Source organism: Apteryx mantelli, chromosome 1 (assembly GCF_036417845.1).
Source record: "Apteryx mantelli isolate bAptMan1 chromosome 1, bAptMan1.hap1, whole genome shotgun sequence".
Taxonomy (NCBI): Eukaryota; Metazoa; Chordata; class Aves; order Apterygiformes; family Apterygidae; genus Apteryx; species Apteryx mantelli.
The window spans coordinates 142,806,716-142,950,894 of record NC_089978.1 but is presented as its reverse complement, the minus strand read 5'-3'; the positions used below and the strand labels follow the sequence as shown (position 1 = coordinate 142,950,894).

Genomic DNA, 144,179 nt, shown 5'->3' with positions numbered 1-144,179 from the left:
ATGTCAATGTAAACACATGATGTTCTGTTTTGTAGCTGGTAAAAGTTGCACAAAATAGATAAGGAGCACTCACATAACTGCTGCCCTGTGCTTGGCTTATAAATGCAACGTGCTAAAATAACTGAGCAGCATCCATCTCTGAACTTTGAACTTTGGTATGCCTTGCCTAGACAATATGGTTTTATTCTCCTCTTTCAATTACAGTTCATGGCCTGACTTTGTTTTTCCTGAAGCCAGTGGAGCATGTCCATTAGTTTTGACTGGAGAAGACTTAAAATTTCATTAAGGATTGAATCTCTCTCTCTCTCTCTCACTCTCTTTCCCATTTTTTCTTTTTCTGACTCTTCCACAATGCTAAATGCATATGGCTTTTTAACAGATTAGCCTTCTTTTTTAATTGCCAAAAAGAAAATCCTCCAAAAGTACAAGGATTTGATAGGCTCTGTGGATACAAAACTATTTTCCACATAGCCAGATCTCTGAACATCCTCAGATGCCTAGTGAGTTTGTTTCAAGGTCAAGACAGATCAGCTATCCATGGCATTTAGGTATATAAGTGCTTTTTTTAATCTAGTCCTCAATGCCCTTGGAAAATTTGGCTGTATATTAACAAATAAGAAAATATGTGCTGTGGTATTTACAGAAATGCATTTCTTTTAAAATATCATTCTTTCCTGACTAGAACATGAAAGCAAAATACATTGTGGCAATTCCAATATAAAGTTGCACCTTCCCTCTGCCCACCCTTAAAACCATTAAATTTAAAGCAGGGATTATGGCTATGGCATTGGCCCTTGCCCCTTCAACTGGAACTGAAGAAGAGAAATGCTGAGAGGCCATTCACTGTAGGCTATCAGGGCACTGCAATTCAATTAATTGTAAAGCACCTATGCAGCAGAGCTAATAACTTTCTTCTACTGTTTAATGAGTGATTATCTATTGCTAGAACGACTCAGTCTCTTCAGTTTAGGGTTGATAAATCTCATTTGAAAAGTAATACTGCCAACTTATCCTTTAAAGCACCAACAGGCTGTCATCACTGTGTTATATTATTTCTGGCCTTGCAGTCGGCCCACTGTTGACCTATTATTAGTCATATTATATCATCATCCACAATTAGGTTGGTTTGTCAAAAGCTAGTGGGTGGAATTGTCCCATTTCACTGTAGAGATCAGTGACAGGAATAAAAATAACTTTCTGTGGGAAAGAAACAAAGCTGAGAGGGACACATTCATGTGGTGGGGGCGTCTTGTCTGACTGCAGCTGGTGATGGATCAGCTGGGCGTCCTCATAGGAGGCTGTGTCTAACCTGCACTGCTGGGTGGCAGCAGGTCGCAACTGTACACTTGACTGTGCTACATATCTTGAAGCGATAAGAAGAAACTCAAAGGACTGATTTCCAGGGCTCACATTGCCCTTGACAGTCTCTATGGCCTTGAGCAAATTGTTTAGGCTTAGTCCACACTGGCAAGTAGTGGAGCATAACAGGAGCACATCTGAAGAGGGAAACAGTGGAAGGTCAAAAGTTATATCCATCTTCTACAGCTTTTATATGCGTAGATATAATATATGTGTGAATGTGTGTATATATATGCCTGTGTGTGTATATACCTATATTTACACACAGTCACTCACTCACAGACCCTATGTGGGGTTTTACCTTGTGCTAAGTTGGTCTGATTCTTTGTATCAGCCTCAAGAGGCTGGAGCACATCAGCAGCGCTCCTGACACGCATCTTCACTTTTGTTTCATCCAGGGGGAATCCAGTTCAGTTACACTGTGATGGCTTCACAGTATAAACCAAAGCACAGCAGGTGGGGACTATCAGGAGATTAGATTCAGAAGTGCACTAATGATGCAAACTAAGGTGTTAATGTAGATAGCCCTTTCTCCCTTGCTGTTTCATAGGGGTATTGCTATATTAAGTTCATTTATGTGTGACATGTTTAGCTATTAGGATCGAGAGCCGTGTAAGAACCTAACAAACAGGATACAGCAGATGTGATAGCATCATGTGTAATTCAGCGGTCATATATGTCGTATATGAAGATAAATAATGTTTCAAAGGCACATAATTAGCAGAGGTTAGGCTGAAAAATGAACAAAAAAAGAAATGGTTCTTTACCCAATGGGTGTTTAAGGTGCGGGATTCCTTGCTACAGGATGTTGCAAATACTAGAGGTTCACAAGGCTGCAAAAGTGGCCGCACAGATTCCCAGAATAAGAAAAGTTCATGGAGGGATATCATTTACAAAGACTTTCTTGTGCCTTGGGAACTCTGAGTGCGAATTGGAGGATTGGAGAGTGTCCTCAGGAAGAATCACCGTGCGATTGCCCCAGGCATCCGGTATTGAACGCTGCTAGAGACAGGATAATGGAGCAAGGTAGACTTCTGATCTAACATGCTATGGCAGCTCTTGGATTGCTCATGTTTGTTTGTTCGTTTATGCTTTTGGATTTTTTCCTGAGTGATGTTTATTGTACTAAATAGGACCTTTGAGGTGGAAAATTGTTTCATGATCAGTGTGAAAGCTCTGAACAATGAAGTCCATCTGCTGGCTTTCCTTGGGCGCTGTTGTTATATGTTTTAAGTTGTTAGATATTCTATAAAGAAAGGCTTCACAAGGCTCTGATAGACACTGATTAAGCAATGTTCCATGTTCTGTGCCCATTTACATTGGAAAAGCAGAGTGAGCCAAATTCATACTTGGGCAACAACCTAATTTTTTATATTGCTGAGTATCTGCCAGGAATATTTCTGCTGCTGTCCTGTTGCCTGCACTCACAGGAAGACTGCTGACACCTTAGTGAAAATTCAAAACCTGAAATATGTCTCTTGGGAAATGTGGTTGTGGTATCACATGGACACAGGGCAACTGGATAGCCCTTCTCCCAGATGGCTGAGCTCCTTGCACAGACTGTCAGTCTCACAGTGTCACAGTCTCCCTCCACAAGATGGGAAGCGGTCCTTGATGAGAAATTTAGCCTCCTTTGTGACTTGGAGACAAATGAGAGCACAAGACATGAAAACTCCAGCTCCCCACTGATGCTGTGGTAGAATACTGAAAACTGAACATTTCCATTTAGGCCTCAATGTTTTGGGGATTGGGCGTTTACTTTTTTTATACAGAACTGCGATTGCCACAGAAACCAGATGCTTATTATGAAAATAAATCTGTTTGGTCCAAATCTCAGCATTTCACCAAATGACAGACAAAGATCCCCCACTGCTTCACGCTGAAGCTTTTAATCTGCCCCCAGTGGAAAGCATCATTTCACATGTATGATGCAGGGTATATCTACAGCTTATACTGACACAAGCAGCTCCTACACCTGTTCTTTGTGCAATTCAAAATGTGGACTTTTTATTAATCAATGAGTAGTACCTGAACAACACTGCAGAAACTACAGTTTAACCCCTTTGCCATAGATGCGGTGAGGTCTGGCTTCCCCCCCCCCCCCCCTCCTTTGGGATCTGTCAGTCCCAAGCCATAAAACTTTCCCCAGGGGATGGGGATGAGGAGGTTCCAGCTACAGAAGTGAGCCAGCTGGTACTGACCTACTGGATCCTGGGGATGAACCATTTGTAAAAAAAAGAATCCTGTCATGCCGTGAACCCCTTAGTTTGTAAAGCCTGGATAAATTTTTTAAAATCTGGCCCCATCTTTTTAGAGTACATGATTTCTGCAGAAAATTCAGAGGTCAGTTAAACCACATCCTAAAGCTACCTGAAAGTACTTTGGTTTTGTTTAGTAGAGTTAAGTTTATAAGTATGGAGAACCCTGCACAGATCAAAACTACCACGTGCTGCTAAAAAACAAATATATGGTAATTGATAGTGAAAGACAGACTCTCAGCTCCTCTTTTATGCTTTAGAGGAAGAGCTGGCAGTGCAGCCTACCATTATGTTTACTCAACACTTCCTGTTATGTGATACTGTTTTCAGCACTATGATTTTGCCGAAAGTAGTGTTTGGCCAGAAATTTTCTGTGTGTCAGGTCAGTTTTGTTTCCTAGCCAAAAACAGGTCTGATGTTTTTTAAGAATAAAACTGTGGCAAACCAGAGTGCCTGCAGTCTTGAGCTGATGGGTGCCAGAGGAGGGAGTGCACATGGAAGAAAAAATGAAAAATGGCAGAGCACAAGATGCACTGACTGCTGCTAATGGAGAGTCTACATTTGCAATTTTCCTATATTAAAGTAGGTGTGGATGTCTTTTTTGCTGACATGCTCTCTGGCTGTCGAGCACAACTCCATGCTTCCCAGGAGGGATGACCTTTGCATCAGGGAGGCAACTTTTTCCATTTCCAATAAAATCTACAGAAACATAAGAATTTGATAAACTTCTGAAAAACAGCAGTTTGCAAATGCTCAGTCAGTAGTGCTGTGTTAGGTTTTAGCACCTTGGCACTATGTTTTTACCAGATAGGACTTAGGTGCACATCTGTGTTAAATCGAACCATCAGATCTCACCAAGGCTCTTTGGTATCGAGTCATCTCAGTTTTCAGCACTAGGAGCTTGAATTTCTGCCATGGAGCATGCCTTGAAGTGTCGAGCTGATCTTCTCAACTCCTGCTGAGGATCACACAGGATTTATGAACTAGGCATCCCCGCAGCCTCTCAATTCCTTAGGAAATCCAGTTTGTTAGGCTTGCCAGGCTCTTCTGCGCACAAGCAGTAGACTAATCTTTAATTATATGCCTCCTTTAGGATAGATCTTCTGTGCATATGAATGAGGGTATATAATGAAGAATATTGTTGGGAGTGTGACTTCTGCTTCAATTACTGTGTCGATTAGATGGCATATATTGGATTATGCACAGGACTGCAGGAGAAGAGAAGCTTACAGCTAAAGCAGAAGAATGCTGCTCTGGAGAACTGTGATCTTATTCCTGCCTCTGCTGGAGCATTTCCATACAACACTATCCTGCTCCTCTTTCCAAGTGTGGTTGCCAACACCAGGCTTTTACAGATGCTTAAGTCAGTACTAGTCAGTAATGTCACCAAAATAGCCCCACTTGCTCCCAGCCTACAGCTATTTACTCCCACATATCATCACTTGCCTCCAGTAGTACCTTCACTGCATGGGTCCAGATTTAAAAAAAAAAAAAAGAAAAAAAAAAAAAAGGAGGGGGGAATTGTATTAACCATAATCGGCTCCAAAGTCCTGCTCCCTGTAAGGCCATGTAAAAATCTGTGTGCTGGCACATGGCAGAGAGTGCAGCAAAGCAGGGATATGTGGCTTGAGGTGAAGAAGTTCACATCTTTTGGTGGTAACACCAGCTTAACGTATATGTGGTCTTCGTTTTGGGCGTCCTCTGCATGAGACTGGCACGTGGAGTTGTAGCAGAATACAGGATAGTGGAAGTTGCTGTTTTAAGCTTTAGGGTCATGTGGAAGAAGGTGGAGCTGGACGGGGAGAGTTGGGAACAGTCCCTTGTTCAACGCTACTGAGTCCTCAGACGTGGGGGCTTGAAATTAAAGTGGAGATAGACTGATGTAGACCCAAGCAGTGCAGAGGTATTCAAAACTTGCACTGTAATTATATTCTACAAGATGGAAAGAAATTAAACTAAGAATGAACTACCAACTTCTAAAGGGGACCCAATAGTAATTGTTGCTTTAGCTTTGAACAAAAAGAAGCGACAAAAAGATTAGAAGAAATCTTACAGTTGAAAATAGATTTTGAAAGAAAAATGCCTGCGGCCAATGGGATTAAAATACTGATGAAATTAACTATTTGTTTTTCAAGACAGAACAGTTATTTATGTAAAATTTCCCAAAGCCAAGGAGATTCTCAGCCCCAAGGCTGCCATGTAATTGTAGTGTGGCTGTCAGGCAGTCCTGCTGCAAGAGTCTCCTTTCAGCTATGTTGCTTGAGAAAGATTAAAGGTACGCTGTCAAGCTGCAGTAGAACAGCGCTGTGACAGTAATACTGTGGTTACTTTAGCTTAAGTGATGATATTTTGCAATGGGAATAATGTATTCAGTGCAGAACTGGAAAAAGCCTTGTGGTGACTTTAATTACTCAGTTATAGCTGTGTAACCAGATTAAAATGGCACTGCAGAATAGCACTGTACTTAACATTCAAATTTTGCTTCCTTAAAAGGTTTTCCATTTCCTGAGACACTTTTTTTTTTTTTTTTTTTTTTCTCTGATAAGGTTCAGGATGCTAATTTGGATGGGTTAGATATATGTTTCAGCAATACCATGTAGTACTCTGGCAAGGCAAGTCCACATTACTTCCTTGGTGTCTGAAGGCTTAAAATAAAATGTTTTCTTTAGCTTATATGCTATATTGATGTCAAAAATGTAAGATGCCAAAAATGTGATTTTAATAACATAATATATGGCCTCTTCAGTGACAGATGTGTATGAAAAGCAGGGCAGTGTGTCTGTTAAGTACTGCTTGTAAAGAGGTGCATATGAAAAGACACTTGCAACGCACAGAGGGCAGTTTGATCTGGTTCAGGAAAAATGAGCACCATCTATTGGGATTTTATCTATTAGCAATTAGCCTATCTACTCACATGCCTCCCTCTCAGGATGCATTACGATGTTCATTTGCAGTTTGAGGTTTACGTTTGTGAAATGGAGCTGTGCAGTATGGGCAGAAAATGGCCAAATGCTCAAAGGAATCGGCACAAAACGGTGAGATCTATAATCTGGAATCGAGTCCTGTGAGGGATGGATGTTGCTGCAGTCCTGTTGAGTTTGATTTATATGCTGGAGTGTATTTCTCCATATATTTTTGCAGCACTTTGTCACTACAGTATCCCAGGGCATGCACACAAAAGGCAGAAACAAGGGCCAGACTATCAAGCCCAGTCCACTGCAAAGATAACATTTGAGTAATTAAGGCAGTTTGCTCTTACTCTGCCAATGAAGGTAATGGAAACCAGGCTAACCAGGCTACCATCTCTGCTTGCGTTTTCCATATCGCAGCCACTTTCCTGAATTACCCTTCCTGCTCTCTCACTGGGCTCCCGGTGTCAAGGAGCCAGCATGTCTCTGCACTGTGCGCTCTGGCTTTGCATGTTCTTGTATCTGCTGCTGGGCTTCTCTGCTGTCACTGAGCTGCTCCTTGTACAAAGTGGGGTTTGGATGCACCAAGAAGGGCTCTCAGCTGGGGGCAAGAGGTAGGTTTCACTGCAGCCAGGAATCTCTATTGAGCCAAATTGCGCTGATCAGAAATTTCTCTTGCAAACAAACAAGCAAAGCGTAGCCAGCGCTAGAGGTTTGAATCAACTGAGATTGGGAAGAATCCAAGAGTTGAAGTAATTCACAGAACAAAGCTTCAATTCCTCCTCTGAGGAGTTTAACCCACAGGCCAGTAGATCTAGCTGACAAGAGGACTGCAAAATATGAGACACAGACAGATTGAGAGACACATAAAAGATATAGAAAACAGTTACCTATAGACATAAAGACTATGACACAAACCCACCGATGTTTGTCCTTGCAAAGGTAGGAAAGTCAGTGTAACCACTGAAGCGCTGATTTGGTATATTGTCATATGCTGACCTGTTTTTGACCCTTGATTATATATGAGGTAAACTTAAGTAGTGCATTCAGAAGCAGTCTGCCTCTCTAATGGCGTGGTGTCTCCTGGACACACGTAGGGAATGGTTCAGGTGGCTGAAATTAGTCATTTTTAACACTGCATTTTACCCTGCCTGGGCTCTGGCTGCTGCTCTGGAAAGGTGCATGTCTTCCATAGGTCCCACATCCCACCTGCCAGCCCCGTGTGGCTATCTTGGATATTCTAAGTCATCTAAAATAGCACTGCACATCTGGGTTCAGACACCTGAATTGCTCCCTCAGGGAGCCCTGTTGGAACCCATATTCAGAGAATTACAGTTAAGCAATAGTCAACCATTTGGAAGTGCAACATGCTGTGAAAGGAAGAAAAAAATTACAATAGATTATGTAGGGATTGCCTGACTAAAATGTTACCAGCTGTGCATGGGAGCACGGAGTTTTGTTACAGCTAGCAGGAAAGGGAGTAAAATACCCACTTTGTTAGTTGGGAGAGACCCAATTTGTAAAGTTCAACTGCGCATTCAGACCAAAGTCCGGGGTTACTCTGATCAAAGGAGTGAGTTTAGCCTGCTGGAGAGACAAAAACAATAGCCAGATCGGACTGGCAGGGAGAGGGTTGAAGTTTTCAGCCACCAGCTTCACATTTCTTGGAGCATTGAACCTGGATACAGCTGTCCGGGAATGAATTAATGCACAAAGAACCTGCATTAGGGAGCACTAAGGCTCTGTTTTATGTAGGTAATACGCTTGGAGGAGACTAGATTGCAGTGTGGTGGAGGAACATCTGTTTTGGAGAACAGCGGGAGGAAGAGAGACAAAAAGAGAATAAAATATGCAGAATTTTGTTTTTAATGGTATTGTCAATATTTGTTTTCTCTTCTGCTTTGGATTACTGATAGGTAAACTATTTTATATAGTACTTATCAAGTCCTTGTTCAGCTGCTGGTGAACTTTGCTGCCACTTGTTACTGGCAAGGAGATGTGCTGTTGACAGAAGTCCAAGGAGTTTGTATATAATGGATGCTGCAGCTGAGAAAGCCCAATTCAATAGCCATATTTGATTAAAAGTGGTGGAACCACACTAAAGGCAGCATTTATGATGCTGTAAAAGAAGCATCTGCATTGCTTAGGGTTACTTAAGAACTGTCTTTACTGAATCACCACTCATCAGATCAGCAACATGAATTTGGAATTTAACAGCACAAACCCCTCCTGCTCACCTCTCTTATCTCTCTCCACGACATACTTTTTTTTCTTGCAAAAATGAGAATAATCAAATAGGTCCTGACAGCAACAGTTACTTGAAGAAATAAAAATGCTGACAGAACAGAATTGCTCAGCAGCAGATACGAATTTTGTACTTACAGTTGCAGAAGATACAGAGAGATAATGAGTGCTGCATTCCCAATGAGGACAACGTTGCTGATTTATTTCATAATTTCACCTGCCTCTCACTGATAGATGGCTGCTTAGTTTGATCCCTGGATAAACAGCTCTGCACAATGACATAGGTGCATTGAATGCTCCAGAGGTCAAGCAGCTTAAGCATGGGAAAATATTTGTGAATGAGGCCAAAAAAACTACTGAAAGAGCTGATTTCTGGCTCAAAGATTAGTCTTCATTTGGAGACTGAAAATTTATTGCTGCCAAAACCAGCATTATCAGCTTTCTGTCAGCAACAATCATCAGGATTTCCTTTCCCAATCAACGTGAGCTGTGACCTCATCGTTGCAGAGGTGAAACCCTGACAGGGATTAAAGGCTAATAGAGAGAAATGAGGTAGCAGGGCCAAACAAAGGCGAGATTGTTGCAAGGCACAGTGAACTGAGGCAGAATGTTACAGATGAAACACGAACCGCTGAGCCAACGGGGAAAAACAGAGTATTTTTAAGAAGAGACCAAGCAATGCTGGGTCTCTCAGCCTTTCAGTGGAAAAGCAAGGCAGCCTGCCATCCTTACCAGCAGAGCTTTTTGAAGCCAGCTTAGCAGAGCCTTGCGGTTTGTCAAGTGTTTAATTGCGATTCTGCAGGGACGCGGCCTGAAAGACACTGGAAACCAATTTAACAGTCATGCCTATCATTATACATGCAAAATTGCTTCTGTGCACATATAGTATTTAGTAGTCTGAAACGGAGATGACGAGGCCAGGGGCAAAGTTTAGAACATGAAAAGTGATGAAAGGCAAATACACGCTTGATATTCATCAAAGCAATTTAATCCATGGTTGAATGGTTAAAAAGAGGTAGAAAGCATTTTATGTTGTTGATCTGCGAGTTATTAATTTTTTTTCACTCATCCCTCTTTATGAAACCAATAAGTGAAGTTATTTATTCTGCTGGGATTCTCTTCTCTTAAAGGTCATTCTTGGCCACCGCAATGTCTTTTCATCTTAAAACTCACCACAGACTTGAATCAAGTCCCACTGGAAGTAATATGTATCATTCCACAATCTTCAGTGCTCCTTGGATCAGGCCCTTCTGCAGTCCACAGCATACCCTTGTTTTTTATAGCAGAGGTAGATTTGTGCTGTAATCTAGATGTTTTGCATGTTCATGGCATCCAAGTTGCTTTCTGGATGCATTTCAGATGTCCTCATCACATCAGTAGAGGGTGAGGTCTCATCCTGCTGTGTGCTGGGCCCTCATTAAGGGAAACTAGGTAATCGGACCTGCAACTGGAGCACAGAAATTACCTAACAACATGAAGGCACTCAGCACTGCGCTGCTTGAAAGTCCTGAGGTTGTAATCATGTGCAAGCTTGCAAATGGAGGATTGGAAATCAGGTTCAACTCTAATGCACAGTAACAGTATTGAATTTGACCTGGGCCCGATGTGGCTGTATATGATGTTGTCTAGTTATGTCACATCTGAATCTGGCACAATGATTTCGGGTAAATCTTAAGCAGAAAGACCAGATTTTTTTAAATTATTGTTTTTAAAAGTATATATGTTAATGTCTTTCTAGGCAGCCTCCAGATACTACTCAGAATAAAAATGTCCCCAGTATAATGTGTTTTAGGGCTTTCAGTGAGGAATCAACATATCTCTAAAATCTCTAAAGTGCTTTATTCTTTAGATTTTTAAAGAGATTAATGTCAGCCGCAAATACAACATGGTTAATTACTTCTCTAGTAAAGAAATAATCAATCCATGCAATCTGGTTGATCTCCAGCTTCCAAAAGGTGGAGCTGCAGGAACGGCCTTCAGCTGCTTCTAAAAAGTTTTTCAGCTTGCTGTGAAATGTGAAGTCACGTGCAGATAATCCCCAGCCCACAGGGAAGCATTAAGATGCAAGGCTCATAACTGCAAGAGACGGCAGAGGGTGGCCAAACAGATATTTGTTTCCTACCTAATGATAGAAGCAGGCAGCAACTTTTGGAGTCTGGACAAAGCTTGTGCCCTTTCTGGGCTGAACTGTGTGACATGACTGAAACATTGGCCAAAGAGCATTAAAATATTTAAATGAATGAAAATCTTAGAAATATTAGGATTTAGCAGCACTATGTCTTCAGCCCTCTTTTTAATGCTATCAGGCTAAGAAATATGAAGTCTACTTCTTCATATTTCTTGAAAATGTGAAAATTTATTAAAAACTTCCTTGAAATGTCTTTTCTTCAAAAAAAAAAAAAAAGTAACAAAAACCTAAAGCTGTCTAACACCGAAAGGCAAGTGGCAGGCTTTAGATCTGTTAGACTACAGTTTTTGGAGAGGAAGGTGCATGCATCATGCTGAACTGAAGGGGAAATTTAGGTAGGCGCAATGTAATTACCTTATCTGGAATCAGGCCAGGAAACCAGACTAGAATCTATATTCTCCATGAAAACTTCATGGATTTGTTTGGCAAACTAATTGTCATGAGTAATTTATTAATTCATATGGTCTCTTTTATTTTTAATTTAACTTTTAATGACCTCCTACCTGCAAGCGAACTTAGACATTTCTTTTCCTTTTTTATTCTTCCTCTCTTCAGTCGTGGTCAAACACTTTGAAGTCATTTCAGTTGCTACATTGCTTGCAAAGTACTTGTTTTACTTTATGCCATTTCTGCTTCATGAATGGGTGACTAGATCTTAAGGTGTGTGAAAACTAAAAAAGATTTCGAGATCTCTGCCTATTTAAAAGTCAGGTTTGAACCTTTTTACAAACAACTTAGTTTGGGGTAGATGGTTTTGCAAACTTTTGTAATGTGAGAATATTGTAAAGACAAAATCAATAGCGCTCACGTCACTTGTTAACGTGCCTTTATCAGGAAGAAAACCTGAAGGTTTCACACTGGCTCTGGCATAAAGTGCCCATGTATCTCTGAAATTAAAGTGAGTACTGGCACTCTAATTCTCATATAGTCCTGCAAAAATTCTTATCCTAAAGAATTAAAATACATTCATTTGAGGTCTTTCACCTACCAGGTTTGAATATGTTTTTATTTGTATTGTAAAAAGCATGCCAGTTAGGGGAAATAGCTGTGCTTTCTGTAACATAACTTATTAAGGGCAGAGTTGGGCATAACCCTGTTACAATTATCAGAGCTCTCTTCTTCTCTCTCTGCCATCTCTATCCCTCTCTTTACATGCACAGTCTAATTTGGAGTGATCTGGAACTATTTTTTTCACTATATATAGCGAAGACAGACTTTGTGTTTGTATTGGCTCTGGGCCTGATATGGCATTTGTGAGGAGGAACCACAAGCATGTGTACTCCAGCTAAGCCGAAGTAGGAAAATGCGTGCTACAATCAGAAACTACCTTCTACTCCTCCCAACCATTTCCAAACCGATAAGGCAAAGAGGAAAATGCACATTAAGCTTCTGCTTTCTGACCTGTAGCCACGACTTCCTTTCTTGCATCTCACCATGCTTTTGAAATGCACGTGTTGAAACCACCTCACGGCATTAGGCATGGCCAGGGCTGCATGAGCAAGCTTTGTGGGATGGCTCTTGCAGGCATGGGAGGGGAGGAACGTGGAAGTGGTCATAAATGGGTGGAATTTTGGCTTTCTTCCAATAATTTGTCAGACAACACAGCTAAGCTTTCATGGAGGAGACTATAATATGTCCCTAATATGGGTAGTAATTGGGAATGTTCCCATCTAGAGCAAGGAGGAAAGAAGGCTATTCTGGGGGGTGGGAGGGAGGGGAATTATAACTCTATGACCCAATTTTATCTCTGGCATGTGCCTGGGCTGGCTCTGCTGCTAGCCCAGGCCAGCAGGATTTCACACTCGTGTTGCAGCCAGCAAAAATGTCAGTGCGTTGTACAAAGGCGCGTTCTGTAGTAAGATTAATCTGAATCGGTGGGATATGGAGGTTTGGCTCAGGAAGCAACTAATGAATTACAGCGCCTGTTGGGGCCCTTGCGGTACTTCAGAACAACAATCTATATGAAATATAGATTGTTGGAACTACACTGTTTAGGATTAATTGCTTAGCACAACTTGCTCAGCATTAGTAGCTAAATTTGCTGAAGCCTTAGGCCTCAGGCTATAGCCACTGCTACGTGCTTTGAAGTAGTTTTACCAAGGACACTGGTGCAGCTGGGAATGATACATCCTGAGAAAGTACAGATAAGCTAGCAGAAGCCAGTGGGAACCAAGGTTAAGGGCTAGACAGCTTTGCTAAACAAGCAGCAAGGTACAAGGCATGACTGCTGCGTGCGTGATCGGTGCAATGATTGGCTACCTGTGACATAATCTGTATGAACCACAAATCAAGGGCCAGAGCGCCGAATACCTGTACTTATAAATTGGGCAAATTGCTGAATAAAGATGGAATTGAACCTGCATTCTGTGAATGCGTATGATTCATTCCCGTCACTCCCGCGGACCGCGACATCTGGCGACCCCGACGTGATACTGCGGAGGAGAAGCTGGCTTTGCTAAGAGTTCGAGTAACGGGAGTGGATACCGCCCGGGAGGCTCGTGCCCGGGGAAAACGAGCCTGGCCGTCTGAAAGAAGACGGGAAAAGAAAAGTCGTAGCTACGCAACTCTTCTGACCGGTGAGTCAGGCGCCCTTGTGAGGCGGCGGGCGGTGTGGGAAACGCTGTATCAGCGGTAGAAAAGGCCACGTTAGAAAAATTGTTACAAGTGGCAGCACAAACAGAGCGCCAGGTGGAGCGCCAGGCGCTGGTGGACTTGCTGTGGTGGAGAAGGCGGTGCGGTTTGTTACGGGAGTCCAGCCAGGTCTTTAGCGTGGAAGCCTGGAAGAAGGTTGGGAAGGAACTGTGGGAATCCATCCAGAAAGGAGAAAAAGAGGCCAGGCGTCTGGCCAAAACATATCGAGACGTGCGGCTCATGATCGAACAGCTGCACGGGGAGGCACAGGCGACCGCCGCCATACGGAGGGCACTGCAGGCGGAGCCCTCTGCGGCGGCACTTTCGCCGGGGAATGAGGACGAGGGAGCGGAGTGCGCGGTGCCCGTCTTTGATACACCATCCTCGGGGGGGCCCTCGGTGATAGATGAGCCCTCCCCGCCATGTGCGGCACCTCTCTCTAAGCTAGAGCAGGAGACTTGGGGGACTGGCACAGGATATGAGGACTTGCCACCGTACAAGAAAGGGGACGTTGCTGACGCCTTTGCCGCCCCCCCTGAGCCGTCCGCTCCCCCCATGGAAGTGGATCTGGCCGCTGTGCCATTACCTGAGGAGGAAAGCATTGATCTGACTGAATATTAAAAATGGAGGAACTGTTGGAGGAAATGAGGAGGTTGGATAGGGGGTCGAAAAAGGCGCATGTGAGGGAGGCGTATAAGAAGGCGCATCAGGCCATTGTGGACGGCCTGAAAGCGGTTGAGGAACGGTTCTCCGGGGATCCTGCCGGCGGATCCCAGGAGAACCAAGAGATCGCCCCCAGAGACTGGGTGATTACCAACGTACTCAAAGGGACGTGGTCCCTTGAGCAGGCGGGGCAGCATCTGCAAGCCTGGAAAAAAAACCCTTTAACACAAAAGGAGTATCGAACGATTTTGGACCGTTTACCGAGAGCACCGGAGAAAGCCCTGCCACCTAGGGACCCTGACTTTGACATGGCAAAAAGGTGGCGCGGGATCATTCAGAATGCTGAACTGGTTGGGGACATGCAGTTTTTCCCTATAGTAGCCCCGGTGGTGACCACGGGTCAGGGACAGACGAGGTGGGAGCCTCTGGATTGGCAAGTGGTAACAAAGCTGCAACATTTGGTAATGCAGTACGGGATAAACAACCACCAAGTGCAAGCGCAGCTGAGAGCCCTGGTGAAATATTAAAACTTGGTGCCGAGCGACATTCACACCCTTGCCGAACTGATTTTGGGGCCCACCTCTTTGCTGGTGTTTTTGAATAAGTGGCAGGAACTGCAGAAATTGGTAAAAGAAAGCGGAGTTCAATCTACTCATACTATCACATTCCTAGAAGCGCTTTCTACTACGTATATGATGACTCCCTGTGACTGGAAAGCGTTAATGAAAATGGATTTGACTAACACTCAGTATGCTGGGTGGCTTTCGGACTTTCAAGACAAATGTCCCGTACAGGCGGTTGATAACTTGAATAACGGACAAGGAGTAGGCTATAACCAATTGGCTGGAGAGGGGCTGCATGCGGATCCAGCAACCCAGACAGAATATAATAGAGAAACATATGAGAGGATTGCAAAGTTCGTTTTACAAGCCTTGCGCGGACTGACAGGTACAAACGCCGATTCAAGTTTGTCCTTTGCGAAAGTATTACAGGGACCTACAGAACCGTACCCTGCATTTGTTGATTGGTTATATGCAGCAACTGAGCGGCAGATTGAGAATGAGGAGGCTCAGGCACTGTTGCTGAGGCAGCTTGCTTTTGAGAATGCGAATGCTGACTGTGCGAGAGCCTTGCAGGCGATTTGGAACCGAGCAGCTTGCACTATTGCAGAGATGGTGCGGGCTTGTCAAAATGCAGGCTCTAAACACCACAGCACCGAATCCCTTGCCGCTGCACTGGCGGCTCAGAGGTACGAGCAAGGGGGAACAAAAAAGAAAAAAAAAAAAAAAAAAAAAAAAAAAAGAAAGGATGTTCCCGTTGTGGGGCAGCACCGCGCTGGGGGGGGGCGCGACGCGGCGGCCGCCCCTCAGCGCCAGCACCAGCACCGAGCTGCTGCCCGGCCTCCCCGCCTCCCCCTCCCGCTCCTCCCCGCCTCCCCCTCCCGCTCCTTCCCCCCCCCCCCCCGCGGTAGCGAGCGAGCGAGATGCCGGCCGCCAGGGCTCGGGCTAAGCACGACCAGATCCTGGTGCTCGATCCACCCGCCGACCTCAAATTCAAAGTAATGCTACAACCTTTTGACTATGACCCTCAGAGATAATGGCTCTAATTCTCTTCCTTCACTTCTTGTTGTAATTGCAGCTGGTCCAACTGCAATTAAACGATATTGTCATGCTTAATGACCTACTAAAAATATTAGGAGCCATTAATTGGCTCTGACCAGTGCTAGGACTTTCCACAGAACTGCTACACCCCCTTTTTGAAAAGCTCAAAGGGGACACCTCCCTAACCTCCACCCGAACTTTGACACCTGAAGCGAGAAAGGCACTCCAGTTATGTGCCCGTGCTCTGGAGGAACGCCAGGGTTGGCAACGTGACTTCTCGTTGCCTTTTTATTTAGCTCTGATTGCCAACAGCTTCCAGCCTTTTGCAGTATTATTTCGATGGGATACAAAAAGCACAGATCCCTTGCACACTTTGGAATGGATTTTTCTGTAACATACTCCACCAAAAACCTTATGGACTCTTACAGAAATGTATTCTAAGCTTATCATTAAGGGCAGGGAGAGACTGCAAACCATGAATGGCTGTGACCCTGAAGTTATTTATATCCCAGCCACTACAGACAACTTGAACTGGTTAATTTCAGAAGATTGGGGTTTTCAAATCGCCCTTGCTGATTTCACTGGACAGCTTTCCATTCATTATCCTCGGCACAGGTTATGGGCAGAGGCTGGCAGCCTACCCCTAGTCGCTGTTGCCCTGTCCCGGTTCCTGGTTCGACTGTCTTCACCGATGCTTCGGGCAGATCTAAAAGGGCTGCTATCATGTGGCAGGACCCTGTCACGCAACAATGGAGAACAACCATACGTACACAGGAACGAGGGTCAGTACAGGTACTGGAGATGGTGGCCATCCGTATGGCTTTTGAACTTTGTGCCAATGAACTTGTAAATGTTGTTACTGATTCCTGTTATGCCGCAGGCCTTGTGCAAAGGTTAGAGGCCTCCTTTCTCCGTGAGGTCTCCAATCCATTGCTCTTTGCAGAACTTTATGCTCTTTGGACTCTTATTAATCGCAGAAAGCATGACTTTTATGTTTTACATGTACGCTCACACACGGACCTGGCCAGACCCATCGCTGAGGGAAATCGATGCGCTGATGCTGCAGCCATGCCAGCGGTGGTACCCAACCTTCTGGAACAAGCCAGGCTGTCTCACTCCTTCTTTCATCAAAACGCCTGCTCGCTGAAGAGGCAGTTTCAGCTACCCATCCAGCAGGCCAGAGACATTATTTTTGTCTTGTTCAGACTGTCAGTAGTTTGCCCCAATGCCTTCAAAGGAAGGGGCGAACCCTAGAGTTTTAAAGGCTAATGAATTATGGCAAACAGACGTTACGTATGTTTTAGAATTTGGTCATCTTAAATATGTACATGTCACAGTCGACACCCATTCTCGATTTTTGTGGGCCACCGCCCACACTGGTGAAAAGGCTAGGGATGTGACTCGCCATTGGCTTGCCTGCTTTGCGGTCTTGGGGGTGCCAACAACCATCAAAACGGACAACAGCCCAGCCTATTGCTCAGGCCGTGTACGTCAATTCCTCAATACATGGGGCATCTCTCATGTAACAGGCATACCCCATTCCCCAACCAGCCAAGCCATTGTTGAGCAGTCACACCGCAGCCTGAAAGACATGCTAAAAAAACAAAAAAAAAAAAGGGGGAGACACTGCTCACCCCACAAGAATGACTACACAAAGCGTTATATGTCCTTAATTTTTTGAATTGTGATGAAGCAGGTCATAATAATTTCGAACGTCAGCAAGCCACAGACATGAGATCAATACAAAAGCCCCCAGTTTTGGTCAAAGACTTGGTTTCCGACCAATGGGTGGGACCAATGGAACTGATAACCTGGGGGAGGGGAAATGCTTGTGTTTCTACAGGAATTCGGTTACGATGGGTGCCGTCGCAACGTTTATGACCTTATGTTGCCTCATCCTCGGAGCAACAAGCACGCCCGTCGGACCAGGCACCTGGAAACGTGGCAACATCTGGGTGACTCTTCCGAATGTAACCAATACATACACCTTGTTTATCAATGACAATGCCATCAGACCCTTTCCACACTTGCTTGACCGGACTCCCTCTTGATATACAGCGCATGGGGTCTCTTTACAATGATACGGTGTTAGCAAATTGTAGTGCGCCAGGTACACTTCCACCCAAATGGTGGTGCGATGCAGAATGGAGACGCAGGAGTAGAATATTTCCACATGGTATAACAATATGCACAATGTACACAATTTTCCTGCCTTGCCACTGCAGCCACAAGAACTTGACTTATTGGGAATTACACAGGCTGCAGTCTGCTTTTATCTAAATTATACTGCAAGGGCACCTACCAAAGAGGGTGACGTTGATGAATCTCCCTCAGGCATTTATGCCAATACACCTGTATGGTGTAATCACACCACCTCAGGTCAAATAACACCTGGACCACAACCCATAGGGTTGGCTGCTAAGATACTCTTAATTTGTGGTCAGAGAGCCTGGAAAGGCGTACCAGGTAAAGCTGTGGGGGGACCATGTATCTTTGGACTTTTGACAATATTCCATCCCAAAAAATGGTTAATTGATGGAACGGTCCATCTTCGAGCAAAGCGATCCACCCACAGCTTTACGTCAGGTTGCGATAGTAACGTAGAATTTTGGAATCCAGAACGTATCTTGAGTAGTATTTTTGCAGGAATAGGGACTGCTCATGCTTTATCACAACTTAACAGATTAGGATTCTGGCTTGCAAAAGAAGCAAATGCTACTAGTACTGCTTTAAGCGCCTTATTAACAGACATAGATTCAATTGGATACGCCACCTTACAAAATCGGGCTGCAACTGACTTTTTGCCATTGGCCCAAGGCCATGGCTGTCAGGACTTTGAGGGAATGTGTTGTATGAACCTGAGTGATCATTCTGAGTCAGTACATATAAGCATTGCAAAATTGAAGGAGTTAACAAAACAACTGCAAGAAGACGATGGTGAAAACTTGTGGGGACTGTTTGATTGGTTGAATATGCTTGCCATAGGGCCCTGGTTGGCGGCTGGACTAAAACAGCTGATTACCGTAGGTGTCGTGGGTATGCTCCTATTGATTTGTGGGCCTTGCATACTGCAATGCATCCTAGCTCAGGTACAGAAAATGGTTGATCTATTATTTGAAAGAAGAGGGGGAAGTGTTGGGGCCCTTGCGGTACTTCAGAACAACAATCTATATGAAATATAGATTGTTGGAACTACACTGTTTAGGATTAATTGCTTAGCACAACTTGCTCAGCATTAGTAGCTAAATTTGCTGAAGCCTTAGGCCTCAGGCTATAGCCACTGCTACGTGCTTTGAAGTAGTTTTACCAAGGACACTGGTGCAGCTGGGAATGATACATCCTGAGAAAGTACAGATAAGCTAGCAGAAGCCAGTGGGAACCAAGGTTAAGGGCTAGACAGCTTTGCTAAACAAGCAGCAAGGTACAAGGCATGACCGCTGCGTGCGTGATCGGTGCAATGATTGGCTACCTGTGACATAATCTGTATGAACCACAAATCAAGGGCCAGAGCGCCGAATACTTGTACTTATAAAATGGGCAAATTGCTGAATAAAGATGGAATTGAACCTGCATTCTGTGAATGCGTATGATTCTTTCCCGTCACTCCCGCGGACCGTGACAAGTGCCTTTGACTTTAAGGTCATCAGTTCAAGTCTGACCTGAGCTGGTAACAGCCAGTCCTGAGACTCTCCTCTTCTTCAGTGCCTTTCACAGGGATGCTTGGTTTTCTCAACACTGCCACAGCATTAGTTACAAATAACATTTCCTCAATTGCTAGCTTGCCTGAGATACGCCAGTCCTGTGCCAACAGAGCAGATGCTCATGTTTCAAAATATACCACCTTTGGTTCTACCTTTGCTGGGGGGCATTCGTGGAAGTGTTAGAAACTGAATGGCAACTGAGAGCCAAACCTGTTACTGTCCTTGTCGCTACAGTAGGGGAAAGGCCCCTGTAGTTCTGTATTCAAACTGTGATAATCAAATCAGTTGGATGTTGTCATTTCTACTTGGATTATGCAATCAAGGACAGAGAGGGAGGCATTCTGTAATCTCTCTTTCTATCCAAACACAGCAAAGCTTTTAATGACAATTTCCTTCCTTCTTCATGTTAAAAAGTTCATGAACATTTTTCATCCCCACTTCAAAACCTGGACAATTTCAGAGAATTCTCTAGCTGGCAGGAAAAAAAAAAGTTATTGTTTTTGGCAAATATGTGAAAAATGCTTTTATTATTTCATCCAAATTCAAAATTTTAAGAGGATAGTCACCCAAAACTTTGGAAAATGTTGATCAGCTCTGAGACGGATTTATAAACTGTCATAAAGTGGACATATTCTACTTTTTTTTGTAGTTGAATGAATAAAACCTCTATCCCCGTACATGTAACGGTAGTGAGAGCTAACTGACCAAGATAGTCCACCTAAGCATCCACTGTAAGTGAATTATTAAGAATGCAGAGGTAGACACATTGAGAAACTGCAGTTAATGTTTCCCTGATACATGCCTCAGCCATTTACACATCCTCCTTTTGTTTAATCATTAAATCAGTCAATCTTTTCTTCTCTGCTTCATGTGAGTCTAACTTATTTTGTTGTGCAAGGAGCTGAGATTTCCCCCCCCCCCCCCCAGAGAAACAGTGCAGGGATTAACAAGACATTTTTATAAATTAAAGAAAAAAAATAGAATAGTTCTTGTCTTCATACCAACAGGTAGGCTTCCCTTCTTTTGGAATTTTTCCCCTTTTACTGCTGTTTAAAAAAACCTACCTATCTAACCATCTTACTGTAAAATCCTCTTAGCAAGATTCTTAATTGCAAAAGACAAGTAGAATGGTGCTTTTAACAGATATTATGGGATGGAGGGTCTGTAGATGTGGAAGTACAACTTTAAAAGAGAGGTATTTTTGAGAAGCTTGGCTTGAGAAAGGAAGTTGGAAGTTGTTGTCAGCTCAGTTCTTTGTTTGTCAGTGGTCAATGAGTGATGAGAAGAGATTATGCAGTGAGCAAATAATATTGAGTAATGAGCTTTGAAACTGTTCTGAAGCTTTAAGCTTGTGTTTTTTCTTTTATTTCTTCTGCATCAGTATGAATAAATCTTCTTAATTAAAAAAAAAAATCAACATCTGGAACAAACTCTGTTTTGTCATGTAAACCGCAGTGCTTGACAAGTCATCTTGCTGTTTCTGGCAGCAGCAAAGTGCTGCGGGTGAGCGGGGGCCGCTGCCAGCACTGGACCTGCTCTGGAGACGGACTCGGTTGGGTTTTGTCCATCCACCCCTTCTCAGCACCTGTGCAGCGCAGGAGGCGATGGGGAGAGGTGGAGCGGGATGCGAGTGGGCAGGAGGAAGGAGGGCGTCCTTGGGGGCAGCTGTGCTACTGAGCATCCCCTGTGAGCCGGGTGTCCGGTGATTCGGTCTCAGAGCTGCTTCCGCTGGTCTAGGCTGGATCTGCCCCCATCCTGTCCCGACACCTTTTATGCATCACAAATAGCTGTCCTAGAGCCACAGGGGGATTCAGCTAAATCATCCAGTGGAAAAGTAAGCCAGTTTGGGGGGGGGGGGGAAGGCTTTCCTGCTGGATTAGCCCATTCGATTGGCTCCTTCAGCAGCCTGGCAATTGCTAGATCTGAAATGAGAGAGTGACGGTGGGAACCGGCAACTGGGGAAAGGCAGGATTGTCCTTTTCCAGAGCTGTTACCTCCAACATCATCAGGTTGCAGCCGTAACTTTTGGCTGGCTTAACTCTGAACTGGATCATCGGCAGTCATCGCTGGTGCAAGAAAGAGGTCAGGCAATCTCATGGCAGACCATTTAAGTCCTCTTGGGCTTCCTGAAAGCACCCACTCCCGCAGGGTGGTATTGCTCTTCCCCACGTTCTTTCTTTCCTGCTGGGGGGTAGAAGCAAGGCTCATTGGCAAGCTCTTTTTGATGTCTGCCACTACACCAAGGGCTGAAGGGCTCAAAAAGGGTTGGGAAGGGTAAGAAGGGCTGAAATACACTAGTATTTTCACTGACATATCTGAGCAGAGTTATGTTGCCCTTGTGTAAAGGAATATATGAGAGGGAAGACTGGAGAATCAAGCTATCCTTTAAAATAAGGAGTGGAGTTTCTTAGGAAGGCTGTGCGTGGCATTTCAAGATATACCAATATGGGAGTAAAAGAAGCACAACTCATTTAAGACTCATTTAAGAACATTGTTAAACAGTGAACATAGCAGCTGAGTTTGACCTGATGTTTAAATCTCAGATATCATTAGTGAGATTGGAGGGGGAGCAAGAAAAGACAAAAATGACCCATTCGGGACAAAACAAGCCATTATTTCTTCCTTTACAAACAAGGGGGGGAAGGGAGAGAGGAAAAGTGCTCTCATGAGAAGCTGTATGGATTTCCTCAAGAGGGTGTACTTTAGATTTGGAATAGACTAAATTTTGTGGGATGTTGGGGTTACTAAGGTAACAATGCAACTTTTTGAATACGAGAGCAAATAGATGTATAAGCCCAAAGTAAATCATTAATGTTCATCAGTACTTTTGAGATGAGTTGGAGTGACTTAGATATTGTAGTCCCTCTTTATTTAATATTTCAAGTGTTCTTCATTTAAAAGCAAACACTTAATACACCTCCTTTTGGACAATTATGCTCCCTTTTCCATATGGCACTCCGAGAAGAGACTGGTTATTGATGCCATCAAATAGAACAAATGCACAGATTTGATGGTGTCAGACAGAACAGAGGGGCTTTGATACATCAAGAAACTTAAATGCAGGCATTACTTTAAGCCTATGAATCATCCCAGCTTTGGGTGACTGCTCAGTTTCCTGCAGATATGCATTGACTTCAGAACTGTGCTGAACTAAGGCTTAGTTGGTCAATCTGCATTATGATAATTTTTGATAACAGTATTTTTTCACTAAGCTTTTGTATAACAAAAAATAAAAAAGTGGATATGGATAGCTTGGGGTTAGATGTAACTTTTTCCAAACAGTTCTTACCTTCTTACCTATACACTTTTTTCCTTTTTAATAAAATTAATCCTATCCAGGAGACCTGCTCCTGGCATATGATGAATATCTCCTAAAGTAAGTTGAACACTCAATTCAAGAGGTCTCTTACAGGATCATGACTTGGCCTTGAGGGATCCTGAACCTCTAGTTGCTAATGGTTGCCAATAAACATAAGTGACTGTTTCTTCCCAAGATCCAGCCATTGTTCAAGCAACTCTTTCTACTTCCTTCAGTATTCTAGTGACATATTCAAAGTCTTGACTACGTTTTAGTGGTGCTAATCTACTGTGATAGTATAAATAAAACTACAGGTGCTTAGCTCATTTAAATTTAGGGGAAACAACAAGGGATTATTTCACAGAAGGAAAAAATACACTGTGTGCCTAATATTATGAAATGAAATTAGGTAGACTATGATCTGCAATTACAAAACCTCTGTAATTACTCTCATTAGCCCAGCAGAGAAATAAAATTCTTCTCCAATATATGAAGTTAGAATCTGTGGTAACTTATTCAATGCTGGAGTTTTCTCCAGGTCATAATAAATGTGAAGGATTACACAAATAAGTTTTTAAGAATTTAAGTAGTGTTTCTTCCCCCAATTATTTTTGGAACTTTGTATTTGCTCTATATTATCCATATTGCTTCTGTCTTGAGACATAAGTGATGTTGGGTTTGTAAGCAGCTTCTACGGCAGGTCTGAAAGAGGACTTATCTGTTTTTTGCAACACTATTAATGGTTTAATAAAATCCCTTATCTTTCCTTGCAATGCTTGCCTCTTTGTAGATCATCCCAACTACAGCAAAGCTTCCACTCCTTCCAGACACAGAGGACAGGCAAGACTCAGAGCAAGCAGGTTCCTTGTGGAAGCACCACATCAGGACATCTCTCTCCCAGGATATTCCACCAATCGTGCAGTGAAACAATGTGCAGGTAGGTAAAAGAGATGGGGGAGAGCTGCTGCACGGCTGGGGCATAACTCAGCAAGCCGGGGGAGCTCCATGGGTCTCCCCTTGGGAGCCACAAACATGATGATGGTGCCACACCACATATCTGCTGACAGTTCCCCGAACAGATTCTTTGCATGGGTAATTAGCCTTCATGAAGCATGAATGGACTAGTTTTCTATCAGGAGACTGAATTTTAGCTGACAAATTAGATGGATTCCCTGAGGCCAGAGTTATGCAGCTTTGCCAGTCTCACTGAAAATGTGATTTATAATAGATTCCTAATTATAGGCACTCCTTTCTTCAGGAATGAGGGTGCACACCACACTCAGACTCTGCCTAACGTGATGATCTTACAAACCTTTGTCTTTTGTTAAGGAAAACTGACTCTGTTACCTGCTTTTGACTTCTCAGGTGACTCCTCCTTTGCCCAATTGAGCACGGCAGTGCTGAGAAACTACAGCCTGTGTTCAGAAGTCATGCACATGCAGGTGTAAACAACATTTTAGGGGTAAGCACATATTAGTTTGGTAAGTTATACCAGATGCACCTGGATGGAGTTTCTAGATGGAAAAATAACTCACAGAAATCTTGTGGGAGATGTTTCTCTGGCTTTCAATTATGTTGGCATAAAGCAGACACAACTGAGTAGAGAATGTGCCCTGCGGAGTTGAGGCCTCTTGTGCAACATTGCCTTAATCATACAACAAATATCTCATCCTCCTTTTGATACTGCAGTGACTCTGCATGTTCCTCTGCCCTGCCACAATGAGCAGCGTCAGTCGGGATGCCTGTTATTTCCAAACGCACCCTTGGGAGGTGGTGAGCCTGTTGTGCCTCTTCGCCCTGCAGGCAGACACGGCTGTTTTGTCAGCTTTGGGTTAGCACGGGCAAAAGGCAAAAATGAAGTCTAGCAGACTTGACTGCCATATTCTGTTCTGTTCCCCTTCTCCTCTTGCCTCCAAGCAGGACCACACAGGGAGGGAGGCAAACAAGATGCTTTCCAAAGCCCAACGGGTTGTGCAATTGCAGAGTCCCAGGTAACAAAAATGATGGGCAAGGATAAACAGGAGGTGGAAGAGCAGGGGGGTTGGTTAATATAATCCCAGGCCCAATTCCTGCCAACTGAGGCTTCACTGCCAACTCCCTACTGCGTTTTCTCCTTATTTATCTCTCCAGCGAAACTGGTATTTGTATTAAGTGTATATCAGCACTTGCTACTCTGCTCAGAAAGCAGGCTTGCCTTTCCTTGATAGTGTCTTGAACATATCTGTGTTTGCACAATATTAATAATTAATATTTACTTTAATTATCATTTCATGTTACTTAATAACCGCATGTAGTGTTATTGAGGTACCAGGCACATTTTATGAGTGCACACATACAGAAGCCAGTAAATGAAGTGGGAAGAGGCTAATAGAAGATATGTATTCTAGGTCTAGGAAATGGATAAGTAGATGCAGTGGACTGATTTTATTTGTACAGGTTTTGGGATGACATTGGACAAGTGAATAGATGGACAATATTCTCCTTCAGAACTTTCTTTTATCCCCGGGTGAGCTAGTAAATTTATATTTCCAAAACACTACTATTCCTATTCATTAAAAAGTGTTTTTTTATTAATAAAATCAGAATCCTGTCATGTAAATACAAATGATGACTTCTGTAGAGGCCAAATCTTGTAATCAGCAGATGCAGAAGGAAACTGTCCAATTTAATTTATATTTGTGGCTGTTTAATAAAATTAAGAGGCTAGCTTAAAAAAATAACTCATATCATTTAACGTTAGTCTGCTGACATCATCTTGTGGAAAGGAGTCATACAAAACATGAATGGATCAAAGCCCCCTTTTAGATGAACTTCTTGGAAAGTCTTTATATACTGGTTTAAAAGAAACAATTTTCCTTTTTTTTTTTCCCCAGCTCCAGTGGGATGACAGATTTCTTTGAGCAGGTTTTGAAATCAAAAGGCAATAAAATATCCTAAAATCAACACATCTTCTGATGATGTTGTTGCTTTAACTGCAATACTTTTTCCCTTTTTTAAAGTTTAGGTTGTGTATTTTTCAAAGAAAAAAAGCTGGCATCTGAAAGTTCTAAGAGAATTGTCTGAGATTTTCAACTAGATCTTCACATGTCTCGCAGCATTATATCAAAATTAATTTTCATTAATTTTCACCACCCTTTTTTCATAAGTGTTAAACTGTTCTCATAATTGCAAAAGTTGACAAAGACCTAAAGAAAAAGATTCTGGAGAACTGGCATTTGAACTCTTTATTTCCTAGTTCTGTATCTGTCAATCATTCTAATAGCTTTCCTTGGAAATATTTTAGCTAGAGAGAGAGAAAGAATGTGTGTCAACTTCTGAATTACCAATAGAATCTTCTAAAATATTATTGCTTAAGGTAACATAAGATTGGCTTTCATAAATGCACTGAATCCAAACTTTATAGGTATGTTTTGTAACAACCTTGATAGCAATGCCTTATCTGCTGTCCTTGTCTTATAAAGCTTATCTGTTGACATGGTATTATAACTATGGAAAGCCTTAAGTCTTGTGTTTATGCGATTTAGCTTGATACTAGTTTTGTTTCTGTGTAGACTAAATGAAAAGTTGCAAATTTAACCATCTCCTGTGTTTGTTTTTGGTTTTTTTTTTTAGTTTATAATAAAAGTTAATTGATTCACTCAGGAAATTATTTTATATTTCACAAATGAAATTAATAAATTGCATTAATTAATAGTTTCATCAGTTAACAAATAGATTGAACATCCACAGTGAATGCATATGAACTGAGTATAATCATTCAAGTAGGACTGGAGAGATGATTTTAAATTCAGTTCTGTAGAGCATTATTTTACATCCACTAGATGTCAGTCTGTAGTTATACCTTGAGAGGCCTGATCCCTATTTTGTAGCAAAAAGCATGGTCAGGATCACAGCTGTAATTTTTCACATCCAGCCTCTAGCAGTAACCCAGACTAGATGTTCTGAGTCACTACATTGTTTTTTCTTGTTCTTTGCTCTTTTAGCCCTGTTCTTTTTCCCCTCTAGCAAATTTCTCAGCGTTGACACTGTCCACCAACGCTGATAAATGGGAGCGGTGCCAGGTAATGCAGGATTCCCTGTGGGCATTTCCCTATGTTCATCCATTCATAAAGGGCCAGACTTGACACATCTACTCAGGAGGACTTATACTTGTGGGTCCTTTGAAAAAATTTAAGTATATGGCTTATTACTTGCTATCTGACAGTGACCAGGTGCTGAGGAATTTTTTTTTAAATTTCCTTTATTTTCTGTGAAAATATGTATTTTCAGAAAGTATTCGGACTGTGTATCTTTACAAGAGAAGCGAAGGAGCCCATTGGTCTGCGGTTTTAGCAGATGAATTAAATTGTCTATGCAGCCAAATTAGAATAATATTTGCAGGACCATTCACAGGATTTTGGAGGTGATGTGCACAGCTGCAGGTCCAGGACCTCTGCAGCTTCCAGGAGGTAAATTTCCCATGTGCAGCTCTGCAGACATGTAGCAAGTCCAGCATGAGAGATCTCCTGCACAAGTAGAGAGTGACTGCACGCTGTATGCATAGGCAGTGAGATCGGCTGAATTTTGTCCTGCGATGCAGAGTTTACTCTGTGTATGCACCGAAAGCCTCATGAGCTCAGTGTTGGCCACAGTGCACAGGACTAGTTTATCTGCACATACCTAATAGGTACTTTTTGGATGCTCAGCTGTCCATGCTGCTGAAGTCCAGAAAAACTGTTGCTGCTATCAAAACACAGAAAAAGCCAAGATCTTCACATTAGATATGAGATCTGATTGTATTTATATGGGACATCCACATCCTATGGCACAATTTTCAAACCTAGCACTCCTCTTGGGAGCCCCTTCACATGGGAGTCTAGGACAGCAACAACAACAACCCCCCCCCCCCCAAAAAAAACCAAATACTCCCCCTGCCAAAACTGACACTGTATAGTTAAAAAGTTCACAAGGGGAATGTAATAATTGTATACTCTCACCCTCACAGTTCTCCTCAGAATACTCCTTTCCTACAAATCCTTAAACAATAAACTCCCTTCAGATATCAAGTTATTATGCAACACAACCCATTTCTGGGTATGCCTTTCTGTAAACCCACTACTTACTGTCACCATCCCAACACTCATCTTCTCTTTTTTTCTCATGATTAGGTTCAAAGGCAACCTCTCCTGTGCAGAGAGCTGTCCTTCCCTCCTTCCCTGCTTTGTGAAATGCCTGGAACACCAGTGTCCTTTCCTATACACATTAGATTGTGGTAACAGAACTTTTTCCCTGACATACTGTTAAACTATATTATAGCTAACTGACACTCAAAAAGGGGGAAAAATGGACTTTTAAAAGGTTTAGTTTTATCCAAATTTGCATTACCTCAGTGATGGACTGAACATGAAAAAGAAAAAAGTTAAATAGTGTCTGACAGGGAGCGAAGTGAGCTGCATCTTACCTTCTCCTTTACACATTCTTTTTCCATTCTGGCCACACTCACCTTTTCACCCATCCCATTCCAAACATCACAGCTCTCACAAAACTGATAATATCACTCCCCATGTTCAAATTTGAGTCCTGACTGATTTAATGTGCAATAATTCCCCATGCTTTTTACAGGTCTACCTGTCTCTGATATGTCACATGCCCTTGTATTATATATGTATGCAAATGTAAACACACAGGCAGGCACAAACTGAAAAAAAGGAAGGAACAGGACATACATTTCTGCAGCAGGAGATGCCATATGCTGTGGGTGAAAGGAACTGTGTTGTGAGAGTCAGGCACTAGAGCTTTAAACTCCATCCACGCAAGCACTGCTCCTGCCATACAGAGGTTAATACAGATTTTGCTACTATGGATTTTGCAACTGTTCCCAAGCAGGATGGTTGTCAAATCTCAACTACCCTATCAAATTCTGTAATAGGGAAAATCTTTGTGAGATGAAATTTCTGAACAGAAGGAAGCCCACCCTGGTTTTACCTTTGTTTGCACCTTGGCAGTGTAGGAATTGCTTCTTGTGACAATTAAATCGAATGAATTGGAGGGAAGAGGTCACTGTTGGCAGGGGAGGGAGCCAGGAAAAAGCAGCACGAAAGGAAACGAGAGGAACTTGTCAGACCTCCGAAGCCCAGCCCTAGGATTCAAGTTCAAGCAGCCCAAGAGATATTATGAGCTTGAGTGCGGGAGAGGCAGCAGCTGTGAAATGTGAGGAATGTAACCTACCAGGAAGGTGTGTGGGCAGAGCGGTGCAAAGCGGATTAGGGTTGGAAGGGGGAAAGGGAGCAGGTGTTAAAATAGCACTAGCTTTTCCTCTGTCCTCGGAGGTAGCTGTTGCCAAGGGCAAAGCTAATCACAACCAGAGGAAAAAAATGACTCTTCTGGCAGTGTTCCCCAGTTGATACACCTCATTGTGTAAAATCAGAATGGAGAACAAACCTGAGAGGTGATGTGCCAGGGCTGGATGCCCTCACACTTCTAGGGCTGATAGCTACTCTACTGATGTGTAAGACAATCTCTCTGTCCCTTTCACACAGAAAAATTGTAAGACTATGTAAGTCAGAGTATGCATAGCCTCCTTTAACTCACAACCAACTTTCTTACAATTTAGCTGCATTTCTTGCCATACCAGAGCAAAATTTAAATTCCATATAATACACATGGATACATGAATGAGGTGAAATTTTCCAGGTAGTTGAGGAACTAGATTTTGGTTAATAGATGCCCTAAGCAGCATCTCTCTGATCCAGGTAATAGGGCAAGGGATTATGTCCTTCCATATGCTTGTACAGGTGCCTCCCACAATGAGGATAATGCTGATCCAGACAAATACATTCCATACAGATGTTGCACAAAAACCTTTGTGAAGGACAAAAAAATAGTTACAAAAGTCCTCATTCACTCTGGAAATTGGAATACATCTAGCAAATGAGGCAAGAATATCTGCAGTGACTCTGAGCCTGACAACTGCAACAGCAGACAATTTCATCCACATTCACTTCTTGGAAGATACTGTTTATTTCTGTGAAAAACTGCAAGTGCTTTGAACGTCTCTTCCAGGATTTTGCCTATTTCTTTCCAGACAGAAGGATTTCTTTCCCATGAAGAATTAAATTTATTTCTCTCATTACATAATAAAAGAGTAACAAATACATCTCAGCACCAAATGGAACTGCTCTTTCATGGCCCTCATACACATGTGCAAGATCTCCTCTGAAGCCAAATAACCTCTTGAGTTGTTGGTTTGGGAGTGCAGCAGTTATTCTTGGGATTAAGACAGGCTGCAGTATCCATTTCATACGGCTTTTGAATACACAGATAACCATAAAAGCTGCTTGTGTTCCACCTCTGGTTGCTATCTTCTCAGATGTGCTCTTAGTCATCTTAATACAGGTGTTTAGAACTCCTAACCCAATTACTGTAATTTGCTTTATATGAGTGGGGAAACTGAAGACCTGTGTGAGGGCACAGTGTCTTTATCACTCAGTGGGTCCACAGCGGAATTGACTGCTCAGCAACAAAGGCTAATCAAAAGCATTTTCCCAAGTGCATCAATCATTTCACTGGATCCTATTAAATGCTAGACTGAAAATAAAAGCTTTGGGCTGCAGCTTCAAAGCTCTGTGGCCCAAGTCATACTTAATCTAATACAGGCCCAAAATAAGAGACAGAAAACTAATATTTATGCCGGATATACAACATGCTGCGGGATTTGCTTCTTTAGTGTAAAATAACTTTTTCCAGAGCCCAAATTTTATTTTCTGATGGAAGTTACCTTCAGTAAAAGAAAGGCAAGACTAATATCCATGTTGTGACTAAAATGAATGACACTCCCTCAACATTTGAGAGGCGAGGATTCAAACTTTCTGACCTGCTTTTTTTTGGCCCTCCTCCAGAGCTACCGTTTGCTGAAAAAATGGAACTATCTCCCTCCAGAGTGAGTCTCAGTTGTGACAGAGCTTTCTCAACATATGACTTCAAACATCAGTGCATCAAAAGACTATACCAGCTCTTAATACTCTTAAAAGTAGTTTTTGCATCATTTTACTTTCAGGTGGAATAGTCAGCTTTAGGTAGATTGTTTTCTTTTTGGTAATTCTGTAAAACTGTGCTAAGAAAAACTAACATTATTTATACTGTAAGCTCTTTGGGGGAAAGACTGGATATTTTCGGGATCTGTCTGTTTTTATAGAATCAGGGACAGCACAGGCCTATTCTGTAACATAGCTGTTATACGCTATCACAATGACATAAGCATCTTAAAACAATCACTTTGGATTCCTTCTTTTGATCAATTCAGTAATTCAAAACTAAACTGTAAAGACTTCTGATCAGTTTTAATACCCCGCCATTAAAGATGAGTACAACACTGTGGGACTTAGCTGTTTCACACTACCACAATACAAATGTATTTTAAAAAATTCAAGTGCAAAATACTGTCAGTAGTAAGGATGAGCTCAAGATATAACATCTGCGAGTAATCTGGTAAAAATTACTAAATTCTATTATTGATATTCCTGAGACCCTGCAAAGCTCCCTTATGAGAATCCTATCTCAAAGTATTGCATAACCCTCTAATAAAGGTGGTTTAGATAATGGCGTTGAGAATGATTACAGAAACGAAAGGACTAAAATGAAAAAAATAAAAAGCTCAGGCTGTTTAATGCAGGAAAAAATACAAAAGAATTATACATAGCAAAACTATTTTTCACAAGGATTCACTAGTAATAATCAATAGTACCATCTGAGGAGGCATTTGATGAAGCAGGCAGCAAAGTTAAAACGGATAAAGTCACACAGCAGGCCTATGGAATTTGTTGAAAGAAGGTATCACCAAGATCAGGATTCTGTTAAGATTCATTGCTAGAAGAAAGACTTTTCTGTTTTGAGTTGCTTTCCAACTGTTCTTAAAAGGAAAATATTTATAACTGGAGCTGCTGTATGCTAACCTTGCCCCAGGGTAAGCACAACTTATCTTTTGTCTACCTTTATGTCAGCTGGGGTAGGTCAAAGCCTTAACAATGTACTAGACTGCGTTAGAGAACTACCCCATTTTCATGTCCTGGAGATCTACCTTCTAGTCTGTACTCTCAGCTGCTTGGTCTGAAATACTCTGCTATGTAACTCATCAGTACACAAAATGAAGACTCTATATACTGAATAGACTAAAAACTGGTTAACTGTCACCTAAAAAAATACTACTACGTCATTGAAAAAATCCTTAAACAGAAATATTTCTAACAGGTACACAAAAAATCATTGCTTAAAAGATTTTGTTTAACGAGACAGGCAAAATGGCAAAAAAAAGAGAAGGATGGTAAATAAAACTGGACTGCTGGGTAAATTGTGTCCCTTCACAGAGTAGGATACCATCAGATACAAAATTACATATTTTCAAATCATTTTCATAAAACATGTGTGACTGTGAAGGGAAGAGGGCAGGAAAAACTGTTTACTAGTAAGCAGTAACTCTGAAAAGGATTTAGAGCTTAAAATCTGACCCGCCAACCCCTATTTTGTTGAATTTTGAGCGTAGTCTGCCACTTGCTTCACTGAAGTTGTAACCTGCTGGTCCCCCAGACATATTACATCAATGGTCACTGAGAATGTGCAGAACAACTTTATTAAATACATATACATTGACATGTGCTTGTGCAGTGACTCCAACATACCTCGGAAATGTCAGATTTGAAGTATAGAAGCATATTTATTAGTTGTGCCTGCACAGTATGTTCACTGCCAGACTGGCTGGCCCTGCTGCTTTTGGATCTACCAATGTTCACAGGCATGGCTGCAGTGATGACGAACACACAAAGTGAACAGGCGCTGCCAATGCAACACCCCAGTAAAGAAAGCCAGAATACCAGAACGGATGAAAAATATTGTGGGGATGGGCAGGAAGCTGTTTGGGAGAGCAACACAGTGTAGTTTCCATTTCTGGGATCCATACTTTAGAAAGAATGTCCACAAATTTGAGAGGGTATAGAAACCCTTTCCAGGAAGACATGCTTTAAACAGACACAAGTTTATAAGCTGACTGTAGTAGCAGTCACAGACGTTAGTTCCCAGGCTTAGCCTCTGATAACTGGCTTTGACTGTGACAACTAGATAATATACCTTCAGGATACTGCTGGTCAGTCTAGTGGATCTCATGGTCATGTCTGGAACTAACCTTCATGAATCCAGAGAGGGAAAAAGATTGGACATATGTATCAATATGAAAAATTTAAAATATGTTGTAGAAAGGATATAAAATTACATGTCCTGAACATGGCTTAAACCAACCTCTAAATTAATGATAGTTAGGGAAAGAAAAATTGTAAGTTACCCAAAGATTGCGTGCTGCAGTCATAATCTTCCTTGGAGCTATTACTGTCAGACACAACGTACCCAGATGCATCCAGGGCAGTTCTGATGCTTCCCTCTTCCTATCTCAAATTTAATTCCAGCTAAAACAAATGATCTTTTTCACTCAGGAACAGACAACTCTTAAAAATAATTTGAACTGTTAAGAGGAAGAACTTGCATGATTGTAATCAGTCTCGCCTGGACTCTTTTACTTACCTGATTTCCACTTGTTATTTGAACTTTTTTTTTTTTTTTTAAATATAGAGCTGTATCAAGAACTGCTTGTCCATACTTTAGTAAATGCTGTTTCTGGGCCTTTTACTGATAATTATTAAAAATCAGAAGTTTGACAATAATAATAAATAATGTTTTCCCACAGGTAAGCCAAGACACAAAAGTTTATTTCTAAAGGAGGAATATTTCCTTTAGAGGTACATAGACAGTAACTGTATACTGACTAGATTTGGTATGGGCAGTGGCAAACTGTAGTCAACTCTCCGCTCCCTGAACCTACAGGTATCACTTACATGATCTCAAATAACAGTGCGTGTCAGAGATGTGTGCAGAAACTTGGAGGAAATATGAATGGGAACAAATGAATAACTAGGATTTTTTTGTGTCATGCTTTTTTTTGGGGGGGGGGGGGAGCTAATATTTTCAGATTCCTTAAATGATGTTTGGTGAATTAAGCTTAGTTCCAATATAATGGGTCTTTCCATACCATTTGGCTACAACTAGCCTTTTTGTCCACAGGAAGTTCAAATTTCCACCCCCCCCAATGTATATACTTTTATTTTTCCTAGACATATTTAAAACACCTCGAAACATTTAATTGGCTCCTTTTGAGACAGGCATTCCTCAAAGAGAAAGCGAATGGGAAGAAGGGAAGATTTAGGAAAACGTTTCTGGGGCGCAAAGCAATCATTTCCCCGGCTTCTTGGGGAGACCTCCGGGACAGCCCGGAGAGCCGCTGCGGGCCGGCAGAGGAAGGCCGAAGTGACCGGTAGCAGCACCGTTACCTTTTCCCGGCGCGTCTTCACCGCCCCGCGGCCGCGCTGAGGGAAGAAGGTTCCAGAAGGTCGAGCCCCGCGTCCCGGCGGCCATCTTAGCTCCACGCCGGGCCCGCTCCCCCCGCCCCCCAAGTCCGTCAGGGTCGGTGCCGACACTGAAGGCAGAAAACGCGAGAAAAAGGGAATGAGGGAGATAACCACACTCCGTTTGTGGGGCAAGGCCCACGCCACCTATCTTCTTCCACCCAATCCCACCTATCCGCTTAAGCCAGAAGAGGAACCCCTGTGCAAACCAGCGGAGAAACGCCAACCCCCAGGTTTAGCGGCGCAGCCCGGGTACCCGGCTGCACCGCACCGCCCCAGCGCCCCGTCCCGGCGGGCAGCTCTCTGCCGGGGCTGGGCCGCCGCCATTTCCGCGCGGCGGGGGGCGGAGCTGGGCCGCGCTGGGGCGGGTGATGGCGGCGGCGGCAGCGCTGCCCGCGGTGGCGGCGCGGCTGGGGCGGGCCGCAGCGGCCGGGCCGGCGGCCGCCCGCCTGGAGAGCGTGCGGGCGCTGACGGGCCTGTTCCGCGAGGCGCAGCCCAGGTTAGCGGGGAGGAGGGAGGAGTGGCCGGCCGCAGCCACGTGGGGCGGGGGAGGGAGCTTCGGCCGCGGGAAGCGCCGGGGCCAGCGGGCGCGGGTGGTCCGTGCTGGGCGGGCCCTGCCCTGCCCAGCGGGGGGACTCCGGCTGCTGGGGAGAAGGGGGCTGCCCCGGCTCGAAGCTCAGTTTTCCCCTCGGTGCTGCCCAGTTTCCTCGGGGTGTGGGGGGTGCGCACTGAGAGGGTCTTCCTGGCAGTGTTTAGCGCGGGGCGGCGCAGCTTGTGGCTGGGCGCCTTTTCTCCTCCTCGTTAAAACTTTGTCTCGCGGGGGCTTTCCTCGTGGGGTGGTGGGCGGGGGGGCAGCGGTTGGCACCGAGGGTGGCTCCTGTGTGTGGTAACCTCGCCGCCCCTCGGGGCTGGCAGCCCTGGGCTTCTTCCTGCTTTCGTACCGGCTCCCCGGAGGAAAGGAAACAAGAAAGCTGTCTGTCTCTCAGGTGTGTCTGCTCCTTCCCTGTGTGAGCCAAGGACGGATGACAACAGTCACCCTTTTAGGCGCGTCCCTTTAACTGGGCTTTAACTGTGGGAGTAGCTGCTGTGGGGCAAAACGCAGTGGTGGGCCCTACGCAGGCTAGTACAGCATTGGCTAGAAACTGGTAAGATGCACCCACTGAAGTCCTTCCCGGGCAACGGTTTCGTGCAGCACAGCTGCAGCAGCAAGTGGAGCCCAGATGTGAGCAAGGCCTTTGAGTAGAGGGCAATACCTGTAGGCCTCAACGATTGTAGGTTTGAGCACCAGAACAGGCTGCAGCCACTAAAACACAGGGAGAAAGGCGTATATACCTTCTTATTAGTAACTTTCAGAGATGAATAGAAAGCATGCAGTTACTGTAGAAAACAAAGGGTCAATATGGAGTGTTCTTGTACCCGCACAGTCAGGGTGGACCTCTGTAATACCACACAACTCGGTTAGCTTTAGCACAGTTTCTTGGACGTGCAGAGGTTCAGCCACGTGAATGCGCGTACAGGAATGATTTCGGCTCTTTCTGGAAAGTGGGAGACTGGGCAGTTTGGTGTGAAGCTCACATTCAGTTCTCTTAACACTTGCTGTTTGGAGTTACTGGTGACTGAGATTGCTAAAGGTAAAGAAGAAATAGAACTTTAAAGTTTAGCATAAAACTTTGTTATTTTTTAAAATTCCTCATACTGTTTTTGTTAATTCAATACATATTTAGATGTTGGGGGTATACTTACAAATATTCTATTGCCGTCTTTCTATGTACAAGAATTAAAAAGCTTAGTTTTCCTCTCTGTTTCTCCGGGCAGAGAAGAACTGTGCAGATTTTGGGCTTATACGCTGATGCTTTCTCTGCATGTTTCTTGCCTCCCTCCCTCTGCAACTGTGTTTGACAGAGGGCTGATGTCCCAAAAAATAAAATTTTGTGAGTACAGGTGGGCTGGTGGAAGAGAGACACTGTGTAATGGCCCTTCAAGAGGGAAGAGGTTGCAGCATGAGTTTATATGCTATTGGACATGACAAAAATGCACGTGAGAGCAACTTCATAAATGTGCCAACCCTGGAAAATACTGTTGTTGCTATTGAACCAGAAGAAACAATTCACTGGACACAGTATTTGAAACTGCAGTGTTCAGTGATAGGTCTTTTGTTATTATGTGATGGATATATCTGTTTTGCTTGTAGCTACAGAAGAGTTCAAAAATGTGAGTTCTAGTGGTCCATAATTCAGAGCAAATAAGGTGAGGAAAATAATTTCTAACCATAGGACAGTATGGTGGAATTTGGGAGACTTGAGGTCAACTACCTGCTTTACTCTAGACCTCAAGTGCCTTTGAGTACACGCTCAACTTTGCACTTGCTTTCTTTGCACTTCCATTACTAGTCCCTAAAAGAGGCTTTATCTATTCTCAGGAATATTGTGACGATAAATACTTTAATGCTGCTTACATGAGTGGAACTGTATAAATACCTAAAACACACAGTGGAAATGAAGAATCCCAAACTGCTGGGTTGTTCTTGTAATTTCTGACTAGTGTCATGCTTTTGCAGCCCCGATCTCATGAACAGGGTTGCATGAGTGCTTTTAAATCTATATTCACTAGGATGTTATCTTGTACAGTTTCTATTTTTAGCAGTCAAACTCTAGATCTTATAAGGAGTGAGAGTAGTCTTTCTTTTGACACAGATATGTGAATTCTAACTGTTTTGACTTAACAAGAGACTGTGCCTTGTCTGAGGGCTGGGCTGCTTGACACACTGCTCTGCTTCTTTTTGGGTTGCTTCAGCTTATTTTACTTCATGCTGAAATCAAGGACAGGTGGCAACAGCAAATTGTGAAGATCCTGTCATAAGCAAGAAAACATAGGAAATGGAGGTTTTTGGAAAATCCACAGAACAATTTTGAATGAATTTCAAGGCCTGTTTACAACAGAATATATTTCCTCATCTAAAAGCTACGAGAAGTCTCCTCACTCACTAATTTTGTGGATTAATATTTAAAGATTTGGAAAAAGGTTATGGGAGGAGAATATTTTCCTTTTCAAAAATACAATTTAAGTAATTGTAGCTGCTATTTTTATCTGTAGGTGAATCTGTGACATAACCCAGAAAAGATTATTGTTTAAAAATTAATGTAAGCAGTGCTCCAGAACAGTTGCCTGAAATCACTCTTGACTTATTTCTTAATGTCTTTGTAGCATACACTCAAATTGCAATGATGTATATAAATGTTTAAGTACAAGAGTCTCATTTAAATTTTCTCTGAAGAAAATCCTACTATACCAAACCTTAAAGTCGTGTCTCTTTCTGTTAGGATAACTTCTGCTTGTTCGCTTAAGTTGTTCTTTCGTATTGTAGGAAGAGATTTGACTTCTGCCCAGAAACATCTGGCTTGAGCACATGATTTTTTCCTTCACAGTGAACAAAATTGGAGAGATTTGGAGGTTTGTCTACCCTTGCTGATACCCCCAAATCCACGTCTGTTTCCACATTCACGATGAAGACAGGCACTTTGTTGTGTATGTGATATTTGCTCTGTTAGAACAGACAAAAGACTTTCATCTTTTTATTTTACTAAACAATTTTTCAGCGCAAATCTCTACACTCTTTAGGTTTTTACTTTTAATCTAATATTAAGAGAAAAATCATAACAGCTTGATATTTTTTGTGATCTGATATCCAATTAAAACTACTTCTCTACAGCATAACTCTGTAACAAGAGTAGAAACTCTTCCAGGGTTGAAATAACTTTAAGGTGTTTATTTTAATGGCAAGAGTTACTAGAACACAGATAAAAGTACTTGCAGCGTTTTTCCTGTTTTACTGATTTAAAATAATTGAATGTTATATACTAGTACACGTTTTGCATCAATCACTGATTTGTGTAATTTGGAGTCAGGAAATGACCAAACATTTCCATGTGATAGTCCAACTCATTGCATAGGTAAATATAAAGGAAACTGCCATCAGACTGAAAGGTTTTTGTATTTTAGAATAATTTCAGTGTTGTATTTAACGCGGGTGATGAGCAGCTAATGGTTCCATATGGCATCTTGACTCAATAGAGCAAACATAGCTTCTGTGTGTGTGGGACTGAGCCCAGCTGGGTGTTCCTTTGTTTAGAAAAACTTGTATCTGTGTACGAGTGGATGCATTTGTCAGGTGTTCTGTCGTGCATCAGCTATTGAATCTTCTTTTGCATACGTACCTGTGGTGCAGCTGCTGCCATTTCACGCACTACTTGTAAGTGGAAGATTCAAGTCACATGAATGTCTTTTTCTCAAGAAATCTTAAAACCAAACTCCAAATCTTGTTTCCGGTTATGTAAGCTCCATTGTGTTTTCTTTATGACTGTGGGCCATGTCCGTGTTTTGTTTTTCTTGTGCCACTTAGTTTTGCTTCTGTCCTCAGTATAATGCCTCTGAAAAAAAAAAGTATCTTGTATTTTTTCCCATCTGTAGATAGTTCTGACTGGTGGCTTGTTTTTTATGTAGCTGGATATTGTGTAAGGATATTTGTCTTAATCTATAATATGGTGAGATTGTAGAATAAAATGTGTATTTCCTGGAGATCTGAAATCTAATGGAGCAATTGAATGATATTTTTGCTCATGGTTTGATTTAAAGGAGGTGTGATTGCCTTTGGTAAAGGGTAGGAAGAATTTCTAATTGTGCAAATGTTTGGATATTTAAGAGAACAGCAGCACACCAGTAATATGGTATCATCTACTAATGTTTGATCAGGTCTCAATTAGGGAAGAGTTTTCTGTGCGAAAATATTTTGTTTAATGTTACTTTGCATTTCATCTCATGTTCTTCTGTTCGTAGCTTAGGAGATATTTCTCAACCTTATCTCTTAAAACTTAGAATCTAACTTTTCTGTTTGATCTTGAGTATACTGTAAGCCTTTCTAAGGGACAAGGAAACTGCACCTGGATTTCCATTTTGTTTTACTCTGGTCAGAGGTATTGGATGAGTAAATTTATTGTGTGTTCCTGTAGCAATGCCATAAACACTCTTTATTGTGGCTTCTTTTCACCAGCATGTTATATCAAATCTGAGTTATCTATGGTTTTATTCTATTGCCCTTATCTCCTTTCTGAATGTAAAATCAGTGGAGAGTATGTAAAGCTGTAGTTTGGAAACTTGTGCGCATCTGTGTGATAGATCATTTGCAGATGTGCACATCAGTTTAGTGAATCTGGTGAATCTAAGTGTTCAGTGCAAGACTTCAGTATCAGCTCTGAGCCATTCATTTAGTATCGGTCTTTGTGCTTATGACTTTGCACTGTTATGTTGTTAAGTCTTGATACACTGTAAGTCGCATAATGCTTTTTATGTTGGGGTAGTTGCCTGTTAGAGTAGACAAAATCCTCTTTCTCCCTTGGTTTTGATTCACACACTTCAGAATGATGGTTAGTACAGCTACCTGCTTTCTGCATGACATCTCTTTCTAACTGTGAAATCTGTGGCAGACTATTTTGTAGGGAAGCTTCTGATAGCTTCTTCTGAATCATCTTGTGCTAGACGTTAACTGTGGTCATTAATTAAACCAATTCCTAATTCTCACAAGAACATGCGGTGTCATGTATAATCATGCTAGCTATTTGCACTAGGGAGACTTTTTAAGATTCCAAAGTGGCTTCGGAAAGCTGTGAGAAACCCTAGACAACCCAGCTCCATCACAGCCATTTTCGTCTTTGTACTTGAAAGGCCTTGTATGTAAAGAATGATTAGAGATTGTTGCATAAATACCATATTATGTCAATTATACTTTTTTTTATTAACCTGAAGATCCTTTTTGACAGTGAAACTTTTTTTTCTTACTACAACTTTATTTATTTCAGAGAAATGGCAGAAGAAAGTATATTTCAGAACCTCCTGGAAATCCTGATGAAAGCCTCAAATGAAATTGAATGGGTGTACAAGGAGTCCTGTGAATTGGTAGATGTAGACACCTGTCTGCTGCTCATAGCAGAATGTTTCAGATGTCTGAGGAATGCTTGCGTTGAGTGTGTCAAGAATCAACATGTCATGAGGTATAGTTATGATACATTTTAACCCATACAAACATATAACCTTATGATATTTGTGTTTTATATAGATTCTTATTTTACACTGCTGTGTTAGTTGATTTATTAGCTGGTATTTCCTGCTTGGCACAATCCCTTCAAATGAAATATGCAAGTAACAAAAATAGCTGACCTATTTGTAGGACAGAGTTTGGGGCACTGCTGGATAATGGACGGAAGCATTTCTGTCCTTAGTAGGGGTTGATTGTGCAAGTGATATACTCTTTCTATGATTTTTTTTTTTTGGTAGTGTAATGAGTAAGTACACAGTTTAATTGTCAGTTACAGGATTAGCATTTTTTTAATACATATGTAGATCTGTCTAGCACTCATGGCAAAGTATAGTATGTAGAATTGTGCAAATCAACCCTGGTACGTGTACAATTAAACTGATATTAATGAGTAATAATGAGTTAATCTGGCTCCTTAAGTTATTCAGGCTCTAGTTTTTGCCCACGTCTGTAACAAGATTAAGGGGATGCTTAGGATATAACTAGCTGTAATTACTGAAAACCTGGCAGTTTAAGAATAGTCCTGCAATTTAAAAAGAAAAAAAGGGTGTGGGGAAGCTATTACAAGTTTGTTAGAACATGAAGAATTATTGTGGAATACAATTGTAAAATCTGGTTTCTTGGGACTTTTCAAATCTGGTGAAATAAAATTTTGGCATGTGACAAAGTTCCAGAATTTGTTTGGGGGCAGAATTTTGTTTAGACCACAAAAATTGCAGAACTGTTAGTAGAAGGCTTTGGTTTTAGAATAAGTTAAATCTAAGTTCAGGCTCCTACCTGTTCATTCTGCCAATGCTAGCATTCATGATCATGTTGCGGGGTGGGTTGGAGAATGGATCTGACAGAAAACTTATGTATTTATTTATTAGTTTTTGCTAAGTGGGTGTTCAGCTGGACTGAATTTGCTGTTGTAGCTTGCTGTAGCCCCATGGTCACTAGTGTTGGTGAAAGAGAAGGAGCAAAATGGCACAGCTAGGAGTTTTGATAGGAATACCATTTTCAGTAGCATGACAAATATGACCAAGTTACTGGTCTAATTTTTACTCTCTAATGGAATTCAGATATACAACCTGCTTCTGAATACAAAAAGCAGTCTGCAATGTTTACTCCTGTGCAGCATAGTTACCCTCATTAGGCAACTAGCATAGCCTTATGCGTTTAGGAAACCAGATGCTTGTAATTATGCTTCCCTTGGATTGCACAAGGGGGCAGGCAAGTGTGTAGAAGGCTCTGACCATGCTTGTAGCATGAATGACCATGTGGGTCAGTTGTCAGGTACTGTTTTGGCTTTGTAGCAACATATCTGCTTATGCTACCTTAAATACCACATTGGGTGCTTTGAGCTAGCTGTAAATCAGCCATGTTTTTGTGTTGGTTTTAAACTATTGCAAATCCACAGCTTGTTTGGGGGTTAAATGTCCTGAGTGATCAGAAGTTGTAAATGGAAGAAAAATCATGCGTATTTGACGTTGGTTTAAATTGTGCAATGTTTAGATACCAAAAAAAAAAACCTACAAAATTTTTGAACAAAATCAAAACTGATAGTTCATAGGAAGGAATGCAAAGATTGTAAACAAATGGATTGTGTAACAAGCTTTGAAACTGTTGAGGAATATGATGCTTTGTTTCTTCCTGTGTCAGTTTTTCTGCTTTGCTTGCTGCAAAGTAATTTGGACTGGGAGGGAGTAGGAAATGTTTAATTTTAATAGATTTTATGTATACTGGTGTGTGTGTGTGTATTTTTATATTTCTAAATGCATCTTTGGCTTCCTTTCATGGTAGAACTTAATGAGAAAGAGTACATGCTGGTTTAAAAAACATCTTCAGAAGGCACATAATAATTATTCAGCATCTATCTGTGGTGATAGGACATTTTTTCAGTAACTCATGCACAGGTGTGGAGGTTTGATAGGGATGGTATTGACATCTTCTGAAGTTTCAGCCACCCTCTGTCCTGGCCCATCTCTTCTCAAAAAGCTTGACTACTAAAGTACAAGTGAGTTAAAAGCTGGAAACTTCCATCTGTGTATACTGCATTCTTTAACTTTTTTTTTCCCTTCCTGTTGCATGCATGTGCTGGCATATCAGTTGTCTACTGTTTTTTGGCAATAAAATAATTTTGGCATTTTTGATTCCAACTAGCTTTACTTCCGGCAGGCTGTACCATCACCACATCTTTATTATTGGAGCAAGGATAAATAATTACTTCAGCATCCTTGCTTTCCTCACAAAGTTTTGTATGTTTCCCTATGGATTGTCCGTGTTGTTCTTTTGATGGCATTCACTAATTGCTTTGCTGGTATTTAAAATCTTCAAAGTTTATTGCTAAATAACACACATTGACGTTTTCCCTGAACACTTGAACTGCAAACAAAGCAAAGTGTTTAAACAAAATTGTTTAAATTACAGGAATGACCTGCTGATTTTTAACACTGGATTTAGAAAAAAAGAGAGGAAAGGGTTCTTAGCGCTGAATGTACTGTCTTCAAAATTGTTAGTGTTCAGGCTGATGCACTCAAAGATATGTCGGTAGCCTAAAAGGTTTTCCCATTGTTCAGCAGTCAGTGGTTTCTAAAGGTTCAGTGGGGAAATAATACATCATTCCACAGAGTTGTTAAGGCAGCATAAGAGGGCATGTGGGGTGTTTAGTGTCTTTTCTCAACTACATCGCTGCATTAACTTGTGTTTTTGAGGCAGTAGTTGTGGCTGGACTGATTTTTGTTCATCAGTGGCTGTTGGTTCAGGAGCTGAATATAATGATTGGTACTGAGAATATGTGAAAGCTCAGAATAAACATATGAACTTCTGATTGTGTTTGTTTGCTATTCTTTAAAAGTTATTAAAAAGATTATAAAGCTGTGTTATCTCCTTTTACTACTTGTCACATAAAGAACTGAAATCATATGATGTAGTTGCTATGGATTTGAAAACAGTTCATTTTTGGTCCCCCTCCCTCTGTGCGCATATTATCAACACATGTCTCAGTGAGAGATGGTATATCAACCAGATAACTAGATCTTTTAAAGCAACCAGTAATTGTGTATTATATCTGCGTTAGCCGTTAATAGAACAGATTATTTGGAAAGATGGTAGTATTGACAATGTGAAAACTCCTTCCATTCTAGATGTTCTTTTTCTGATAGAGATACAAAGGGTCTCTATGGCAAAGGATACAAATCTGCTGTCTTGAAGAATACAAAGTGTTTATGGCTAAGCTAGGGGTCTGAAACAAAAAATAAGCCCATTCCTTTTGCTTGTGATAGCAATATTATGGCTGTTGATGTAGCCAAGCATGTTTAAGTAGGCAAAACTCCTTTTTATTTCAAAGTTTCTGAGGACATTAAAAATTTGTTATTAACTTCAGTGAAGAGGCGTGTCTGCTTATCTTAGTGTATTTAGTATCAAACAATTTTTTGTTTTTTTCCGACTTAACAATAGGAACTTGGGTCTGATTGCTACATCTGTCCATTTGATCAAAGTACTTCATGGAGCACAAGTGAAACAAGAATCATTATTGACTGGTAAGGCTATGAATTTTGTTAAATGTGTAATTTGCCTGGTATATTTATGTGGGAAATCACATGGTGATATAATGAGCTTAATTGTTTCTTGAATAGTAGCATGCTAATTCTATTCCCCTTTCTTTCTCCATTATTGTGGATGGTGGGATGGAAGGCCAAAAGAGTGTGTGTAGTTGGTATTTTAAAAGTTGACTAAAGACGTTAGGAATTGAGAGCCTTCTCCTATGCTGCTTGAAAAAAATGTCAGCAAAAATCTTTTCTTTCTTTTTCTTAACTACTCCCATTGTATTCTCCATCAACTCTGCCCTGCAGACTGTTAAAGGGAAGATATGTGGAAACTGCCTTAAAATTATTAAGGATATTTAAACTGGGAAAAGGAAAAATTCCTTAAATGTGTCTATTAATAAATATGTTCTGCTGTTTTATTGTCTCTTTATCTGATCTGCAAACATACTGGAATGAAGAAACACTCTTGTTTCTTTCCTTGATGACACTTGAGAAATAACTTATCTGACTCCACAAATTGTGGCTGTGATTTTTTTTTTTTTTTCTTTCCCCCTCGTCCCTCTTCCCTCTTTGTCTCTGTACTGTGCTTGCTGGACAGCCAGGGTAATATTTGCTACAACTAAGTACTGATTTGAGCACTGTCCTTAATGAGTGAGTCTTTTTCAGTTTTTTTATGTAGTGAAGAGAAAATTTAACTGACATATCTTTCCTGTTTAATGCCAGTTATTGCTGCCTATTTCTACCAAACTCATTTTGTCAAACGTTAAGACATTTTCAGTAATTCTCTTCCCATTGTGTTTCCCTGTGTGTGCATGTGGAGCTTGATATTGGGCATTGGACCCCTTTATGGTTATAGAGAGTAGGGAACATCTTGTTTCTCCTGCTGCTTTTATTTCTTTTTACTCCTTTTACTTAGTTGAGGTTTTTACTGGGTTCCTGTTGCTCGTTTTCTCTCATTTTATGAAAGGGGATGAAACTCACATCATACAGTGACTGCCTTCAAACACCTTTATGAAGCTGGGGAAAAGCAGTGAAGTCGAGAAGACTGTTTTTCCTCCCACTACTGTAATTGGCTCAAAATGCAACATTTTGGCATGTGATAGTCTTATGTCTAAGCTACGTTCACTGCTTCACCCCTTGCTGGAATCAGTGATGCTAGTACGGTCCTTTAGTGTGAGAGGACGAGTACCAAACCCTGTGGGCTGCAAAAGGAGGCCCCACTCAATGCATGTAAAGAGGAGGAACTGGCAGCATGTAGGAGTGACTCTCGAGCTATGTCAGAGTCGAACAAGGAGGATTGGGACAAGCCTGGAGGGCAAGAGTGTCCTGCCCACAGTTGACCACTTCATAGACCAGTAAGAGTAGAGGAAGAATGATGGGAACAGAAATGCTGGCTTTGCCCAGCAGGACATTGTCCCTACTAGGGTCCTTGACAGCCGTAAGATAGAAAGGCTGTCCTGGGGAAGTAGACTTACCACCTTCTGCTTACCCAAAGCATCAGGGATGCCAGTGTGAGAGAACCACCCTTCAGTGGTTCCTCACCGCAACTGGAGGGGAGTGAGTAGGATGTACCCCTTTCTTTTTGGCTACTTGCATGGCATGAGGTTTTCCCTTCAGTCTTGGGGCTGCTGACCCCTCCTTGATGACTTAATGTATGCATGTGTGCTGTTCCCCTGCTGTTGAATATGAATGCTGTACAGCAATAAAGAAAGAAAAGGGGAAGAAAAACAGTAACTTGATTAACTGCTTCAGACTCCTTTTTCTAGCCAGAGGAGGCCATAAAATCGTTTTTATCACCACTGGAAATTAAGGGGGGAAACTGACCAGAAAGTTTTTAAGAATATTTCGATAAAAAGTGTTTTGTAGCTCCGTAGTCATTCATCATAGGATTTTTATGACAAAATAAGTTTGAGTTATAACTAAAATATGATATATTGACCGCAGAATAGACAGTTCATTTGATACTCTGTCTAGTATTGATCTGGTTGGGAAACATCTGTGATGAACATGGCTTAGGTACTCCATTTATGTTAGTACAACAAAAAGATTTATAGAGAAGAAAGTGTTGCTTATTCCATGCTGAGTAATATGATTAGCTCAGTTCTAAGTGAAAATTAAGCTGGTCCCTAGAGCACAATCTCCTTCCAAAGTGCATGCCTCAGAAGGTAACAATTACATTCAATTTGGGATTATTAGAAGTACTTTTAAGTGAGGTAAATTCCTAAATTGGTCTTGGATAGCACTGTTGAAACAAAAGAAACCCATGAAATTAGTAAATGTTACTGTATTTACTAACTATATTTCTGCTTTATGGTTTTCCTCCTCATATTTCATATGTGAAATCATGTCTCAAGACTAGAGTAACATATGTATTTTGTTCCTGCAGATAATTAGGTGTTAAATGGAATATTTGAAGTTGCTCATTTGGAGCTCTGTCCTGTTTCCACGTTTAAATGGCTTCTTGGATCTGATGATCCCTCTTGGTGCCTGTCTGTATCTTTAAGGTATTTTAAATACCTTTAAAAAAAGTATTCATCGTTGGTGACTGATGGCAGCCTCCCCTTTGCTTCCACAGCAACAATCTACATGAAATATAAGGACAAAGAAATAAAGCTGTATTGCAGGGTGAACAGCACTAAATAGTGTTTTTGTCTTTAGTTCAGGCTAAAATGAAAACTCCCCCAAAACAAACTGTAGCCTAAATAAATTTGAAGCCCCAATTTCAATGTATTTATGAAGGAAAGAGATTATAAATTCTTTATGCAGATTGAAAACTCCCGTTAATCAGATCTGTGATATGTTTTCACTCCTTTATCCATTTGTAACGGTTAAGTCTCTCTGAGTGGTGTGGCAACTTTTGTAGGAAAGTTCAGAATGTACTACAATTTGTAATGGATAAAAACAGAACTGAAATAGAGTATATATTACAACTCTGGCAGGTACCGTAACCAATGTGGTTGCATTCAGGGAGGGGTGGAACTATCTGTTGTAATGTTATATAAATGATTAAAGCAGCAAAAAAGGAGATGGCATGCAAAATGCTGTGTTTAAAAACTCTCACTAAGATTTGTTTGCTTAAATCCAGACTTCTTTGCGTTTTCTCTGCTATCAGAAATAACTTTTTTAATAGTTTGCTTTATCTTTGTTAGGCCCATGATGGTATTATGCATGCTTAATTTGGGTCCTCACTTAAATATATTCACTGAAATTACTCTACCGCAAGTTTTCTGTGTGTCTTATTCTCTTTCTTCAATAAACACGGTTGGATAAATTCTTCTATGCTTGTAACTTACTTCTCCCAGCCAGCTGTGGAAAAAGCTGTTGTCTTGAGTACATGATATGCCACTAAGGCAATGAGCCAGGAAAGCTGAAGGTGAGTTGGAGCATCTGTCCTGGGATAGCTCTCTAAGGCTTCAGATAGCTAAAAATATAAATTAACTCATTATATAAAGCAAATAAATATCTTGCAAGCCAGCCTTTCTTGTAGTAATGGTCTTCTCTCTTTTTAATACATATATTGAGAGAGCTTTTAGGCCTCTCCCTTGTCGTGTTACTGTTTGTCCCAACTCTTCCTCACTTATTTCTCAAGTTGATTGTCTTAGTTTCAATTGCACTCTATAGCCTAATTCTTAGTCTTGTATTTGCTTAAAATACATAGTAGTAATTGCATACTGAGCAATTCATACTGTGTGGTACTTGGAGGAGGATACCTACTCTAAGAAGCTGCAGTGTAAGATAAGTGAAACTCAGCAGCCAGATGAGTGCAGGGAGTTGGTGTGCAATGATGCTAAAGAACTGTTTAATGATTCTTTTCCTCTGGGTAGGGTCAAGACTGATGGGTGTCAGATAAGTAACATCTACTTCTAAACATGTTCTGTTTTCTTACATGCTCTGTTTTCTTCTTGCTCCAGTGATCCTACTTCCTCTCTCTGCAAGAAAAGGAACTTTCCAGTCACTGAGTAGAGAAGAATTTAAGTACTATGCTTTCTGGACAGTCTCTGAAAACTAAGCTTGTCCTTGGTGTTCTTACAGCTATAAACAGTGAAAATCTAGGAAGTGGGCAATTGTGTAAGGTAGTAATTACCCTTGGATTATGGGTCTTGGATATTCCTTGTAGAAAGACAGAGAAGATGACAAACACCACCCCCCAACCACTAGATCAGAATTACTTTGAATAGGGATTGAAGATGTAGGAGCAGTACCTACCCATGCTGAAATGCTGTATGCCAGAAGGCCCATTGTATTTCCTTGTTAACTGATTTAAGAACACCGTCTTCCAACAAATAGGTAATGAGTTTTTCAAAATTTAACTTCGAGTTTAATAAACAAAGATTTAAATCTCTCCAGAGTGTAGATTTAGTGAGAAATTTCATAGTACCCTACATGCCTTTTGTTGTAGGCTTTTTTTTGTAATTAAAAAAGCCCCAGGATAACAAGCTTTTTTTCCATTGTGGGTACAAAGACCAAGAATGCTCACCAGAAGAACAAGCTGATGTAGCTGCCAGATGAACTTTAACTGAACTTAAAGCAGATCCAAATCTCGTAAGAGCTAAGAAGTAGTTCAGTATGTTAGGGATTGTAGCAGACATAGGAAATACCCTTGTCAGAAGCCCAAGTAGAAAATTTCCTTCACTTCATAGCATGTCTTGTTCCCCACCCCCACCCCTTTTTCCTATGGCAAGTCTTAAGCTCTCTAGCAGAATCTAGCAGACCTTTGGGAAGGTACATTGAGATTTGTCAAGATGATCTATCTTTAGATTCCAGAGTCTGAGATTGGGATTTAGGATTCCCCTCTGAAATATGGAAAAACTGGTAACTTTGTTTCTCCCTGATAAATCGTAGAGAGGACATGCCAGTTTTGAAGCAAGCTTATGTTCAATAGGCTGCGTCTTGTCTGATCCTTCCATTGATTTTGGGGACAGAAGGAGCTTTAATCTTTTTGTTTGTAAATAGATCTCCTCAAACCTTTCACCACCTCAAAATATTCCACATGCTGAAGAATTCTGTGCTTTGAATTCCAGCATAATTGCTTAAAAAGTGTTTATCTGCCAAAATACTTTGCAGTATTTTCATCCTGAAGGATGAAAAGGCACTGAATGCCTGATAGTTGCTCTGTGTGGTACAATTTGTTATGCGACTTCTCTGAATGAGTTGATTGTACTCTCTGAGTAGAACTGAGTGCAACTGCACCATGTCAACAGCTGAGCAATGCTGCGATTGTGTGCGCCTGAGGGAGGTGCTCTGAGCATTAGACCAGTGTTCCTCAGTTCCAGGCTGCTGGGGATACTTGAGCTAGCTTTAAACCAAGTAGCATATAGGTATTTTTGTGCTGTGCTGATGCCACCTGTCCCATCTCTGGAAGTTTTAACCAACCACAGTAATGAGCATAAACATGCATTAATAGGAAATTATTAACAGCAGTATTAGTGTTAATGTGACAGCTGCTCCTGGAGATTTCGGTCAAAATCACACTCCAGTAAAGCTAGCTGCTGTACAAAGGTTTAGGTTGTTCCTTTTTCTTAATATCATGAAGTCCAGAAATGTTGAGTAAATTACAGTGGATGATAAGCTTGGATCCTTGAACAACACTTTGACTTTGCTTCCAGTTTTCAGAAAAGTGTGCAGATGTAGTTAAACTGAGAACAGCACTTAAAGCAATCCTTTAAAAGCAGTGGTGAAATATGACTCTATGTAGAATTTTTATATTGTACTTACGATAAGAATGTGAGCACTTTCTGGTAGGATGTTTAGCAACATGACTATCAACCATCTAACATGTGTTTGCACCTCCTTTCCTAAAGGAGAGTGTTTGGGGAAATACAGAATATCTTGTTTTAAAATACCCAAATGCCATGTACTTACATGGAACTATAAAGAAATGTTTGTTTCTTTGGGCAGAAGAGAGGAAGGCCTGTGATGCTGTTCAGTTAAAGATGACCACTCTGTTTGAAAAGTGTTCAGTGGTTTTCTCTGCCTGCCAACAGCATTAGTAATTATCTGGGTTCAGCTTCAGTTAGATGTTCTTTCAGATATCAGACTGATTTGGACCAGATCAGCTGTTGCTCCCATGTATCTTCTTTCAGTTAATGAAAAACCAATAGCTTATGATCCATTGTTGGTTTATTGGTTGATCATGGTCTTGGGAAAAAGTGCATTGATAAGTATTCCTTTTTAATCTGTTAATGCTGAAGAGAAGTACTCTGTACTGGAAATGTAGCAGAATAAATGTCAATAGGTAACCTTTGAGTTCAGAACTCTGTAAAAATAAAAACAACTTGCCAAACATCTCTCCTTCAGACGATTAAAAAGAAGAAAAAAAAGAAAACAAATATATATATATATTTTATATATAAAAAACAGCATAAGGGTGTATGTGCCTATAACCACAAAAATAAGAGATAAGGTAACTTTAGGCTATATATAGCTTCCAGATGCATTACTGCTTGCAAAAGCCAGATGGGATGGAAGCATCTTGTCTTTGATGAAATAGCAAGAGGAAAACCTCCTCCTCCTGAGATCCACAGGAGGAGAACATCACACAGTTGAGCAAAGAAGAATACTTGAGTTCTTTGTAAGCTCTTCAAGGCGAGGACATGCTGTGTTTAAAAAGCCACTGGAATTATAAGCTGTAGGTGTTCGTGTAACACAGGAAATCATGCTGACATCCTTTGAGAGATCCCTGAAAAGAAATAGGGAAGGGGAAATCGGGAATTCCCAGAAACTACACTGGATGGCTTATCCTTTCTAAAAGATTGTTAACTAGGAGTCATTTTCAAGGCTTTACAGAAAAGGAGATGTTTCATCAAATGTTTTGGTTTTTCTAAAGGAAAATTTGAGTAAAATAATGTTTAGTTGTCTTTGCAAAGTTAGCCCTGAAAACAAAAACAATGTGAATTACTATCAGTTAAATGATTGAAGTGATTTCTACTTCCACGAGAAAGGCAGGCTAGGAGAAATAAACCTTTTGTGTCTGTCCTTACGTACAGTGAAACAACTTGAGCTATTTCTTTGCTCTGACTTAAATCTGCGCTCAACCATTTGCAAGTTGGAAATGTACTGGAGAAAAGATAATGGTTAATTTTGAGGGTGTCGAAAAGCAGAGGAAGGTGATATTCTCAAACCTGCCAAAGGACACAAAATTGATTTTCCTTTTTATTTTTTTTAAACAGGTAGTCCTGTGTCCTTACCTGTTCTTTGATTCTTTTCAATATTTTATTTAATGTTGTGTTTTTCTTCCCCTACAAAGCAATGGCAACAGCCACACTGTTTCTTTTGGTCCCATTGAAAAGATTTTATCTTGGCAATAGGGAAAATGAGCTAAAAGTAAATACTCAGATTTTTCAGAATGCCTCTGACCTGTGCCCCTGCAGAAACTCTTAGTTTGAAAATCAGGGCATTTAGGGCCTACATATGGGCATAAGAATCTAACTATCCGAGACTCATTTTTGATCATTCCTTTTTTTTTTTTTTTTTCCCTTTAGTTAATCATTTGGAATGACTGGTCATTCAGCAATGTGTTTTAAATTAACAGGAAAGAGAAAGAGAGTGGCCAAATATGGAGCCTAAATATTCTGTAACAAATAGCCAGTATTGACCAAGAAGTCTGCCTCTAATCATCCTCTGTGCTTCTCTTTTATTTTCTGTTCGGTATCTGTCATGTTTCTGTTTTATTCTTAAAAAAAAATTTGCATTCTGCTTTTATTGCTTTTTGTAGCTCTGTAACCAAGTTGTCCTGAATAGTTTCATTCCCAAATTCCTACTACTTTTCTTTTATATATTATATGAAAAATAAATATTTTAAAATACGCCTGGAAAGTGTGATGGAACAGTAAATTTTTACTAGATGGACTTAATAGCAGAGTAAAGATCCAGTGCTCACCCAGTGCGTTTGGGAAACCATTGTTAAATTTTATTGCCTATAAACTGAGGTCTGATTTTTGCTGTTTGAACAACAAGTGTCTCCACGCAGACTTGGTTGGTTATAAGGATTTGGTTGTAGCATAATACAGTTGGAGATGCAACTTTTAAATTGTATCTTGGAGACTTAAATTCAATGGCTACTAAATTTAAACCAACAGGACTGTCCTCCTAAAAGTAGATCCTTCCTCTCTTCCCACATCAATGCCTTCTATATTTATCTCTGGAGGAGGAGGCAAACTGAAAGATTTTTGGTGAGCAAATACTGTAAATTATTACACCGGAAATCCATTGTGCGAGTCAGAAATGTTATGTGCTGATTTTTGTGGAATGAGAGAATAAGTGTTTATAAAGCTTGAACCATTCTAATTGTCATACAGGGTCAAAAAATCATGAACTGTTAATAGTAACTTAATCAATTTCAGTACATAGCCATATTAGCTTTTCTTTCAAGAGTGAGGAAGTGGGAAAGGGAGGTTCCTGAATGAGCCTGCAATCCATGGAGTTAATTCCCAACAAGCATTATGAAAAGAGTATGTTTCATTTGCTTAGACAAAAAGAGAATATTTAAATCTTTTTCCTCATTTATTTTTGTATTTGGGGTTTCCTTTTGCCTGCTGTTAGCACAAATAAACTACTTACGTTTTACAGCCTAAATAAACCAGATGCTAATTTAAACGGACTTTTTTTAGCCATATAAATAAGGGACAGCCCTAATCTTAAGAACTGCCAGTTTCCATGTGTGATCTTTGCTTTTGTCTATCGAGACTTTTTGGATAGGGGATTGGTGCCAGTACTTTGCTGCCACTGTTAAAGTAAAAACTATAATTACATTGTCAAAATAATATTTATAGTATTTTCGGGGAATAATTGCGGGAGTGTGACGAATATATTATACTCATCAAACTTTTATGTAAACATAAGCATGAGTTTATTATTTGAATTATTGGTGTTGTTTTTGGCCTTTGTGTTTTTCCAGTCTGTAAAAATAATATTGGGATTTTCATGGTCTTTGTAGCATTTGCAGAGTGTATGCCCTAACAATCAGTTGATGCACTATCTGGTAGAAGTAAACTGCTATTTGCACTTGTATTGGGATTTTAGTTTCATGTTTCCATAGCTTAAAAAAAATTCTGTGTTTTTAAAGTTTTGCTATCCCCTAATTATTATAGCTCAGAGCATTTTACTACTTTACTGAACAGGAAAGTTATAAATAATTGGTCTGCTGTTTTAGTACCATATGGCTTTTTGTTTCTTTGTGTTTAGCTCATTAATTTATAAAGTGAATGTGAATTTGAGTGTTTCTGAAAGGTGATGTGAGCATCTCCCAGAAACATCCATGCTAGGAAGCAAGTGCAAGATTTTCTAACAATGGTTAGAAACTAGTTAGTTAGTTAGTTAGTTGCCGCTTTGCTAATTAATGATATAGACAGGATTTACGCCTTTTTGCTGCTGAGTGATGGTAAATTACCAGGTGGAAGTATACCTCAATCCTGTCTGTACTACAGTTCTAACTTTAGGACAGCTCTGTCTGCTGTGTTTTAGTAAATATTGTCACAGCTTTTCAATGAACTTTCTTCTGAACATCTATGGCAACGATTATAGCAGTGCAAGCTTCACCCTTCCTACATATGTCAGCATGATGCCACTTTCTGTGGATACGAAAGGTTTCTTGCTCCTCAGAGTCTTTCCACTGCCTTTAATGGATTTTGGACCAAACTATGACTTGAGTGGGCTTCGGTTCAGGTCTTTGTTCCAGGTCTTTGCTCCTTGGCCTTTTTTCAGAAACTGCAAAATAAGGAGCTAGTCTTTACACCTCTTTCAGCAGTCTACAGAAAAGAAAAAAGCCAAATCTGGACTAAGACTAGTCAAACCAATGAATTGTCATGTGCTGGCAAACTGAATTCTCTTCAGCTTTTGTCCATGTAATATTGCCCCTGTCTGCAGTTCTACTGCTTCCAATGCTGAGTGGTTAACTCCTATATCCTGTGATTTCTGTGCTCTGAATTTTCTGCTGTGTATATAGGCACAACTAACTCTGCAATACTGCTATTCTTCTGGAGGGGGGGTGATCTTACATAACTGTGCCCTGCATGGCTAGTACAGTAAACTATTTTTTATGTAATACAGCAATAACTGCCATTTTGAATAAATGCTATTGTTACTATTGTTTTCAGCCTGATGCATCTGTGTTCACAAACATGGCTTGGCTCTGACTTTTAGTATGAATATGGAAACTTTATACAAGTCTGACTGTGTTTTTCTCATTCTATAACATCTGGAATGGAGTGAGTTTTGAGGAGAGTGAGTTCAGATCTGTTGAAGGGCAGTTTTAGGACTGGGGACGCTATTCAAAACTGTGACATTTTCTTGCGTTAACAAAAAAGAGAAGGGGAGTGAGGCTTCTAACTTAAGAATAAAGGCTTGAGGAGGGCCTGAATTATCAATTCTAGACCCTTGTTACCACAGGCAGTAGTGTTTGTAGGATCTTATTTCCAGATATAGTAAATTCCAGCTTGTTGTGTTTATCCTTTTAGTCCTGTGAAAGATTGTTACACTCCACTCCTATTAAAAAAAAAACACAAAACAAAACAAAAAAACCTTCCTAATTGTGGTCTAACTTTCCTACCTCCTTTGAATCCAGTGGTTCTTTGTGGTATTTCTCCTACTTTGGGTTACACTGTAGAATTTTTGCTGTCACTGTCTTGATTCTGCAGTGACTGATTTAAGATGTGCTAACCTGAATTACTGTATTTACAGTGGACTGTGAGTATACATGTACAGAGTTTTTGCAGTGGCTTGTTGGGATATGATCTGAACTACAAACCAGATCCTGCCTTGAGAGGTTCACCTGTCTGACACTGCTGACATGGCTGGAATTGAAAGCAGGCTTTGGAGTAGTGACAAAAAAGCTAGTGCTTTCAAACAGTTCATTGTTCTTTGTACTGATAATCAAAACTGTCATTTCTATGATATTCATGGCAAATTGTTTTGACTGCTGTACTGGCAGACAGTGGCGGTGGCTGTCTTAGAATCAGTGTAAATCATTCTGTTCCTTCTAGGAGAGAGACTAACCTGAATTAATATCTTTAAGTTGTAACAATAAGTAGTCAATGGGCTGCCTTGTGGGGTTCCCCTCTCTAGCTACTGATATTAATTCTAGGCAGTACATGCGGCTGGATTTTTTTTTTTTCCTTGTGCAATTTGGAGGCTTTCTACCACAGCCTGCCAAGATGTTGCTGATTTATGACACATGCATAGTGGTTTTATAATGTGGACTTATATCCACTTGGAGCACAAAGGAAACGGGAGTTTGCTGATGTCTATTTAATTAGAATGGTTTCTGGTTACTGGTTACTCTGGTTGAAGCTTGAAATGAACAGTAATGCCTGTATTTCTGTGGACCTTTAAACGCAGTGTTCTGTGAGCCCTGTCCTTCCGTCCATCCTTCTGTCCGTCCATCCTTCCTTCCTCACTGTTCCCTGCCCTACCAGTGAGTATGCCAGTAAGATTCACCATGAAGCATGTTTTTCATCTGCATAAATATACATGAATCAAAACGTACAGAAATATCAGCAATGGTGTCCATTGATTGACTGTAAAGGCAAATGTATGAAAAACAAAATTAATATTCTATTATGGATGGAAATTTTCTTCCCTGTCCTTTGATAGAAAACTATAATGTTTTTGCTCTACCCTGGCATTATGCACTGCTGCTGCAGCTCCACAGGCAGCTTTGGTGTGAGCAGGGACATCGTAATTTTGATCATCTTATCTTGCAGCAGCTGCTCTGTAGCTGCATTTCTAGCTTCCCCCTGCATCAAAGGCAGGAAGAGGAACTAATCTTTATCTCGTAACATGTTGCTAGGCTTTGGGTAGAAAAGGACAGGCATCAATGGGGTTTGCCAATTATTTGCTGTCTCTAATAGATCTTGTGGTTAGTGACAGTGATGGGCATAGTGCAGGTCATGTGCTTCTTTCCTGCCATGTGGCTGTGATGGAGGAGAAGTAGCAGAAGAGAATGGTTTTCCTGTGTTCCTATGGGATGTGGCCGGATCTGGGTTTTGCTGTTGTTTTTTCTGCCAGGTCTTCAGGATTGTAAGATCAAGATGAGAAGAATGGGGCAGACAGACCTTCTAATGCAAAGAGCTTCCTAAACACAATGCAGGGAGAAGAAGCTTAGTAGTCCTCACTTGTCCTGAGGGGAGTTTCTTTGTTACTAAAGAGTCCCCAGGGTTGCGTGAGAGTGCTAGGGGGAACTCTAGTTAGAGTGGAAGTTCTGTGCCAGAAAATGTCAAGCTCTTTCTTGTTCTTTCGCCTTCCAGGCATACATCACTTCATGTGATATGGAAGGGACCCTAACATAAGGAGCTGAGAAGAGGCAAGCAGCCTGTATGCAGCTTTGGGGCTTCCCTTTTCACTAAGGGACTTCATGGACCAGATGCAGTTGGCCAGCAGGCTCCTTAGCTGCATTTGACATGCAGGACATTGCTCGTGGAGAAGAAGCTACAGCACTGTTCGAGGAGCATTAAGTCAGCCGGCATCATGGTGGAGAGCAGGAGGGGAGGGACCAGAGGAGAGAGTTGTGTTTCCAGTCAAGTTCTTCCACTTTCTGTTCACTGATGAGAACAACTTGATACTGAGAGCCCAAACTCGTGAGAAGACTGGTGCCTGCAGTTATCTCGCAAGGGGGTTCTGAGTGCACTTGCAACTTCTGAAGGCTTTGGATTTGGGGGAGGCTATAAAGTGTGTGAAACCACATTTCTTTGTTTTTCAGTTCAAGAGTACAGGGCCACAAAAACAGATGTTGTGTCATTCACACAATAAATGATTTATTACTTTATAACTCAGCCAGTACTAATGATAACAAGTAAGTATATACAAATGGTAATGCTTAAGAAGATGGATGCTAAAACTGTCATTGTATGTTAATGTGGATATGCAAATACTAGATATAAGTTTACTTGTTGGTCTCTAAATCGATTGCAATAGGTCCATGATTCATTGTTAGCCAGATACAGACTATAAATGGTTTAAAGGAGAAAAAAGTCTGATATCCATTCCGCAGGCTTATAGAAAAAGATCAGCTCAATGGAAATTTTGATTTAAATGAAATAATACCTACAGTATGCCATCAAAAACACAATTGGAGAAATTTACTTATAATCTTGGTTAGTATTTTACTTTTTTTTTTTTTTTTTTTTTTTTTTTTTTTTTTTTGACCTGTGCAAGGTATCATGTAGTAGTGTGTCATATGGTTAGATACCATGAGTAACGCATAGTGGGTGGCCAGTCTTTTTTGTTATTTTCCTGGTTTCCTGGCATGGTTTAAGTCCAGGTTGAGACTCCCCAGTACTTCAAATTTGCTGATTTTGCTAGAGCACACTCCTTAAAGAGACATTGTCTTGTTAGATTTAAGGTCAACTTTTAGGTTGAGTCAAGAAAAAGATTTTAAATTCTAATGCATGTAGAAAGTTTATAAATACATGCCTGAGATTACTCTCCTATACAAGTAAAACGTGCAAGTCCTTACAGACTTGGGAGCTGTATTTCTGCTACTTGTGGGGTTATTACATGAGTCCTATTTAATATGTCTCTAGACTTTAATAGATAATTTATTAAAGAAATGAGCATATCAGTGAGGTTCTCTTTTTAAATTCCCAGAAGATAGAGAAGAGTCCTGTCACTGTGTCTAATGAGCTTTGCTGATGCTGTATGAACCTGACTTCATGTTGGCCAGTGGACTATTGAACTGACCCTTTTCCCAGTAAATGCACAAATACACTTTTTGAATCTCCCGTTATGAGATCTTGTTAAAACTTAATTTACATTTGATGCTAATTTGATTGGTTCTCTAATGATTGCTTCCAGCTTCCTTCTGTAATTCACTTGTAACTTTACATTTTGAATAAGGTGGTGGAGGGTTTGTTTGTTTGTTTGTTTGTTTTTAAGTCTTTGAGACATGTTCTCACCTGTAGTAAGAACAAAGTGTTGATATTTTGCCTCAACATTAATCTTTCAAAAGCAGGATGGTTGTCAGTCACTGTACATATTCTGCTAATAATAGAGTTGGCATTTCTGAAGAGAAAGAAAAAAAAATCAAGTGTTATTTTCTTTTGGGGGTGAGGGAGATGAAGAGTGGGAACAGGAACTTATTAAACACAACGTTCTTGATATTCCACAGTTGGCAAAAATGGATTACTAGTCTGCATTGTAGCGAGTGCAGTGTGATCAAGGCAGAAATATAATCAGTAGTTAGACATTCATTTTATTTACAGAAATAAAATGCTAAGCACTTTTTTAATAACTTTAAATGACAGAGCCCATATATGCATTGTACATTCAATTTGAATAGTCTAGACAGACTGTTTTCCAAAGAAAATACATTTTCGTTAGTATTTGTGATATGATTCATTGTGGTGAATAGGCAAATAACTCTTTTTATGACTGGAAGTTGCTTTAACTTGCAGCCACAAGGAAACAAGTCAATGACCGGATGACGGTGGTGGAGGCTAACATTTTATAGTAATAAAAGTCTACACCTTATGCTGAGTTGAAGGTTTTATTTTTCCAGTGATAGCAACGTATCACAAACATTCTGCCGTTGTTTACAAACAACCAAAAGAGGTCTGTCTAATGTTTCACAGCATGCAATTCAAATTTGTAAAGCTCACAGGCAACTTAAAAGATTTTTCAGGCTGTCAGGAGGCTGTGATTTGGTGTAAGTACTTGTAAATCTTTGTGCATGCACCCAATGTAGAGGGAGTACACAATCTATATCTTCCATGCGTAGTTAATGATAAGCAAGACAGATAAAAGATATTTATGCAAGTTCACAAGCCTAACAGTTGCGCTCTGACAGATGTTGTAGATCTTCATACATGCTTTGACTGGATTTTTTTTAGATTTTTAGGTAACACTAGTTTATGATTGGACTACTCATTACATGGATGGCCTTTCTTATGAGGGAGAAAAATAAAATGCAGAGTAACGTTCTTATAACTATCACTGTGCTGTCTGCCCCAAGTAAAAAGAATGGAAATACCTTCTTGTGATTGTTGTAAACCTCTGTAGATGACATCAAGGTTTTTCCAGAGAGACTAGTGAGTGAGTTCACTGATCCTGACTAGAAAAATTGTAGCAGGAAAATGAAAGATTGTGGTCTAATTATCTGCCAGGAAAAAATTCACTTTCTGTACGGGTGTAATAAAATAAAGGATGTAATAAAATTTATATGAATATAAACATCTAAATAATAAATACTACAGCAAAATATGTTGCTTAATAACATAATGGTTGTGTGTGGCAATCCAATCAGAAAAGATACTGGGAGTAAAATTGTAGTTAGTCTTGTTGATAGAAGAGTTTAGAGTTGCTAAGTCTCTGTTTAGCTTTGGTACTGTAACTTAAATTTATTGGAAATATCACAGAAGGAAATAATGTATTGGCTTTTTTAAACATAATGCTTAAAAACTTTGTCCTAATGACTTAAAGGATTTGAATTTTCATCTTGTACATGATCTGATTCTGCAGATGCCGCTGTGTAAAATGACTTCCTCATGAGGAGCAAGACAAAGGATCAGGCTGGTGAAATGTGTGCTTTTCAGACCCTCTGGGCAGTAGCACAATAAAATTTTTAAATGAAAAGTGTGTGCTAGAGCTTGATTTAGTCCACATATGTTCATAGAGATTGAAAGGATCAAGCAGAGCTGTGATCTTGAAGGTACTGAATGAATGGAGGGCATTTGAGCCATCCTGATGCAGGGCTTTAAAGTGATACCAGCTGCCTCACCGTTTACAACGATGGTATGGAGCAGTTCTAAAAGATCAGCTTACGTGTAGACAAGCATTAGGTACCAGAATTTTTTAAGGAAAGAGTCAGTGCTTCTCCTTGTACCCATTGTCCTGTTGTATAAAGAGGTTGTTTCTGTAGAAACTAGAAAATTCTCTATAACTAATGCAGGCTGATTGTGAAAGCAATATGTAATCTGAGTATTTGCATTTGCTAAAGAACATTCTGCTTTTATAGGAACCATTGAAATTTCAATGGGGGAGAAATTTCTTCAGCTCTAGGGTCAATCTGCATATCAGAAACGACATCTTAGTACATGTAATTTCACAGTGGTTGACCATCAGGTTAAAAATACTCTTGTTTGACCACACACAGTGTAACATTTTTTTAAATTAAAATTTAGCTGTGTCTACAGCTACAGTATGATTTGTTAAAGTTAGTGCTTATAGATACCACTGTTTGGGGGAAGGACTTAAGACTCTCTTAAGAGTATCACTCCTAGGGGAAGCGCTTATTGTTTTTTAGTAGTCATGAGTAGTTTATTCAAAATGTTAGCTAATGCAGCTGGAAAGAGGGGTTGATGATTATTTTTAGCTTCATAAAGATCTGTAAGTCTTCAGGAAAAAGTGAAGTAGCCTTTTTGTTTTCTGAAAAGGTGAATATCCATTATAGAATGGATAGTGAAATTGTTTCAGCTGGTATGCTGTATAATAAAGTCTGATTTAATAGGCTTTTAGATTTTCTTGCTATTGTAACGACAAAACTGTGGGAGAGGAGAAAATCAGTATCTGTGGATGCTAAGAGATTTCTAACCATAGTTCAGTGATGTGTTGCAGTAGTAAAGCCCAATAGAGGTAAAATGTAGTAGAGAAACACAGACATTGAGTGCTAAAAAAAATTTCCATAGTTGGGTGTGCAGTACTTTAAAAAACAAAAAACTGCAGTAATGCACTCATATCCTGCGATGAATTAACAGCTTAGATTTTGTTTTCTTAAAAAAAAAAAAAGAAAAGAAAGAAAAGCCTTAAGTACAGATTTCCAATGCTCAAATCAAAATTCACTGTTGCTTGGTATTGGTACTAGGCTAGTACATTCTGTGTGGAATCGTCTTTGGAGAGCAATGCCACATTATTAGCCATTTGCATACTCCAGCACCAGGCATAACTGTGATTCCTAGGAGCATAACCGTGCAGCTACTGCTGTGATGTGGTTCAAAGGACATGCTGTGAGAGCTACTCTTTTAATGTTATTTTCCCCTCTTCACCCTGGCTCTTTATCCGTGATTACTGGACATGGCACATGAGTATTCACACTCCAGTACGCTATATGGTTGTGTCTGGCATATGTCATTGACCTTGCATCAAACTGTGTACTGTGAAATGAAGTATGTCTTTTTGTAGTACCAGATGACCTGGCTGAATCTGCTCTTTACTGGGGAAGGAGCGGTGGGGAAAAGGAGTTTAGGCACTGTAGAAACAGTGTAGCAGTAGCATTTTAGTTTTGATAGAGCATATGAATTGATTGTACACATTCAGAGCTTGGTACTGTTTTGTGTAATTCATACTCCTGGAATAGCTTAATTAACTCAAGTGTTTGTAGAATCACACTCTTTTTTTTAAATTGCTGAGGTTCATCACATGAGATGGGATTATTTGCACAAGGAAATGTTGCGATGTCAAGACATCTTATTTTTCTCCATAGTTGTGAATAGATACAAATGCTTTTGCTTCCCAGATTTGCTGTTTACCCATACACTGGTTTGTGTCTTCCAAAAGAAAAATGTTAACCATTACTGCTTAAAAACAAGCACCGAGAGATTACACCTTCCCCTTCCCTTCCCTTCCCTTCTCTCTCCGGGTACATCCACCAAATCATGATCTTTCCCCACATCCTTCCACATCCAGGAAATCATGATCAAACAAGGACAGCGTTAAATAAAATAACTGATTGCTTTCATAAATGCTAACACTCCAGTATGTAATTAATGGAGAATTTGTAGATATTTTGTTCTTATATTTCAAACATGTTGATAGCACTTCATTGTTGTTATAATAAGAACTTATTTTAAAAGATTTTTAACTTTTTCCTGCTCTGCAATATTTTTTGACATCTTAGTCACTGATGACCAAAGAGCAGTTGGTGACTTAAAAGGTCAAGTAAATTTTGGGTAAAGATTGGAGTATAGCCAGACTACTTCATATCTCTTCTAGAGTTCATTCTTTCTCATAGTGCAGTAGGTAAGGAGTTCACCAAGAGAAATAATACTTTATTCCTAGGATTTACAGCCTTGTTAGTTTTTTCTAGCAGGAAAGTATTTCCATAAAATGTCCACTAGAGAAGTAGTGTGCCCATGCTTTCTGTCCTTCAGAAAAATTCTGAGTCAGCAGGATGGGAACCAGATGGAGAGGAATAGTGGAAGCATAATGCTTGGCAGAAAGTAATTTTAAAAAGTGCAGATGTCCAGGAAAAGAGAACAGAGGTCTTAAAAACCAAAGTGTAAAGGAAAAGATGCTTCAAAATGCACTATAGAGGACATACATATTTTGGGCTTAAAAACGTATACAAAAAAGAAAAGTTACTATTCCCAAGAATAAGCCCAAGAAACCTCATTTTTGACATGCTTTCCTTTTCTTCCCAAGGGGACATATGCCCAGATCTCTGTAGAAAATCTGGCTGCCAGCTGGCACATCACCTTTCAAAGAGACCTTCTTTTGTATTTTCAAAACCTGGCAATCTCAGCCACCACTGTCTGTATTAGGCTGCTGTTTGTAATATCTGTTAAACTGCATTTTAATATTTAATTTTAAGTTTCTTTGCCAACCTATAAAGAAGGGCCAGGCTATTGAGAGCTGTCAGTAGTGCCAAAAAAGTGTTTGAATTTTGTGGGGTCTGTGGGTTGACTTTTTTGTTTTTTATTAATTTCCATCTTTTGGCTTTTGGGGGGCTCTTGGATATTAACTTATATGATGAAATACCTTATTCACATATTTTAAATCTATATTGAGAAGAGACTGGAATAAATCCTTTGTAATAACAATAGAATTCTGGCATATTCAATTTAGTGGAGACAAACTTGCTTAGTGTACTGGCTTTAATTTCTTCTAGGGTAGAAATCTGAAAGTGTTGAGTACGACACTATGTTATGGAAAGATTTGTTCAGGTACCTATAATTTAACGTGGGATAGCATATTTGGTTCTCTTGCTATGACTCGACCTGCCGCAACAAATTTTTCTAGCTGTCTCTTGGCGAGCTTGGGGAGTGTGCATGGGGAGCTCTGTTGGTAGCAGGCCGAGCTGCTCTTGCAGAGTTCTGGTGATGAGAGGCAGCCTATTTGTGTTAATTTAATATTAGGAAGAAAGTCACCACAAAGCTGGAAGAGACAAAATGGCCACTGCTGTGTGGCAGCCACTGGTTCAGCATGGGTCTGCTTCAGTTTGCACCAAGCATAATTCTGAGCTTTCACTGATTTCCATCTGTTGAACCGATCCCTCCCTGGAGTCGATTGTTTTTTTGTATCCACTAGTAGCCAGTGTTCGCTATTGATGTAACTCTCATTGGAAAAATGGATTTGTTAGGGGTACATTTCTAGAATGCTTTGTAAAATTATTTGCATTAGAAGAGAAAAAGCAAATATTAAGTACAGTGACAGCCAATTACTGCCTCCAAGGCTTAATTGACATGGGTTCTGTAGTGTATAACTGTCATGTTGAAAAGTGTCATTTATTTGAAGTTCATTAGTGTTTCTTTGAATTTTCTGCTAATATATTTTCTATTTTCTTCAGCTTTTCGTTGTAGCCTCCAGTTTCTTGGAAACATTGCAGCAGGAAATGGAGATTCCCAGAATAGCATTTGGAAGTGTGCTTTCCCAGATCTCTTCTTGTAAGCATGGATGCGGGTTTTTTTATAGTGTAATTTCTGTGGTTATATTCAAATCTTTTGTACACTATAGTTGTCCTTCTACTAGCACCATAAAGTTTTGAAAAATAACTTTGGGGAGCATGGGACGGTTGAGACCATATCCTGTAGATGTTTTTTTTTTTCTCAGTCAACCACAGGGGTCAGGACCTTTAAAAACCTGCTTATTCTAAACTGTACAGTGGATTGATTTCATTTAACAGAGGCTGGAAGAAAATTCTGTTTTAAATGATGAACTTCAAATATAAGCCTTATTTCAGATTTCAGAGATGTTTTCAAATAGTTATACTCTGATCATTTCCAAGAACGTAACTTTTCCTTTATTCACATTGCTGCTGTGCAAAACTGTTGGTATTTGGCATCTGATGGAATGTACAAAGGTGACTTAATCTTTGTCTTCCAATCCCTCTACCCCCATCCTAACTGCACCAAAACTTCATTTTGGAGATTGATGACATATGTGTAATGAAATATATAATCTATTTTATGCAGACACTTGACAATATTGGTGGTGCATTTGGCTAAATTTTTCATAGTGATCTAGTAACAAAGACTGTATGTCATATTCATATGAGAGCATATTTTTGGAGCCTGCTTATCAGTATAAAGTTCTTATCTCTTGGTAATAAGAGCAGATAAGTGTAATTATTATAACTTTGCCTAATTCCTAAATCTCGAGTTAGCTCAACTTTATCATTAATTTTGAAAATTACCTGTTAAATTTAACCTTTGGAAAGTAGTTGGATTTTTTTCTTTGTAGTGACTTCTTCTGTGCCTCTCAAGCAATGACTTATTCAGGGTTCCCTAAAAGACAGCAGACCAAAACAACTCAGTGCGCTGAATGTCACTATTGCTTTGTTCCAGTTCCAGTTTTAACTCATGCTCTTAACTCTATTTTCTTTTGAAGGACCTGCCTTACTTACAGTGATGAGAAAATTGTTGCCTATTGTTGTATGGTCCTATTCACCTGTCTTAATTCAGAGAGAGTGAGAGAACTGCTGGATCCTGGGAACTTGACTGTGCCTCTCCATGTTCTGAAAGTCTGCAGAGAGGAGTTGGAGACTGAGTGGTCGTACGTATCCTCAGATTTCTTTTTTTTCCACCTCTTAAATAATTGTTCCTCTGGTGTGAATCTCAGTGTTAAAGATTTAAATTTGTGATGCTGGTAAGTAATAAATGACGATCTATTTAGAAGTCATTAATTTGGAATAAAGATTATTTTCATAGTACTTTTACTGACTCTGTTTCGAGTTCTGTAAATAAGATGCAAAATAACACCACACTTTTGTGGAGGATATAGACAGAAATTTTAAAATCACAACCCTATTTTGTTAAAAGAAGAACAGACTATATAATGCAAATTAATTATACTTGTATGTTGGCTTGTGGAGATTTTTGAAGGAAAACTAAGGCAGACAATAGTCTTACAGATTTTGCTTATTGGGACATGCTAGGAAGATTTGTATGACTAATGCTTGAGTACTGCACGCAGGTTTTTTTGATTTTTACAGATGTGTTGTCTTTATGCAACAAGCAGTTGTTTTTATACAGAAAAGGAGCAAACTTCTGTGTTTGTGAATCTTGAAAGTTTTGTTTTCTTAGTTTGAGTACCTAATCAGCGGTTTTATTCCGCTGAGCTTTTATTTTTGCTAATGGCTGTTCTTGTAAACATTGTTGTCAATTATGCTTTTGAGAAATCTTCTGTCCTGCTTCAGCAAGGATACGCCTAATAATTCACTTTCATTTTCATATGAGGCATTCCAAAGGGGGGAGAAAAAGGGTAGTAAAAACAAAAATCTGTTTTTATGTTTTTGTAGCTTTCTTTTGAAGGTCATATTTAAATTCAAAATTTAATTAGGAAGAGTTGTTAGGGTTTTACTAGCTATTTGGAAGTCTTTCAAACAGACCTAGATGATTGAATGAAAGGCAAATGTCATTTAATATCTTGCTTTTGTTTTGATTTTTATTTAAAATTTGTTTGCGGGTATGCTTTTTTCGTAACCAGCTCAATTTATTCAGGACATAGATAGTTTTCGGAAAGCAAATGTAAAGTTTCAGGGTCAGGTGACCAGATTACTATTTCGAAAGTGACAAACTGAGTTTTTAACTTTGGCCTCAGTCAATATAAACATATAAGAAATAGTTTGCTTTTCAGATAATTGCACTGATTATCCCTCATTTTCTTTATGTATTGAAAATATGCCTAAATGTATTTTGAATAATATATGAGAGCCAGGGAAGGCTGGAAAAGGTTGTCATGCTATTAAATTTATATTTTGAAGGTAATTGCAGAATAAATGCAGCATCAAAATAAACTCTGAGCTACCCGTTTTCCTGATCTTTGTAATCTGAAGTGTATTCTGTTGACTTTATAAGGAAAATGTCTTCCTTTGCCTTACCTCCTCTATGCATGTTTGATACAGGGAGGAGGGGTAAGTGTTTTTTCTTCAGAGTAGCCTTGAAATTAAGAAGGGGCAAACTTTTATTTAAGACCACGATGAGGGAGAAGAGGTAGGTAGAAAAGATTAACCATAGGCCCACCATAAGGCAATTTCAGAATGCTTACCCCTTAATTTCCTTCAAAATACTAAGTTTCTCATACAGTAAATATACAAAAAGCATTGAAACACCTTCCAGGCATTAAGAAAATAATAAATTTGTTTTTCTTTCATGGTACTTTAACGTTGGCTAGTTTAGTCTCAAAGCTCTTTACCAGTTTTCCTGAGTGAAAGAAAAAAACATGAGTTTGTAGCATAAGGTTCTTGGCGTTTTATACAGTCTTCTTGAATCTGAATTATAAATGGTAATCTTTCAGTAATGTTGGCACTGTTTTCAGAGTCAGCACACATGAAGTGCATTCACAAATGGAAAGTACAAACCAAAAAGTGTATTGCAACAGTGCAATGTCAAGTATTGAATAGATATTCAAACAGCATTAGCTTGACTGAAGGGAGAAAAGAGAACTTCTTGACAGAAAGGATCCTCTTTTTCTGTTTGTAGTTTTAGCCTATTTTTTTGCTTGCTTGATTCATCTTGTACTGATTTTCCTGTTTCTTGATCCTCACTTCATTTCTTCTTCTAGTGCTCTATTTCTTATTTCTTCCATTTGAAGGAACATGTTTATTCTCTGTTTCTCCTTCACTTTTATCTGTTCTTATTGTGAAGCAAAAGAAATGTCATAGCTGAGGGTAATTTAAATGGCAAAAAAGTGTTCTTTCTTCATATTAGAGATGGTTGGTTTTTTTAAAAGTGATTTCCATCCTGAAAGAAACTGCAATATTCAGCCATTTGAGTAAATCTAGTATCTTTGTCCTATTTGTTGAGGGAGTGGAGGGAGCTTAAAAAAAAAAATTTTAAAAAATGAAATGAGAATGTTTTAAAAGAAAAACCTAGATTGTTGGTTGAAAAAGTTTATCTCCGTATTTTCGATGGAAATCTGCTAGTATGTACCTTTCTTCAGACAACACTAGGTTAAACTAGTTTAACTAGTCTTGCTTTCTGGAGAAGTTTTTGGTTATGTGCATGGGGTTTTCATTTTGTTTTTCAACTAGCCATAGGTGACTGTGTTACATTAATGTAATGCTCTGATCTTAGACCGTACATGCACCTTGTGGAACTCTACTACATGCTGTAGTTCTGCATAGTTAAGCGTTTAGGAGAGCTTAGCAAGTTAGTAGTCTTGTTTCAAGTAGAACAATCATTTTAAAGATTTTTGCAATATGTGATTTTTGCAAATTGTCAAGACTACTTCTGCTATCTTGGCAGCATTAACTCAGCATGTATTTCATAGGCAAGAAGTCGTTCCTTTTTAGCTTTAATTAGAGAGAATATCCACTTAATCTTATGAATAACTGACTACATTTTCGCAGGGCGCCTGCAGCTTGTATCTTGGATTCTTCTTATTTGCCTTTCTCTTATCAAGTTCAGGTTTGTAAAGCACCTACTATCAAAGAATGCTTCAGTAGTACACCTGAAGTGCACTCAGCCAAACCTTCCAGCCCAGATGTTTTTCTGTATTTTCTCAAGTATTAGAATATGGATTGTCATAAGGATAGTCTTGAGGTGGATCTGAAAGCCTATTTCCTTTATTACTACTAATTCTTTTATTGAGATGAATGCAGACAGATAAAATCTTGTGGATAAAAGGAATTATTTTTGGGGGGTGGGGTGATGTTACTATAGCTCAGCATCCTCAATCACTGAGGTAAAAATTGTCTTCTAGTGAATAGTTGATAATAATCTGGTGTATCTGAGGGCTCAGACATGCAAATTTCTGCCTTTCCTCGCTTTCAACTATATTCATAGCCTGTTCATACTTTCTCTTCTTTGCAAATTAAAACGTTTAAAGTAAAACTTCCATTTGCAACATATGCATTCTGTTAACTGTTCAGCTAATTTATGGAAACCTTCTCATGTATCTGAGGCCTAATTTTTCAAAATAAGATTTGTAACAATGTAATTTCACAGTTTACTTTAGGTGATATGTTATAAAGCAATGAGTTTTCTGGCTTGCTGTTCAGGATGATGTGAAATGGACAAAAACATGTTTTTGAACTCTAGGTAACCACTCATTTGAAGCAGGTTATTTGGCTAAGGAGTCTTTCTTCTGCACCATGCATATAGGAAGAGCTGTAAAGGGGCTTGTGCCCAGTGTCCTAAAAGACTCTGAATGCATCCATACAGATGGGCCAGTTTGGGCATCCTCCATCCTAATAATGTGTGTGTGGCAGCTTCCCTGGCTGCTCAGTGACCTTTTCTGTTCTAGTCGGTAGAAGCTGTCCCAGCCCTCGGCCCATGCCTTGTCGCTGCACTGAATGCTCTGGCTTGTTTTTTTTGTCGCAGAAGCTAAACCAGCATGTAAACTCTTTTGTTGGTCTCCTGGCTTTTAGCTGCTTTCTAATGTAGGAGAAGATGCCAGGCTAAGTCTCCTGTTGATTCACATCTACTGTTTCCAACCATGTTGCATCTCCTTTTCTCTAGGAAACTGTTACGAACGTTTCACTGTTCTCCATTTACCAGCCTGAAGTGCTGCTCCATTCTTGTGGTCAGGCAGAGAGCAAGCCTGCTCCACCCTGTCATGAGTGAGCTGGACTTCCCTTATTTGGGGGACCAATGACCCTGTGGTAGCTGTAATATAGACTACATTTGACTGGGTCCTGAAATGGCTTCCTGACATGTCTTTTGCTGTGAACAGAGAAATTGCACAATAAACAGAATTTCTTATTTTGGTAGGAGGAATGCTATTTATTTTGGCTGATGAAATTCAAATACTCTTTTCTTGTTTGTCAGAACATATTTTTGATAAAAGATAAAAGCTAAGCTTTGCTGGGTCAGTGTTGGTGCTATGTAGTAATACTATCTCTTTATGGTAACTATTGGAATTATATAGGTTTTCATGTGCCTTATACTGATAATAAACAGGTATTCCCTCATGAGAGCCATCTGTCTCTGAAATGTTTTTGGATATTGGAATTGCAGTTTTCTGCAATTAGATGTGTGAAAGACTGATGCAATCATTGCTTTGAGGATGTGTTTACTGTAACTTTGGTCTCTGGCATGTTGTTGTTGCTTTGGTATCTATTTTTAGTATTGCATATAATCTTTTGGGGTCAGACTCATGCTTGGTTTATTACTAAAACACATTTTTCCTATCTAAGAACTGTGCTATTTGCCCATGTGGAAGAACGTGCAGCAAATACAGCCAGGTAAAAGTGCATAAAAAGATTTTTGTCTTTTTTCTCATTAAGTTAAAGCTAAGCTTTGAACGCTTCTCTGGCTGGACTGTAGAAAAAATATTTTGTCAGCAATTCATTGAAAATTTAGAGCTGTAATTCAGCTTTCGCTGAAGTACATACCACTAGGATTGCTTAAACGAATTTACATAGCCGCGGTATTTGCAACAGAGCCAGTACTTTGTTGTAAAGATTTGGGTCCCTTGTGCTGCAGCTACCACAGTGCAGAGCAACCATTTTTAAACAGCTGTTATGGTATTATATGGCTGAGCTGAAATACAAACTATTCTTTCAGAAGGTTATGCTCTCTGCTGGTTTCATAAATGACTGAATTTAAGATGTTCCTACTTTTCAAGTTAAAAATATTACTTAATTCCTCCCTACCTTCTTGTGTCTCAGCTTCAGCGGCTGGTTTCACATTACGCTGAATAAAAAGTGCATGCCCCGTGTGTTTGCTCCTCTTGGCTGTGCTTTTTTGCAGTCGAATGCTGCCTTTAGGTATTGGAAATCTTCTCTTAAAATAACCAGGAGAGTTTCGGTTATAGGCAAAACTGGTATTCATGATTTTATTCTTTCCTCTTTATCATGCACTGAAATGTATGACTTAGTCTTCCTTTAAGTTAGCATCCAACAAATTCTGCAAATAAACGCTTACGATGCTCAGGCTATTTTTGCAGTCGCTGCCATGAACCATTAGGACAAAGAGAGGACATCCAAGACAAACATTTGGATTCAAGACCATTGGCTGAAATGCAGTCTCTCCCATGGGGTCCGTACTACTCCATCAGCCCAACATGTTGGGTTTTATACTCTAGACCCATCACAGAGAGGCAAGCACATCTTTAAAGCTTTTTTTAGTGAATTGACAACTCGTCCTCTGTTCACGATCTTGCATTCATGTTTAGAGTCCAGTTTTCTGCCTCCAAGCTGGAAAAGTCCTTAGGGAAAGTTCAGGAGGAACCTCTTTCCAAGCACCATGTCTTTGGCTTTGGCTCATCTTTCTTCCTCCAGCCTTGCAGCAATTCTGTAGGGAGAAGGCATTGTCAGTGGAAATCTGAGATTATTTCAAGTGATTCCTCAGAGCTCCTTTTTAAGAAGCAGCGTTTGGTAGCAGACCTTCTCCAGTTCCTGTTCTGTCTGCAATAAACTCCTTTCCCTGTTAAAGAGAATGAAGGAAGCCCCTTTAAAGGCAGGACATAGCTTTCTGGAGTTTTCCTATCACTTCTGCCTACTTCTTGTATCATGAAACATTAGCTAGAAACAAGTATCTCCTGTCAAAAGCAAAGCAGGGATGTCCAAAGGGTTGCATATTTCTTTTATTCAGTTTGCTATACTTCTTGTGAGGGAGTTGCTTATGAGAGATCACAGGCCTCAGTTTAGCAGTTCTGAATGTATTCAGTGGTGGAAAGCAGAGCCATCCGTTTTCTAAGCAGCTTTTGAAACACAGAGGGTCTATATTGCATATTGAAATTTGGAGAGTATAAGCACTGATACATTTTAAAAATATCTGTAAACTGATGGCATTAAAAAAATGGCCTCAGAACTTGGAATAAAAGTAAGTAACAATTCTGTGATGCACAGCTAAACGCATCTTAGTGAATGATGTACTTTTTATTAAGTGTTTCTTGTAGTGTGCTATGAGCTAAGAAATAATAAACGTATGAAGGAAATGAGTTCTATAAGGAAAGCCCTGGTCAAATTTTGTATTCAGTCCTTCTGTGATCATACCTGTTTATCCATACCACATTGTCTGAAGGCTCATTTCATTAAGCTTGTGTTACTTCTAAGCCTCAGAAATGCTTCTATCTCTGAAATCTGTGAAGTTGCAGATTGTAATTTACTCAATATTCTTGTGATTTAAGAACTGATACCTCCTCCTGTTTCTCCTTCAGAAGCTTGATGCTCTAGACAGCTCCAAGTTTGTTTGTTTGTTTGTTTTTGTTTTGTTTGTTTTTTTAACATTACTGCCTTTGCCATCTTTAATATTAGATGCTGAGTGGCATTTTAAAATAGTATTAATTAACATATATTAGACAATGCATTTTTAAACAACCTCTAAACTTCTGGTCAACACAGCTCCTTAACTTGTTTCATGCTAGCTGTCCTGTAATCTTGAATACTAGGTACTCTTCTGAGGTTGTTGCTACTGGTCTAACTCCCAAGAGCAGTGATCTGAGGAGACAGATCACGTATCTCTGAGGTTCTTCAAAACATTGCCTGAGTGGATTTATACTCCTTTGTTTCATAGCCTTTGGCTAAAATTTTAAAGAGCAAGGAGAAACTAGAAGCTTTCAGGACTGAAAGTTGTTGAGACTTATATGTCTTGCCCTGAATATTTGGATCTTCATTTGGGCTTGTAAAAAGCGCCCAGAGCTTGCTGCTTTCAGGATGTTTCAAGGATTATGGTGTTAAAGAATATTCTTCAAAGAGTATACCTTTGCAAAGACACTTGGCTCTGCAGAAACAAGTTAGCAAGTTTCATTTCCTTGATTTGATTTATGGCATACGCTAATTAAATGATCCTATCTCCCTGACTATTCTTTGTGCAATTTTTTTCTAGAAAATGCATGATCCTTTGTCTGAAACATGCACGTACTATCTAGGCCAGTAGCTTAAGAATCAATATCTGCTAGCTTTGGTGGAAGACATGCGTGCTGCTACAGCCTGGTGCTTGTGTGACCATTCCTATACTCTCTGGAGTCCTGAGGCCTTGCCCTGTAAGGCAGACTCCCCCTTTGAGGGGTTGGTTATGATCTGCTGCCTACAGCTTGTGCTGCTCATGATCACTGTTGTGGGATTGGCATTCTCTCTAAAATATTATCTTGGACGTGGAAAGCTTTTAAACCTGTAAGCCTAACTTGTTTTACTTCTACCTTCTTGTGATTTTTTTTTCCTTTTAGTTTTACTTAGTTCTCTTGCTCTCTTTTATAGCCAGTATATTCCTTCCTCCCTATTCCTTAACAGCAGAAGGTTTGTCTGTTAAACTGTGATCAGTCTTCCTGCATTATGCAGCTTTTGGTATCACTTCTTCCACTCTATATTCTATCATCTGATTCCATTCAAATGGATGAGCATTGTTTTCAAGCCCTAGTGAGACAGTAATCTATTTTATGTGTTTTTTCATCTTTCCAATATGCCTCCATAATGGTATACTGATGTTACTCTCCTGAAGCGTTGATACATTAAGTTGAAAATATCTGAAACATTTAAGCAAATATGCTTATTACACAAGCTGATGCTCTTTACAGCGCTTCTGTCTTTCAGCAGCTGCTGCCTACCTAAGGATACTATCTGGGAAGTGGATAGATCCTTCCTTTAGGAAACAAAGCTGGACCACACTGCTCACTAACTGAAGTGTATTTCCCACTCCATTGCATGTGATTACAAACAAGATCTGGAGAGTCGATTGTAACAAACTCCCTTGCTGCAGTTCCAAGGGAAGAAGAAAGCACAGGTAGTATCCAGTGTCATCTGTGCAGTACTTTGAAAAAGCTTGCCAGTGCTGCCTTTTCTCCTGTAAAAACTGTTTTTTAAACATGCAGATAGCTCTGCCTTAGGCTCTGGAAAATCATGGAGCCTTTAAAGAGTCTTTCCTCTGTGTGTCTCCCCCCCCCCCCCCCCCATCCACATCTACTCCCTTTTGGGTTTGTATTAATCAACAGCAGAAAAGCATGTCACACAGCTTAGAGGCTACTGTATTTAGAAGAAAAACCAACATAGAATGCCACATGAGATCTATTTTAGAATATTGAACCTGCAAACATATGTGTTTTGTAAAATAATTAGGAAAAAGTAGTACAAAATTACATTATAATTTATCCTGACCGAGACCAATGTGTATTCTAAAAGCTGTTTATTTTAGAAATACTTTGGTGGTGCCATTAGAGATGAGAGTATAGCTTGTGTCATCAGTTTTTCCAAGTGTATGCATGGAGCAGTGTAACTACTACAAAAAGAAAAACAGGTTGCATTTTTGATTCCTGAAGAGCAAGGAACAAAAATCCTCCATTTTAAAATAAGAGGCGTAGTACGCCTTTTGGCCTCTGGAAAAAATGATATTAAGAGTGTGGTCAGCTGTTTGGCATTGGAAGTAAGGTTTTCTGAACATCTACTTTCTCTTCTTGAAACCACAGTCCAATGATGACTGTAAAGATTAGGATGTAGGGTTCCCCCTCCCCGTTTTTTGCCTTTGGTTATTTTGTCCTGGCTTATGGAAAGAAGTGTGGACAGAAACTAGTGCTCCTGTGGCAAGGAGTCTTGCCCATGGGCACAGGTTTAAAGGGAAAGATGGAACTTCTCAGTAGAGTGCTTGGTGCTTAATTGGTATGCATGTGGTGCAGAAACCAGAAAATGTTACCTTTTTTCATTTTGGGCTGGCAACTTCTGGCTCTTCTCCTCTCTGACAATTTAGGATGTCCTTCCCCACCTCTTCCCCTCCTACTCTCCAGAAAGTAATTTTTATTTTTAATTCCAGGAAAGTTGGAGTTATGTTGCAGGTTCCAAGTTCAACTGTGGTTTTAAATAGTACTGACAATTGGAAAAGTTTCCTTAATGGAGTGATCCGAGTAGTTTCTACTTTCTATTTGCAGTAGCAGCATATTGGCACAGATTTACCCAGTCTTTTAAGGCCCAGTCTTGCACATTCGTCTTGTCACCTCACTCTTAATTGTGTTATTTGTGGAGATGGGAGTTGAGGAAAGTAATTGTATTGTTGTTAATCTTCAAGATTTTGCATGGTAGCTCTTCAGAAAACAGTGATGCCAGCTTTGCTCAAGTAAAAATCCATTTCCAGGGCCTTTCAGATGTAGCTATCAAATTGAACAGGACTATTTCCTGAATCAAAGAAATATTACAGATAATCTGAACTCAGTCTTGCATTCATTATGCGTAATCCCTTTTGAAGAAGGAAGGATGTTCCCTTTGTGCTTTGTTCACCTCAAGATTAGAGCACTGTGATGCCTCATCCTTGGTGTTGAACCTTAAATACGGACCTTATATTTCTTTTGAGCAAAAAGTGTTTTAGTGCTGATGTTTGTGGGCAGGGTGGATTATCTAGTTTCTAGAGGTCTTTCTGAGAGTGTACATATATTTCATTTGTTATTAAATGGCTTCATTCCTGTAAGTGGATTTTTAAATGGTTTTGATAAGATGCTTGTATTTTTGTGCAAGGACAACAAATTATTTTGCTCCTAAAACACGTTCTGCTCCAAAACAGTTTCTCATGAGGCACGTTGCTTTTGTAGCATCTGAAAAGACTGGTGGATATAGCTTTGAAAGGTTTGCTACCTGAATTTTCTTCTTTCTTCTTCAAAATTTGGATGATTTGTCATGCTAGAGTGAATGTTGAATTTCAAAAACAGTTTGTTAAACTGCAGTAAAAATTGCTATTTCATTCTTACAAATATTCTGGCTTGACCTGCACTATTGTGTGGTGTATGATGGAATATATTTTCTGTTTTGACATCAGAAGAGAAGTTCACTGATTAAACACAGAATCACCATTTCATTTTCTATTCTCTACTGAAATATTTTATTTTTTCCTCATTTTCAGAGACCAAGGACACTGTTCTCTAAAGTTGCTAATGGAATCAAATCAAGTTAATATAGAGCATGACATTTTGCGATAAAGTTGATTGCTTACACCCAGCTTTGATTAGAACAAGCTTAGTGGTCATTTTGGAATATACTGAGCGTAACTGTAGCTTATACCGTTTCATCTTGGCTGCTTCTCAAGTTCCATTTGGTACAATGTAGCCCTTGTGCTATTGTAAAGTCTTTGAACTGAACATCTCCTCCTGTATTTATCTACTATGTAAGCACTTGATTTTTTTAGGATTTTAGCCAAACAATTTTTTAAAAATCAAGAAAATTGGCATATTTAACACTATTCATTTGTTACTGTATTATGCTTACATAACAACTTTAATTTTCACCATTTTCTTCACTAAATTACAGTGGTCCTCCGTTTATCCCAGTGGTTCTGCTCTTGGCCTCCAAACACAGTTTAAATCTCTTACCAGAGTCTTTTGTGTGTATCTGAAATGCCATATTCAGTCAGTAATCCAAAACCAAATGTCTTTTTTTATTTCAAACTTGTGGATGGTCTTACTTTTCCTCTTATTCTCCCCCACCCCAAATGAAAAACAGGAGAGCTGAGGACTGAAGATACTAATTTTTAATTTGCCTCACCTTTGCTTAACTACCACCAAAATTTCTGGACATGGTAGCTGGAGTTAAAAGTGCTGTAGTCCACTACATGTCTCTTCTGTTGACGTCTCTTGGTGATGCTTTTTTAAAATGTGTTAGTGTTCTATTCGTTATGGTGCAACAGTGTAGGAAGAAGATAAGGAAAAAGTGAAGCTTAAATGCGGAAGTAGGAGTTTCTGATGGGTTGCATCATATCTTGTGATTAAAATGATAAATGGAAGTAGATGCTTCTTTATGAGCAGAAACGCTAGTCTGAAATACTCCAGACTCCTCAGGCAGTACAGTTCTAGTCTGTAAGGATGTGTCTGAACAAACACAAGAGCATAGACCCAAGTGTTGACTAAATACAGTTCTTCTGGTTTACAATAGTAATCTCTTGTATGCAATTAGCAGCATTATATCTTTTGTGATAATTATTGGTTTATTTCTTAACTGTAAGGCAAATAGTCAAGAAAATATCCCCACAGTAATATTAATTGTGAAAATTAATATTAAAATTTATAGTTCCAACTGCAAAATTGACAAATCTGACTATAGATTTTTTTTCTTTAAATGCAATTTTACCATACTTCGTTGGCAGCAGAAATTTGTATGTTGCAAGGCTAAATACTACTGTGTTTTGCATAGTTGTGATTATTGTGCTTTCTTCTTTTGCAGCTCCAGGTACCTTTTGCTTCTGCTCAAATCCTTAAAAAATAAAATCAGTTGTCATCATTCTGATGATTTAACTGTCGAGAGCTCTTATGCCATGAATTGTTGGCTTAGGAATTGTGGAAGTATTCCTATTGACTGCCATGTTGGTGGCTTGATGAAATTCTGTTGTGTCAGTCTGTATGGCTCAGCGTTGGAATATAGTTGTGGGGTTGACTTTGGGGAAGTCTGTAGGTTAAATTTACTGTTGAGAAACTTGTGAATCAACTCTACACTGATCAGAATACCACTTTTAAGTTGATGATTGCCTATGACTGTACTATTTTTTTTTCCTTGAATGTACGTTATGGTACAGTTAAAAAGAACAAAAAAGTACAGCACTATTTTTTTTTTCCTCCTCAAAAAAGTCTAGTTTACAGTAAGTGAACCAGATGCTCACTAAGTCCACAGTTAGCATTAGAAACATAATAGCTATTAATCTGTTGGACCTCTTGTTCTTCTGTTTCCTCAATTGTTATTGACTATTTGTCCAAAAAATACTTTGTTACAGCTGGAGGACTTCTGTGTGATCTTCCTGCTAGCTATATAGTAGACTATGGATACGCAAAATAAAAAGTCTATAAGCAAAGCAAAAAACAGGGAGGTGGTGGAGGGAATATTAAAAATCCTCAGTTTTCATGTTACTTTATCTGCTCTTGGTCAATAGCTTCATCAGCTCAGAGGATGTTCTGAGCTTTGAGCCTTAGTGATTTTACATTTACTGGATATAGATATTGATTAAAAATGCATGGTTTAGTATGTGTTTAGCTATGTAGTATATATAACACTGTCAGTACTTCTAGAAGTGTAATTTGAAGAAAAAAATATTTGCTCCATTTAGTGGGGGGTTTTTTGTTTGTTTTTTTGTAATGCTGAGACTACACTGCTGGATTGAAATTAGATGGCTAGTGTTTCCTATTGACTGCTATGAAGGACGCTCATGAAGATGATTAATGTAAATGTTGGGTGTTGGCACAAGGGTAGCTCATACTATGAGGTGCTGCCTTGAAGGTATTCGGAAGTTAGATTGTGACATTGGCTGAGATCCTTGTTACACAAGAAAGGTATTTTTGGTAACTTAGGAGTATTTTGCTGCCTTGCATCTGACAAAGCTCTGATGCTTTGTTAGAAACTTTTTTGAAAGGAAAAATTATTTGGGCACTTCCTTTGATTATTTGGTGGGCTTAAAAAACAGTCTTCTGATGAATAGCATATTTTTCAAGCTTGCATTTTGGCTTTTTGCTGAGATCTGTGAAAACTTGGACTGACCATTTATTATTTGAATGGCAGTGTGCCTTTTCTGTAACGAGCAAAAAACTTTGACTAGCTTTCCTTCATTCATTTGAGTAAAAGACTGCTGACTTGATGGGAAATGCCCATTGCTGTAATAGGGAAAATACCAGGAGAACAATGCGCAATTAGTTTGTTATGATTTGTATCTCTTAGCAAATAGGGCAGAAACATATTACATGGCCATCTACAAATAAAAATAACCAGCACCTGGTAGAGTAAATGTAAATTATGTTTTCTTTATAGAACCAGTAATTCATTTTTCTCTTACTCTTTTTTTTCTTTAGGTTCTTGATTGTTACAGATCATTTGCTGAAATGTCCAGAGCTGGTAAAAGCCCTCTATGCCAAACTGAGCAATCAAGAAAGGTAACCCCAAAAACCAATGTGGCTTTTAGTATTTAGCATTCCATATAGAGTATCCTGTTCACATGATTGAAAAACTGTGTGGTTTCATAGTTGGCACAAAATCTCTAAATACATGTTTCTATGTCAGTAATGGTTTTAAATTGGTTGGTTAACATTACAGCTTAGCCACAACTGGCAGTGATTTATGTAGGTTTGCAGAATCCAGGTTGGCGCCATTGCTCAGTAAAGAAATACTTCAAAAAAAAAAAAAAGGGCAAGATTTCATGCCTGTGCCTTGATTTCATAAGAGCACCACACCCTGCAGTGTTTTACAGCTGTACTTGAAATGTACTCAGCTGTTCATACCCCTGTTGTAATTACAAAAAATTATAAGGAAGCCTGATACCCTAGCTTTACTAAAGCTGGATGTCTACCTAATATTGGTTAGCAGAAACTAAAAAACATAGATGTGAAGATGACTATGATTACTTAATCTTTTAGTATCTCCATTATTAAAAAAAACCTAAATGTTATAACAAACCTTCAGCCTGGAAAGAGAGTAACTAGCTTTCCTTCAAGCATTTGAATAAATGCGTGCTGAATTGATGGAAAATGGCCATTTCTATAATAGGAAAAATACTCATTTACAGTTGCTTTAATAAAGAATGGAGGAAGATAAATTTTATGTTAAGTTAGAATAACAAACACTTGGAAATCTTGTACTATAATTCCACAAGTTCTTTAACAGCTTAAACATCCCGTGATCATATATTTCTCTCTTTCAAAATGGCTACTTTATCCCCCATTCCTGCAGGGAAGCTGCAAGTTCCTGTCTACAGTTTTTGCAGGTAAAAACAATGCAGTAAACAAAGCTCTCTCTTGTCATGTTTTTGTTCATGCATTTTTTGCTGTGACTAAAGCCGCAGTGTTATTAGAAAAGGTGGCTCAGATACTGATCAGAGATTATAAAGAAACAAAAGGAATGACAGTTAAAGAAGGAATATGTTAGGTTGAAAACAGTAGATAAAATACAGTTAACATGTAAGTATGGGGTGTAAGGCAAGGAATAGGAGTGGCAAGGAGGGAAAAAAAATTTTCTCCTTTGTTCATGCTGACCAAACAGGAGGGAGTATGAGCTGTGTGCTTACTGTTCGTAGAAGTAGGGCTTCCTTAACCAGATAGTTAATTGGAAAGACTATATTAAGGCAATGAACTAGGTTTATTTCTTTTGGGGGATGTCATGATTTCCCCCCTCCCCCCTCCCTTAATTCCCCTTGAGGACGGCCGGGACTGTGTAAGGTTGCTAATTTGTTCTTAGAACAATGGATAGCTTTGTACGTCTAAACAGTTTCTAGAAAGGTCTCAGATGGATTCACTTGCATGTACCATGCTACTTAGGGTATTATGCTACTTTGGCTGAAAGGCGTTTTGTGTAGGCGTATGGATGTTCACACTGGATGGCTAGTCACAGGATATTCACCAAATTTATTATCAGTTGCAAGAGTTCTACAACTCAAGTAAAGTTAACTATGTTTTCCAAAAAGATAGTCACAGTACAGTTTATTATGAATTTGCTGCTACTTAATTGACTATCAAACATACTGAAGTATGTGTTGTAGAAATAGTCCTTTTGCATCTGACCTATAGAAGAACACCCAGCAGTAGCATCTCTGTATATAACTTTTTAACATATTTAAGAATGCATTCCTTTGAGATATATGAGAAGACAAATCAAATTTAGATAAAAACATTTTGACTATCATTAAGTGGTGGGGAAAAAAAGTGACCGTGTAAACCAAAGCATAGGGAATTCATTGTTTCAAAATGAGAAGAGGAGCCTTCACCGCAAGAGTGCCGTGTTGGGCATCCATGAAGGCTGACCGCGTCCTTTCTTCATTCATATGACAGATGTGGTATTGAGGTGTCTGGGCAAGGCAGCTTGAGCCATGAATAAATGGTAACTGTTACAGTATTCTGTATCATGGATGTTGAATACATTTAAATCTGTTTACTGAAAAGTAGTGAACTATGCTGAGAAAGTTTGCTAATAACGTACATTAGTGGTGACTTTTTTTTTAAAAGCTGGCAGTTGCCTTAGATAACCAAAGTATATGCAGTTGCATAACCGCAGTATTTGCACTATTTCCAGTATTTGCACTATTTAAAGTATTTCCTGTAATTGAAATCTAGTGTATTTGTGATATTGTGGCCATGGCATGTGCCAAGAAGTAGCTCTTCTTGTTGCAGAAGTGAATCTGGGACATAAACTTTCAATTAAAAGACAAACTCTGACTTCTGGACAATTTTTTCTTTCATTTCCAAACCAAATTTAAGTGATTTGCTGTTGCATGTCTGAGTTTGCAGATGGCCTGAAATAAGTACTGTGAAAATATGATCAGCTTTTTTAATGGTATTCTGGCTCTGAAAAGTATATGATGGTGTGACAATGCTTGCTATTTCTCTGCAGGTGATTAGTGCAGAAACATATGGCTACGGTATTGAGCCAAAAGGCTGTAAAGATGTTTGAATTCTTTACCAGATTTGAGATGTGCACATGTGCACAAGTATTTGGCAAAAGTATTTAGAAAAAGCCTATTTTGTTTTAATCTATGCTAGCCTTGAGCATGGACAACATAAGTTAATGCCTTGATAGTCTAATTACATTGTAAAATCTTCAAAATGTGTACATCTGTGTTGTCCCTTCTGAAGAGGAATACTCTTGCTTTCATTAATAGCAACAAAATACAGAACCAAAAGGCTTGAGATTTTTTTTAGGTTGCTTAACTATTTGCATCTTTAAAACTTACAGATTTGATTATTTCATGTAAAGTGTTCTCAGTGATGTAGCCATTGAGAGCATCACCAGCAGTGCAATGGGCGCTCAAACAGGGTAACTGGCACCGACGAAATAGCTGAAGGAGAACTGGATTATATATTCCTCCATGAATTTAACAATTTTGAGTCAGTTACATTTTAATGGGATGCTTTCAAGCATGGTTTGAAGACAAGAGAATTGGAAAATTGAGAAAGGACCTAATTTGTCTCATAAAAACATTATTTTTAGTGAAGTTTTTCAGGAAAAAAAAAACCTGTCCAATGTGTCAGAGAAGAATGTTCAAAATGTCTGGCATTTCTTAAGAGTGTGTAAACCAAACATATTTGATGCAAAAATTGTTTAGAGACAGTATATTGATAGATTTTATAATACTGTTTTTGGACAAGCTTAGTAGAATTTCATTTTAATTTGAAATAACGAGCTTCGAGATTTAAATTGTGCTTTAATGGTGAGCTTTATTTGCAAACTCTGGGAGGCAGCAGTGTGTTTCACCAATTGCAAATACTTAGCAGTAGTTCAAAGTTATTGACAATTTGGTCAGGTTCAGGAGGAACTGGATTAAATTTGGATATAGAAAAAATGCAAGAGTTTGATTAAAAATCTTCCTAAATTGGGCCTTAAAAAAAAGGAAGGATGTCGCTTTCTGGTGTGATCATTTTCAAGTAGAGCAAAAGGTTTGTTAACATCTTCGTCAGAAATCAAATGTTGCTGAACTTTGATTCTGGGCACTGAAAGGAACGTTATTTGTGGAAAGCAAAGTATCCAGCTGGCTTCTGCCTAGCTGTGTGGTGGAGTCCTGGAAGTGGTGTTCCATACTGAGAGCTCCTTGACCATGGTGGGTGGATCTTTATGAAACATTGGCTTCAAGAAACAATTCAGAGTACCTGAGTAAGAAACCAGCCGGTTGGTACCTGCAGACAGTTGTAAAAATTTAACAGACTAAAGGATTTGAACACTTATTCTGAGAAGTGGTGACAGGGTCACAGAGCAAGCTGGCAGAAAACCTTTCACAATTGAATACAACCAGAATCCTTTGCGTGAATCTGAGAAGATCAGATAACTAAAATGCAGCAAAGATAGGAGGCACCCAGCTGGGAGAGATTAGAACACAAGCCTGTGGGAAAGAGGATTTAAAGGTGAAAGACCAGTGGAGTATGAAACTAAACTTGGGGCATGTCTCTTGTATCAATGAACCCTCCTTTCAAATATTACATGCCAAAGTAATGAAAAATGGTGGGATTTCCTGTGGTGGGCATCACATCTACCCTAGATCAGGGCAGGGGGAGTATTCAAAGTGAGAAAATAGGAAGACAGCCGTTGTAACCAGGGGTTTATTGGGAGGGAGGAAGCAGTGAATGTAGGACATACCTGATTTAGGCAAAGAGAATAATTTTACTGGCCTGCCACATGTCAGCAGATATATATGCAAATAGGAGAGTCAGAAAGTAGGTAGAAAAAGCACCTTTAATATACTACCAAAAATAGCAGGGCTTTCTTCTTGAATGAGCCTTCACACAGTGGATCCTGGTAAACAATATTGTTCCAAGGCACCAGCTGTTTTTTGGCTCTACCTAGATGTGAGACATTTTTTCTAAGAGCTCTAAAGCTGTAGCAGCCTTAGTGTAGATACTTACTGACTCTGGGGAATGGTAAATGACCAACAGACGAACTTTGTCTAAACCTCATAAAATTACCTTTACTGTGAAGAAGATAAAAGGCTAGGAAAAAAACCAATCCTCAAACATATTATACGGAATTATCAGATATTGAACTGAGTGTTATGAAGATTCTTGACGAGACATGCAGAAACTGGCACAAACAGTTGTCATGTTTGACTGGCTGAAGAATTGTTGTGAGATAATATAAAAGAAATCTGCAAATGAGAAATTGTTTGAGCAAACTAACTTGGAAAGATTGTAGGGAGTCTTGGAAGAAGACTGAGAGAAACAATAGAAGAAAGGAGTGTAAGGGAACTTGCACTGGAACAAAAAGCATTGCTCTCAGGAAATTCTTGGCCGAGTGGCAAGGCTTGCTTGAAATTCAGAGGAAGGGTGGGCATATCCTGAATGGCTGTGCCTGGAAGAAAACTCAAAAACAGTCTTGGCATGTGAATGTTTAAAGAGAACAGGAACCTTTGAAAGAAATTACATACAGGTGTTTTCAGGTCACTCCTATTTCTTCAGAAGGATTATGATTATCTAAGAAGGCACATGATTATGTTGCTGGAGGAAGAGTAATGCAAAAAGGGGGTTAGGAAGCTATTTCCTTATTGCCAATAATTTTCTCTAAAAGAGCCTATCAGAGTATGTGGTCACCCTCCAACTTCTCTACAGAATGAATGTTTGTCTTTTTAAAAGGCGTATTTGGATTATTAGTTCAGGAACAGCTGATGGTATTTCTGTTATGCAGGAGACGATACTGTTTTGGAATAGTTCCAGTCATAAAATCTGTGAGCAGCCTCTTTTCTTAGCTGAGAATATACCTGAAAAGCTTTAAACTCAGTAAGAACTTCCATCTTGGGGATAAAAGACATCTGTGCACTCCACCTGATTTTAGTATAGTATGCCAAATCTGAAAACCTTCATACAGTCTGGGATGCTGGATAACCTACCTCTAGTAGTTTGTAGATGAGCAAGTGTATGGTACCCGATGTTAACCTGTAGAACAGACATAACTGTTCTGTTTTGGTGCTTCATCACCTACGTAAGTAAAGCCTGTAAGAGAGGTTAGCAGTGTTTGACAATGTTCTGTCATGAGTCCCTTTCCCAAATATGTTGAGCACATTTCTGTGCTATCGTGTTGAAAAGACTTTTTGTGCTCATTCAGATAACTGTTTAATCCAGCTTTATTAGTGACACATAAGGTTGAGTTTAGCAAGAACTGAGTAGCTGTTACTTGATTAATAGAGGTGGGTTTTTTGAGGTTAGTAAAGCAGTGACCATGCTTTTTCCACAGAAAAAGACATTTTTCTTCCCCTTGTGACAGCTGGCTTGGTAAATTAAAAACAAACAAACAAGCAAAAAAACATTTGAACTACTTCATATGTTTAAATGTCAGTCCTTCCATTGCAAATACTTGGCAATGGAATTGCAAATATTTAAGTCAAAAAAACCTCTGAGCCTGCTCTTGGATTCATTCAATAAATAGAGCTCTTTCAGGTTGAGAGAATTGCAATGTAACCTTACTATTCCATGTTCTCTTCTTTGCTGAAATTTAACAGGGAAGCTGTAGTAGGGCCACTGCCATATTAAAGTTCTGTTTCCTCAATATACTCTGTTGAGAGTTTACCATAAAAACATGAAGGGATATCAGAAATAAAACAACATTAAAACTGTTAAAATAAATGAGTCAGGGACATTTTATAGAGCAACTTCTTTATGTATCCACTTACTGGCTGGTTTAATGCACTGAATAACTCTCAGTGGGTATATGGATAATTAACTTGGATTTATTATAGTCCATCTAGTGGCAATTATGAAACAGCTGCATAGAACTGAGTGTACATATCAATTTTTTTTCTCCTGTTTCTGCTCAGAATTGTTTTGGGTTGGAAAGGACAGTTAGTGAAGGACTGCATGCAAGGCAAGGGCTGTGAAAAGCTGATATTTTCAAACGGAAGCTGTCAAATAGTCTGTTTATTTTGTTGAACTTAACAGCAGCTTTTAAAAGCTGCTTCAGTGGAAATTTTAGACAAGCATATGCAGTCACCATAATTTTACTTTAGGACATAAAAATTTAAAAATGGAAATAGACTTGAGGAAAATATGGATTTCACTGGCTAGATTGTATTAATTGAATGATGAATTGAATTTAATGCTGTGCAGAAATAAACCAGGATATATGGTGAACAGGAACTGATCGTCAGTGTTTTTAAGAAAATTTTTTAATATCAAATTTGTTTAAAAATGCTGATTTTTTTTTTTCGGATATCATTTTTAACAACCATATCTGCATATTCTACTGTTAACTCTATAAGGCTTAGTGAATTCGGTTAACAAGTTGTTTTCTAATTCTAGAGTTACTTTGTTAGAACTGATAATGGCGAAAATAAGTGAGAAGAACCCTCTTACCAATGAAGAAATGATTGTGTTCTTGAGACATGCTGACTTCCTTGCAGGCTGTTTCCAGGAGAAATGTCAAGCTGTGCTAAAGTTGACTTCTGCAACAGATGCCCAAGATGAGGTACAACTGATAAAACATTACAGTGTTAAAATCTGAAGTCATGACTCTGCATTGCCACTAGTACATAAAATCACAGTTACCATTTCTATATGTTTCAAGGTTTCCTTTATATTGGTAAAGCAGTGGCAGTGTTCACTGGTAAATTTGTAAGACAGCAGGCAAGGATTTGGAGATGAGTTTTTGAGAATTTGAGGATGACAAAGGATCCACTACTTCGAGATAAAAATACATCTGCCATGTAAAATATCTCAAATTTATCTTAAAATATCTTAATTTGATATCTTAAGATATCAATATCTTAATTTGTCAGATATTTGGGGATTTTATTATGCTCTTGCTAGACATCACTTCTGTAATTATTTTACTTTGTGAATTACATTTTATTCAAATATGAATCCAAACTTCGGATATTTTTTGTATATATGGGAGGAGAACAGCATCTCTGCATTTTTCTTTAAATTAGTTTGAAATAAATGTAAATATAGTAAATGCTTTTTTTTTCCTTAACAGTGCTAAACTAAATAAATCTTAGGGTTTTTTCTTTTTTTATTCCTTTACTTAAATAACAGCATTTGATGTTTTTTTGATTATATAGTTTTTGATTATATAGTTTGATTTGATTATAAAGTTCCCAAATACTAGTTCTTTGAACTTGCAGTTGGCTATTTGCATGGCAGGTGTTCCCAATCTGTTCGGGACCCAGAACACCAAGTTCTGATCACAGAAGGCTATGTAATGTGTGTGATCAGCTCAGTACAGGGGCAGCTGCCTGAAAAATGTGGTGATGCTCCCTACTAGTGAGGGCTTTAGTCCCCGACTCTTTTCCCCATTCCCCAACAATTTGGGGCTGCATGGTGGGCCTTGCGTGGTGCTGACAAGGTGGCACTCCTCGGGCCATTTAGGTCCACAGCCTCAAGTCGCAGAGCTTTCTGGGCTGTTGGTGGCAGACAGCTCCTGTCTCCAGCACCCAGGCGCTCAACTCAACTCCAGTCCACTTGAATGGGATCTGTTATTGCCTCAGGCTTAATGAGCCGGTTCTATTGAGGATGGCCACAATGAAGTCCCTTTGCAAGCTAAATAGGAAGGCTTTTATGGGTCACGAATGGCTTGTGAGCTGCACTTTGGGAACCTCTGATGCAGAGTTGAGTTCTGGATGGCCTTATTTTATTTCCTTCTTATGAAGTATCCAAGAGCTGCTGGCTACTTGCCATACCATATAGTACAATAAGGAGGTTTAGACCATCTAAGGATAGAGATCTTTTAAAATAATCTATTCTTTTACTTCTTCTACTTATTTTCAACAAACTGCTTAAAGAAAGTACCTAACAATGCCTTTGGGAGTACAGAGAGCAATTGACACCCTAAATTGCAGTATACTTATTGGTGCTGCATTAGGTCACTGTATTCTGAACAGGGGTGCCGGTTGTATTGCTATCAGTTCTGGATCCCTTTGTATACAACAAGTTAGAGTTTTGATGGTTTTAGCTGGTGTGAGTTTTCGTTTTCTCCTTAAAAAAAAAAAAAAACTAGCCAGAAGACTTAAAGTCTGAGAAACCCTAATATGTGTTGGTCACACAGAATCACAGAATCGCTGAGGTTGGAAGGGACCTCTGGAGATCATCTAGTCCAACCCCTCTGCTCAAGCAGGGTCACCTAGAGCATATTGCACAGGATTGCATCCAGGCGGGTTTTGAATATCTCCAGAGAAGGAGACTCCACAACCTCTCAGGGCAACCTGTTCCAGTGCTCTGTCACCCTCACAGTGAAAACGTATTTCCTCATGTTCAGATGGAATTGTCTGTGTTTCAGTTTGTGCCCATTGCCTTGCGTCCTGTCGCTGGGCACCACTGAAAAGAGTCTGGTCCCATCCTCTCGACACCCTCCCTTCAGATACTTGTACACATTAGACTTAGTAAAACATTGTTTTAATTTCTTTTAATTCCTTGAGTTCTCACTGATTAGTCATGCTTAGTTTCAGATATGTAGTTAACATATTTGCTTAATAGTTAAAAGTGTTTAAAATGACTGTAGCATTAAAAGATACATTTTCAGAAATGTTACATCTGGCTTCCATCCTGTCAGGGGACCACTATGGTCCGCTGAAATTGTATTACCCAATATGCATGTAGTGGGAAATATTTTATTCTTAAAACAAAATTAACCTGTGATAGTTTCAGGCAGAGAAACTCCTAAGAACATCTCTCATAACAGTAATTTGCAATTAAAATGAAAAAAACCTGATCTTTAACATTATCATATAAAAGCATATGAACAGTGTTATAACTTGCTGGGTCTTGTTTGTTTGTTTGTTTGTTTTGGCTGAAATGCGTGCAAGAAGTTTATATGTACAAATATGCACAGAAAGGTCCTGTGGAAAGTTACCAAAAATCACTTCATGAGGAAGTGACAGTTGGGTGTATAAGAGAAATTAAAATGGGAAGCAGATCATCAGTATTAGTCTATTCTTATCTGTCCAAGAAAGATAGCTTCCTTTTTCCCCACTCCTTTGTCCCCTTCTCCCCAGAACTCCACTAACCTCTTAGTCTGAGATATCTTAGAAAATTTAATTAACTACTTCCAGAGAAGGTATCAGCTTGGCAGTAAGAGGAAATATACTGAGACAATTCCCTCTTCTTCTTTTTTTCTTTTATTTCTAATCTTGTGTGGTTACTTTCCAAGTATTCTGTGGTTTCAGTTCTTGGAAAAAAAAACATTTGTTTGCACCTAGCAGAAGGTCTCTGTCCAACTTGAAGGTGCTGGGACAGCAGTATTGAGAATACTGCTGTATCAGTTGCCCTGTTAGGTAATGACTTTTTATCCTTCTCTCTCATAAGTATGAGACATGATAAGTTAAATAGCCCTGTTTGGTGGGAAATATGGCTCATTTAGTGACTGTAACATAAGTCACAAATAGCTGAATAAATCAAAAGAAGTGGCAAAAACAGCTTTAGAAAAGTGTGTGTGTATATACATATATTTATGTGCGTGTGTGTGTATATATTTATACATAACATGCTTGCCATGGGAGAAGAAGAATTCCAACTGAACAAATTCATAGAAACTGTTACTTTTCTTACTAGAAATGATCAAAAAATGATCAAAAAAATAAAAGTATTTTAGTTTTTGCCTAAGAGTTGTATTTAACTGAAAAAATACAATTGTATATGTAGAGTCTGTCATTAAAAATGCTTTAGGCAACATCTGTGCTAATAAACTAAACTATCCCTGGGCTTTTTCTGTGTCCCTGAAGCTAGGTGGCCTGGTCAGGCTATGTCTGTAGTAGTAAGCTGTCTTAGCCTCCAAAATTGGGAGGCCATGCTGAAAGTGTCTTTTGAGAATACCCTTGAGCTGGCCTATCTCCCAAAACATTGTCTGGGTCCCATTCACTGTTTAATTTATTAGGCATATGTGGGTTCCCTAGGGAATCTTGGATCTTGTAGCTCCCATCTCACGCCAGTGCCTACTTTGCTTCTGTAGTGCTTAAATGTATTCTTAAAATACTGCTCCATTATAAGCCTGGTTTTAGCACCAGTCTGCTTTCACTAACTTTCAACCATACTTGCAAAATAAAAACACTCCTGGGATTTTGAGTTCCTGTTTAACCTCATGGCAAGGAATGGCTTTTCTGGTTCTCTCTTGAAATATGTTAATTTAAAAATTTTTCTATCACTTCCTTATTTACTTCTCAGATTATATCCAAATCAACATGGCTGTCAGTTTTCAAAATAAATTGGGGTGTGAACAGCATCTTCTTGTTGAGGTTAAAAAGGAGGTATCCTACTTTTTTTTGAAAGTATCAAGTTTTATATGTAGAAGACAGCGAACAAAGGCATAAAAAATTAAGAGCATTAAAAAAGTTGTAAAAGAGTAAGAAAAAAAGAAAAAGCCACACCCTGCTCATAGTATCTGCTGCTACAGAGGTTGTATGTGTGAATGGGTAGTGGGATATGCACAGGCAGCAATGGTCTTTGATTTATCACATCTGTTGATACTTGTTTAGAGTTGTAAAGCATATAACCTTTTTTTGTGAAAAGGCAAGTGTTAAGTGCATGAGCTGAAGAGGTTTTTGGTTAAGCTACAGTCTTGTGACAATGCAAAATGAGATAAAAATTGCAAATATCTGCTTACTGCTTTCCTTGAAATACAGTTGAGCTATTCTTTGTTTATACTGCTACAGTGACCAATTTATTTAGAGGCTGATTTTGTACTGTTGAAAGCAATTTATTAAGTAACTTAGGGCAAGACTGTGTCTTGGCTTGTATACCTGTGTGAGGAAGCAAATGGAAATACAGCTTTTGGCACCTGGATCCTCTACCCATTTACTGTCCTCAGCGTAGCAAGGAGCAAAGAATGGATATAATCCTAATACTTAGTGAACATAATTGTTGATGGGTTCAATTGTGTTATATTGATTATATAAATTAAAAAATGTTATACTGTTGGTGCAGCCAGAAGTAAATGTCTGTCCATCCCGAACAAGAAGAAAACAAGGTGGAAATAGTTGCTCTGATGTATGTATGAACCTTTTCAAGGTTACTTGCAATTTACATAGCACACCTTGTAAGGAACCAGGGTGCAGTCGCAATCTTGTTCTTGAGCAATATGTGGCATTCCAAATGATTCTGTAAGTGCTGGACTGTCATTCTAAGCACACATCAACACAACCCATGAGGAAAAAATAGTTCTCTGGCTGAATAAATAATATGCAAATAAAATTGTGTCTCTCATACCTAACCAAAATGCTGCATCTGTGATTCCTATCCTATTTACCCAAGAATAATGTAAATTCTCGCAGCCAAAGTTCATTTGACCACAGAACTTTACAGAATTCCTGCGGATAAAAAATTGGTGTCTTGCAGGCAGTGTTTGTGTCTTTAAAGTGGGACACTCCTACTGAATAAACTCAAAGAAAACATTTATACAGAAATAATTTTCTCAGCTAGTAATTTTCTGTATTTCTGCTTTTGGAAGCTACTGTGTTTTTGTTAAAATTTTATCCCTTATGGCTCTGTTTTGTTTTCCCCATGATCTTTCAGGGCACACACTATGTTTGACAGTAGAAAAGAAATTATTGCAATGCAATACATTATCGTTTTTCTAGAAAGGTGTTCCTATTTTACATAAATTCACTCTTTGCAGTTCAAAAGACCTGCAAAGAAACTGAATTGCGGAGAGTTCTTGTCCTTCAGTAGCTTGTCAGATTTTATGTTTATATGTTACCCTTCATAAAACATTTTCAGAAATGTATTTTCATTTACAGGAAGCACTGGTTACAATTCGACTTCTTGACGTTCTTTGTGAAATGACCTCAAACAACGGACAGCTAGAACATCTACAAGCTTTGCCTGGGTTGCTTGAAACAGCTGTAGGTGAGTGAAAAGCCACAGAGTTTATGAACTGCTGGCTGGCTTCAAATCATGTTGCTCTGTGAATGAAAACATGTTTTTCACAACTGGTGGTAATTATGATTCTGACCTTTTAATAAAATAAATAGGAGATTGAATTAATCTACATTTTCAAATATTTGATTTGTTCCTGGAATTTTTCTGCTGCTCTACGTGCTCTGTTGGCTCCTATAACCCAACAGAGCCTTTATTCAACTCTCAGCAATGCGCTATTTACATGGTAAGAGTTGTGCAAAGGACAACCGCTTCCTGTGTTCTTCCACTGACTGAATATGTGTTGAAGAACTTCCTCAAGAAGTAGAAATAGGACTTTTCAATGTCTGTTCCCTTCTATTCCCCAAATTCTTGAAAACTGAAACTAAATATGGATTGAAAGTTCTTAATCAAATTCAGTGACTTTTAAAGCTTAGTTTGAAAGAAGTTTTCTTCTGCTAAGAAACAATAAAATAACAGTTTTACAAATAAAATGAAGCCAGGATGGTTCAGAGAGACCCTAAATACTCAGGGAGAAAGGAGGAAGAAGTGTACATGTGACCTGTGCCTTCTTAAGTGCACAGCTTTCTGAGTAACTTGTAAACATTTGTTGGATGTTAGAAAATGAATTATGTAATGTTTTGGCTAAAACAAATGGCTGAAACAGCTGTTTACCGTAACTCTCTATATTGAGATGTTCTGAGGGTCCTCTTTTTAAAAAGAACATTATTTTTGATGATACTCGGGTGCAAAGCTTTATAGCTTACATTAAGACAACTTACAACAATATATTATTTCATGTGTGTGTGTGTGTGTGTTTTGAGGAACCACAAAATGACTACTCATGTCTTCTGAATGGTTGTATAAGTCCTTCAACACAAAAGAGATCTTTGAGCTGCAGATCAGTCTGGTAAGGTTAGCAGTCTGTAGGCCAGTCCTGCTGTCTCTGGCTGTGCATAGACTGACTTTTCTCCCCAGCTGTCTCCAAGCTAGTTAAACATGGGTGCAAACTGTAACATTACTGGCCTGTGCATCCTCCGTAGTTCCCAGGCACCCTCAGCCAACAGGAATTTATCAGTTCAGATAGGCTCTCTTTAAACCTATCTGCTGGCTACAAAGCTCCTTTAATCCTGTAGTCGTTAGATTAGCAAAATGGATGGAGAACTCTGTTATATATCACTACTGAACTGAAGATGTTATAAAAGATTTTCTTTTAATGGAGAGATCTTTTGATGAAGCAGTTGTCTTCAGATAATCTCATGAGCAACCAATCTCCTATTGAAAATGACTGGGTCTAGGTTAATCTGTGGTTACTAGAAAGTCTGAAAGTTTTAGAAAAATATCTGAATGATGTATTATGTATCAACTAAGGAGTGTTCTATTTTCAGTAGAAGAGCAGTACTAAGTTAGACAGCGATACTGCAGTTTTAATGTCTTTAGCATTATCAATAATCTGACTGCACAGTGTTTGGAGATTATCAGCAGGGGGGTGGTCTTTGGACTGAGGAGTTCATCGGAAGGGTTACTCTTTGGGATCATAAGGAAGAATGGCAGACTGAAGTGTTCAGTTGAGAGAGTGGGTGACCTCCTAGGGGGCAGTTGCTGTGTTTCGTTGGATGTGCCCCAGTTGAGAGGAGTGCTGCTCTCTCGAGATTGGCATCATGCGTGGAAGATGACTGCTGTTCTTCTTTTGCTGCACCTCTCTCTCCAGGTCAGATATATAGGTTTGTTCCTCATTTCGTTTTGTCTGCACTGTAGTGAAGTTGGAAGGGTTTTTTTTTAATCTTTCCATTTAGGAGTCCCTTTTATGGGCAGGAAGAAGCAGGTTTGGGAAGACCACTGAATTTCCTCTTTTATGTTCATGTGTAAGGAAGATACTAAGACCACAAGGAAAAGAAGCGCAAAGTGAATGTCATAAGAAGGATGTCTATTTTCATGAATTTGCATGAGCAAACAAATTCCTATGAGAGAAGATTGAGTTAAATGCTGTTTTCTGATGACATTATTTAGGGGCTACTAGCTTTAGATTGTTTTCCATCTTTCCAAGGATGAGGAGATAGTTTTGTTCTGTCCAGTTCTAAAAACATGAATGAAGAGAAGTGGTAGCTCTCATACAGAAGGCCACTAGGCCCTATTAAAGCATGGCATTTAATTTTTTTTTTTTTTTTTTTAGTTCAGCTTTTTTAAAACTACCAAAAATTTAGTTATCTGTTTATATCACCATGAAGGCATTGAGATTTTTCTTCAGCCATCTGGGATTGAAATGGTAATATGACGACCTGTGAAGTTTCTTCTAATGTAAATCCAGGAAGTCTAGTGTCCATTCCACTTCAGATGTTGTCACATCTGGAGCAGAAGGAGCATAGCCTTCATTACTGTTTTACCCTGTGCTATAACCTAGTTTTGCTACATCTTTATTGTTCCTGTGTAAGTTGCATGTAGCATCTTTGGGAAGATGTTATGCTGGGCCAATTATTAGTATTGCAGGGCTCTTAGGGGAAAAAATATTCGTATTTTTAATGTTTGTTTGTTTTTTAATATAGGCACAGCTTCTAGTAAATTGGCTTCTCAACTGTATGGACTATCAGATGCTCATGTGACTTCAACTTTTTTCTGAGTGTGGTCTTTTTATGAAATGTTGTTTTCACACATTTTAGAGTTTCCCTTCTTTCTAGTTTCTCTCAACTGACTGTCCTAAGTGTTTGTTTAGGTCTTCTAAATGGACGGAAAAAGAGAAAAATCCTAGTTGCTGTAAACTAGCATTTAACCTACAGGAGCATTAGTATTTCCCAGTTGACAGGATTATGGTAATCAGTCAAGTATTTGTAATGGTGTGGCAAAGTGCTAGATGAACTGGAAATCTTTTCTCACCCTACTGAGCTCAAAACAGACTGGAGAACAGGAAAAAGTAATTCCATAATTAGTATGTGTTGCTGTGAGGAGTTTGAACTAAAGTAAGTTTTTTAGATAGCTTCTGTTTTTCAAACAATTTAAACCAAACACCAGGTTGTATTTAGAATGCTGGAATCATTAACAATTCCTAAGTTCTGACACTTCAAGTAGAGATGAATGGAATCAGCATTCATACTCGGTGTCTGAACTAAGTCAGCATGTAAAAAGGATGCAAAAATATCTTCTGACTTTGGGACACCTTCATATGGTTATACTAACACAAACTAAAAAAAAAAATTAAGAAAATAAAATTTTCAAACTTCTTTTGACATATTGCTCAATATCTGAAATTTTGTTGATTAACTTTGGAGCTAACAATTTTTAAATGGCAGTAAAGTGCTGTGCAGAGACTAATTTTCATGTGATAATTTATTAAAATGTTTTGTTTTCTTCAGATACCCTGAGATTAACTCATCTTGCTGGGAAACAGGCTGTAAATATTTTCACTGCCACACATGCTATGACAGGGCAGGAAGAAATTTCACACCCAGCTGTGGGTTTTAAATCTCATCTCATTCGTTTGATTGGAAATTTGTGCTACAAAAATAAGGAAAACCAAGACAAGGTAAGATTATCCTTTTTTTTTTTTTTTTTTTTTTTTCTCCCAAAACTCTGGTATGTAAACAGATGCATACATCTGATCATGACTTTTATCACTGATTAAAATATACCTTTGATCTACAGATAGGTTAAAATTAGTGTTCCAAAAGCAAGCAACTTTTTTTGACCGCCTTAGTATTTCAAAAAAATCAAGTTCATGTATAGTTACTATAATAGGTATATTAACTTTTTAATAACAATGTAATGTAGATCAGTCTACATCTTGTTTCTGTCCTATAGCCTGCAAAGCTATAGGACAGGTCTATTTCCTTTATTTTCACGTGTTTGCAGTTTGTTTAAGATGAAAACGTCTCTGAGACTAAACCTCAACCAGACTTTGAAGGAAAATGGATGGAAATTGCTGCTTGAATTTCATTTTTAATCTTTGAATTTGCTTTTTTTATTCCTCTTTTTTTCTTTCCTCTTCTGTTCCTTAATTTTTTTGTCTGCCACTTTCAAGATGTAGGTCTGCTTCCATCAAATCACTTTGAATCTTCTGTCTTTCGAATTCCTTTTTGGAAAGTTAGTCTTGTTTCCTCAGTGGGGAAAAAGAGGGAACAGCAGCATGTTTCTGACTATGAAATCCTTTTTCTGAATGTAATACAACATGCGGCTTTCCTCTAGACTTCTTAGACTAACCTAATTTCAACAAGAAAAGCTGTCATGAAAAAATGTTTTATGATGCATCTGAGCATTGCAGAAGATCGAGTAGGTTACTCTTTTTATTCATCCTAAGCAACATTATGTTGCTTATTACAGTGGCTTCAGTCTTGTGAAAACTTTGTTTCTCTAGTTCTTCATTGTGGGTTTCTTGTTTCAGAGAAACCCTCTGTTGATTCCCGTGAAGATATGTTCCTTTTCTCCTAGAAATGGGTTTCTTTATGGCAGCCTCATTCTGGTAGGAACTTTCCTCAAGTAGCCTTTGTTGTAGATATTAATTACTTTGTATTGGGATATTTGGGATTGTTTTCCTGTATTTCATTGTTTTCTGAATTTAAATCAAAGTTTTCATCTGCTTTCAAGAAACCAATTTCTAGGCTAGAAAATGAAAATCATAAAAGAAAGGTTGTATCAGAGAAGGAGTAAAGGAGATGCAGAGTATTTTTACTTCTTTCTTAAGGTACACAAATGAGGCCCATGTCAGCAAGTACCAAATATACAGCAATTAATACTGCTTTACTGTGCAGGAAGTTACATATGACAAGATAATCTGAGTCTAATAGTGTGCTGCCAAGAAAGTCTTGAGACATTGGGTATTGAAAGATCAATCTCAGTTAGCAGCTTCTGTTTCCTAAATATTTTCCTTGTGATTATTATTTTACACACCTTGTGACCTTATTTTACAAAGATAATCTTTTCTTTTGTACTGATGCATTCAAATCTGGCTTGAACTGCTGCAGTGTCTACCAAGTTAGACTTTTACAGTGGCAGTAAGGTGTTTTCAGGCTGTGGGGGAGGGGGGATTTCACCCCTCTCCTTTTTTCTGGAGGGCAGAGAGATGGAAAACCTGAGCAGTGCTGCTCTCTTGGACTGACAGTTGCTACTAATGTAGGCACACAGATGGAAAGTTCCTATTACTGTATATAATAAAGGATTTTAATATTTCTGAATAATATTATTAATCCTATTAATCATTTTGGCTTTGTATAGTTCTGCCTCTGACCCTTTATGATGCAGTAGGTGCTTATGTAGGTGAACTGCGTTTCAGTGGGCCAGAATACCTTACAATGGGGGGTGGCGGTGGTTGTTTTCATTTTTAAAGGGTTGATTTACTGCTTGTTGTGCATTTTGGCTGGGATTTTCAAAGGCCCTGGAGCAATTAGGCATGCAGGCTTACTGTTTTCAATGGAAGCTGGGTATTAACTTGCCTTAAACTGCCTGCAAAATACTATTGCTTTACTCTGTTTTGAAAATTACTTAGATTCTTCTGTGTGATATCATGGGCCATTACTTGAGTGCCATTGAAACTTCAGAAATGCCAATAGCATGATGTCGTGTATGCACCTTCAGTATACTTCATGCATTTTAAATTGGTTCCAATGAAAGGACTTTTCATTTTTAAGGTGGTTTGCATACGTGAATGTGTGTTTGTGGAAAGAGAGCACATAGCATACCATTGCACAAATCAGAAAACAGAAGTGTGGAGAGATGAATGAATTTTTCAAAGTGGTGCTTGGGTGAGACCTAGAACTGAATGAAAATGAAGTTAGTTCCTGATTTCCATATCTCTTCAGAGTATTATCTCACAAATGCAAAACTTCTAAGTATAGTGTTGGGTTTACACAGCATTTACTTACTGCATTCAATCAAAAGTAACGTAATACAAGCTAGATTGTGTCTTACATAGCAAACCCAGTGCCTGACCAACACCTCTGAGAGGTCTTGGGCTTTACTGTTTGCTGTTGCTTTTGTGTGACTTACTGTGTGAATTGTAGACACAAGCTGGAGAAGTGACTTTCTCTTCGGTCGCTTTTGTTGTTTGGCTGGCATTAAAAGGTTACACATTGCTCATCAAGGCTTTTCAACAGCACTGTTAATGTTCTGGTTCTTTTTAATGATCTGGGACTTTCACTCTTTTTTTCTTTCTTTTTTTCCTTTAATATTTTCCTATAACTTCTGATCCCAGTAGAGCCCTTCTCCCAGTAACAGTGATAAAGCACTAATAAAGGCATTAATAACACTATTAATAATCGAGCACTGATGAAAAAAACAGTCTTTATTATTTTCATATAACCTTAGTGAACTTTGCTTTGTCTGCTGTTCTTCTGAAGTAGTCCCCAAAGGTCTTAAATGGTGGCTTGAACTAAGCCCTTTGAGTTGCTGCACTGTCTCAGGAGCTTGCTGGAGAACTGAGTCACAGCCTCCTTGTTCTCTGGGAGACGGATCTTGGGCCAGCCCCACGCCTCAAGCAGGACATGTGTCCTGAAGCATGATGGCTTCAGTAGCCCTACTGTGCGGAGCACAAGCGGCAGAGTTAAAGCAACAGGGAATGCCTCTTGTGGGAGGGTAATTACTCTGCAAAGGCTGCTTCTTTTTCTATGTTTATGGTCTCCACCTGCTGTAAAAACAATAATTGCAGGGGATTAGTGCACTGTTTTTTTGGCAGTGGTGCTAAATCTTTTTGTAATGCTTCAGAACAGAAAAATCTGTTGTTGGAGCTTCATTGCTTCTGCATTTTGTGTTTAAAAATCATTCTTTGTTTTTAAAAAAGTGTTCTTTGGCTTGTGCTCTGTTAGCATTAGGAATGCATTCTTTACATCTTTCTTCCTCATAGTTTTATTTACACTATTGTGATAATCTCTTAAGGTACAAGGGAGGGAGAAGACATTTAAGCTGTAAACTGAGATGCAATTATTAAAATGGTTGTTGCTAGGCTTACTGCCCGTTTGCATGTTTTGTGAGGCTGGATGAGTTGGTGTTGGTAAGAGAAGTGTTTGATTAAAACGTTAATTTTGGGCCATTTAACATTGGGCAATGTAACATCAACAGTATGTGCTGGCTTCTGTGATGTGCCTTATATAAACATGGATTGCCATTGCATGTTTTTTACTGAGCGCTGTCATACTTATGCATCAGCAACCAGTAACAATCACCAATAACTCCTCTAAGGTATGGATGTTTCTTTTTTTGCTGAACAGCCCTGAATTGCAAACATGGAAAGGAGAGCAGAACACATATAACTGCTATACGTAGGACACGGAGTGTTGAGCTAGTTGCATGTTGAACCTGTGAGTGAATATGCAGTTCTCCTGTGCATGCTCTCACTGTAGGAGAAAAACCCATCAAGAGCTACTCTCACGGATGTTGGGCAGTGCTGTGGTTTGTATTTTGATTTTTGTGCCCCCTTCACAAAGATGCTTTGTATGGTTCTATTAAATGTGCTGGACAGAAGGAGGTGGGTTCTCAGGCTGAGCAAGGAGTGGAGGATTTGACTTGTAGTTGGAGATGAATGAGGTTATCAAAAGGAAAAAGTGAAATTTCCTCCCTACTCCCCTCTCCTTGTCTGTTTTGCCTTCTAAACACCTCAGTTTTACCATCTGGGAAGAATACATACTGTGTTCTTGGGGGGAGACTTTAAGAACATTTTTTCCACTCTCATTTTAAAGCCCAGGTCTTTGTGGTGGTTTAATATATTAGAACTGTTTTTATTATGGAATGAAACTTCTGAAAGAAGCTTAATGAAAATGAAGTATAGAAGATATGGTCCTCTGTTATAGAAATGTAACAAATACAGAACCGGCAGTGGCAATTAATTTGCACTTATATTTCTTTGTTTGCAGGAATATCTACTGGAAAGTGAGGTGACTAATTCTCTGTCTTACTGTGACAGATTGTAGTTTTCTGCATAGCCTTATTTCTTTTCCCTAAAACTATTTCTTTTGTGAGGCATTTATACATTTTGACTTGTTTAAAATACTTAAGTTCATTTAATCATATGTATCATCAGTACTTGAAAAGCAAAGGAATAATGTTGACATTATTCTGCACTGTTTCCCTTCCTCTCCTGTGAAGAGAGAGAAATTGTGTGGACTTCAATTGCATAATCTTGCTGGAGTCAGTAAACAGGGAATTGAAAGGGAGTAGAAAGCATGACAAAGTTTGATTACGGTTTTTATTCCCTTGGAGTTCATATTACTTCTAAGATTAAGCTGGGGAACCCCACTGCTGAGGGCTTCTGTCCTGTGAAAGCAGTTCTTGCAGGATGCAGAGCTGTCTGGGATAAGCTATACGCTAGACATGCGCTGCGTTCCTTGCAACGAGGGAGCAGCCAGCTGGCACAATATCAGCGTGCTGAGATCATTCTGTACTGTTGCCTGTTGAGAGGGTTCCTGAAGTGAAAAACTGTGACATTTCTGAATGCAAGGTTAATTCTAAGTTTGTAAGAACAAAGCACTCACTTGGGTTGGTGCTATTATCTGGTTGCATTCACTTTGCAGTCTTTAACAGACTCTTGTCACTGGTAGGGTAAACAGTTCATTGCTACCTGTTTATTTTGTCTAGCAGTAAAGTTAGTACTCTGGGTCAGCTGGATATGTACCTGCAGAATGGTGAATACACTCAAGTACGTTTCTGAGGTGTCTCTTTCTTTCTTTGTCAGCCTCATATAAGCAAAACTGATCCCCTCAGAGGTAAAGAATGAAATCCATACCTTTATGCCAAGGACATTTTAGATACTGACAACGCTGATGGATCTAATGAGATGATATTAATCTCGGAATATGTGTGTTTCGTTGGCAAGGTTATGTTGTGGGGGGGAGGGGAGGAATTAAGTACCAGAGTTGTCTTTGGTACCTGTGCCTTGCAGCTTCATGCCTGAATGGGGTCACTCTGAGGCAAATGATTTGTGAGGGGAATTTTTTGACATGCTTATTCTTCATTTCAGGTTACAGTGATGCTTTTTCTAATGTAATTGCCTTGTTTTTTGTCAATGCAGACCAGAAGAAGGAAGTCTTTTGGGAGAACAAAAAAAATGCTTTTGGAATTAAAAATAATTGTGACAAAAAGAGCAAGTAAAAAGTTTGGCTGTTGTTTAGTGTAACTTGGATTTTTTTCATATACGCTTAAGTCAAAGTGTTTTATGTAAGACTAGCTTGCTAATTTGAAAACTCTTCTGCCTGAAAATATGAACAAGATTTGACTTGTTTGGAATTCAATTTCCCTTTCTTTTCTTCACTGGGGCAGGGTGTGCAATGAATCCAGTTAGAATCTGTTTAGAAAATGTGCCAACGTTCATAGATCAAGTTGTCACAATTTGGCTCCTTAACTTAATCCTCTTGCTGTAGTGATATAAAATACAAAATTTCAACCCACAGACAAATACCTTGTTTTATTTAACAGCAGATAATAATTTTTATTTTAAAATACTCGCAGCAATCCAGATAACAAGCCTTACCCAAGTTAGCTGCCTCTCTCGTATAAGTTTGTCAGAAAGACCCTATGTTATATTTCTTCAGGTTTAAATTAAATAGTTGAGCTAAATATATTATTCTTGGCATGGCATGGCCTGGAGTTGCCTACAACAAAGAACGTCCCACATTTAACTATATAAGATGTTGAGAGAGAGAGGGGAGAAATAAATCTTGATTTCTTCCTTTAGAAAACTACATAAAAGTGATTATTATTTTTTCCTAATGTTAAACATCAGTCTAAAATGGAAGAGATTCTTAGCTTAGAGTTGAGCAAAAAAAAGGAGGCGCCTTTAGGATCTTGATTCCATGAAGTGGTGAGCTCTTGCATGTTTAACTTGATCTTTTAGTTCTGCGTGTTTCCACCAGCTAAAATGTTTGGCTAGGGCTAGGGTAATTCTGATGTTTTAATGCTGTGCTAGATAAGGACAAGAGCATTTTCGGACTGTTGCAGAACTAAGCACTTTAATTTATAAATGTTATCTGGGTATAGCATTGTAAAAGTCAGCAGTAAAATTTAAAGTGGACTGTCACACAGAAGTGCTTTAAAGCCTTAGGTTTTGCCATGGAAATTAAATCTGTCACCTAACTAGTATTGAGCTAGCACAAATAGAAAAGTGTCTCAAATTCCAGAGTGTCTTCAAAAACGTCTGCTGTGACACGTTAAGGTAACTGTTTTAAGTCCTTGTCTCATGGCTTGTATGTTGGTCTTCAAAATCTTCTGCCCAGTTTTCCTGCACATTTTATGCCAGCTGCATCCCAATCATAAAGATTAAAATAAATGCTAAATTCATGAAAGATTTTCATCAAAATGCTTGAGATGGTTAAACAAAAAAATCATGAGCTCTGTAAGTGTTGAGGCAGTATGAGTAATAAAGAGGTTATTTTTCTTCCCCTGAAACCAGAGATGCATTCATAATGTAATACAGTTTGTAAAGTGCTGAATTATATATATCCCAATATGATTCATTTGTTGCTAGAAGAGTAATTCAAGGCTTTATTTAGTTATGCTGCCCCTTTCTAGGCAGCAATTTAATGTTCTCTCCTTGTCCTGTTTCTCCTCTTCCCCTCCTCCTCTCTCCCACCCACCCCCCAAATCTTTCACCAATGATGTGGTTGATCCAGTCACTGCATGTGACTTATCTAGTTTGTCATCCTTGTGACTTGCCAGCTCAATTTCCCTTGAGACCTTAATCATTGGAATTTTTCACTTGGGAAGAACTTAGTACAGTCACAAAGTTTAATGAAGGTAATTTTAATACTACTTAATCTTTTTCTTTTTTTTGTTTTGTTTTGTTTTTGTTTATATTCTTAATGACTTTCCAGGTGGTATTTGATTTGCATACTACATGAAGACATCTTCATATATTGGTTGTCTGGATATACTCAATGATTAGCTGAAGTCTCTAGGTTGGCATATGCAGGGTACCATACTTCCTTTCTAGTACTTATTTTTATTGGTCTACTTTATATGGAGGATTACTGTGATCATCATCTTTTATGGATAACAGGATATAAAGGTCAGTTTTTATATTATTATGTTCTTATGAATCATAGGCTGAGACTCTGACCAAACCATGGTCATATATATACAAATGTGGTCTACACTGGCTTCTACTAATGTGAAGAGAGCTGTTGAATGATGATTTTTTACAACATATGTTTGCCAAAAGGAAGAACAGGACTTGGGCATTTGGAGTAAAAGATTGTGGGGAGACAATTGTTCTTGTGAAGTTTATTGTTTTATATTAAGTTGTTAAATAACTGCAGAAATTAAATTAATTTCTTTGATTTTATAGTGAAGAGGGAATATAGAAAGGAGTGAAATGATTAGATGTCTTCTAAGATTCAGAATTAAAACAGGCTGGCTCTGCATACGTTTCCAAACAGTCAGATAGTACCAGCTTTTAGGTCTGTTGGGCTGTTATTTGCTCTGAAAGATTTTGTTTTTGTTTGTTTGTTTGTTTGTTTTAACCCTACTTGGTTTAACATTATCCTTGTGGTATAGCACAAGACTGTAGCCTTTTTTTTTAAAGGAAAGCTCAGCAAGTCATTGTGAAACATCCTCTTTTAATAGACCAGACCTTTTTATAAGCACTTAGGATAAGTGCTAAAAGTGTACACAGAAGAGATATTTTATATGCCTGTTTAAAATGAGCAGCTATTGAAAAAGTACTCCTTTCGATGCAAACTTTAAAAAAAAGAAAAGAAAAAAAAAAGACATTTATATGAAAGAATTCTCCTATGTTCCTGTGACAACTTTGCTCATGTGATGGCCTAAATAGTATTGATATAGTGCTTTTCTGAAAGGTGTGCTGCATGCTAGTCTTGGATACTTGGAGTAATTTCTGTAAATACAAACATGAACCAACATACCTATATAATGGGTGGGATACAGCTGTCCTCCAGATATTGCAGGCAGTTCTTAGTGTTTTACCTTTTTGACACAGAGAATTGTTCTCTTGAGCTTTGCAGGCCTGTTCTCTTTTCAAGAATCTCGGCATCTGTTGGGCAAATGGCCTAGTTTAAAGTCCACTAAAATCAGATGTCTGTTTTCTTCAGCAGTCTTGATCAGCCCCATCATTTCTTTTTTCTGGTTGATATTTTGAGGCCTATAAAGATTCCTATAAAGGAGTCTGGGAGTCATGACAACTTGACTTTTTTTTCCTTTCTCCAAGTTGGATTCAGGTGTTTTAGTAGGACATGGGATGTTACAATTCTGGTGACTTGAGAAGTGTTTTGACGTTTTGAGAGAATTTCTTTTTATATATGATTCTTAGTTAGGTGAAGAGCACTGTATCAACCACGTATGTTTCTTGGCGCTTTAGTAGGTGAAGAAGAACTGAATTTGGTTGGGGTGCTCAGCGTTAGGAAAACTGTTACTAAAGTAGCCACCTTCTGATGTGCCTAATATGAAAGATCGAAGACTTGTAGCAGCCTGTATTTCCATGGTTCCATGGTGCTTGCTCTTTGCCAGTATTATTGATTGCTGGGGGCAAGACCATGATATGTGGAGGAATGTCTGCCTTTCTGAATATTTTTTTCTCCAGCTCAGGTCTGAACTGTTATTCCAAATTCTTTCTGATTTTGCTGGTGAAAGATACCAGTGAGATATGTTTTCCATTACTATAACAGGGAATTTTGTTACCGTTCTCTATGTTGTTTTCCATTGTTCTAACCTCAGCGTGAACTTTGAGTTTTCCCCTTTCTTTCCTTAACCACCATCCCCCATACTATTTTTTTTAAAGCTGCACCAGACTTCACAATGGACTGATGTTATAATGCTGTGAGTGTTGGACATGATCCCTTTTGGATACATACAACGTTCTCTTCCTCTCCGTTTACAGGACATTGTGTTTGCTATTTTAATTATCTGTGGGCCACAAGAATTGGTCATCTTTTCATCTATTTCCCAAGTAGTTACTATAGTTTTGGTTACTGTGAAATACTGAAGTGTCTCAGCTTGTATTTTTATGAGAATCCTAAAGTTTGTAAACATAGGTGCAAGCAAAAAAACCCAAGTTTTTTCTGATCTTGAGGTTTGGCCATCACTACTATAATATGGTAGTTCGTATTTTGGAAGTGCCAGTAAAACAATTTCATTGAGGAAGTAATGGAGCATGGCATATGTGATAGATTACTTTTTGTGATGGATTTACTGCATAGCTGTTGGTTTTAGTGGTGCTCTTATGTTCTGCATTCAGGGTGAGGAGGAAATGAAGGAGACTTGTATGACACTTTATGCTGGGGGGAGGGAAGATCCCTTACCCCTGATCAGCAAGCAGGATTTAAATCACTGAATGCGTACAGCTGAATTCTGGTATTAACTTTAACAGTGCCATTTTCCACCAGAACCTGAGAAGCATTGAGGTGGACAGAAGTTGAAAACTGTGCTTAGAGAAGTCTGGTGTCGTTTCAGTTTCATTTCAGTGTGGTTCACTTAGTTAACTCCCTCTGCTCCTGTGGCACTCCTTCACTGGGTTCTGCAGAGCTGTAATGTCTTACAGGCTTCAGCCTGACATAACCTTATCAAAAAAGCATTTATGAGCCTTCAGTTCTCTTTTCCTGTTTGCATTCAACCAGTGTACCTTCTACCAGCCCGAAAATTATTTGCTAAAACTGCTGTTGAAGCACATGAGGACATATCACAACACTCTAGTCTTCAGGAGAGCATTTTTTTTCTTTCTTCCCTTCTTTCTTTCTTCTTCCTTTCTCCTATTTTTCTTTGTCTTTAGGGAGAGAAAGGAAACTGCAGAACTGTAGTCTGCAACACTGAATTTCTGCCATTAGGTGATGCTGTTTGTTCTGAATTCTGGACCTGCAGCCTTCTGCTCCTTGGTGTTCCCTGTGGCAATACTCCTCTGAAGCTTGGTGATGCTGGTGCCAAAGGGAACCAAAGCACTTAAGTATTTCCATTTTAAAAGCTGCAGAAGCAGAAATGTAAAAAGTTCCTTAGCCTTTTTTGTTGGGCTCTATTAAACTGAAGAATGAGGGTCTACCTGTTTGAGTGCTAAGCCTACTTTCTCCTGCAGGATCGTGTTAGGTCATAGGGGAAATGGTTCTGGTGAAACTGCGCAGCCTTTCCAGCATAAACAAGCTTCTCCCAGGATTGTTTTCTTTTCACTGATTCATTACCAGGCTTCTAACTCTGTCCCCCCAAATGGGTACCTCACTCACCAGAGAGTGTGATAATATTAAAATGTCCACGTACTGGAGCTTGTTTTTTCTTGTTATTTTGGAAGTTTCAAGGTTTTGTATAGAGCTCCTACATCATTCAGATTTGTAAAAGGAAAAATGTGTATTTCAGACCTCAGAAATAGTTCAACAACAGTGCATAAGAAAATGGGGGCAATTAAATGACTCTACACTGACTTGAATTTCTACGTACTTTGTGTTTTGCTGGTGACAGCAACGACACAAAATTAAGAGTCCAAAAGGCTGTTTTTCCCCCCAAAATGAGTAGTTACACCAGCAGTCTGTGTTGTATTTGTCATATTCTGAAGAAATTTAATTTCTGATCTGATCTATAAGTCCAAAATAGCAAAAAATCCTTCACTTCAGGCACTTGAGAAGTTTCAGTATTTCAAATCCATTTTATATGTATTGCAGAACTTAATATTTGAATCTGTGGGTCATGGTTTATGCTTGTGATGTATTAAAGAATGGAAGAAGGTGTTCTGTTTTGATACTTGTTGAAAGGAAATGGTATACTGATGTGACATTAGTGTTATGGTATATCATTTCTTTAGTACACAAGCAGAAAAAAAGCCTAATTCTGATTTGTTTTTGTCATTTGCGCAGCAGGAGGGGTTGCACTGTGATTAACAGCTGTAAATTCACACTCTGCAGAGCATGCTTATGTAAGCAGAAGAAAAATGAACTCTTGTCTAATAGGCATCCTTTTTCTTTGGGAAAGTGAGTAGGGAAAGGTAGATGGACCTAGGGACTATGCGGGTTATGCGTGCTTGCTGTTCCTCCCTCATATGCTTGAACTGGTTAGTGGGGCCATGATTTCTCCATGGCCAGTACAACTGGTGGAGGTGGCTTGATCTGAAGCAGGGAGTACTCAGAGCTACACCTGCACCGCTGAGCCAGCGCTGCTCTTAGAGGCATTGCTCTGGGGACAGGAGTGTCTCGCCTGTCTTGGAGCACAGGCTGCTCACACTCTCTACCACCTTAATGTACATTCAGCAGAACAACAGAAATTAACTAGATGTAGAAAAGATTAAACATTTGAGTGTTATGTTAAATGCGGAGATAAGTTCTAGTATTTGAGATGTAGGCAACCTGTGAAGTCTGTCCTCTAAAGTTTAAGAGAATTGTGTCCTAGAACTATGCATAGATGGGGATTCAGGAAATGTTTTTGTCAACTCTGATTAAATAAATCCAGAGATTTATTACGAGTGAATAATAAATAAGAATAGATGATTTTAGGGAGGCAGGATTAGAAGACAAGATTATCAAAACTAAAGTCTTTCCTTGTCCATTGGTAGAGATTTAATAAAATATTGTTTTGAAATATTTCTAAGCGTTCTAGTTAGCCTTCACTATTTACTATGTTCACATTTTGCTCTTTTATTCTTAAACTAGGCATTTGAGAGAGATTTCCATGGTACACTGTCACAGATTAGGTGTTAACCAGTCTGTTCACTAGGTGAACGTGTGTGTGTGTGTGTGTGTGTGTGTGTGTGACAGAGAAGCATTTGGAGAGGACTGTGTTCTGCCTGATGGGCTCTGCTTGATAGGTCTTATTTGCAGGATTCCATTCAGTTACCTTTTCTGATCAAAATATAAGGCTGTTTGAACAGACTGAGACTGCAATAATATCAAAATAACAATAATCACTTCAGCATCTTTTAATTAACTGTAGATTACCTAGTCTCTGATAACTGTACATGGAAAATCGTATGTGTGCATTGCCCAGATCCTGGATGTGAAGCTATAAGGTAGCCAGTGTATTAATTCGGATTGAGATAAAGTGGTCCCCTTGGCAGCTCTCTTGTGCTGAGGATGAAGGCAACGATGGGAGGCTGAAGTCCATTTGGCTGCAGTAAGCAAAACTGAAGACCTAGAAAAGAAAGGGACACCAGAAAACCAACTGGTTTTTATTTCAAGTGCCTTGAATGCAGCACTGCCTCTATGTAGGTAGTGCAGGAGTGGGAGAACCATGAAAGAACTGTGTCTATCTTAAAAGTCAGAGCACCAAGTAAATGTTGAATTAATCCTCTGCTATTTGTGAACTCCAGAAAGAGCTAAATTTGCAAAATACAGTCAGAGCCTCTCTTCTAAGGAAGGAAAAAAAACTGTGCCTCCAAAGGGATTTTCTTCTTGCTTGTAAATTCATCACCGAGTAGGGAAAGGTTAAGTGATTGCTGATAATCAGTGTGTATTAGGTGGAGAACCCCTGTGGGCTGAGTGAGCTGGAGTGCTGCTGGACACAGCAGCATCACACATCTGTTTACCCACCTTGCAGACACTGAAGCAGGTGTGGACTCTAGCAGGAATGTTTCTGCTTGGAAAAGAAGACTGAAAATATATACACGGTATGCCCAAACAATCCCCATCTCTGAGAGTGACTTGCTAAATTTTCAGATACATCCCCACAGTCAGAAATTCTAAAATGCACTTTTTGCCACTGATTAGGGATTGAGAGAAAACAAGTATCTGTATACATGTTCTGAATTGGTAAAATATGTAGAGAAATTGTTAGCAGTTGTGATATATAAGTAACAGATGGTTTGATCTGAAATCATTGTTTACAACATATAGCAAGATTAAAGTTCAATATAACAGCAAATAGCTAATCATTCTTGTGTATTAGCATAAATGTCTGTCTTTAAGTGTTAAAGTGTAGTGATCTGAAGAGGTGTAAAAGAGAGCCCTACTTATCTTTTGCATATACTTTGAGCACTAAGCCACAGAACTAAAAAATTTTGCTTCTGAAATTGCAAATATGGCCTATCAAGATGGTATTACTATCTTATTGTACTTTGTCCTCATTTATGAAATGGGCTTTTTCATAACTCTAGGGATATGATAATCAATAGAAATGAGTCATTTTATGGTTTATTATCTGTAATCTGTATCATTCATTTATATCTCGGATTCCTAGAGGAGGCACTTGTTTATCACTACTTAAAGTTCATCTGATTACAGTGGGTTCTGCTTTTCTGCTGTCTCAAAATACACTGTCTGTGTGTGGGCTTCTTAGGAAAAAAAATAAGGAATGGGGGGGGTGTTTTTGATTGAAACTAATTGTATTGTACATCTTCATTTACTAATCTTCCCACAAGCAGTTTTTGGATTGTATTATTTATATACACTGTGAAAGAGATTTTAAAATGTGAAACTAATTAATCTCTTAAGAATCATAACTTTTGTTCCATTTCTGGGAAAATATTGCTTTATGAAATTCAGAGGAAAATCTAGAATAAATTCTGTGTACCATGTTAGATCTTTTTTCATTGGTGGCAAGGTGTTTTCTTTTGGCATTGCCCAATGACCTTTGTTAAATACGTCCCAGTGGTCCGAAAAGAAAAAAAAAAAATCCCGATGCATGAAAAACAGTATGAAAAACTTTTTATCAACATGAAAAATCATATTAATTTACAGAGGCTTAAAATCTTACCTTGTAAGCCAGCTGCACTTTGCAAACTGCAAAAACTGTGCAAACCTTGAACAACACATGTATTTCACTGTGTGATTTGGATATGGTACAAACCATGCAAATGATATTCCCCTGATGACATTTTCCTGAGGGACAGAACACCCAGTGTAAGGGGTCTATATGAAATATGAATGGATATAGCCAAGGCTGTTGCAGGGTTTTAATTTCAGAGTGTACAAGATTCATGTTGCTTGTATAATTTTGGAAAAGTAATTTTGCTGTTTAAATATAACAGAACCTTTCAGATTAGCTACCTCTGAAGTAAAAATGTTCACTGTGTACGTTTCAATAGTTTTTGAGGTGGTATGTGCAATGTTTCAGCTTGTGTTACTATTTTAAGTTATCACAACCTGACTGATATTTCAAGTACAACTATTGAAACTGTATTTAGGATGAAGTTGATCCTCATCTTAAGAGAATCAATATTTTTCTATTTTCATAAACAAAAGTAAGTAGTTGGTTACTAATTTTCATGCGCTTCAGGATTACAGTCTGCTTTGGTTTACATGGTGAATCTCAAATGTGGCAAAATAGGCAGGATTTGGATTTTTGTCTAAAATTACTGTTCTAAAGCACAATTATGGAGCCCAGTGAATTCATACTGAAGTTAGCAACAACATTTCTGTTAGCTTTTAGCAAGGGCAAACTGCAACATTTACTTCCAAATGGGTTTCTTCCTGGGTTGGTTTGGGTTTTTTCGTGGCTATTGTTGTTGAAAAAGAGGGTGCTACCAGTGGAGCTGTTCAGGATTTGGAATTTTCCATAGAAGAATTTCCAGCTTTTCTAAAAATCCTTTCACCCTGTAGTCAAGCAAAGTTAAGGTCGTGTATTTTGCTTTGGAAATAGTGAAGTGCTATATTTCAGGCCATTGTTCAGTATCATGATAACTTAAAAAAAAAAAAAAAAAAGCAGTGTTTTGCCTGCATGAAAAATGGATAAATTTCAGTGAAAATTAGTAATAGAACCGGTAAGTTCCTTTGAGATAGTCAGACATCACTGCATTGGTATTTTCCAACCAGGTCTAATTAGTTGCCTCAGTTATGCTTATTCTCCACAGCTCCAGTCATGAGAAGCTGATTCAATTTGAGAGGACACTCACTATTGCCAGTTCTCCTGGAACTTGCAATACAATTGGAATATTTGGTGGTTGGGAGTTCCTTTTTAATCCCAGCTCTTGAGTCATATGATCTCATGAGCGCCTCACCATCTAATGCATTTTTAAAGTGTTTTGAGAATTTGTAGCTGCTGGGAAAAGCTTAAAAAATGCTTCCTTAAAATTAAAGTTGAAAATGTCATTTTTAATGCCCTCATGACAGAGCAATGACGTTCTGATTCAACACTCTTCTCAACTTCTGACCCACTATTACTGTCTGCCTAATCCTGCAGGCTTGTTTATAAAAGGGTCAATCTATCCCTTTGAAAATCAACTTTAGAGAAAACATTAATAAATTCCTACAGAAGTTTTCTTTGTTTTAAGAACAAAAAAGAAACAAAAACCCTCAAAAAATAATGAAGAATCAATAGTGACTTGTAGATCTTAAAAAGGAAGAAGAAAAAAGAATTATTTCTAATTTTTCTATTTGTCGTTTTTGTACAAATTTCAGCTACTGAAATACACCCTCCAGTTCTGTTCATGTGAGATCTCTTTAAGGGACTTATTAGGAAGAGTTACTGTGCATGTGTAGCTTTTATTTCATGAAGTTTTAATAACAGTATATTCTTGAGAGAAATACTTCATGTACAATAATGAAACTGAAATAAGAACTCTTTCTAGATTTCAGTTGGAACCTGCAGTCTTGACTTTATGGACCTGTAATCAAATTAATGATTTGTTGCAAGAGGAGAAAGGAAATAAGAATATAAACAAAACTAAGCAGAACATTTAAAAACAATATATAAAAAAAATTTTAAACAATTGGCTTAGTGCATGATGCCACATATACCTTGTTTTACACAATAATTTTTTTTAATGTAAATTGACCACTTGAAAAGATGCATTTATTATGGAATTGTTAAAACAGTTTGAACAATACCTTTTCAAATTTATATGTAAAAACTCAAAATTCTGTTCTTCATTGATAATATGCAATGAGCTAGAAGCTGGGAGTTTTACTTTTATAGTACCTAAAGTTATGTTATTACCAGACTGAAAGGCATTTAGAGACACAAATACTCAAGAAAACTCTAGTAGTTGTAATTTAAAGGTAAATTAAGAAACTAGTATGCAGTCTCCTTATGTACAGCTTCAAGTATCATCTCGTTCAAGAGCCTGAGGCATTAGCAAGCCTTCAGCATGAAATTTAGTGCTAGAGCATGCATTCCTGAGTTATTGTATATCATACATACTAAATATATGGCTTTTATAGACATATAAATCACAACATCAGAATTCTTGTATTTTCTAAAATAAAGAAAAGTTGATCCTAATCTCAACACAGTGGCTAAATTTACCTTAAGAAGAGAACCTGATCCTGTGCAAAGGTTATGCTTGCTGAATCATTAAAAGAAAATGCCTGTGCTTAGAATTTCAGGTAAACGTAGTGAATAATTACTCAACTTTCTATAAGTCTGGGTCGTCAGTAAAGAAACACGGTCAATGTCATGTGAGGGCTGGGCCAGACCATAGTGGCTACAGCTATATGAGTAAATGGAATGTGTTAGGGGCCGTTGCTGGCCGGGAGGGCAAGGTGCAGAGTGTGGTGTACCTTGCACCCACGTGGCAGAATGCTCCTTTTTTGGGCATCCTTTCTTTCATCTCCCTCTTCCCCAGCCAACATCAAACCACAAGATTGCTTTTTCCATACTGCTCCTTGGGAAGGGTCCCTGGCCCATGCTCTGTACCCAGCAGTTCTGGAGCGTTGTCCAGAGTTTTCATGAGCTAGTTTCTGTGAGCCAGCGCTCGGTCAGGGATCATCCTAACTGTATGACAGAGTGGGTGATCACAAGCCACGGCACCCTGGTTCTGCATCTTTTAGTAACGTGACTGGAAGCCGTGCTGAAGTGAGCCAGTTTGTTGCACATTTCAGACTTCACTGTAGTATTGATCACCTAAGATGAGGTTGATGCGTCTTTTTCTTCCTTCCACCCTATTCTGCATCTCTGTAATAATTCTTGTAGTTGTTTTGATCACAGTAAGAGAAATTAGACCTTAGGATCCCTTTGGCTTGGGCCATAAAAAGTAGAGATCCCACTTCAAGAAGTTCTGTGTAGGTAAGCCTTTGCCACCCCATTGCTTATTCATTCACAGATCTCTTGAATCACAGAACATGGTTTTGAAGCTGCTACACCCTGTTCCTTATTAATCTCCTTGCATTCTATAGTTCCTAATCTCTTCAGTAGTTTGTTTTCCTTTAAAATAGTTTTCAAAACACAAACAGTTCTTAACCTGAGGGAGGTTTGTTAAGGGGCAGCCATTCAGAGTTGACGGTAGCATTTTAGTGTGCAGCTGAGCTGGGTGATAAAGCAGGTGGACCATGTCATTTGGTTACAGACTTCCTCAACTGTCAGGGGGACGCAGCATAAAATACAAGGATTTGCTCTGTTCTTTTATACCGGTAAGTTTGTAGAAGGGTTGCAGATAACAGAACTGCTGGAAGGGGCCAAGTACTGAACTGTTACACTAGTGTGTAGCCTAGAGTGTTATTTGGCTTATTTTCTAAATCCTTTTGTGGTTTCCCAGTGGCAATTTGGGACTTTCCAAAACTATAATGGAAAAGTTATAAAAACTTTATGCCACCAGAATCACACTTTATAATGATTGGTGGGAAAACTCTCTAGCAGTTATTTTTAACTGCAGTTATATTAGCAGGAAGAGGTTGCAAGTATCAAGAATGGTAAACAGCTGTTAAAGAATCAACACTGAGTTTTATTTTTCAGTTAAAAATGAAACACCATTACTAGCAAAATTCTGGAATTGTTAAGGATTTGAATTTGTTGGGGGGAGGGGGGGAGAGGACACCAAAACCAATGTAAAAACCTTTTTGGAACGAAACATGGGAAATGGTAAATGCCTGGATAGTGTGTGCACACAGGAGTTTCCCCCACTTATTTCATTATGCTGGTAAATAACATCTTAATGCAACTATACCTATTTACAAACGTTACGATACTATTTTTCTCTTAAAACAACAGTGAAGGTTGGTTTGTCATCTTCTTCTCATACATTGGTATTTTCCATGATTTCCTCTTTGCATACTGCATAATAGGTTGACAGTTCAAAACACCTTCGTTAGTATGTCCATCCTTCTCATTGAATGACTGACTTGTCCAAGGCATGGCTAAAAGGAAGTAAATGTTAAAAATCCAAATGACAAAATATCATTTGCTGAAATTGTTTTCACAGAGTGCCATAATGTGAGAAAAGGGGACGCTGTATTACTGATTATTAACTTGAATAAAGCCTCTCTTAATGTATTTTAACACTTTTTCCATAGAAAAGTGTGTGGGGGGGATTGCTTTTTTTATGGAACAGCTTCTCTTGTACTAAAACCATGAAATCTTTCAAATACTTGAGTGAAAGTTTTCTGTTTTCTTTTAATGTTCAGTTTCAATGTGTGAGAAATCACTTAGGATGTCTGGGATATTCTGTTTTCAAGGTAATATCTTCTTCAGGCAGTGTTCTTAACCACAGGGGTTTTTAACCATAAAATGTTTGACTGTAGTTGTCTCAGTAAAAATGTTGCTGGATTAGTTTGTGGCATTATTTCAGTCATGAAGAAATAAATTCAGCCTGGCTCGTAAAGTGGTGAACCGAAAGTTACTCTGCTCATTTTATACTCAATTTATGATAATGTAACATTTCTTATTTTTGACACCACTTACACACAGTTTATTTTACTTTTCAAAAGATGTTTTCTACAAAAGCACAATGCAGAAAGAAGCATAAAAATTATGTGAAGACCAGCAACTGTCAGCTGGTCTGTGATTGCCACATATGAAGCAAATGTGATAGGTTTTCTGCTCTTCCTACGCAACACAGGAAGACACTGATAGCTGAGTATACAGAGCTTGTGAGAGAGGATAGAAGGAAGCTTGGTGTTTGATCATCCTTAAAACAAGACCTGGTCCTCAGTATGAAGTCCCCAGTAAAGCTGAACATTTCAACCATTACCTTTTCTGAGTGTTCCAATGAAAGTTGCTGAGATTTATCTGTGACTTAAAACTGAATAAATGAAAATAAAAGTAAATGAAGAAATGAAAGGTCTTTACAGGGAAGTACTTAAACCAGGATTGATATTTTGTACTGAATTATAAAATAAAAAGGAAGTCAATGAAATTATTTTGAAAAGTGAAGGAAAGTGCACTTGCTCTGCTTTGCTTTGTGGTTGAAATGGCAAGCCAGCTCTTGTGTTTTGGATGAAGACTACTCTGCAACTTGGAGGTAGAAAAAGCTGCAGTGACTGGGAAGAAAGTATGACTGTTTTGCTGAGACACACATTCAATGTCTAAAGGTTGTTTCCTCCCATCTTAAGACTTGATTGCACCTGCATTAACCTCTTCTGAAACTGTCCCAGTAGGCTGTACTTATTGCCCTGCAGTAATTTGAGACTGCATCTGTTAGTCCTGAAACAAAGCATTTATTGTAATTTTAAGTTTTCATTCTTTTCTTTCTAAAGGTCCATAATTCTGTTGTTTTATTTGTTTCTTGGAAAATGTAACGTTTCATATAAAATGGAGAATAAAATTGGCATTGCTCAGTGAGAAATATTATTTCTTGCAGTATTAAGAGAGGGAATTCTGTGGCTCACTACAGGCTTCTGAAGGCTTCCCTGACTGCTCTGATTTAAAACACAAACAGCAAACACCTTTATACTGTCTCCAGGCTTTAGTAGTCTGTCAGGTCCTGCGGTCTGCCATTTACCATTTCTATAGAAATCCTAAAAAGGCATTTTACAGTCCTTCCCTGAAACACTTGCTTTGTTTTACTATGTTCTAACCTCGAGAAACATTTAATTATCATCAAGGATAGTTTTATATTTATTATGTCACACAGTGTGCATCTTTCACACACACAGTAGAAAATTAATGGTTTGTCTTTTGACCCATCACTAAAATCTTGGGAGCCCTGTGTACAATGGACTGTGGAAACAGAGAATAGCAAAAGTCATTAATAATGACTGTGTGCTGTTTTCAATTTTCAAGCCTACTAGAAGCTTTCTCCCCCTCCCCCCCCCCTTTTGGCTGTGGAGTTTGGGATATAAATATACTCAATAGCTTACTCTCTACAGTTCCTTAATACATTTTAACACTGCTAAAGTCAATTCATAATTGCAATAGGAAATTTCAGGGGTGTGTCATTCTGGGAAACTGCTACTGCTTGGGTGGTTTTGGTACTTTGCTTTCAGTCTTAAGTCTGTCAGTACACCCCAAGCATTGCAGTCTCAATATGGCCTGCTGTTGTGTCTAGCTGCAGAAGTTACCACAAAATGCAGCAATCACCAGCACAAATCATTATGTGCTCTGAAATCATCCTAGATCTTTCCCATTCATTTTTATCATTTGAGTTAGTGTGTGTCTGTACTTTTGCCACAGATTGACTTGCACGTTTGAGTTTTGATTTTTTTAAACCCTTACTAAGTTATGGTTCAAACTGAAGGAAAAGGAAAATGCTAAGTAACACTGGATACAACAGAAGGCATTATTAGACCACAGAACATCTGGTTGGCATTTATTTTTGCTTAATGAACTCAGAAGCATCCAAGGAAGAGGTGCAATCCCTGATTTGGGGAGTGGAAGTAATTTCAGAATACAGTAGTAATGTAAGAGAGTGGTGACATATGTGGCATCAGTGAGGGTGTGTGTTCATCAAAAGAGAGTGCAGATGTTACGATTTTGAATTGCTTTTCTTCCTTTTCCTCTCCTGCTCACTCTAAATTGTAAGGAGTGGGCAATTTTGTCTGTTTTCAGGGGATTTTTCAGCTGAACTGGGTTTGAATGAGCAATTGGAATACTGAGAGAAGGTAGCATAAAAGCAGGTGTGCAGGCTGTTGTGGGGGAAAAGAAATAAGTACCAAAGTTGGCATCAGTAATAGAATGAAGAGTGTTATCAAGGGTCACATGACTGCTGTACTGATTTGTGGATGGAATGGTGTTTGTGATTATGTATAGAAAGCTAACAAGGAAGTCCTCAGCAGAAACACTCTTTGTGATAGTATGGTCTTTTATCAATGTCAGAACAATTATCAAAATGGGGATAATTTCTATGGAATCTTCTTCCAGAAGAAAATCCATTTCAACATAATATAAAATGTAAAACTTAATTAAAATGAGTTTTTTGGGGTTCTTTTTTGAGATAGATAAGATGCTTTATTAAGTTTGACATGGAAGACAAGATACTGTAGTCACCAAAACAGTGGCAACTTGCCCAGAATGATGTGGAACTTCCTATTGCAACAATGATTATAATGTTTATCAAATACTTTAGACTGAAATGAAACATATGACTTGTTCAACCTTTATCTCTGCATTTTTACAGAACTTTGAAGTAATTTGAGGTCTTCGGTTTTCACTCTGCTTTGAAACAAAATAGAATTTTGAAATTTTGATAATCTCTTAGGAGTTATGTCCTCAGCCCAGCTTTAATCACATAGCTAGTTCTTGCATATAATTACCTTTTAATTTTTTAGTGAAAGGAGAACTTAAGAGAACCTCTTTTATAACAGTGAAATGAAAACCAACAAAGACTGTCTGTTTACTGGCTTCAGTGGACTGAGAAAAAGATACTGAGTTGTCTAGAAGTAGAAAAACATATACTCTGTTGTTGATGCAAATTTGTACAAATTCAACTGATGTAAATCGCAGGGGTTTAATACTGGATGGTGTTTAGTGCCATTATTTTCTGTTACTCCTGCTGCCAGGATAGGGAGGGGCCAGACTAGGATATATTTGGTATTTTGGGCAAAGTCTGTCTGTGTTGAATCTTACTTTATCCATGTTAAGTGGCAACTCTGTTCCAAAAAAGTTGCCCTCCTGGTAGCAGCATCTCTTTATTACTGAAAATTGTTTTCTTTTTCTTCATCTTTTAGATAGGTGAATCATGAAAGCTCAGTTATTTAAAAACAAACCATCCAACTGTTTTACCCTCTTTTGCAAGGAACCTATTCTGAATTCTTGAGTGTTTACAATATCATCTCACAGCTGGAAACTCTCCTGTGTTTTGTGTTGGAAAGACTACCGGAGAAAAATTACTTAGCTATTGAGATGGCTTGCTATCCTCTTCCAGTAGCTGGACACTCCTTAGCTTCTGCTTGCTTTGGCATAGTCCTGGTTGTGTATTAAGTACCTTCTCATTCTCTTCTCTCCCCTTTCAGTAATGCCAAAACCTTTACCTTCTAAAACAGTCCTTTTCAGAGAGTTTTAGGACATTGTGATGGAATCCCACTTTTAGATTTTTAGATTATTCATGGAAAGAGACAAGGGTCACCTCTTTTGGAAGAGTAGAAACGACCTTTATGTCTGTCCCGGCAATAATGCTGAAAGATGGAGAATACATTGAAAGTGGTGTAACAGGAACAAGTTTTGTTGCCATGATTTCTGAATTTAGAATGTTAAAACAGTTGGCTGATTCTGTAATACAGGCTTACCTAAATGAAGTAGGGGAAGAGTATTCTGGGGACACTCTCTTTACTGAAATAGGCATAAAGGTATCGCCTAGCTCTCAAAGCCATTCGCACTGGTGCAAGGAGCTCTTAGGACCAGCTAAGCAAGTCTGCTGTGATGTCCTGCAGAAAGGAGCCTTTGTCCACAAGTATTTCTGTAGATCTGCAGGATGTGGTGAATTCCAATAATAGACTTGATTGCCACAAGCCACAGCTGCCTCTGTTTTAAGCCAAAGTACCTGTATTCTGCAGTGGACCTAGGAGTCCCCTTGCACTAAGGGATAAAAGCATTCTCTTTTCCTTTGAAGTAGAATCCTCTGTGTATCTTCTGTCACTTCTGCTGGGAAAAAAAAAAGAGACAAAATAATTCTTTTCAGTACCATCATAGCTCCAGAGAAGCTAATTTATGAGCCGAATTAGTTGATCTGTTGCTCCTCTTATGGAGCCTTTCTGTTACTCTAGTCTGAATGCTGGAGTCTTCCAGATTTCAAATTTCTGTCCGTGTATTTTGTTGAGCAGGACTTAGAGGAAAACTGACTCCTGTTGGTCAGCCTGTTTGGTGGCAGTGCCTGAAGGTTATATTTCTCCTTATGTAGTCCTCATGTGGTATATTCAGAAGCAATAAGACTTGAAATATATTTAATGGGGACCAAAGTCTGATAATGGATCTCAAAGGTGCATTTCAGTGGATTACTTTTCTTTGGTGTGACTCAGTGTAGTATGATTCACTGTCTGGGAAAATCATGCAGAGACTCAAAGGGTCATAAGAACCATTTGCTTGTCCATAGCAGAACTGGTTAGAGTATTTGTGGATGAGATATGCCTCATTCATTTGTGGAGACTTCCAGTATTGGAGACTGCTCCAGGAGTCTTTGAGACTCATGTTTCAGTACTTGACTACCATTACTGTTAAAGATATTTTCTGAACGTGTAATATGAATATTCTGTCCTTTAAGCCCATTACTTCCCTATGCACCTGGATGTAGATAATAGAATATTCCTTTTTTTGTGAAGATTTTTTTTTTAAAGATTACAGTGTTTGCCAGGAAGCTTGCTACCTTAGGCTAGACATGTTGCTCGTGCTCTCACTCTTTTTTTCAGGTATCATGATTTTTTAGACCTTTTATCATTTTTCCTTTGTTTTCTTCCCAGCCAGCCCACATATTTCTTCAATATATTGGGTTGTGCAAAGTTCTTGCCTTTTACTCAAGGAAAGCTGTGGGTCTTCTTGTTTTGGACAGGTGAGAAATCCTTTTTATTTACTCTCATGTGTTGGTTGCCTGGCAAATAGGTTTTTGTGCAACAGTTATCTGTTATAGTTCAATATTTAACTTTATGAGCTCACTCTCGTTTTGTGTTCCTGGGAGACTTCACTTTTTAGTGCAAGATATTTTTTATGACTAGTCTGGCATCTGAAATACAAATTGTGTCAAGATCTCTCTGCCAGGAAAGGTCAGTGAATACACAGGGTTGTGCCACCAATGGGCAAGAATAATATTTTTTCTAGAACCGATTTTGTTTATTATATATTCTGATAAAATTGTTTCTGATAACTTTTTCCGGCCTTATAACCAAGTAAAATTCATAATAAGGTAGAAAGAATCCTGTTTTGAACTAGTGTGAGGAACAGAATGGGCTTATGCTTCTTTTCGTGGTCTTAGCCCTTCCGTTTTCTTCAGTGTGAGATGGAGATGTCTTAGGCTCACACAGTCATTCAGGTTGGAAGGTGTCTCAGGAGTTCTCTGGTCCAACCTTCTGCTCAAAGCTGAATTCAGACCAGGTTGCTCAGGACTTTATCCAACCAAGTCTTGAAAGCCTCCAAGGTGGAAATGCCCTCGTTCTACTGTCTGTGCTGCTGTTTACATAGCTCAGAATGCTGTAAGGCTTCATCACTGCTGGGGCATGCTGGCTTATCTTTTGCTTATTATCCACCAGGATCCTTGGGTCCTCTTCAGCAGAGCTCCTATACAGCCACTTAGTCCACAGCTGGTATCTTTTGTAAGGGGTTAGTTCATCCCAGACACAGGTCTTTGTCATCACTGAATTTCATGAGGTTCCTGTTGGCCCATTCTTCTAGACTGTCTAGGTCCCTCTGAATAACGGGTCACTGATAAAGATAGTAAGCAGGATAGGATCTAGGTTAGTTCCCTTGAGAAACTCTGCTTGTAACCAACTCTTCAGGTAGAGTACAGAGCCACAACCCTTTGCCTGATGGTCTTGATCCCCTAATTCTCTTTGGATGTTCTGAAACTTAGCAAAATCATCAGTTTGGACAGAAAATACCTGAATGAATTCTTTGCTGTCTCAAAACAGAAGTTTCATACATTTCCCCTGTGAAGTCTGTTAGGCTATGCATCAGGCCACACTATAGGGGGCAGAAAATGTTGAGTCTCCTTAGAAAATATGTGCAAAGCTTAACTGAAGCTTAATGAAAGCTTAAATTGTTTAATGTAGGATGGATGTTAATATCTTGAAGATTCAACTCTTGAGAAGTATGTTTAGAGACAATTTTAGGAATTGAGGGCAGTAAGCAAAAAAGGAAAATATGGTCAAGAGGTTTGTTTTCTGTGACCTTAATATGCCCTTTAGGTTTTTTGTGGTCATGCCATCCCAGCTGTCTGTTATTCTTTCCCTTTTCCCTTCCTTTCCCTCCCCAACTTTTATATCCATTAGCCAGTTTCAATCCAATCTGACAGAGAAACAGAGATTTCAGAAATATTATTATATTTATACTTTTGCATTATGAGAATCAGTGACTAGATAAATAAGAAACCCAAAGTGGTGCTCCTAGGAAGGGAAGTTGGGTAGTAGCAGCTTAATCCCTGGTCTGCTGCAAGTCAAGGCTGACATTTGGCGACTGATCTGCACACCTGTAGCTCTGAACTGTGCTGCTGCTGCTGCTTCCGTGTTTCTACCCATTTAGCTCAGTGAGAGAGCTAGGAGCATTTCAGAGAATGAGGTGAAGGAGCCAAGTCCATAAAAATTGGAAGTTGTTAGTCCTGTTGCTTACTGAAACGTTTCTTCTTCTAAGTTCTGTAATGCGAATTGAAATTTAATACTCTGGAGCTAATTGCTGTTTGAGAGACAACTTTTCTCTGGTAGGAAACTGGTGATTTGTAAAGAATGTAGTAACTGGAGTTTTTCCATATAAATGGTTCTTGTTTGTTCCTGCTTTTTGACTTGTTTCTGATTTTTTATTATTATTATTTATTTATTTTTAAAGCAGAAATTTGTCTTGCTGTTTGTCAACCTGCTTGTCAGTAACCTGTGAAAAGAAGAGTGACGGTGTTAGCTTGGATTAGGCAAACTATCAGTAGTCCACTTCTGTCTGTGAGAAAACATTTCCTTTTGTTGATCTATAGTTACAGCAAATGAAACTGCTTTGAAATAGGAATATTTCCATGGCTAAAATGATTGCATTTCTCATTCTGCCTCCTGAATTGATTGGGCACTGAGAATTAGTTGCATTCTGGTGGAAGAACAAATTATGTTGAATCTGTCATTATCTGAAGACATAAATGTTCTTTAGCATAGCGCTACTCTTTTAAGTTGACTAGATAATGCCTTCTGAGGACTCAAATGTTAGTTATTCTTTGAGGAGAGTATCTTTGTTCAAGGCTTTTTTTGTTGTGTAGTCTCCTGACCTGAGATGCTAGTTGTGTTTTATTAGATGCACACAGAAGACTTCTTGTTCTGCAACAAGCACTGTCATGCTTAGAGAATTTGCATTCTTACTCCTGAGTTTGGCTCCATTACTCTTAGATAGAAAGATTTAAGAAATAGTCTGTGCTTAATTTATACTTTCTCTGGGCTCTGCTGTGAACTTCATAAGAAAATGCTGGGATAACCAGAGGTGATTTTGTTCAGGCAGATATCCATAGCTATGCTAGTGACCTTATCTGTATATTGGCCAATAAATTTGATTGTTGGAGGGTAACAAAGTCTTTAGAATTGGTCTGTTTTTTTCATTGGTTACCAAGAGAAAAAGCATAGCTTCCTCTTCAGAACTGACATGTCCTAAATCATCCAAATAAAACACAACACACCCTTTCTTGGGCAGTGAGAGCAGTGGGTGGATATGGTCCGGTTTGGTCAGTTTCATAAGCTTGTGTTTAATTTTGTGTAGCATCCTTGGACAGGGTCTGAAATCGTTCCATTTAGTGTCTCTTTTAAGTTGAAATATATTATTAAATTCCAGGTATGGAGAAAGAGAAATTGTATTGGGGGAGGGCGGGGGGAAACATACCAGTCCCTTTTTCAGTGGGGAAGGCATTTGCTTTAAGTGTAGTATGTTTAAACTTCTTACTGTCGTGATACAGCTCTTCATTATATTTCATAGGAAAGTATGAAAAACAAATGGAACAGTAGTATAAAGCTGTGTTTTAAAAAATATCTTTCTTAATTGACAGAGACACTTGCCTTTGAATGCTGTTTTTTTTCTGCTTTTCAAAAACAATTTCAGAAATTCTGATACAGTAGCAGTAGGCAAGATTTTAGGTACTGACTTGACAGATGCACTAGAGATTACTAGCACAGAGCTGTATGTTTTTAAGTTTATTTTTTTAAAGTAACTTATTTTAATTAACTTACATGTGGTCAAGATTTTAGCCTGCAATCTACATGTAGGCTGCAATCGTTTGATGTTTCAGTGTAGTTCAGAATAAAGCATTGTAGTTTTTCATAATAAAATAAGCTAGTGTTTTTACAGTCCAGTGCAATTCCTTGTTATTGGTCAGCTATGTTGTCAATAATGTAAATGGAGAATAGGTTCAGTAGTCTTTTTGAATGCAGGCCAATAGAAGTAATTACGTTTACAAGAAAGAGACCACATCTCTCCTCTTCCTCAGTTTCTGCCTATATTTTCTTTCAAAATCTAGACAGATTACAGCCAGTCTCATATCAGTCACTACATGTTTTCTTTCCAGGATATTTTTCCATTTAAAGGTGAGATTTGAGGCTCTGCATAATATTGACTCCTCTCCCAAGCACTGCAGAACATTCCTGCAGAGGATGCACAGCCTTACTCTGTGCTGTGTGTTTCTCGGACATTTCTCTTCAAAGGAGGAACTTTAAGGCCAATACTTGGAAAAATTCACAAAACCTCCAATAAACCTGTATAAGGGGGTGAGGCCTAGGACCATGGTTCCTTGATATTTACAAAATCTGCTTATGTGAGAGTTTAGAATAACTGTGCTTTCTTCAGGTTAATGGCAGTGAGAAGGCTTGAGAGACTCTTGACATGTAAGTGGGACAGCTATAGTGGTTCCTTCCTTTCACTGCCGAAGGAACTCCAGCAGCAGAAGTGTTTCAGCTACGTGCAGAGGAATTACTGAATTGGCTCACTGCAGCCCGGAGTATTGCAATACACTGACCTGAATTTTAGGTTATCGTGAAATGCAGTTTTGGTGGATCAGCAGGCAGTTCTTGAACAGTTGGGCTGGTCCTTTGTTGAGCTGAGAACCTCCAAATCAGGGGCAGAGTAAATCACTTGAATACTGGAACTACTCTAGCAACGGTTGCTCATGAATCTGAGGTCTCAGAGTTCACTTCATGGGTATCTCTGAGGAGTATATAGAGTTGTCCTGCATACACAGCAAGACACTGTATTTTACTGTGCAATAAGTCACAGGTAATGTACTAAAGCTGAGGTACTGGTAACAAAAGCTTGACCTAACTTGGTCGAATTAATGTACAGTTTAATTATATGCTGTTGAAGAGAGTCCCAGTGGGTGTGTAAGACAGCAGTAGTTAGCAACTTGTTTATTACATTAAATTATCATTAAGGTTGTGGATTGCTGCTTCTGTTCCCACTTACTTTGAAGGAATCTCATTATATTCCCACAGTAACTTTTTGAAGCATGTGTGAGTTTTAATTAAAATTTTACTTGCCCCACATACTTACTCTGCTAACTGAATGTTTCATTTGAATCGAACCAGAACAGATCACATGGTTTATTTCAGTTGACAGTGCTTAATCTAGATAAATTTGTACTGTTCAATGTTTCACTGATGGAAAATAAAGGTAACATTCTAGGTGGATCAGAGTTTGGCCACAGAGTAAAAATCAAAGAACCAGTGTCTTCCAAGCATGCAGAACAACTGGATTATTGAAAGGTTTGTTCAAGCTTTGAAGTATGACATCATACATGATGCATAACCTTTGGAAAACACACAAAAATGTTGTAGAAAGAATGTAGATTTTAAAACTTGTTTTATTAACTCTATTTGGTATATGTATTGTTATGCATGTTAGCACAGATGTGCTAATTAGCACTTAAGAGCATTGGTTTTTTGTTTTTTTTTAATGTAAGCCTTGCTTGTCTGTATGTCCATCTCTGCTACTGTTACTTTCTCATGTTACAGTTTGTGACTCTGCAATAAGAAGAAGGAATTCATAAGAGGGATGTACTCAGATTTGTCTCTGAATTCATTTTTTTATTGTTTGGTAATATGTTTTGGTTTTCAGATCTAAATCTCCTCATACCCACCTTTCTTCTTTTATCATGGCACTTGCATTTCAGAAAGTTGATCCATCCTGCAGTGTAAACTTTGATTCGTTGTTTTACATGATACATAAAATACATCTTTTCTTGGACAAAAAAGATGGAAGAGATAATCCCATCATCAAGCTACATGCTAAAGTGGCATTCTGTCTAAACTATCTTTCTTACCAACTTGTGTTTTGAAATTAAATTTTAAAGGAATAAAGAATTCAAGATTTTGAACAAGTATAGTTTGATGGCTTTAAGAATATAATCAGTTAATGCTAATGCTCTCAGGTCTTTAAAATAACATTACTTTCATTATCAAAAGGCATCCAATGCCTTTATGTTTTAAGAAGATATTACAAAGGTTGAAAAATCACAGATAATATGGAACAGGTTTTTATTTAAATATGTACCACACTTTCTAAAGATATAAATATGCATTGTGATGTAACGTACTACAGTGTGTCTTAAGCAAATAGATTGATTTCTTATGGAATATACATTTATTAAGATAACTATGCTACATATTTATTGTTAACTTCAGCTTGTTCTGGGGTGTTAGGAGTGTGTGTGTATATGTATGTACAAGTCCGTTAGCATTATATGCTGTTATCTCATACACACGTGTATGTATTAAGATTATCATTTGTGAGTTCATATGGGTATGTGCATATATAAAATTAAAAATGACAGACTTCACCTTTGCTCGTTTTCCAATAACATACTGAAGACCTTATCAAAGGAAAAAATCAGTGATTGCTGTGTGGTATAGTTAAGGATTTGTATCTAGGTACATATAGGTAACACATCACTGTTGAAGGTTGCCTGCAGAACAAGATACAGAAGACACAGGCACCCTCAAACACCAACTAGCAGCTGTGTGTGTATGTGTGTATATTTTACAACCTTTTACTGGTATTTTTTTCACTCAGTAGTTGATTGTGGTTCTTCCAGAAAAAAGACATTATCTATCAGTAAGTATAGCTTTTCTGGCTCGTTGTGAGAAGCACATGACAGAACTTTAATAGAAAATACCTAATTCACACATACTAGAAGGAGGAATGTGAAATTAATGTCTGCTTGTATTAATATTTTGCGATTCTTACTGCTGAAAATACCAGCTTTACTCTGCAATTCATTTTAACAGATCTTTAATACTTTAACAAAACAAACATCTCTGTTAAATTTTTTTAGTATTTCTTGCACGAAACATCAGTATTGTTGAGATTTCTATTAAATTAAGCTTTTCTTTTTATTTAGGTTTGTCAGTTAGATGGCATTCCCTTGATCCTGGACAACTGCAGCATTGATGACAACAATCCTTGTATCCTTTACAAAAGAGTCCTAATCTATTGAATATTGAATATGACTCATTAGAAAAGGTGGGGGAGTTGAATATATGTATGTCAGCATTGCTTTCACTTGGTACCTAAGTCCAACTGGCCTCAGGAATTTCTAGCTTGTTTTTAAATACTTTGTTCAGAAGTGAGTGAGTCAGAAGTTACTTCTTTGTTCAGAAGTTAGTGAAGATGCTTTCATGAACTGGATGCTAAATGAGTTGAACTGTAGTTGTATTCTGTTTCCTAAGATAATACAAACTACTGTTTTACAAATCTCAATTCAGAGAGCTAACTGTGATTGAAATCTGAATTAAGACTATGTTTGGTCATTGTATTAGATCGTAGAGCTTTCACTTCAACTGGTATTTATTCAGCAGACTGAAATAAGTAGCCCATCAATTCTATACACTTACTAAATCAGACTGTGGAAAACTTATCCTAAACATAGAGACATGGCTGGCAACCTATAATGAAAATGTGTATGAGTGAGTGAATTGATGCAGGTTGTTGAAATATTGGAGAGATTTTAAAATAAATAATGTTTCATATTTTATACTTTTTCCTGGAGTTTAAGAGCAGTGGCTTTCTTAAGAAAGATTGTTGTTAAAAGAAAATAATTTTAAATTGCAGATAAATAGTTAAATAGTCTTTTTTTTAAAATCTTATCTCTTCCTGAACTGCATTGGGTGAATTATTACTTACTGTCAGCTGATCTTTAACTCCTTTTAAGGTTCTTAGAAGTACATCTGGAAATCAAATGCCATTCCCATCTAGAGTAATGTCAGCTTGCTTATACTGAACACACAAAACTGATATTTTTTTTTTATTAAATTGAAAATAAAAGCTCACTTTTTAACAAGTATCATAAAAATAAGACAGTTGTGAAAATGTTGCATGTTCTCACATTTGCATGCTGTAGTACATCATCTACATATGTGTAACATTAAAGAATGGATTAATTTAGGGACAAGTGGTAACAAGATCTTAAAAAGCTGGATGAAGGAGTATCAGGAGTGTTAAGTGTTCTCTGAGTTCCTCACTTTGTTACTTTACACGTAAGGTTTCTTCTTTCTTCACTGTACATATAGTTTGAATCCTAATGGCATGTTTCTTGACAGTGCACCAAGTAGCAGTGCACCAAGTAGCATGACCTGTTTCTGGTAAGGGGCACTGCCAGATGCGGTGGAAAGGGCAGGGGAAGTTTATCTTTCCCCAAGTGGAAGAGGGGCCCTGAGAAAACCTAGAATGGAGTTTTGCCCTGAGTTACTGTTCCTTTGCTGTAAAGTGCAGCTGTGCAACAACTTTTAGAATCTTTTTTAAGGAATAATCCTTCATTTTAGCAGTTAATAAAAGGGGATGAAGTTTGAGGCCTTCAAAGGGTAATTTACAATGCTGAAAGAAATGAAAATAAAATACCATGGGAGGCTTTACTGCTCTTTAGGCAATTGTGAAACTTCTTACACTTTTTGATACAAGCTGACATTTTATGGCTGAATTATAAACTTCTTACCAGAAGATAAAACATCACTTACTTGGTTTTAAAGACTTACTAAATATAATGAGACTTCTTAATATGAGCTTTCATCACTAATACATAGCTTACTTTTTCAGATAGCTGATACTGTAGCATTTGGGAAGTGTGTGGACTAGCCTGCTGTGACAAGCTGCGCTGTGTCAGCTTTTGGAGCACATTTTCTGGCTACTGTATTTATCATTTTGGCCTAGAGCTATTCCTAGCACTATCCTGCTGCATGAAATGAATACTCCTCTGTTTCCCTCCTGCCTCTAACATTCCTCATCTGTTGCGTTCTCAGCATGTCTCACCCTGGGAAGCAAGAAGAGGAGTTGAAGTTTGTATCAGTCTCTAGTTTTATCTGTTTGGTAGCACATTCTGCTGCTTCCAGGCACCACAACTTAACTCCTCAGTAGCATGTAGGTGCCCAACTCCATTGCGTAAGATTTCTGTGAAGAGATTTGATTGTTTCCTTCCTCCTTCTGTGCACCCAGTTTCAGTGTGGAACAAGTCTGTTTTGTGATGCTTTTAAAACAGAACAAAACTCTTACTGAGACTAGAAAGGCTACTTACTTAGAATTAAAACATCCTAAAATTGCCCACATTGTAACTTTGTGATTCATAGTGAACACATTTTGTCTGCTTTCTCTTTTCAAGAAGGATTAATTAATAGGAAGTGTGTAGGCAGCTCTTGAGATAGATGTTGAGAGGTAGTTGCTGAAATTCAACTAGGATCATGCAGTGGTACTGAGGTTTGCCAGGATGATGTAGAATGCTGCAAGGGAAAGCTTGGTGTAACCCTTCACCAAGGATTCCTTCAGGAAGTCATGTCCAGAAATTTCTCTTTTCGTTCTGATTTCTAGTGCCTGTTTTTGCAGATTAGGGCTGTGTTTCTCAGATTTCTCGTTGGAGAAAGCTGACTGGAAGAGTTCCAACCATATTCCTTTTATATAAGAACTTCTTAGATTTCCTACTAGACACTTGGTAGATGCACATTTTCATTTGGGGTTTATCTATTTTGGAGACATCCGTAAGAGCCCTATAGTTAGGATTTCATTGTGCTTTCTGCTTAAAAGAGAGTTAATATAGCTATTTTCCAAATTTCAGTAGCTGAGTTCTGCCTCCAACTTCCACATACAAAATTTTCCAAAGGAAAATATAATTGTTGTGGTAAGTGATATAACTTTTTCTGGGGGGAATAAAATTAAAAATTATTTTTCCCTGAAGTATGCAATTCATTAGAAGCCGGACTGTCATGTTAGATATTAAAAATTCTTTATTACCTTCTAGAGAGGAGAGGTCTTTTGATAAATTTTATGGATAACATATGGAAACATATTGAAAGAGGAGACAGGTCTGCTCTTAGATTTTCTAAATAAATTCCTCTTTGTAAACTTGTCATTACCTTAAAATTGCATCCTTTGAGAGCTTGAACAGTTTTGTAATGTGCATAGAGATATCAGGAGGTTCATCTCTTATAAGCTTGCGAGCTGAAATTCAACTGAAATGTTTGCATTACTTTAGCTTCTTGAGTTTGAATTCATCTTTTGGTGTCCAGTTTGGGAGAACTGTTGTGTTGTGTAATTACATCTTGAACAGACTTGTATCTTTAAAAGTTATACTAACTGATAGTAGTTTTTCCATCAGGAATGTTCACAGGTTAAAAAAAACAAATGAAAAACCTCATTAGTAGCAGTCATGAAGTTGACTGTGGATAGTTATAATACAAACTTTCCGTACCTCTTGCAAAGATTCTTTGAATCTATATATTAAATTTTCAACTAATAAAAGTTTGCATGGTTCCAAGTAAATTTAATGCAGTAATGCTGATAGATAACATTTTCAACTGTTACCTGTCAGGCTTTTAACACAGGGGAAAAGGTAAATGGAGAGGGACTGGGGAGATATGGTTCATTATAGGTCTTGTGGTCTGAAGAGTTAAACTTCAAAGAAGGGTTGAATGCCACTTTAATTTTTTCGATACCCTGTAAATGTTCCATCTTGGATTCACTGCATCCTAATCATAACTGTGGCTGGGAATCCAAAAGAAGAAGAAAAGAAAAAGATGTTTCAAAATGCAAGTGAACTTGTTTACCTTTAGATTAAGGAGAGGTAGTATGAAAGCCTACTTTTCCATTCTTTCATGAAGTAGCTTTTTGTTTTTGAAAACTCAGTCTGTTATTCTACTTGTGAAGAGTCAGGAGCATTGTGCTTTATTCATGTTACCTGTGTTTAAAAACTAAATAAATAAAACCTGACACTGAACAGCAGAGTGGGTTGGAGATACCCGTGTGGGAAATACCAGTAGAAATTTACTTCAGATTCTACTTTTCAGGATATTTGGTTAGGAAGGGGGTCCTACAAGAAAATGTCTTTTATTCTGCTCCCTGAGACACCATCTTCCTCATTTCTGACAGGCTATAGTATCTGACAAGAGCCTTTCTTTTCATACATGTCTTTTACCTCTTCCTAAGCTCTTACCACTCCTTCCAGCATCATTTCTGACTTTTCAGTTACCACTTGCTTAAGGCGAATGTAAGGAGGGAGGCCAGCCCATAAGGCCACTCTGATCAAAAAACTGCTGACCCTAATCGTACAAAAAAGGTGCTTATGCAAGACTGTATGTAAACAGGCATGTTTATTATTGAAGAGTTTTCAATTTGCCTTAACTAATTTTGGCATTCTTTGTAAGTTGCTGAGTTTTTGGGGGGGGGGGGGGGGTTGTTGTGTTTTTTTGCTCTTTCCTAACCTTTAGGCTAATGAGCAGCCCACAAAGATCTGCTCCTTTTTTTTCTTTTCCTCCTCCCTCCTCCCTCCTCCCTCCTCCCTCCTCCCTCCTCCCTCCTCCCTCCTCCCTCCTCCCTCCTCCCTCCTCCCTCCTCCCTCCTCCCTCCTCCCTCCTCCCTCCTCCCTCCTCCCTCCTCCCTCCTCCCTCCTCCCTCCTCCCTCCTCCCTCCTCCCTCCTCCCTCCTCCCTCCTCCCTCCTCTGCTAATGTTGGCAGCATTAGCAAAAGGGAAGCCTATAGTTGTTGTGGATCTGTGCACATAGAATCTTTAGTGAGAATAATGGATAAAAGCATAGAAAATATAAGTTAATTTTCAGATACTCCTTCCCTAGACTTCTTCCATTATATTCAGTCTGAAAGTCATCTAAGAGGTAGATTGAAAATACTTTTGACTTCATGGCAGCAGCAAGTATAATTGTGGTTCATGAAACTCCTGGCTAAAGCTAGAAGAAATCAAGTTGCTATGGTCAACAACAATGGCAGCTTGTTTTTGTGAGATGCCAGGAAAGACTTTTGGGGTAACTGACAGACATTTTATTTCTAAGTTACAGAGTGCAACCTAAAAGAGGCCACATACTGTGAAAAAGCCTCACAGCTGAATAGAAGCCAGTAGAAAGCAAAAATAGGAGTATGATTTCACCTTTTAGAGTAAACCATCACACTGAGCTATTGAGTTGAGCTATTTCACGTTAAATGTGGCACTAGCTCTTTTGTATGTTAGCAAGGAAAGACAGAATAATGTTATATCAGTAATGAATGCCTTTCTTTGGAAAGCTCGCTTTAGGCACTACCAGTGCATTTAGCAGTTTTAGGTGAATCATTTGATTTTTGTAGTTTCATAAGCATGCATGAAATAATATTGTTTCAATGGATATGATCAGTGCAAAGGACTTAGATTGATGAAAACAGTAGTGACCTCTCCATGCACAGTCAAGATGCCCACTTGGAAGAAATTGGCCTTTTCCTCATCCCATCGAGGTTTGCCTTGCTCTGTGAGCAAGTCTTGAAGTCTGCCTGGGCTAAATAGAAGTGTATTAATTGGTAGAGTGCTACAGTTTTGCATTATCAGAGGTTTTGTTGCTTTTACCCTTATTCTCAGACACAGAGCGCTATTAGAACCTTATTTTCTCTAAACCAGTGCTGATTGGCCCTATGGCTTTAACAAAAAGGTAGATACTAAGTTTTTAGTGATACAGAAGTGTTTGGGGACCTACAGGCTGGCAGTGAAAGAATGGGACTTGCCAGCACACGTGAGGACCAAGAATTTATTTGCCTGTGCCTTTAGGCTCATAGCACCAAAGATGACAACACAAAATAGCAGCTGAGTTTTTTATGAAAAATAAAAATGGTCAAGTAAGAAGATATCACTGTGTGTTCATAGTAGTCCGAATCAATTCTTACATGCTGAGCATTTTTCTTTAAGAGCCTATAAAGTCTGGAAGCTTTCTGGTTTATGGTATTTACACAGAGAAGGAGCTATGCTAAAATTTGTGCATCTTACAATTATAGTCAGATGAACTGGTCAAGCTAAGTGCTAGAAGAGGCACAAACATGCTTATCCTTTGAGCAGTATTCTTTGAGCCTCTGACAGGGGCTTATTTCTTTCACCTTGTTCAGCAGACCAAATCCTATCTTGCTGCTGCAAGTTTTCTGTGAGTTCTATGTAGGTATAATTTGTTAGATAGTATTGGAGCCTATAGTATCTGTGTGGCTCACAAGGGAGTCCCTCAGTGTTGTATGATAAGGATTTCTTTAGCTGCAGTAGTGGGCCAGTTTCCTAAATGGTTCCCAAGAGGTTTCAACCCTCTTGTTATTTCTGAGAGCGAAAGGGGAAAAACACAGCTATTCCCAAATACTGCTTTTATTTTTATTTTTAGTTGGGAAGGTCTTCGGCCTCCCCATGTCTATTCTCACTGTATGTGAGGGAGTCTTTACACTCATGAAGGAAGTATTGCAAGTAGCTGGTCTTGATCTTACTGAAATATTAGTGGACTAAAGAGGACTTTCCAGTCTAAGCAGGATTTGTCTATAGGGTATTAAATAAGGTACCCAGAGTGGCATTATTGTAAAGCTCTGAAGAGTGAGGATCTAGGTGCATGGTCCCTGCTGAAGGGAATAGGAGGTATTCATGTGACCTAATCCCATTTTAAATCATTCTGGACTCTGTCTTCTGATCTGAATAGCTGGAATAATGCAACTTCCATGACTTAACCCATTGTTTGTCTTCTCTCTATGTTGAAACTCTTTGGAGTAGGACTCACCTAACAAGGTGACAGAAGAACCAAGAATAAAACTACCACATCAGCGTTAAGCATGGTATTTGGTAGATTTAAATTCTAACTCTAAGATTGCAGTTACGAAATGTTTATTTTGTTATGGGAAAATACCTACTTTAGAATGAGAACAAAAACTTAAGGTTTTCATATTAGATGTTCTCCATCTACTAGTGATATCAGTAACCCATGCTGTTACCTGACAATCTCGATGTCAAAAATGGTCCTCTTTCTTATGAAAAAGACTAAGACCACAGGAGCGGTTTGCAGCACTGAAACAGATTCTGTGGGAAATGAAAGTTTTCTCTCTCACACTCTCTCTCTCCCCCCCCCGCTTGTTGATTGGGGAGGAAAATTGAGAGTTAGAGTTCTGGCATTTAATTTCCAGCTGCAATTTATACATAGTATGACTTAATCAGGTTCTTTAGAGCACTGCGTACTTTAGCATACTTTTTCAGTAAATCAAATTGATGCTCTGCTATGAATTTTAATTAGCTCATAATTCCCAAACACAGTAGGTCCTTGGCTCCACTCTGGAGGAAATGTCTAAATCCTTAGAATTATTTTTTTAGAGATTTTTATGCCATAATTGACCACACATTAATTTCGTGTTTGGATATTTAACAAAGCTATAATCCCTAGTGGCATATTTCAGGTTACTGATTCCTTAATTTCAGGATGTACTTTATTCAGTGCACCTGCAGGATGAGAAAAATACTTAAAGTGAAAGCTCACTGGACAAAAAGTATTAATTTTGTTGAGAATATATAAAATACTAAAACAGATTTAGACGTAAATTGGAAGTCTGTTCTTCAGTACCACTCCTACCCAGTTCCTGCAAGTGACAACTGTCATCATTAATGAAGGCATGTGATGTACAGGGTCTCACCTGGACAGAGCTGGAGAACGTAACAAAGGTATACAAACTACAAGAAGGCTCTTACAAATGTTACATTATAATATTTTAATCCCTTGAGAAGATTAATGTCTGTAGACACTAACTCGTGCATGTAAAAGTAAAGAATTAACGTTAATAACTGTTTCTAAACCAAATATTGTTATATTTGTCCTCTGCCCTAATCCTGTTGGTGGACTTACATCCATGACAGGCTTGAATTTTTGAAAGAAAGTGGATCTTCAGTTACCAGGCACACTGAAAAAAGAAACAGAGAAAATATAGTATTTCACTGCTTTTATAACAGCTTGCTTGATTTTTCTGTAGACTTTCTTTTAAAAAATTCCCCTCTGGGCTGAGACAAAGCACTAGAAATTTGAAACCTAAAGGTTTTAGGTTTTTTTAAATAAAGCTAGGAGTGGTTCAAAAATATTGTTGAGAATAGAATGCCTTCTACAACCACCTTATCATATTTCAGTCTGTCTTCTTGACATGGTTTCTTGCATGCCTCCCAAGAATATGGCCAGTGCTCTGCATCATATCTTTATTCAAAAATTTTCCTGTTGTCCCATTTTTGGTCACTATTATTACTAAAACAGTCTGTAACTTCAGCTAGTGAGCGTATTGTCCTATGTAGCTCCTTCCTGATCATTAGATCTTTTTCTCTCTCTCCCTCAGATCTTTGTCTAGATTTTATTCTTTCTATTTCCTTAATGTTTTCCAAAACCTGACCTTGCCTTCCTACCTCACTAAGGGTATATTTGCTGTCCATTCCACTGGCCAAATTAATTTGTTCTTGTTTCTTAACGATCTCAGATCTCCTCAAGGAGATGCAAACATTCACTGAAATTCTAGCAGATATAACTGTAACTAATGGTTATTTTGCAAAACACAGGGAAAAAAATGTAGTTGGTTATATTTTTAGTTGCACATTTCAAAACACCCATTTGTTTAACTGTTGTTATTGTTGGACACACACTGAGAGACGTTATCTGGTGTCAATGAGACTAGAATGGGAGTTCCATTTACCTTCATTGTTTTGATTATTTGTCATAAAATGATACTGGAAAGTACTCAAAGCAGCAGAAGCAGGGATTACACCACATACGTTTTTCAGAGACCCTGAATCAATAAAATGCCTGCATAGTCATAAGTCATAATTTAAAAAAAATTGGCAGCCTAAGCAGCAAAAATGAATGTGTCATATTCATGGTTTTAAGCTAGTATTACAAGTTTGAGTATAGGAAAAAGTAAACTAGAGGTTATGGCTTAATTTTTTTTAAGTTTTGTAAGCTTTGGCATAACGGGCATTATTATAAAAATAGCCTGACAAAGCTAAACCAGTACTGTGGCTTGAGTAGCTCTAGAGTACTGGACTGGACAGAAATATTGTGTTTAATTTTTCAGTATGGAAAGGTATGTTGGTATTGACTGCTTTTGAATCCCACAGAGCACGAAAGGAGGCACATAGAATATGGATTAAACGTTGTTTAGCTGGCAGACATTAAAAACTAATAGCAGCCTGGATATATAATTATGTTCAGTGATGCCTTGTGTGATCTGTTAACCCAGAAAAACTAGTGATTTGGGGAAAAAATCCCAAAATTGCTCTAGGTAAAAATGTCTCGGTAACCAAAATTGGTGGAGTAATAAATAGCACTTTAATGAACATTGGGTATCATGTAGCTGGAGATCACTGAAGTGAGCTGTATGTAGTTAAAATACAGTCAAGCCTTGGAACTAAAATGGACCTTATGATTTGGGTCTGCATGTCAGAACTGAGCAATGCTGAAAAAGTACTTTTGAATGATCTGAAGAGCCTGGACTCTAGTTGCAGGAGTGTAGCTAGGAATGAGAGGGCAACTGAATGTTGTGAGGTTTTGGTTTTGTTTTCTTCTAGACTACTGGGGAAGAGCCAGAAGGAGCAGGCAACTGGGTATTGCATCTGTAGTCAGCAATAATAGCAAATTTTGGTGGACTGTGGTATGAAATTCTTGTATCTGTGCTTCAAAGGGCATCCTTAAAAGTTCAAATGGAGGGAAGAGGTACAAGAATTATGCAAAGTTTGGTGTACCTGCCTCAATTTCGCTGTTTTGTTCACGTAAAAGACTCTTACTAGGTGCCTTGATCTTGGTCTGTGAAATTTCTTTTCTTAATCTATCTATAATAAAAATCAGTGGTTGGAAACAAATGCTAAACAAATTTAAAGTAGAAGCAAGTCACAGGCTGTAATGAACTGGAACAGTTTACCCAGGGACAGTGACATCTTCCAGTCAAGACTGGATGCCTTTCAGAAAAAGACAGAAAAATATCCTGTGCATGAAACAGAATTGACAGACTTGATTCAAGAGTCACTGTTGAACTTAAGTGGTCTGTATGATGTGCAGAACTGTTGGACAAAAGAAGTGCCATTGTCCATTCTGGTTTTAAAGTATATTTGTTGGTGACAGATGGTTAAGTGGAAGAAAATTCATTGAAAATTATACATGAGATATAACATACTTATCTATTCTATTATATAGAATATTAGGCCAATTTTAGGGGAACCTGTGTACCGCAAGGCCATTTTTAAGAAATGGATCCATCATTAAAGCTAACTGAATAGATGGGAAGTTAGGAAGCTGGCATAAGTATAGGTAGCTAGAAAGAATGTGTTTAGCTGGTAGAGAGATAAGTGTGGGAGGTTAGTGAAGCCTTGGGGAACTGGAAGAATATTCAGTGTACAGTTGTTTTCTGCTACAGATGCTTTTTTATTTCTGTAGGCTGTGAATTACTGAGAATGTTGCTTAGTATAGGATTGATTTCTGATTACTTCAAACAGAATAGTTTTCTCCATTTGCCTATTCTGAAATAATATCACTTGAAACCTTGCTCCGGCAAAACAGGCCTATTCTGCTGAGCATAATCTTACCTGTAAACCCCAGTTCAGGTTTTTGGGGATAGGCATTTTTGTCCTTACTGAAATATTTTGTGGAGGCAGATTGGTATGTGGAATGCTTGCAATAAGCACCAGCAGCCCACCCTAATCTTTCTGTCCTAGAGTCCGAAAGGGCTGCCTGCTTGCTGCAGGTGCCTAATCGTGCATTTCTAATGAAGTTTTGCTGCCACATAGCGGTGGAGCTTGAAGCTTGTTTGGAGGTGGATGGCCCAAACATCCTGCTGATCTCTTAGAGCAGGTGAGAGTTACCTGTGGTAGAAATGAACCTCTCCTTTCTGTTCCACAGCATTACAAATGCCCTCCATAGAGGCTGTGATCAGGAATAGATTGCACCTCCAGCCTCCAGTGGAGCTTCTCCAGCTTGGAGGTCTCTAGATTAGGTGAGTTGTGCTAAGTTGGCTCTGCAGCAGTCAGGTCAAGCAGGGGACAGAAGGACCATTCCCAGCTGATAGGGCGCTGTCTGTTTCAAGCTTTTAAACCCAGAAGGTGGTGATTGCAGTCATTGATGATGATATCTGCTGTGCAATGTGCTAAATAAAAATACAAGCAACCAAAATATTTTAGGCCTTTTTATTGCAAATTCTAGACATAATATTTTAAGTTTGAATAGGTTGAATTCCTCAAGTTTTCTGATGCTGACAATTTAATGTCAGGAATAAACAAATCCATATCATTTATCCTAAAAATATGAATGAGCTTCTTTAAAATAAGTAAATAAAAATTAAGATGATATCCTTAGTTCTTTGTGTTCTCTGGGCTTACTTTCTTGGTAAGGTCTTAAACAGACATGAAAATTAAGTACAAAGGTAAAGGAGGAGTTGGAAGGAATTGCCATAATCTTACACAGCTTCTAGGACTTCATAAAACTACTAATCCCCGATAGGAAGAAATGGGTAACTTGCAGCTCTTTGTAAGCAATTTGGCTGGCAGTGAGGGACCAAAATGCTGAATGTCTACTACGTGTGGTCAATCACGGCCCATTGATCCAAACTGTGACTAAGAGTGCCAGTAGCTGTCTAGAGACCTCTTTTAATGGTGAGAAGAATTATCTTCAAGTTGCTGTGATACACAAGTACTTAAAAGGACTGAAAGACTTGAAGGGAAAAGCATTTATTTCTTTTCAGTGTGGTCCAGTCAGGTCTGTAAGTGGAAGTGATTCTTTTAATGTGATGCTTTAGTATTTCATTCTTGCCAGTAGAACATTTAGTGAGAATTGGATTATGTGTTGAAGACTGGAAAGAAATATAATTAGCAAGAACTGTATTTTAATTATCTTTGGTTTCTAGCCCTATAGACATGTTCCAGACAAGCTCTTATAGAAGTTGAACTGCTCTAGCTGTTACATAAACAGCCCATTTGGTTAGGATTCCAAAGTGTTTTCATTGTCTTTCTTGATAAGATGTTTGTATCTCTTCCTATAATTGGTTAAAATTAAGTTAATATTTAAATAGTCAAAAATCTGCTTTGAATGAGGTAATGGAATTAGACAAGTGATATCCTCTCTTACTCATTAGGCAAAATGGCACTGAAGGAAGAGAGTTTCATAAGTAATCATTTAATTATAGAAAATCAACTGCAGTGCAGGCTGTCTAACTAAAAAAAGTGGTGTGTAAGGCTTGTAATGAGACGAGTTCTCCACCAAGGATATTATATTTAGAAATCCCTCAGGATTAATAAATACAAAAAGGACTTAAGAAAAACTATGTACACATTTCAGTCGTCTTGTCATTCTTCTTCAGTATCCTACAGCAGTTAATGTTAATACAGAACTTTTTAAAACTTACTACTTGCCTTTTTCAAGCCAATTTACTTTCAACATTACTTATGCATTGTTGTATATCTGCCTAGTCAGAGTCAAATCTCAGTAATGACTGTAACTATTATGCCTACTATTTTTCCTCCATAGATTTCAAATTGTTTTATAGAACAATTCATAGAGGTTCTGATGCCCAAAGTGGACTTTCCAATAAGTTTTGGCCCAAACTGGACCTCCTAATATGAGAATAAAAGGATGGAATACTTTCCTTGGGAAACGGTTTATAGGTCCTACTCTCCAGTCATGCATCACAGTAGGATATCGTTTAGTGACTCCTGACAGCATGCGTTTGTATTTTTATACCGTACTAAACTTCTAAATCAGTCATTCAGCTTCTAAATCAGCCACACAAAATGCTATTGCTAGCCTTGATTCTAACAACATGTTCTGGCAGAATTCATGAGAAATAAAACAACAGAAACGTGAAATGTTCCCTTTGCAATTAGTGGATAAACTACCTCAGGACTCAAGGGGCATAGAATTTAATAGTTTGTTGTGCTGATTCCAGAGAGTAAAATATTTCATCCTTTAAGGCAGACTGCCAGCTAATTTTCTCCTTCTCTCTTCCTTTCTCTCTCTCTTCCCCCTCCCTGCCAATTGAAATTTTGACCCAGAGGAGGTTAGTTGTTACATTGTAAACTGCTGTATGAAGATTTCTTACAGAAGCATGGAACATAGAACAAATTGGTTCAGTTTTGTTATTGTTTGTATAAGTCAAGATAACATACAGTAGTGTTCTGTGTACTGAATGATTTTGGAAAAGATACTATAAACATGTACAAATGTTTGCTTTCATTACTTAAACACATGTAGCCCATTAATGAAGCTCCTGCAAAATGAAATTAAAATTTCAGTTTCTTTTCTTTTTTATGTCCTCTCTACCATGAAAGAGATATTTTAATTTTCACTTCCTTGTATATAATATTAATTAATTTGACACTGCAGTATGTCATCTTAGAAAAATCTAGACAAGTTTACCCAGTCAAATCTACCAGGCTTGCTGCATTTCTTTTCTTTTATGTAGCTTCACAACAAACAGGCTCATGCTCTTATTTGTAGTAACTATGGAAACTTTAGAAGCTGTCTTTCTAAAGCTGAGTATACAATAAAGTGCTTAAAGTGTTGGTAGGATTAGAGACTCTAGAATATGTTTAATTTTCTCTCTGTGTCTCTATCTTTGGAGAGGAGCAAGAGGGTAATGTGAATATTAGCTGGGGACTAGCTTTAATCTCTGCTGACACTTAAGTCTGTCTAGGTCTGCACACAGCCATCCAAAGGTCTTAGCCTCACACAGCATGTGAATAAGGAAAATCATACATATTCATGACTGAATTTACAATGAAAAACCTACATACAGAAAAGAGTTTTTGAATGAATGAAAACGTTATTGAAACCATTTTGCAGCTTCAGCTACAGTAGTCAATAATGATAAATGCCATAATGATGATAGAGTTCATAAGATAATGGAGATGTCTTAGATATTATGTAAGCATGAATGGATATGATAATAGGAAACCATCATTTGCTGCAGGTTTTAGCAGTGTTTTTGTGCTGAAGGACATAAAGATGGTGGTAACAGCACTATTCCCAAGACTAATGCAAAAAATTTTTACTGAGTATTCTTTCCTGTGTGTGGCACTTTGTGTGAGAGAACTGTTACTTGTTGAAAATTACATCTTTTTTTAGTGGGTATTCTTCTATGCAAGTGAAATTCAGAGCTGTATTTTAGGAACTCAGCCAGTGAAGTCTGCTCCTTCTCCAAAAAGCAGAGCCAAGGAAGGTGATACTATGTTTCTCACAATTCACTGGGGGAACTTACGTTACTTTCTGTCATTTGCAAAATGTCCTAAAAGAGACCTAGGAAAGATCTGCTAGGTGTCGCTTGCACACTTTACCATTCTGGTGTTTGATCTCACCATTGGAGCTGATGAGTGAGATTCTGCTTATATATGCTTTGATTTCTTTGATATTTTAGTGTTTTTTCATATGCTCAGATATGTAATCCCCAGTGGAAATATTCCGCTCATATATCTTTGGCACTTGTCTAATCATTTAACCCTAGTAGTGGTGCACTGACCAAAGAGAATAGATTGGTATTTTCTATCATGTTCCCCTATTAAGGCTTTGATGTGATGCATGGTTTTTTATTTTTTTCTTAATTTCTCTCCTGTGTCATCACCCCACCTGAATCCAGCCTTTTGCCAGAAATTTTAAATTGAAGGAGGTGTGCAGCATGTTTCCTCATGAAGTCCAAAGAACTCTGTCAGAAAAAAAAGCTCTGTAGTTGGTATTGCTTTGCCATTTTTGGTTTCTAGTTCTGGGCTGCTTGAATCTGAAAATAAGTAGAAACTACTACTAAAAGACAGGGGGCTGTTTCACTGCTGCATGTCAGTGCAGGACTGTTCCCTAGCATCCATGTTTCCTGTGATGTTTGTCCAAGCTACTCTTTCATTTGAATCTTGTCCTCTGTGTTGAGGATTCCTTGTGTGCTTTTTGTTTCAATCCCTCTCTGTCCTCTTTTGGCATCTGAGTAGTTCTGTGGTTAGATATTGCTCATAAACTGTTATTTTTCTGCCTTTTGTATTCTCTGTTTGTCATTTCCCCTCTCTTAAAATTAAGATTGCTACTCTTGCTACAGGCTGTTTGTCCACCTGTTGTATCGGTCACCCTGTAGGGAGAGACTGCCTGTGCTGAAAAGAGTATAAGCCTATGGGGGGCAAGGGGAGGCAATAGTGGGGAAAGGAGCAAGGTAGGCACAACAGTCAGTGCAAGATGCACAGAGAAAATAGTAAGAGAGACTAGTAAGAGAAAATAGTAAAGATCACTATAAGAATGTGTGCGCAGTGCCTGGTGCAGTAGTTCTGAATTTTCCAAATGCAGTCATGATAGATTTTGTAAGACCATTGAAAGTCCAGTTCCTTTATTGTATTCTTTTGGCTGAAGTTCCCACCTTCCTCAGTTGAGTTTTCCCCTCCAATCCCCCCAGCAAATGCCCATAAGAACACTACCTTATCTCTATTCTTAGACACTGTCCAACCCAAAAGACGTCAAGGAGATGAGTAAATTATGCATATTCTTCTACTGGATGTGAAGCTACATGTAGTAAATAATTGGTGCCCTGCAGGCAAACCACTTTTGTATAATTCAGAATGGCTTGCCTCCCATATGGGTAACTTGGGAAAGATTATATCATAACATAGCTTTTCAGCTGCTGAATTGGGGCTAATATCTCTGACACTTCATAAAATGAGCACTGTAGTTCACTTGGAAGATGCCTGACTGATAATCCTGAGAATTTAAATCCTTTGTCTGTGGCCCTGACATGTGCCTCAATCCTGGCCTCAAGGGACCACCTTAGAAGGTGAATAAGTTGCAGCTTGTGCCCATGTGAACATGAGCAGGAGCTACTAGCTGGTGATCTTGGTGTCTGTTCTGTTGATGAGTTAGTAAAAGCACCCAGGCACATGGAACTGAATTTAGGTAACATTAAAAGCTAGATATTTTTAAGTGTTTCCCGCATTATTTATGCTATTCACCATTGTTAGCATGGGTAGAATATGTTTCTCTTTTTCTGCATGTTTCTTCAACTTTTACAGTGAAAATAATCAGTCGTCATCTTTGCTTGTACCTGATTTACAGCTTATTTTGTTTGCTTGTTCTTGAGTGTGCAGTGTTGAAATGTTAGGATTGCAAACACTATGATTGACTTTTTTCTTTCTTTTTTCTTTTTAACCTTACTAGGAAGATCATTGGAACATTTCAATTACCTGTAATTTTGATTTAAAACAATATGTCCTATTAATTCCTGCAGTTCACTTGAGTTTTTTATTCCAGATAAAACCTAGTAAGCTCACCTGAAGTTAATCGACATACCTCAATTAAACTTAAATTACCTCATATGCAAGTATTTGCAGGTTTGGAGTCATAACCTGTAAATGTCTGTCTTTTCTAAACCCTTGACTTTGACTGTTTTTCAGGGTTTGAGGTTTTTTGTTTCTGGGGTTTTGGGGGGGGGGGGGCTGAAGGGGATTGGGGGCGGGGGGAGCAAGGCTTGTTAACACTTTAAACTGGGCATTGTTACATCTTCCAAAAAAATCCTTAACTTTGTGCAACAGTTGTGAACCAGTGGGCAGTATATGCTATCCGAAATCTCACTGAACAAAATGAGAGAAACCAAGAGCTTATTGCACAGGTGGAAGAGCGAGGGCTGGCAGACAATTCTGTCCTTGAGAGCATGGGTTTAAGGATAGAGAAACAAGATGACAAGTTAATTCTGAGATCTGTTAGAAAAAATCCTTCATGAACAACCAAATAGGAACAGTCGAATCGTTAAAGGAGCATTTCTCTTTTAACAAGTTTTCTTTTGTAAGGCAATCAAGTTTTCTTCAATTTTAGTCCCAGCCTGCTGGAAATACTATGTTTTTCTCAGAAAAACTGCTAAATAATAGGTCTCCCTCGCTGTTTTAAAAAAAAAGGGGGGGGAACCTGTAAATTTTCTAACTACCTGGGTAAATTAACTAATGAAAAAAAAAAGCATTTTCAGGTGGGTGAAACTTCATTGTTTTCTTGTTTCATTAGTAGAAAAATATCATGCATCTAGCATAGTATTGAGTTGTTACCAATTTCCATTGCTGAACCTGAAGATAATTATCATTAAAAACACAACAAAGGGACATAACTGCTTTGCAGTCTGCCTTCTTCATTTAAAAGATCTGTGTTGTGTCAGGGCTAAACAATGGAAGTTGTTAGTTTTCAATCATTGTGCTTAAGTATCTGTACTTATATAAAGAACAGCGAAACATTGGATGTACATAAGTATTTACTGAATTAAACACACAACATGGCTTCTGTGTGTTTAAATTATTAGTAAATTGTCTTTTCTACCTTGTTACCTTTCAGTCTTCATGACAAGTATATTAAAAGCAAAGTTGAAGCTGTTGTGGCAACAGATGCTACATTCCTTTGCACTGGGGCATGTCTCTGTTTTGGAGACTTGGGTGTTTGTTTGAATTTTATTTGTTCCTTTGGATGGTAAGTCAGCCCACTTTCCTTTTATTTTGCACTTCTCATGGGTTTTCTGAACTCTGGCAGACTGCTGAAGAGGTAGTTTCTCACTGTGATTAATTCTAGCAGTTTCTTTTCACCCCTCTGCCTTTCCAAAACATTGACAAAACTCATTTCCAGTTAATTAATTCAAGAGAGGCAGAAGAATGGCAGGCCCTGCCTCTTCATTTTGGGGACCCTCCTATATTGTTGTTGGACCCTGCCACTGTGGAATGTGGCATGAATGAGACGGGTGGGAGAAGGGGGGGAAAGAGTTTGCCATTAACTCTCTGTGTGCCATACTGTTGCCTTAGTAGTCAAGAAATGTAATCCTCCTTGCCTGAAACGGAACAAAAATTACAGCTCAATGTTAATATTATTAGTTCTTGTATATCATTGCTTTCATTCAGTTCTCTTTAGTTTTGTCTGACGGAAGGATCCCAGTAAAATTATTCATGGTGTTGTCATTTCATTCCATTTTAATTGGAAATACAAGCTTATGTCATAAAACTACTTGTAACACCCACTCAGCCGTGTGCCAAAGCTTGTGCTTCTCAAACTACTTTCTTCACTTAAAAATGGAAAAACTACGAGAAATGTATAGTAATGCTTAAAACTGTTTTGGGCCGTAGCCAGACAATTAAGATCTTTCAGCTTAACCGTAAGGCTTCTGTGTCTATCATGATGACCAGATGGGACTATTGAGTTGACGTACTGGGATTTTATTCACCTTTGGCTTTTAAAGACAATGATATAAAACTGGTAAGTCCTTAGCCTTTTATTAACTAGAGCAAGTATTGATATAAAGGGATTATGACAGTGTGGGCAAAAACTATTCCTTTTGTTGCTTTTAGTGATTTCTTAGTTTTAAAAGAGATAGGGGAGAAAAAAATTCTTTGTTTTAAAGAAGAATAAGTATGAATACATGCAAAATGTTTTCTTTGTTTTTTAACGATTTGACAGGAACTTTTTAGAGGATATTAAAAATTGTGTTTAACTGCCAGTTCATGAAAATCTTTTGTTATACAGGTAAGCACCTTCTGCTAGCTGAATGGAAAAGGATATACATGTTTTTTGGTTCTCCTTGAGCATATGCTCTTTCAGACTGTGGTTTCTCAATGATTTCCATAAGCCTTAATTCTTGTATGTAGGCCAGAATTCATTTAGCAGTTGAATTACTGTGTCACATAAGATTTAGAGCTGATTTTCTTTGGTTCTTAATCTTTACCTTCACAACACTGAGCTGAAAATTCGTATTTCTAGCTACTAAAAGACAAGAAAAAGAATTTTAGTCAAAAAAAAAAAAAAGATATCCCTCTTTATCCCTCTTTCTATTTGGAAGGCTACATCATTCAACCTAAAAAAACCCCTAAGCTTTTATTAACAAAAGATGATCAAAGCCTAGATATAGAAACTAGAAATACAGTGAAGGAGTTTTCTATTGAGTAATTCTAAAACTTCAAACATTTTTTATTTTAGCAATGCTGTTTAGGAAACTCATGTTAGATGATTTAACAAAGTTTCTGTCTAAGGAAAGAATGCAAAAATTTTCATTTTATTTAGGGTAATAAAGAGTTAAAATTCTGTTCACAAAGCAAATCCAGAAAGAACTTTGGTTGTGGAAAAAGCAGTGGGAGTTCCTTTTTCCTTTTAACCAGTTTGGAATACACAGGTTTTTTAACTTGAAGGTTGTGTACCCACCCATGGAATACACACAAACCCATAAATAATAAGTGAAATAAAAACAAACACAGATAAATAAAAAGGGGGGGGTGTCAGTACATAATAGATAAATAGTTGTGTTTTCTAAATGGGAAATGTAGGGCTTTCACAGTGGAGAACATGCTGATTACTGTATTGTGAGTAGCTGGCTTTTGATTTTCCTAGATGGATTAATTCTCAGAACACAACAGCTTCCCTGTCCTCCCCCAGTGGAGTCCCAGTCTCCAATAGGCTTGTTTTATATGCCAGGGGATTAATACAGCACAGCAATCAGTCATAAAAAGCAAGCTTTATTGAGTTTGTAAAGAGGCAGAACAGTCAAATCAAGTCTTGTGACCATCTTATTGCTTTCAAGTGCTTGCAAACAATAGTTATCAGATCTTTTTTTAAGGTCTGTTTTTTTTTTTATTAAAGCAAATAGGGAGTTGTATTTTCATCAAGTGGATAGATTTTTTAAAAGCTTCGTTGCAAATTGTGAAGAATAAGTTTAAATGTTTTCAAAGTTCTGAATTTTTCCTGCTTCTCCTAATAACTTGGGTTTATGTTTTGCCTAAAGTACTTTTAAAATATATACTTTTTAAATGCAACTAATAAAAAAAAATAAAATCCCAAGCAGTTAATGCCAGAGCCGGTCTTTATTTAGCACTTGATTTCATATTTTGGGGATTGTATGAGTGAGTATTCAGACTTCCCCAAAATTCCCCTTTTTTCTGAAAAAGCAATAAAAATGTGTTGTTTCTGCTCCACCTAAATCTATTTTAAACCTTTGTTTATACCTTACTTTATCATAGTTTTGTTTGGACTTAGAATTTTGTCTTCTTACAATACTCTAAGTTAACTTCTTCATATTAAATGTTGGGGGGAAAAAAAATCTTAAAATGCCAAGTAATGCAGAATAACCCTGAAGTAAAGGTTTTATACTACCACCTTCACTTCCTTCTTAAAATCCCTAAGATTTCTTTATGG

At 38.6% G+C, this 144,179-nt stretch overlaps 1 protein-coding gene across 4 annotated transcripts; it reads left to right on the top strand.

The window, feature by feature from the left end:
• Positions 1–34,646: 34,646 nt before the first annotated feature.
• On the top strand, positions 34,647–141,308 carry ATXN10 (ataxin 10). 4 transcript variants are annotated; one of them, XM_067305074.1, is made up of 11 exons: positions 34,647–34,774; positions 40,128–40,319; positions 43,802–43,884; positions 63,383–63,479; positions 64,423–64,587; positions 77,722–77,802; positions 84,634–84,799; positions 90,060–90,168; positions 93,525–93,694; positions 124,148–124,211; positions 140,564–141,308. In XM_067305074.1, exons 1-11 carry the CDS (start codon positions 34,647–34,649, stop codon positions 140,749–140,751), a joined length of 1,443 nt encoding a protein of 480 aa, XP_067161175.1. In that variant the 3' UTR covers positions 140,752–141,308. The 4 variants fall into 4 exon arrangements, with proteins under 4 accessions (XP_067161175.1, XP_013803352.1, XP_067161194.1 ...); XM_013947898.2 differs by lacking the exon at positions 34,647–34,774 and adding an exon at positions 35,276–35,906; XM_067305080.1 differs by lacking the exon at positions 34,647–34,774 and adding an exon at positions 37,651–37,725.
• The last annotated feature ends 2,871 nt before the right edge of the window (positions 141,309–144,179 follow it).

Coding starts and splice junctions, on each gene's coding strand:
- ATXN10 (XM_067305074.1), top strand. CDS start 34,647: ATGGCGGCGGCGGCAGCGCTGCCCGCGGTGGCGGCGCGGCTGGGGCGG. Junction 77,803..84,633: donor AAACTGAGCAATCAAGAAAG/GTAACCCCAAAA, acceptor TTCTAATTCTAG/AGTTACTTTGTTAGAACTGA. Junction 124,212..140,563: donor CATTGATGACAACAATCCTT/GTATCCTTTACA, acceptor TTTGTGCAACAG/TTGTGAACCAGTGGGCAGTA.